Here is a 144,179-nt window from a genome sequence, read left to right as displayed (position 1 = left end):
ACTACGGGCACCTAGATAATGGTGGTGGTTGCACAACACTATAAATATACTAAATGCCACTGGGCTGTATGGTTTAAAATGATTAATTGTATGTTATGTGAGCAGTTTAAAGACTCTGAGAACTCCTGCAATGACACAGATTTAACTGAGAATTTCTCCATTGCCTTGCAGCACAGAAACCTCAGTGTTTTGTATATATATGTGTGTGTGTGTTCAACCAGTCTCAAAGGGAGAGAGGGCAAAGTCCACAGTAGGCAGCCCTTAAATATCAAGGACAGACCAAGGGGAGAAAAAGACAACAGATGCAGGAAGGAGTGGTGGGTAGGTGACTAAAATTCAATTGCAAAGTAACACAGATGATTTAATGAGATGGGAACCAGGAGACTTGTACTCATGTGTCTTAGGTCAGGTTCTCTGGGAAGTAGACTCAGAGATGAGATTTGTAGGCAGAAATCCCCAGGGATTCACATCTGTAAGGGGTGCAGAACAAACGATGGATGGAGGAGGAGCTGAGCTGCGATGCAGGCTCAAGAAAGATGTTAGCCAACCCCGCAGGAAGCCTGGAGCTGCCTGTCCTTCAGAATGGTCCATGGCCCCTGGTCCTCTGCACCAGAGAGCGTGGGGTGCTGGCTGCCCCAAATGTGCAGCCTTGATTGAGGAGGACAGCTCCTGCAGACAGATTTGTCTGTAAGCCAAAGGAAGGAAATGCTCCTGGAAGCTGGGTGATCAATATCTCTGTGCTGAAGTGGGGATCGGGAGGCCACACCAGAGCATCCTCTACCCTAGGCCACGATTTTCTGAAAAGTGCCCAACATCCCACAGAGGTCATTCCAGTAAGACCTCTTCCCACACTCACACATCAAAGGAACATCACTTTCAGGAAATCTGCACTCAGTGATACTGAGAGATTTCCTATCCCCATGCACTCTGATTCAGCAAGCATTTTCACTTTGTGAAGAAAAGGAAAAGTACAAGTCTACTTTCTAGGAGAAATCCTCTCTAGAAAGTTAGCCCACAGAGTTTGCGTCAACATTACTTCAGAAAGAGTTGTTACAGATGAATCATCCTCAAATTGAAATGATTGTTTCTTGCTGCTATCCCCAGAAGTTTCATTAATTTACATCAAATAATGCCACTGCTTGCTTTTGGTCCCTGCTCCTTTCATTGGAGTTAGCCTGTAACAGGGAAGAGCCCATTTTGACTCCATGTTGGATCTGTTTCTTTGACTTTAACCTTTGCTTTTCGTTGCTTTTGTTATTATAATCATACATAATGGCCTGCCTCAGGGAACCCTGCCCCTCTGCCTGAATGTTAAACTAAAGTGCCTTTGTTCAGCTCACAGGGAGATAATCTGACCCTGCCCACTTGTGAATGGCTGCAGAAAAGAAGAAATTAACACATCCCTTCCGGGATGCTGGCCAAGCCAGGCAAAACTAATGGCCTCTTTACTTCCTCACCTCTTCCCCCTCTCTGTTCTATAAAAGAAACTGGCATCCAGACTCCGATAAGATGGTTATTTTAAGACATCAGTCTGCCATCTTCTCTATCCGCCCGCTTTCCAAATAAAGTCATATTTCTTGCCTCAACACCTCGTCTCCCAATTTACTGGCCTGTCGTGCGGTGAGCAGAGCGAGCCTGGGATCCGTAACAAGCCCACCTTCTACAGTGGAGTCATTTCAAAGAGGTGAGGGGCAATAGCTAAAACTGGAGATTTCTGGTGCCCCTCCAGATGACCTGCACCAGAATCTCCAAGGAAGAAGCACAGCAATCCATCTTTTGTATTTTATGATTCTTGTGGATATAAACATTGGAGAACTGCTCTTGGGAGTTCTCAAACCTATCCTAGTTTAAGCTGATAATTAGGGAGTCAGGGGTTTATGGTCCATCATATTGGCTTCAGTAGCCCTCTTTTTACTTAATTGCACTTTGGCCAGATGCCAGTGTTACCAAACTCAGGTTTGGCTGCTCACTGCTGGAAAGTTGAGTGTTGGTTGGAAAGGAAAGCCTGCTTTATTCAGGAGGCCAGCAACTGGGGGAGAAGGTGGACTCATGTCCAAAAACCAACTCAAAAGACTGCTCAACCACTAAAGTTTTTAAAGGGAGAATCATTTGGGGAGGGGGTCAGAGTCTTCGTTACCTTCTACTGTGTGCAGAATTTCTTCTGATAGGTTGGTGGTGAGGTAAAAGGAATCTGTGTTCAGCCTAAAGTTACCATCCTCCACCTGGGTGGGGGCCTTAGTTTCTGCAGAAGAATTCTGAGATATTGTTCTGTATAGCCCTTGAGGAGGAACCAGGACCCTGCCCCAGGGCAGCTGCACTAGTGGTTCTTGCCTGCTCCTCCTTTGCTTCTGCATTCCTTTCCCTCCCCGATTAGAAACTGTTTGAATCTGCCCTTGGATCTCAGGGAAGGCCAAGGAAGCTGAATGAAGCCTATTTCCTACAAATAAGAAACAGGGGACATGGAAAGGATTTGTACCAGGGCCCCCAGGGTCCTGCTCTGTTTCACCAGAAGCCCATAGTATGGCGTGTTGTATGAAACTCCTCTGTACAACTATGTCTGTGCTTACTGATGAGATGATGTTTATGACATTTCATGGTGCCCTCTCTATGAAGACTCATGGGAGAAAATTCTGATCTCAGAATCACACAGAATTGTTCATCTCTTGAGAAACTAGATAGTTTTGACATTATAAATGGTGTGATTCACACACTTAAAATGTTTCCTTCCTTTCGTTGGCTAGCAGAAACTTAAAATCAACTTTTTGACACACTTCTGGAAAATATGCGTGACTTCATAGTGTGATTTTTGTGTCCTGACTCATCTCTGCTTCTACTGGACTTTCCTGATTCATTTTTCTCATTTATTTGCTAATTCATATGTATCTTAGTAAGTTGTTTTAAATCCTTTCTGGAAAAAGGATGGGTATAAATAATCAAATGTTCTCCAATTATTAACCAGTGGACAGACACTGGACAAATCCAATACATCAGTGAAACATCTTAACAGTAAAGTATTCCCTGCCAGTATATTCTAAGTGTTTCTGCACAGAAAACTGTGTGAAGTTATTCTAGTAAAGCTGTAGCCAATTAATTGAATAGAATTTCAACTTTTGACACCAAGAACTGGTCTAACAACATTCTGTGACTTGGCACATCAGGGGACATAGAAATAATACACCTTGTACATTTCCAAAGAATTACTGAGGAAGGAATTTAGAAAATGTCCTACAATTTTAATTCTCTTTCCTTCACCCCTAATCTTGTTTGCTTATGCACGTGTAGGCATAAAAATAATACAAAGGTTACAGAACTCCAAGATTTGAGTAAAATATTTATGGTTCTCTGAGCTTTTACACAGAGCAAATTCCCTCTTTTCACCTAGCTGAAATGCATGTATTACACTCTGCTATGGCGTGAGGAAATTCCCAATACATGTTTGTTGCCATGTCTTCATTCACCTTGGGAAAGTAAAAGTTAAACTGAAAATATTTAGAAGCTTGTAGTTAATACACTACAGATGAATTTGCATTTTGTAGTAGGTATTAACTGTAAGAGTATATTATAATTAGTGCTGGATATTTCCTAGAACTATATAAAGTATCTGAGTCTGTCAGAGATGAGCTCATAATTCTAATGACTTAGGAGCTAACGAGTGGATCATGAAACAACCCCCTCCCCCACTTTTACTGAAGTCATCTTGGGAAAGATGGAAACAGCACAGGCCTCTGCTTCCGATAACAGATATGGGAAGGAAAGATGGAGCACAGGAAAATCTCTGGGGCTGTTAGAATTAGCCTTCCACCTCACTGGTGGGTGACATATCACATAGTAGTTAAGCAGGCTCTGGCATCAGATTGCTCAGAGCTAAACCCTGGCCCTATTACATATTAGTAGCAACATTTGGATATTCAACTTAGTCTCTATGTGCCTCAGTCTCTCTTTCTATAGAGTGGGATAGTAATCCTGTCTCACAGATTTGTTTTGAGGATCAAAGGAGCTAATCTATAGAGACCTGGACAATAACACAAGTTTAATAAACGTTAGGCTTGATTTTTTTTTTTTTTTTTTTTTTTTTGCGGTATGTGGGCCTCTCACTGTTGTGGCCTCTCCCGTTGCAGAGCACAGGCTCTGGATGCGCAGGCTCAGTGGCCATGGCTCACGGGCCCAGCTGCTCCACGGTATGTGGGATCTTCCCGGACCGGGGCACGAACCCATGTCCCCTGCATTGGCAGGCGGACTCTCAACCACTGCGCCACCAGGGAAGCCCGTTAGGCTTGATTTTAACTCCTCTCTGGATGATGCCTTGAGACACAGATTTACCTGCATTCTTTACTAGGAGATTTGACAGGGAATTCACACCGAAAGGAGCCATTACCACCATAATTGTTACTGGCTCCATTCCTAGTGGAAGATACCAGGGGCAACATGGTAGACATGGTCAGAATGAACCAGCCTTGTATGCTTCACTAAGGAGTTGGAACTTTATCCCAGAGACAAACAGAACCACTGGAAGGTTGTAATGAGAAGAATAAAATGACTAGAGTTGGCTTTTAGAAGGATTTTTTGTAGATAGAGATTTGTTAAAGTGAGAGAAGAAACACAAACTAAGAGTGGCCTAAACAAGACAGAAGTTTGTGTGTGTGTTCTGGGATGTGTGGGTGTGTGTACAGTCCTTTCTCTTCCTCCCTTCCTCTCTTTCTCTCTCTCTTTCTCTCTTTTTTTCCATGTGAATGAGATGTGCCCAGTCCCAAGCTGGAGGCTGGTAAGGCAAATTATCAAACTCATCTATGACCAAGACTGCTCTGTCCCGCTTCCTCTCCATCCTCAGAAATGTGGACTGCACTTCGAGATTCAGGATGACTACTCAAGACGCAGGCATTGTGTCTTCATTCCAGGCATCAGGAAAGGACAAAGAAAGGAAGGCTGTGCATTCTTCCTTTAAGAATACTCCCTGGGCTTCCCTGGTGGCGCAGTGGTTGAGAGTCTGCCTGCCGATGCAGGGGACATGGGTTCGTGCTCCGGTCCGGGAAGATCCCACATGCCACGGAGCGGCTGGGCCCGTGAGCCATGGCCACTGAGCCTGCGCGTCTGGAGCCTGTGCTCCGCAACAGGGGAGGCCACAGCAGTGAGAGGCCCGCGTACCGCACAAAAAAAAAAAAAAAAAGTATACTCCCTCGAAGTTAAACATGAGACTTCTGCTTACTTCCTTTAGCTAGGCTCAGTCACGTGGTTTCCCGAGCTGCAAAGGAGTCTGGCAAATGTGGTCTTAATTCCAAGTGAACATGTAATTTAAAATATCTTATTATTGGGTGAAAAGAGAAAGGTAACTTTAGGGGACAATTAGCAGCTACCACCATTTGGCAATAGCTATTGGAGATGTCAGAAAGCTAGATCTTATAGGACCAGCTTCGTGTAATGGGCAGAGTCAGGAGTGCCCCAGGTTTCTGGGTTTTGTGAAAAGATAGATAGGAAAATCTACTGATCTAAGGAAAAAACTAGTTTGTATGGAAAATCATGTATTCACCTTTGAGCATATTAAGCTTGAGATATTTGTGGGACAACCACATGGAAAATATATCTGAGCAGTTGTATTGAAATTTGAGGAGCTCAGAGGATTCATTCCAGCTGGTCATATAGAGTCATTGGTATAGAAGGTGGTTAAGGACAAGATAGTGGGTGAGACAGCACTGGCTCCACCTTCCTTCCCTAATTATGGCCTAGAAGGATGAGGGATGAGGGTCTGTGACAGACCCCACGTGGCCACTCTGAGTGCTGGGATGACTCTAGACCCTCACACAAGCTGGGAAGGACCCGTATGGAAACAGGAAGCATAGTAAAGACAGACAAATAAAAGTACATTGCATAATTTAAGAAAAAGAACAGGTAGAAAAGAGATTCTATGGAGAGTCTATGGGTAAAGAAGGGTTTATTCAGAAGAGGTGGCTGGATAGGCCACATGATGATGGGCGGCTGAGAGCAGAGGCTCAGATGTCATGGCGGGAGGCCTTGTCTCTTCCCTGAGTCCTGGCAGCTGCTAATGCTTCAGGAAAAGGGTTTTCTCCAGTGATTTCTCAAACCATGGCTTTTGCATAGGTAAACCTGTGTCCTAAATCCAAGCAGCAGCAGAGGCCTAAGGACCCCACAGTCTGAGGTCCTGGACCACAGTCTTCTGCCTGTGCTCAGTGCTTCAAGGAAAGCCAGGACAAGGGGTAAGTCTGAGACTTCCTAAGATGTGGAACTGTTTGCAGGGGTGCATCCTACCTGTCCAGGGGGTAGAGCGAGGGATCTCCTGATTTCTCTATCTCATGAGCAGCTACCTTTAGTGGCTTGGAGATATGTCCTCAGTAGATAAACCAGTTACTTATGAGGATCTGTTTAGATCAAACGTTGGCAAACTGGAGCCCAAGGGGCCAGAACAGACCCACTGCCCATTTTTGTAAACAAAGTTTCACTAAAATATGCCCTTCTTTTAGGATTATCTCTGACTACTTGGGTGCTACAGCAGCAGAGCTGAGTAGTTGTGATGCAGACCGTATGGCCTGCACAGTCTAAAATGTTTATTACCTGGCTATTTATAGAGAAAGTTGGCCAAGCCCTAACCTGATAATATATACAAAGCACTTAATACAGTAATCTAGCACATAGTAAGTGCTGATAATTTATAGATGTTTTTATTTTTACCTCTAAAGGCCAAATCTGGATTACTAATGTCTTTGTGATTGGCAGTTTGATTTTAGATGCTCTGGAAAAGCAATCCATCCTTGCTAATTTACATGTTGGTGGTGGTAAAATTTACCTATTTCTCCACTTTCTCTAAAGGCATGGATATATCATTTCAGCCATATGGATCTTTACGAGTGTGGAGACCGTGACTAATTCAACCACATGGAAATTATTTTCAACTTAAAAGCATTTAAAACCAACAGATGATTTCATCTCTTATATATGCAATTATTATGAGAACTAAAATGTCCTACTTTTGGATGCCAGGACAAGTAAATTCAAAGGTCTTTTAATCACTAATATTGACTATAAAAAGGGAAGTAAAAATGCGATTCAATTAATATGTAATATTCATGGTTGTTGCGTATGAAAATTAATAATATGCAAGAATAGCAAAGCAAAACAAAATGACTCATGGATCCTATAACCTATTTTCCATTTACTTTAAGCACATGATTAAAAGATTTCAGCCTTGAAACTAAAATGCTGTGATATGGTAAGACACTAAATGTTAACCCAAATGATATTCAGAGTTTAGTGGAAAGAAATTCCTTCTACAGAATATGGGAAATATATCTAGTTAATATATTTGATTAAATTTAATTGCAATCATCTATAAAATGTAATTTGAGAAGAGGTGGACTAAGTTGACACCTTATAAAGAAATACTAAAAAGTGACTCGTAAAATGAAAGGTAGTAACAGCTGGGCCCCCCTGCAAGGAGACTTTTGAGTTGAGCGCAGGTAGTGATGGGAAAGGAAATGACTCATTTGGGGAAGTCTGGGCGTGTTGTGTTCAATCCTTAGCATCCTGGAGGGGCAGAGAAGTTCATGTCTCATAAAATCTCAGGCCTTGGCCAAGGTCAGATTTGAAGCAGTCATAGGTTGTTTTCAATCCCTGTCCTGCTCCTCTTTTAGCACCTATCTACCTTCTCATGGAGTTCTTTCCTCCCCTGGCCAAGGCCAGTACTGCGATGTTGGAAATGTCCCATATCTGCACTGCCCACATGGTCGCCCCTTGCCACCCATGGCTCCTGAGGGCTTGGAAGGTGGCTAATGCACTGAGGAACTGAATTTTTTATTTTGTTCTATCTAAATTAATTTAAATTTATGTTTACATAACCACACGTGGCTAACAGCTACCACACTGGAATCACAGGTTCTATATCAAATAGGTTTCAGGCTATCTTCAGAGCAAAGAGGAAGGCTGGGGATGTTTTCCATAAGTGACATTGATGGATTGTAGCTAGAAGATGTTTTCTAACATTGTAGGAAACCTGCCAGGTACATTCTGTACCTCTCACTACCTCTCATCCTTCAAAACATACTTACCCCGTGTCCCATTTCTGAAATTCTTTTCTTCCAATCACTTCTCTAATTCATTAACTCAGCAAAAAATTACAAAGCAGAAAGTACTGAGACAGTGTCTTCTCCCCAAAGACTTTTTTAGTCAGTTTTGTCCAGAGATAAATACTACAAATTTTTAAGAAAAAAATTAATCATTAAGGTTAAGATTGAAAAACTCACTTAGAAATTGTGACGTCATCTTGGTAAATATCTGATTATCTAGCATGATTCCAATTTTGTTTGTGTACATGTGAAACAGGAGGGAAGGGGGCAGGGCACAACCTTCAAAAGAATGACACAGCCCGAGGACACGACATAAGCTGATTAGAACCAAATAGGTCCAAGATGGTGGACGAGTCCACTTCCACTAGACCTTGAGCCTCAGTATATGCTCACTGTAACACATCAGCTAAATGATATACCCACAGGTGCCATGATAGTTCCAAGGCCGACCATAAAAGTCAAAAAGTGGGTGGCGGCCCAATTTCTGGAAATCCCCACCCCTTTCCCAGAATAGCTGGAATACTCCTCCCACTCATTAGCCTATGAAATTACCCATCCGTATAAAAACTGACAACCCCATACCCTGGGGCCTCTCTCACCTTCTGAGATGGGCCACACTCTTTGTGTGGAGTGTGTTTCTCTCTAAATAAATCTACTTCTTACCTATCACTTTGTCTCTCACTGAATTTTCTTCGATAAGACATCAAGAACCTGAGCTTCATTAAGTCCTGAGACCAGGTGTGTGATCTCAGTTAAAAGAACATGGGCTCAAGTCCCAATCTGGGTTTTGACTGGGTTTGAGTCCCGCCCGGCACATGGGTTCAAGTCCCAATCTGAGCTGCACGGTTTCATGTGTATAATCCTTAGATGTCCAGGTTATTAGACACAATGAAAGTGTTATTTTATAAAAGTAGACAAAAAAGTAGCAAGACAAGACTGACTAATAAAAGGACTTTCTAGAAAATCTGTAAAATGGAAAGATTTATATAACCCTGGACTTTTTTAAACTTTTCTTAAGTAAAGGCCTGTGTCTGTCTATTGGGATAATGTGAGAAAAAATCAAGTCAACTCCATCAATGACTAAAGTGAGTAAATCTCACAAATCGGCCACCAAAACAAAATCTTGTCAATGAGTTTCCTGACTCATACATGAGGAAATTATTTTCTTTTGTTTTCTGAGTTTTAGTTTCCTCCTCTCCAATGGAGATAAAACATGTGAGGGGCGTCCCCACGACTCAGAACTCAGGGGATACACTGCCTGCTGTCACTGGGCAGTTGTGAGAATGAAACCGAGCAGGATACTGTAGGGCTCCTGGGCACAAAAGCCTTTCAAACAGCTGCTAATCAGGGAAGGGAGGGGATGCAGAGACAAGGGAGGAGCAGCCAAGAAACAATAGAGCAGCCTTGGGGCAGGGTCCTGGTTCCCCCTCAAGGGATAAACATTAACAATATCTTTGAGCGCTTTACAGAACTAAAACCATTCCAGAGAGAGGGTCACAGTTTGATAACTTCAAAGCTCATCAGGAGACCACTTGAGGCCAGATTAAAGGAGCGAAGGCCTTGCACACACCCTGATCCTTATCAGCAACCCTGCACTTGAACCACTGCTATAAAACTCCTCACCAAGGCCCCCTGGGTTGGGACACACAGTTTGGAGGGCATTAGCTTGCTGTGTCCCCCTTTGCCTGGCAAAGCAATAAAGCTATTATTTTCTACTTCACTCAAAGCTCTGTCTCTGAGATTCAATTCGGCACCAGCACCGGTGTACAGAGGCCGAGGTTTTGGCATCAAGAGGAAAAGATGACTGTGTCTTCTAAAGAGTTTTAAAGAGTAGAATGTGCTGTCCACCACGTAGTATTGATTTTCATCCAGTGGTCACATTTACGTTTTAGAGAGATTGTTATATTTCAACAAGGAATTGGAAAGAACTGGCCCACACCCTTCAATGCCCTTCTTAGCTACGTCACTGCTTTTCCTACAGGTAGACCCTACACAGAGTCATCACAGCCCGACACGGGAAAGTGACTTCTCCAGCCAGAGTCCAGCCTGGGGAGAGAGGGAGCTGCATGCCTTTATCAAAGTATAAGGAGTATTCTCTGTGGCTCCTACCAGACCTGGCTTAACTCCCAGGGTAGCTGTAACTCAGACACCTTGCTGCCACTCACTGGCTGCCATGTTATACTATCAGTTGTCTGTATTCTAAATTCTTTTCAAACTTATATACTTAAAATTTTAAAATAAAATTCTTAGGATAAATAGAAAATTAATGCTTGATATGTACACCTGAGAGGGATATTTTAAATCTCTTTTAATATTCATGGGACACTAACAGTGAGAGTTAAAATGAAGGCCACATTTTGATAAACTTAATATTAACAGAGAAATAAATTTTGATATAAGTCACTGCCTTAATTAGATTGAGGTGATATAATAAAAGATAGCAAGAAGTGCAGTCAAATCCTTTTTTTTTAATTGATGTCAAAAGAAAGATGAAAAGGGACAAGTTATGTAGGGAGGGGGAAGTAGAAAATGATGATGTCAAAAACGTAAAGTATATATATGATTGTAAGCTATGTGCCAACTTTTTTTTTTTTTTTTGCGGTACGCGGGCCTCTCACTGTTGTGGCCTCTCCCGCTGCGGAGCACAGGCTCCGGACGCGCAGGCTCAGCGGCCATGGCTCACGGGCCCAGCCGCTCCGTGGCATGTGGGATCTTCCCGGACCGGGGCACGAACCCGTGTCCCCTGCATCGGCAGGTGGACTCTCAACCACTGCGCCACCAGAGAAGCCCAGAGACTGGACCATTTTTTATGTTAAAAATTGAAAAAGCTGGGCTTCCCTGGTGGTGCAGTGGTTGAGAGTCCACCTGCCGATGCAGGGGACACGGGTTCGTGCCCCGGTCCGGGAAGATCCCACATGCCACGGAGCGGCTGGGCCCGTGAGCCATGGCCGCTGAGCCTGCGCGTCCGGAGCCTGTGCTCCGCAGCGGGAGAGGCCACAACAGTGAGAGGCCCGCGTACCGCAAAAAAAAAAAAAAAAAAAAAAATTTTCCAGTCTCACTAGCACTTTACACAGAGACCAGGCCTTCAGGCCCCAACCTCATTCTGAAGGAACTTGGAAAAATTCCATTTTAGAGACTTGATCTCAGGAGGAAGGAAACCTCTGACCTCCAAGTTAACCATGTTTCTCTTGCATGAGGTGAGCCCTCAGCAACATAGGTGAGATTTACAAACCAGATACATGTTCGTCTAATCAGAGCCAAAAAGGGACTCTCTGCCAGTAAGAAGTGGAAAAGGCATTGTTCTGGGCCAGAAAATTCCAAACAGTTTGATTAAGATTACATTTCTAGGGAAGGTCGAAACTGCAGTTAAGTAAGGTATTAAATCTAGGTTTGCTTTTAGCCCAAGGGACACCATTTTGGGCCTGTGGATTTGGGTCACTAGGGTGAGCCCTTTTTTAACATGACTGGTATCCTTACAGGAAAAGGAGATTAGGACACAAACACACATGGAGGGAAGGCCGTTTGGAGACACTGAATGAAGACACCGAATGAAGACCGTTTGAGGACACAAACCAAGGAGAGAGGCCTTAGAAGAAACCAAATCTGCCAACACCTTGATCTTGGACTTCTAGCCTCCAGACTGTGAGAAAATAAATTTCTGCTGTTTAAGCCACCCAATCTGTTATGGCAGCCCTGGCAAACTAATATAGGCACCTTTTCAAAATTTCCAAATCCAGTTGGTACCTAGATCGGATTACACATAGAAGAGTAGTTAAAATGTTTCCTTATTACTGTCGACTGAAAAAAAAAGAAAAAGCACAACCTTGAAGTTGAGAATTACACATTTTATTCCTTGGACTTTCTGAGGACTCAAGCCCAGGAGGCAGGCTCTCAGCTCTGAGGAACGGCTCTGAAGAGGTAAGGGAGGAGCTGGGATATACAGGAGTTTTTGCAACAAAAACCAGTAGTCTGAACATCAAAACTATTAACTAAAGAAAACCAGACATCTCAAGTTAATGAATTTTAGCACTTCTCTATGTATGAGAAGATGCAAAAATCTGAGCTCATTGAAATCTTTCCTTAGATATGCACCTTAGCTACCTACATCCAGTGTCCTGTTCATTCCCATCCCTCAGGGCTCATCAGGGTGGCTATAGTGGCTGATGGCCTGATGGCCGCTGTATCCTTTGTTTGCTGATATGGCAGACAATGTTTTTCATTCATGATTTGAAAAGAAGAAATACCATCAACCCATGATCTGACTTCTACTGGTCTACTGGTGCTGAAGCCAAGACTTTCCCACTCCACTTTTAAACACGGATCCTCCCCAGACCTGAGGCTGCTTGCTCATTTTTCTACTTCTAAAATGCTTAGCAAATGGACTAAGTAATTGATAACAGATGGTGAATAGGAGAAGTAGAGTAAAAGAAAAAGCTATCTCCCCATGGCACTGTTACCAAGACCTTTCTCCTAGATGGGTTTGCAGCAGAGGAACTACTCCAAACAAGCAACTGAGGAGAACTTTAAAATGTGAGCTCCATGGAATAATCAACCTCCTTCCTGGCACTTGGGTCTTTGTCAAGCGACAGGAACACCAGAATTACCCTAATGGAACAGAACAATGACTTATTTATTCTGATATCCTGTCTCCTACTGAGACTTATGCCAGGTTGTTTTGAGGAAAGGCTAAACACCGCATAAGCACCTATTGTGTACCACTTGCTTGAGTGCGGAGGGACGTTTTGGGGAGTATGTGAAGGGTGGTTTTCTTCCTGAAGCATATGGGATGTATAAACAGTATCCAATCATCTGTCCTCCTAGTTTGTATTTCTAGGGACCTTAGTGAGCAGGATTTCTGAGCTGCAAAAAATATACTATGAATGGTGATAACACACACACCACTATATATTTTATTATTTTCAATCACTCCTTGGTTTCTCCGTGCCTCACCTTCTTTGATCTCTAAGAGGATCACAGTGCCACCTTTTCTAAGCTTTTTACTTTGACCTTGGGTAAATGTTACATATTCAATTTTCCACTCTTGCCTATGGAATAATAATAACTTCTAGAAATCCATATTGATTAGATCCATTAAAAATTTATGAACTCTAACTTTACCTGGAGCATCAAGACAATTATTCTATTTATCTCTACTCAGTTTGTCTATTTACACAGCTGTTAAAAAATATTGTTTTCACTCTGGAATGCTTTGAAAATCCCAAATGCATCCTTTTTTTTTTTTTAGATGTTTGGGGTAGGAGTTTATTAATTTATTAATTAATTTATTTATTTTTGCTGTGTTGGGTCTTTGTTTCTGTGCGAGGGCTTTCTCTAGTTGTGGCAAGCGGGGGCCACTCTTCATCGTGGTGCGCAGTCCTCTCACTATTGCGGCCTCTCTTGTTGCAGAGCACAGGCTCCAGAGGCACAGGCTCAGTAGTTGTGGCTCACGGGCCTAGTTGCTCCGTGGCATGTGGGATCCTCCCAGACCAGGGCTCGAACCCGTGTCCCCTGCATTAGCAGGCAGATTCTCAACCACTGCGCCACCAGGGAAGCCCCCCAAATGCATCCTTGCATTTCCTACTACTTGTCTTATTTTTTTAGAATCTAATGTTTACTCAATGAATTTTTCATTATATAATATTTTATATCTATTCATGAAGTTTCACAATATGCCAACAATTTTCATTTCTTAACTGAGTAGCTGTGTATTCTTATAAGAAGAAACATCAAAGTCTCAGAATACATCCTCATTGTATCAGGGTCCCTGGTTCTGTCTACTGTAGCACTAGTGATGTGATGCCCTCAAACTACACAACTTGAAATCTTTTTTATATGGTAAGAGCTACAAGAAGATGGATAAAAACTCACAGGAAATGTTATTCCAAAGCAATTTTCTCTGAAAGGAATGCCCTCACCAAAGCGACAATAGAACTCATATGGGAAAATGCTCCATTAGAAGCACTAGGAACTGGGGTGTATTCCGAGCAGCCCAAAGGGGTAGATGAAAAATCAGTAGAGGATGAAAGGGCAAGAGCCATTCACATTCCGTTGAGCTTTCACTTATTCTGACCCATCTCCTATTGTCTGGTTCTATAAATTTGTTTTTTAAAAAATTTATTATTTTCATTTTATGAGAAGTAATTTTATTAAACTCAATGCATGCACTGATTCAAAATGCATAAAATACAAAGTAATCTTCCCATATAACCTGAAATTTGTAATAATGCAAACACCTTGGGGAGATATCTAGAAAAGAAAATTATAACAGACGAGATAAACAAGAAAAGGAAAAGACCAACAAATGAATCCTGTTTAACTGAATCATCCGTGCTCCAATCAACAGTCCTGGCCCCAGGATACTTTGCAGAAATGGTGGAATAGTTTCCATGTAGTAACGTAGTGGAAGAAAAATCTTTTTCCTTCTGCATTTCTAGGTTCAGTGACTGCGGCATGCAAGTTAAACTGGTAACAGACAGACTAACAAGAGAAAACACAGTTCTAATTATAAATGCGTGCACTAGACTTCACAATGAAAAATGAGGCTCTAGGAGGCAGCCAGGTGATTGAGGCTTGCCATATGGCTAAACAAAGGAAAAGGGCCTTTGGGCTTCTGGGCAAGAGAGGCAAGTTTTGGGAAGTCCAGGGGAAGAAAAGCATGATCAGTAAGGGTAGTCTTGCTATGCAGACTAGAGTCTTTCAGGTGATAAGAGTCTTCTCTCTGATACAGAAACATCTCTACAATGGAAATTTCCATTTGTAATAAGTAAATTTATTTAATTTATAAAAAAGGACATTTATATTTACTTTATTTGTAGACAATTAGGGGGAGGTGAAGAGCTTTCCCAGTGTCTGCTGGCTCTCAATTGCCTTTCGCTCAAAATATTCCTAACAGCAAAGTGTCATATTTCGGGGTGCCCTATTCTGGTTCCCTTCAGGGACATATTACCACAAATTAATGAAGGTGAAATCCATCACTTCCCACTCTTCTTGTCTATTGGATAATGAACAGACTTCATTTCATCCCAGAAAAACTGCTAAATAATTTAAGAATATAGTGTGCGGCAAATCCTTTTATTTTATAACAAGGATTCGAAAAACTTTGCTCTAGAGTGTAAATACGCAGCCAGGACTAGGGTAAGGCAAGTGAGGCTTCTAAGGCACAAATTTAAGGAAGCTCTCTCTCATTCAGGGTCATGCAGGTGCCCCTGGGAATGAGTACCTACTTAAATTTTACACCCCAGGCCCCTTCCTCACTTCCCCCTCCTCCTGATCCCAAGTCAATCTGTTATGCTTTGCAGGCCAGATGGGCTCCTGCATCTACCCAACTCTGCCATTGTCCCACCATCACACCATAGACAATGCCACATGAGTGGGCATGGCTGTGTTCCAATTAAACTTTATTGACAAAAACAGGCACTGGGCCAGATCTGACCTGAGGGCTCTAGTTTGCTGACCACAGTTTTATGGGAATATTTAAAATTAATATAAATGTTATATTATGTGATTTGCCCATTAAATTTCATCAGTATGCAGAAAATGTTTTATGTCAGCAAATGACATCTATTAAAAAACAAGTTTCTAGAATACTGACTGGACTTATGTAATGCTGGAAGGAAATATCCAGAATTGGGATCCCAAATGTCACACATCTCTGGGTTAAGGCGTGTGTATATTTTCACCCCTTTTAAATTTTCTTTTAAAAATTTCTTTCCTTTCTTACTTTTTTTTTGGGGGGGTGGCTTTCACCTACCCACCTCCTAGTCCACTTGTCAAAATGCTAATTTTTTTTATTTAAAAGCTAAATTTAAAATTTGCTTCTTCTATGAAACTGTCCCTCTTGGTCTCATCTCCTCAAATGCAACATTACTCGCACTCCCTCTTTGATGATATAGCCCTTGGTTTGGAATTCTATAAGTCTTCAAGTGGCCTTGGGTTATAATCTACTATACATGTGTCTAATCCTCACTAAATTGGAATGGCAGGGCTCTTCTTGAATCACCTATTTTCCTAAATACGAAAGCATATTGCATTCTTGGTGGTCTTTAAATATATATCACAATAAAGTGAATTGATATTTTGCTTGATTTGTTCTTAAGGTTTATAAAGCACCACTTTTACAAATCTCTCTCAGACCACTGCCCTACAAAAAGAAGTGCCCTGAAACCATGTGGGAAGCATGTTTGGCAGACTCTTGGCTCCAGACCACGATCACAGCCCACACTTTGTATTTTAACAAGCTGATAAACCACCCACCAGTTAATTATTATACTCTAATTTTCTGATGCTACGTTAACTCAGAATGAGAATACTCTAACAGCCCAAACAGGCTACGCTTTATTAGAAAAAGATTAATTGCAAACGATTTCTCAAAGTTATTCCACCAAATGCTTATGACATCTGGGATTCTCTTTGTAATAATCTAGTGGGGCAGGGGAAGGGAGGGCATAGATGAACCAAGAATGGTCACGAGTTGATGATTTTTATACTTAGGTGCTGGATCCATGGGGGCTTTTGTATATTTCTCCCCAGTTTTACGTATGCTTAAAATTTTTCAGTAATAAAATAATAGCATTCAGCTAAAAAGCAAAAGTCTGCCTTTGCCTTTGGTAAATACATTTTTAATTAGAGGCCAATCCACAGGGAAACAGAAAGGAAGAGAAGGCAGATAGATGGATGGATAGAAAGATAACGCATTTCCCATTAAACTCATTTTTCTGACTTCATTTGTCTTGCCCCAGTTCCTTCTAGACCTTCATTTATTGGTCTGTGCTAATGTTCACAGCTCTGGTAGTTTTCTTACTGTCTTCACCAAAAGCAGAGTAATGTGGCCTAATGGGTGGGTGGCTGGGTTCTTACATTAATACCAGCTAAATATTGAATGTGTAATAGAGACAAAACACTGAAATGCTGTGTATTCATACATTTCATACATTTAATCAAGCAGCCTTGTACACCAACCACTGAGTTCAATCCTGTTTATTATCCTATTTTGGAGAAGATACTGTGTAACTTGACCTGTGCAATTCTGCTTATATGTCACTGGTCAAAATTGGGTCACAGAGTTATTCATATTTGCAAAGAAGTCTGGGTCAGTATCTTTATTTTTTTAAGTTTTTATCTGGAAGTATAGTCTCAAGAAGTTGCAAAAATCATACCGAGAGATCCCGTGTAGCCATTACACTGCTTCCCCCAATGTTAACACCTTCCATGACTACAGTACGTTATCAAAATTAAGAAATTTACATTGACAGATTGCAATTAATGAGACTAGACTACTGACCCCATTAAGGTTTCACCAGTTTTTTTCATGAACTCTGTTTTTGTTTTTTCTGTCTGTGTATGTAGTTTTGTGACATGTTATCACCTGTGTAGACTCATATTAACTATGGTCACAATCAAGATATGGAAAAGTTCCCAAACACAAAGGAACTCCAGGAGATGGGTCTTTTTAACTACATACATTGCAGCCCTGAACAAAATCAGGGATCCTGCTAGGAAGGAAGAAGGGAAATGGATTTGGGGTAGGCAGCAAGCAATACCTGCCACAAAGGGCAGCTATTTTAAGCAGAGGAAGTTTTCCATGATCTTGGAGGTATGAATAGATTCTGTCCACCCTCATCCTTCCTCCTGACACACACACTCCTTTTGTTCTTTAGAAATCTCTCAAACAAATGCCATTCAATTTGATTTATCTCATGCTGTAGGGCTGTAATGACCCCATTGAGATGTGGAATTCATGGTTTCAAGAAACAGAAAATATATGTCTGAGTTCAACACCACTAAAACCACCCAAGAGACCAATGAAAGTACAAAGGGTTTTTGTTGTTATTGTTCTAATGAGAATAATTCCTTGACACAAGACCAAAAGGCAACAAGTATAGGGAAATGAAAAACCAATAGGTTCTCAAAATGCATCATGTTTGGACAGGGAGCTGGGAGTAAGGGTGACCTCTTAACTAGAGAACCAACCATTATTTGCTGTTCAATTCCAGAATTTCCTAAGTGAAATCCAGCAATTTGATTATCCCAGGACCTGAGGAACATTCAATCTTGTTGACTAACATGCAAGTTCTTAAAGTGCCAATAATGAGGAGAAATGAATATGAAGAAACATGTAGAGAATTTGCACATTCATAGTAGGAAAAAATTATCTTCCAGAAAGTACACATGTATCTAATAAAATAGGATCGTTTATTGAGTGCACTTTGATTGCACTTGCTTCGTCAAAACAAGTGCAAGCTTGATGTGATGTGGTTGATTGGTGACGAACAAAGGCAACTTGGGGACATTCTAATGACTTAGACAAGACTTGTCCTCCCTGTAACTATTAGCTATGAGGGGTCTGCTGCAACCACGGCTAATATAATTAGCAAGAGGCTTCTCAGTCTCTGGGGAGAATGACCCCACCCAAGTAAAGAAAGAGCAACAGGGAAAGCAGTTTACTACCCTGAGCACATCCTCTTAAAATGCTGCCTTTTCCACCATTTTTGAGGTTGTGATGGAGGTTTAGATGGATGATGTAAGACACCAGAGTAAGCAGTGAGAAAATAAGGGTCAATCGACTCAATACTGGGTTGAAACCTTAGTGTTCAAACTACCAGAGAGCCAGCGAGAGTAACCAGAGGGTGATACCATTGTTACGTGCCAGCTCCCTCAAGATAGAGTGATGCCTGTGGCATTCAACCCTACCCCAGCTCACCTGGGCCTCAGTTCTAGGACTTACTGTTAGCAGCTAAGGGTGAGTGATACATATTTTATGTACTCATTTCCCTTCATGATAGAGGTGACCTTCTGAACCAAAAGACCTGAAAGACCAGAGAAGGCCACAGAGCTAATAATGCCTTCTCAGGTTTCAGCCCCTACACCAGTAACATCCCCAAGGGAAGCAGATCAGTGCATTCCCATAAGGAGTAGTGAGGACCATGCCTAAAGGTAGCATGAATACCCGACCAGAGCACGTTCAAAAACACAATAAAAACACAACAAACAAAGAAAACAAACACAAGCACAATGATATGCTCCCTGGATAGTAAGGGACAAATTCAATCTGGGATGCTCCACTATGAGACTTCTGAGTAAAAGACAAATATGAGACCAGTTGTGTTCTTCCAACACTCTCCACTTTTCCTTTATTGCAAAGCTGAAAGCCACTTTTCTGCCTCCCTCATGGTTTCTTCCATTCATAAGCATTTTTCAATAAGTTAAACCTCGATATTTGATTATTCATCTCTAAGGCAGTTGATTCACCTTTCAATTGACCTACTCAGCCTGAAAATTGGCTGATGGATGAGTCTTTTTTTTTTTTTTTTTGTAGTTTACCTTGGATTACTCTGGTAACCTATTGAAGTTTTTTTTTTTTTTCTCTCCAATTCGCGCTGTCTTGGCGCACATACATGTCATCGGCTCTTTTTTTTTAATTTTTTTTTTTTTTATGGCTGTGTTGGGTCTTCGTTTCTGTGTGAGGGCTTTCTCTAGTTGTGGCAAGTGGGGGCCACTCCTCATCGCGGTGCGCGGGCCTCTCACTATCGTGGCCTCTCCCATTGCGGAGCACAGGCTCCAGACACGCAGGCTCAGTAATTGTGGCTCACGGGGCCAGCTGCTCCGTGGCATGTGGGATCCTCCCAGACCAGGGCTCGAACCAGTGTATCCTGCATTGGCAGGCGGACTCTCAACCACTGTGCCACCAGGGAAGCCCCTGATGGATGAGTCTTGCAGTCTGGATGCTGAGCGAGGATCTCTGGCAGCATCCAATAGCTTTATGGACGTGATAGATGTCTAAGCACATAATTGCCAAGTTCTAAGGGCTTGAATTCTCTTGTGGTTCAATTCACAGAAGAGAAAGTTGAGATAGCCCATCTTAAAATCAAGAAATCCTGCACATGCTTTATAGTACAAAATATAATAGCTTTATTGATACTACAAAAATATTAAAGGATTAACAGCTCAGTGGTTTGTGTGGCCAAAAGTCCCCAAACACAAATGTTTCCTAACGCTGTTTAAATTGTGCTGCATCAGCAGCACTGGTGAGGCTGAAGTAGAACTGTGTTTCCAGGCAGTGATGAAGCAGACATGTCCTGGGCTGGATCAGGAGGGTATGTACTTGATGAGATAAAGATGACAGCAAATTCTTTACTTTTTTCCCATTGGGACATGGAGTCTGATCCTTTTCCCCTTGAATCTCCACTGGTCTCTCCGTTTGCCTGAACAACAGAATGCAGTGGAAGTTATATTCTGGCACTTCTAAGGCACGTTCTTAAGATGTCTTGCAGCTTCTACCTGGGTCTCTTGGACTACCCGCTCTGAGAAACTTGGGCCACCATGTGAGGACTCTGATTGTACAGGGGCTGCTAATTTGGATAAGTCATGTGTAAGCTCTCTGCAGGACAGTCCCAGAGTTCCAGTCACTACCCCCAGGTGCAAAACATGTGAATAAAGCCATCCTGGGCCCTTGGTCAACTTAGCTCAGGCACCAGTTGAGTCCCAGTGGGTGATCTCAGTCAATGCCTAGATAGAGCAGCAGCGAAACTACCCATGTGAGCCCTACCAAACTCCTGTCCTATATAATTGTGAGATGTAATAAAATGCTTTTTAAAAAATTTTTATTGGAGTATAGTTGCTTTACAGTGTTGTTAGTTTCTACTGTACTGAAAAGTGAATCAGCTATATCTTTTTTGGATTTCCTTCGCATTTAGGTCACCACAGAGCACTGAATAGAGTTCCCTGTGCTATATAGTAGGTTCTCACTAGTTATCTATTTTATACATAGTATCAATAGTGTATATATGTCGATCCCAATCTCCCAACTTAAAATGTTTGCTTTTTAAAGTCACTAAGTTTTGGGTGAATTTTTTTATGAGGAATAGATAAACTGGACCCTAAAAAAATATGTACCATGGTGTGATATTGTAATTGATAAGAAATATATATGATCATTTAGATGACCAATTATATTTCTCATATATTTGGTCTTCATCCATGTTTCCTGGATCAGAATTCCCCACACCCGTGCAATTTCCTTACCAATGAGAGCTATGGGAACACCTTTCGTTATAATATTTGGTGTCTTGTCCTTAGTTAGTGAAATCTTTTCACAGCCATAAAGGCAAAGTGGGTATCTTATTATTCATAACAAGCCCTTTCCATGAAGGCTGGGTTTATGCTAGTGAGGTGACCTTAGGAAAGCACCTGAGGATGGGGGCTGGTTTCCAGGGGAACGAACAATGAGGAGAGGGTTGAAATCCCCTGATCTCTGAGGAGGGGAATGGGAGTTGGAGGTTGAATAAATTATCAATGGCCAGTGATTAATCAGCCATGCCTATGTAATGAGGCCTCCACAAAACCCCAAAAGGACAGGGTTTGGAGAACTTCCAGGTTGGTGAACACATGGAGATTCTGGGAGAGTGACTTGCAGAGGGCAGGGAAGCTCCTAGCTCTTTCCCATACTGTGCCCTATGCATCTCTTCCATCTGGCTGTTCCTGAGTCCTATCTTTTTCATAATAACCTGGTGATCCAGTAAGTAAAATGTTCCTTTGAGTTCTCTGAGCCACAGGCAAATTAATTGAACCTGAGGAGGGGGTCATGGGAACCTCTGATCTATCGCCAATAGTCAGAAGCACAGGTGACAACCTGGATTTGCAGTTGGCATGTGACACTGAGGGCAGTCTTGGAGGACTGAGCCCTTCACCTGTGGGATCTGACATTATCTCCGGGTAGATAGTGTCGGAATTGAGGTGAATTTTAGGACACCTGGCTGCTGTAGGACAACTGCTTAGGGTGGGAAACACCTTGCCCCTACCCATCTACATTGGAATTGGGTGTAGAACATTTTAGATGGTTTAGTTCAAAGCCCTACATAGGATAATAACATTTACATAATACTTACTGTGTGCCTGGCACTGTAACACATGCCGTTCTCAAAAAACCTTATGAACTAAGTGTTATCATCCCTACGAGGAAACTGAGGCACAGAAGGATTACAGAACTTGTCCGTGGTTACTCCGCTAATAGCAGCAAGGCTAGGGTTCAGAGCCAGGCAGCCTGGCTTCAGAGTTTGCGCTCTTAACATTTATACTAAAATCACAATGCTTCTTTTTTAAAAATTAGATTCCATTTATTTGAGCTCAGCAAGGATTATGGGAATGTACGCCCTAAATCCTTTTTAGGTGGTCTGTGTAGGCAGACCATCTGTTCCCCTCTACTTTGCTTTGGGCCAAGCTGACCAGCTCCAGGAAGGACTGGGCAGGCTGGTGCGATGGCCACTGTCAAGGGGAGCCTCTGCGAACAGCCTGACTCCGTTACAATGCTCCATTTACAAAGATCTTGAGAACAATATTCTTCCTGACATTAGGATCAGGAATAGTTACAATTGTTCTGAACAATTGGTTGGCTTTGAATAACGACTACTTGGTTTAAAAACAAATATACGTCCCGACAATAGAGGATCTCAGGTTATGCATTTTCTCTCTTCCTCTCTCCAGGCTCTGTTGATCGCCCTAACCTTTGTTTCTGTTTAGATTTCATCCTAATTCTTTTTATTTCATGTGTCTGCAATTTGTGAATGCTTGTAAGTTTTTCTAAACACATTTTAGAGTAAGACAAGGTAGATATCAATCCATTAATAAAATGATGGGTGAGAAAATAGTTTTAAGTACTTGTGTAAGTTACAGAATTTAAATTAGGATGCTCTGATATTTTCATCTTGAATCTGAAGCGTGTGTGTGTGTGTGTAAATTATACCATACGTCGCCCAGTTAGAAACTCTGGAATATTACTAAAAAAAAAAAGTCCTGGGCCAGAGAAGAAGGAAGAGGTTTGCTGCAGACATCAGTTAGAATGCTCTCAGGTAAACGAAATGAAAATCCTAAACTACAAGGAGACACAAAGTTGAAGCCCATTGATCTTTATTTACCAAGAAGTCTGGAGCAGCCCTTCCAGAGTCATTTCATCAGCTCCTCCATGAATGCGTGGGGGACTGGTGTCGGCTGTTCTCTCGGACCCTGCCCTGAGGTGGTAAGGTGGCTTCTGTCACTTCCTACATCACTTCCTCGTGTGACTGCTTCCCAGGGCAAGCCAGGATGGCCAGAAACCTCTCCTTGGATACCCTCCTGTTTTCATCACGGAGGTGCAACGCTTCTTAGAAGGACTCCAGAAGACGGCCTCTTCCACCTCCTTGTTCAAAACTATCTGACGTGGGCATTCTCGGCTGCAAAGGAAGCTGGGAAAGGCAATGTGGACTTTTCCATCCTTCAGAGTGGAAAGCAAGAAAGCAGAAAAGGGGCTGGGAACAGTCGTTAAGAAGCCAAATATTGCTTCTGCCACAAGAATTCAATAAAAAACACTGATTATATAGAATATTTACTAAAGGGGATGGCCTTGGGCAATGAGTGATCAGAACAGAGGTGGCCTTGAACAGCAGGTTAGACTGAAATGGGGTTGCCCTTTACATATTAGTCTCCATTAGATAAAGTCCCCCAAAACATTAGCGAAATTCTCACAAGAATGTTCATGTTAACTGTGTAGTTCTTCCCAGGAAAGAGATAGAAGGGCTTTTGTGGAATCAAGCTTGAGGAGAGAGGTAAGCTGGTTGTCAGCAGCCCCGGGAATGCTTCCTGGGTCACCTCTGGAGGTTGAAGGGCAGGTCAAGGCTGCCGGTTCTTAGAATGATCACCTGCCTTTGTCAGAGCAGCTCTGTATTTGTTATCTTTCTACAAAGAGTTTAAAAAGCATTTAGAGGCTCACAAAATGTCTGATAAACACGGGTAATCTGTTGCAGCTGTAGAGTAGGGTTTCCCAAAATGTGGTCTGCATCAGAATCCCTTAGGCCTGCTTGTCTAAAATTCAGTTTCCCAGATCCTATTCCAGGCCCATAAATCAGATATTCTGATTCACTGATTGGGGGCAGGGACAAAGTTTCTGTATTTCAAGCAAAATCTAAAGTTGGAAACCCACCGAGATTCCCTATAACCAATAATGCCCTAAAAAGACACCTATTTCAATAATTAGGGATGTGAGCAAAGATTAAGTTACAAAGATGATTATCCCCTTGTCTTTGAAGTTGATTTTTTTTTCTTCTTTCCTAAATTCTTGTGTTTGACATTCAGCCTTGAAATTCTCATACAGATTCTGAAATTACATTCCTGGTTTCTCTTGGCTTGTGTCTATGTATGCAAATTAAAAAGTGAAATATTCATTGACAGTGTTATATATAAGTCACTTTTTGGCTCCTGCCAGGAATGTTTTGTTCATTTCGTCAATGAGGCAATATTTTAGAGTAATTGTTTTAAATGCAGACTTTTTCTTTTCCAGGAGTTAAATAAAAACAGGCAAGTACAGACAAATGCAAGCAGTGCTTTGTGAATGGCTGAAATTCAGGTACCCTTTCATTACATCGCAGCAGCAAGAGACAGATTAATTTTCAAGCATGGAGACTTTCAATATTGTTCTTGTGATTGCAAAGCGTCCACAGGCATTCCTTTGTACTAATAATTACCCTTCTCAGTTAATGCAATTGTTCCTAAAAATAGAACAGAAAGGTCCTAAGAAAATTAGTTTCTTTTTGCTTATCCCAGTATGAGAGGATCAACTGTAGATTAATAAAATGCTCTTGCTTCAGTTTCTGTACGGTACTGGTTTTCAATTGAGTTAAGCTTATGCTTTCACACTTAAAAGCCTGTTTATAGGATCATTTTTAATCCTCTTCTGAAAAGGTTTAATTTACAATTGAGCTTGCTCTCTCCCCCACTTTAATTGTTCACAACAATGCAAATGAAAATGTCCTTTACAGCATGGAAAATGGGGGATAAGAGAATTCTCACACGTTGACTTTCAATATGTTTTTCTAATTTCTCCAGAAATGGCATTATATTTGAATAAGTGCCATCTTCCATCACAATGGAAACATGGACCCAAAGAACGAGAGAGAGCACAGGTTTGTGTCGCAAAGGCAAGCACACCAAGACCCAGCACAGTAATAGAGTGACAGCTTTGATTAATGGCTAAAACGAGTAATAATTCTGTCCAGGCTCTATTTCCTTGCCTTTGCCTTCTGATCCCCTGCTTCCCTTTTCCCCTTCTTAATTTCAGTGACTACTCATCTCTTGTTCAGCTTTAAAAGTTCTTTGTAGTGTTTCTTCAAAATTATATTTTGTATATTTTAGAAAAATACCAAGGCAATAAGAGAAGAAGAACTGAAACGCTCAGGCAGAGTGAGCTGCAGTAAATCGCAAGTTCAAAACAGGGTCCCTAATAATTGACCGCTCAAGTTGGAAATGTTAGCGCACACAATGCGCACACACACAAGCGCGCTCACACACAATGCGCAAACACAAAAGCGCGCGCACACACACGAGTATATTAAAAGCAAAGAGTAAAGATAGTTCTTACTTAATGTGCCCTTTTAAAAAGGGTATGACCCTACCTTTCATCATGAAAATAAAGAGGCTTATGAGCATGAAACGATTCTGTCCCTTCATTCTGTCTGTCTACTTTGGGAGTTTCCATTTGCTTCATTTCCATTTGTATTTGTATTTATGTCTTAAGAGCAAAAGTCAACCTGATCCCAAATGGAGCTCACAGCCATGATGTAGAATGGAGATCACTGATAAAAGGTAATCCCCCTTTGCTCCCAGCCTGGTGGATGAGATCTGGATAGATTAAACAGATTCGGACCAAACCAACAATGCACTCCTTGATTTATGAAAGTCCAAGCTGTGACCTTGGTGTCACACCAGAAACCATTCTTTGGATGCCCTCTTCTTCTTCTCCCGCAAGGTGGAATCATTAAGGAAACCCAAGGATCAGAAAGCTCACCAAGTTTGGAGACCATCAACTGGCATGCAGATACATGTTGTTTGGCTCATATAGGTTTTTAATATTTTAAATTCATTGCCAGCATTTAAAAACATGAGATTTAACATAGAAATGCAAGATCATTGGTGTTTTTTGAAAAACTAAGATATCTGGCAGCACCAAGCCTGTGCGTGGCAGTGATTAGCAAGAACAAAGTAGATGCTCCTCCCTTTGGACAGAAGGGGGGCCCTGCTTCCAGTTTTCAGTCTCCACCCCCACCTCTTGCCCAAGGCCTGCCCACTTCACCCACAGCTACTGCCTGCCTAGCCTCTACTGACACCTGAATATGAGTCTCCTGATTCAGCTCAGCATCTGCACTTTTCCAGGTGAGGAGACACGATCGTAAGAATTGAAAGCCTTGACTGAGGTTGCAAGTTCACAGTTGAAGCCAGCTTATCCCTCAGTGGGGTGAAGAGGAGCAGAACACAGTGAGTCAAACTCCCCTGTGCTGAGCAGGTGATGGAGTGCCATTCCAGACACCAGGGAGTGGGAATCCCAGAGGGCAGGTGTGTGGGCAGCATTCCTTGCACCTGGATATGCTTCTGCTTTCTCCCAGTAAACTTAGAGTCTCATACCAGGGATTAGAGGTTTATTGTTACTGCTACTAACAATATTAACCTTGCTGGAAAGGCGAGGCCCAACTCCTGGGACCTGATTAGACATGACTTAGTTCTACCATCTAGCAAAGATTGCCCAAGACCCAGGGCATACCAAGGGAAGCCCAGGAGTGGCTGGCCCCCACTGCAGTTGGTAAGACAGGGAAGTAGTGCATGTAGACAATGCTAAAACAGTAATAAAACTGACTAAAAGTCAGCCTACTTTTTATTAATAGCACATGCTAGCAAATCTGAATGATGCCAGTGATACTGAGATATTCCTCTCTAAAAAAGTATGCTGTTAAGTTCTAAGCAATTGCTGTGGTTGTAATTGAATTTTTTAAAATGCAGAGGCAGAAAATTAGCATATTATTTCTACATGAAACTCATAAAATCCTCAGTTAGACATCCTGCCCCAGAACACCTAGACCCAGCTATATGAATTCACTTTGACAGTAAGTTTTGTGACAGTTTGAAATCCTCTGAGCTGACTTCAGGCTAAATTCCTGTTTCTAACCCCTGCTGTGCTACATCTTCCTGTGTTTAAACAGTAGCTTGGAAATAAACAATGATGGCACAGTGATTGTAGAGACAAGAAACAGAACTTGAGTAATGAATTCTATCATTGTATGGTGTTTTAATTTGTGTTTACAATCCTTTAACTGCAAAAACCTTTATTTAAAGCCCCTACAATCAATCACACTATCTTGAAGAAACAAATACATGGGTAGTTGGGTTTGGGGAGATTCATCATAAAATGGAATTTTTATAATCTCTGCCACATTTATCCTCATGTTTAAGATTTTACGTAACTATTTTTGTATATGTTGCTTAATGTGAAACATTTTGAAATTAAAATGAATAAAACATGTCCTCTGATCAACTGCGAGTGAAACTGATTTAAAAGATCTAGCTATCTCCTTTTTTTAAGGAATGTGTTAAGATTAATTTTGATGAGGTTATCAACAAATTGGCAGAAGTGAAGCCTCAAAAGCCAACTGTAATGTTATTATTCATTACTATGAGTGAACAATATGATGGCTTACAACTTCCCCTTTGTTCAAAGAATACATTAATGTAATTAAAAGTTTTAAACCATTACTCTGTATTTCTTTTCTGACCATTATTATTATGAGTCTTATTACTGATCATAATTTTATCTAATAAAGAAGGGTAGTGTTCAAATAGCATGAACTCTGGGTCATGACTATGGCAGAGTTTTCACATTTTGAAGTGCCATGTTCCACCTTTACCCCAAACTAGATTCCCATGACTTCTTAGATGTAGGTAGCAGGTTTTCACCTGTCCTGCATGTGGACTGGATTTAGTGCCAGCTTATTATCTACAAGAGAATTTGCTGCAATGTGAAATTTTCTCAGAGATCTGGAGACCTGGAGAGCAGTTTACTCCTCAGTTGATTCCACAGCACTTTGCTCACAAATATATATGTCATGAATAAATGTTTGCATGACCATCTCCCCCAGAAGACATGAGCTCTGATAACATAGGGAACATGCATTAATTACACTATTTCTATGACATTTCAGGTACCTAATAAACTCCACTGAATGAGTAGATGGATGAATGGATCGATGGACAGAAGAATGGATGGATGGATGGATGGATGGATGGATGGATGGATGGAAGGATGGATGGATGGAAGGATGGATGGATGGATGGAAGGATGCATGCATGCATGGATGGAAGAATGGATGGATAGATGGATAGATGAGTAGTATCTCATTGAAGAACGACACTTTGCAAATATATGAGATTTACATTCCTACTAAATTAAACAGATACTTTTGAAAGGAGTGATACTTTTTCTTTAAGAGCATACGCTAACCCTAATATTATTGATATCACTTTAAAACTACACCTCACTTGTGTTAAGTATCAGTAAATCTGAGCAAATTCTTTGAAATTCTTAAAAGCCAATAGCCAATCAATGATATGGCGGCCTAACATAGCACAGAGTTTCTCAAACTTCAACTTTATTGCATACTACTTCATCTTTTTTGCCCAAACTATTTTATGTGATTATTTAGTAAATATTTTTGTTTAGTTCTATCTGCTTTTTGCTTTTGTAAAACTTATCTTAATACCTTAATTCTGTTATAAGAAATAATACCCATGTATATTTCAGCTTTATGTGCCTCTTATGTTATTTTTCTAATGCACTCTTAAATAAGCACATAAATATTGAAACATATCCAGTCCATCTTAGAACTAAGATCTAGATACCAACACAGTGGAATGAACATAGGCTTTGGGATAAGATGAATGGGTGTTCAAGACATAGCTTTATCATTTCGAAGGTAACTTAATGTCATTAAAAGGCAATTCCTCACATACATATGGAGTAAGGAAACTAACCTCACAGAATTGTGACGATTAAATGAAAAACATATGCAGATCTCCCAGTAGGAGCCTTCCATAGATTACTTAGGTGCTCAGTCAGCTGCTACAATGGTGTTGATGTTTCACGTTTTAAACAAACCCTATTCTTTCTTTCTGCACTTCTCACTCTCTCTAAAAATCTGTTGACCATTCTTATGCTAAATACAGCCTCATTGAACCAACATGTCCAATTTTATGCAAAACAAGCGTCAGTCATAGCAACTGCATCGAATAAAAATAAATATGAACAGGGCTTCCCTGGTGGCACAGTGGTTGAGAGTCCACCTGCCGATGCAGGGGACACGGGTTCGTGCCCCAGTCCGGGAAGGTCCCACGTGCCGCGGAGCAGCTGGGCCCGTGAGCCATAGCTGCTGAGCCTGTGCATCCGGAGCCTGTGCTCCACAACGGGAGAGGCCACAACAGTAAGAAGCCCATGTACCGCAAAAAAATTAAAAAAAATATATAATAAAAATAAATATGAACAATATAAAAATAAATATGGACAGCTCTCAGGGAGCAAGAGTGGAGAATGGAGAATACTCCATCAGACACCACTTCCATGTTTCTCTGCCACCTCAGAAACTGCTTGTGGGCCCTCCAGACCTTGGGCTCTTTATCTAATAAAACTGAGGGAGTGAATTATTTTTCCATGTAAAACATTAGTTGGTGAAATGTTCACTGTTTGATACACCATCCCTTTGCTTTCTTGGTTTGCCTTTTTCTTATTCTCATTGTGAGATCATATGTAGAGCAAATGTGACTATAAAAGTGAAAAGATCTTGTACTGGGGTTTCAGGAAAGGATTTTTCAAGTTCAAACAAGTTTTAACTGAAGCTCTCTTAACGCTTCTGCTATTGAACCACCAGCCCAAGCCCTTATCAGGTGTCTGATCCACGCCCCCCACACCCACACCTTTCACCCAAATGACACCAACTTGCTTTTATTTATTCTTATCGTGTTGGGGGACTTGCACTCTCGAGAGAAAACAGATTAAAAACAAGAGCAGAAATCAATAGCTGGAATCTGAACAGTGAACAGAAATTTTAGTTTACATTTTTTTTTTTCCCTGAGAGAGAAAAGTGCTTCGAGTTTTGATTGTATAGTACTAGTCTCCAAAGCGTTTAATTAAGATGTCTGAGGCAGATAATAACAAATATGAAGGACTTGGCTCCACAAATGATCACCCTGCAGACATCCCAGAAACAAACAAGCACCAGAGCAAGAATACATGTTTCTCCTTCTGCCCATCATCCTTTGGACTTAGCAAGCTGGTCATACATGTGCCCTCGGAGGTCAGGCTGATTGTGGTAGAAGAACAAAGAATCTGCCTTCAGGCAGGCCTGGGGTCCAATCCTAGATCTGCCATTATCTAAGGTAGATCCGCAAGTAGCTTAAATTCTCTGACTCTCAGTTTCCATCTTAGTAAAATGAGGATTATGCAAGGTTTTGTGGAAACTGATTAACAAACTTCTGATTATTTATTACTGTATAATGTGCCACTCCAGAATTTAGTGATATATCAATGACCATGTTATTTTGCTTATGAACTTTGTGGCTCAGGAATTTGGACAGGGAATAGCCAATGTGGCTTGTTTGCACTGTTCTGCCTGGAAACTTGGCTGGGGAGACTCAAATGGCTGAGGTTGACTTGAGCAGATGAGGCCTGGTATTACCTAAGACTTGTTCCCTTGCATGTCTGGTGCCTGAGCTGAGATGATATGGATGGCTGGGGCTCACCGGATCTCTCTCAGTGTAGCACTAGGGCCTCTCCAAGTGATTTTTCCAAAAGGCCTTATCACCATGGCGACCTAAGGATGGTCAGATTTCCCACAGCTTAGAATTCCAACAGCAAGTGTTCCAGCAAACAAGGTGGAAGCTGGATGGTCTTTTAGGACCTAGCCTTGGAAATCATGCAGTGTTATTTTCACTGAGCTCTGTGGGTTGGAATATGCCCTGCTCTCTCAGACTCAAGGGGAGGACACACAGGTACTGTACTTAAAACACGTTATATTTAAAAGCATCGGCCTCACACCTGGAATATTAATCTCCAGAAATATTGTAGATCAGAATCCCCCAAATCAATTCCCTGCTGTAATCATACTATAATAAATAAATCATAAAATATGTGAGCATATACTTCATAAGGCACTTTTATATCCATTGATTCATTATGTTATATTATCCCTATCTAAGCAGGAGAAATATTTTTTCATACATTGGAAATAACATTCAGAGAAGTTGAATCAGTTCCCCAGGATCACTGGTACATCATTGGTTGTTAATTACACCGTTGGCAGCAGCATCCTCAAGCGCTAGAGAGACAGGTGTGTGCAAACTCAGGCGTGAGGTTATCTATCTCTAATTATCATTAGAATCTGACCTGCATGCTCATTAACTATTTCTCATTTCATATACACTCAAGAACCTGAAAGTTAAATGCCTGAAAATGCACTGAGTGCAATACACTGACGAAAACCCACATTCATGTGCCTGTAAAGAAACACTTAATATTGATGCTAACTTGATAATAAATTATATACATATACACACACACCTATACATATGTATATATATATATGTCATAAAGAGCTTTCATAGACACGATCATGTTTGATTCTCAAGGAAATATAGTTATACATGATTTTTAATTAAACTCTGATTTTAAGGTAATTATAGATCCACATACAGATACAAGAAATAAAGCAGAGAGATTCCATGTACTCCAAACCCACTTTTCCATTAGTGGTAATATTGCAAAACTATAGTACAATATTTCAACCATGACACTGACATTCATGTTGCCTTCTCCTGTAGCCACACCCACTCCCTACTGCCTTCCATCCTCCTTAACACCTGGCAACCACTAACCTGTTCTCCATTTTAATACTTTTGCCATTTTAGGAATGTTATTGACAGGTTTCCCGTTCTCCGAAAGTAGAGCATTCCTATGATACCCTCATAAGCCGAAATGGTGTGAAGCAAAGAAGTGATTACCTGAGGACACATCTTGATGACGATGCACTAAATAAATTGAGATAAAGCACAGAGGTTCCCAGACACAGGGAACGTAGCCTTTTCAACAAATGGTGCAAAAGCATTTGGACTTCCACATGCAAAAAACAAAAACAAAACAAAACTTTGACCTAATTCTCTTATTTTATAAGAAAATTAACTCAAAATGGATCACAAACTTAAATGTAGAAAGTAAAACTACAAGGATTTTAGAAAAGTCAACCTAGGAGGAGAAATCTTTGGGATCTAGCTGTAGATTAGAGTTCTTAGTCTTAAGAAAGTCAACAGAAGAAAAAATGGATAAATTAGACTTCACCAAAATTAAAATCTTTGCTCTGTGAAAGACACTTTAAGAAGATGAAAAGACAAGCTACAGGTGAGTAAAAATATTTGCAATCCACATATCTGATAAAGAACTAGTGTCTTGGGCTTCCCTGGTGGTGCAGTGGTTGAGAGTCCGCCTGTCGATGCAGGGGACACGGGTTCGTGCCCCCGTCTGGGAGGATCCCACATGCCGCGGAGCGGCTGGGCCCGTGAGCCATGGCCGCTGAGCCTGCGCGTCCGGAGCCTGTGCTCCGCAACGGGAGAGGCCACAGCAGTGAGAGGCTCGCGTACAGCAAAAAAAAAAAGAAAAAGAAAAAAAAGAACTAGTGTCTAGATCACAGAGAGAATTCACAGAATTCAATGTACAAAGCAGTTAGGACATGGGCCAACAACATGAGAAGATGTTTCATGAAGGAAGATATACGGGCGGCAAATAAGCACATAAAAGATGTCCAACATCAATGTTCACTGGAGAATTAAAGTAAAGCCACAAAGAGATATCACTGCATACCTATGAGTGGGGTTAAAATAAAAAATAATGACAACACCAAATCCTGGTGTTGACCCAATAGAGGAATTGGGTCGCTCATATGTTACCGGTAAAAATATAAAATGATGTGGCCACTTTAGAAAAGTTTGGCAGTTTGTTAAATAACTAAACATACAACTATCATATAACTGAGCAATTCAACTCCTAGACATTTTATCCCAGGAAAATGAAGATACTTGTTCACATCGAAAAATGAACAAGAATGTATAGATTTACTCATAATAAGCCCCAAACTGGAAATAACACAGATGACTTTCAATAGCTGAAAAGCTCCTTTTGTTGGCCCTTAGGCTGAGTGAAGTTTTGAAATGTAGAGATGATCTCTGACATTTCTAATGGATACCTGTGTGTTCTTACTACGTAAATAAAGTTGCTGGTATGAAGTGACATTAAAGTTTGTCAGTAAATGAATTCTTCCTAACTTTACTCCCAGAAGGAAGTTTAGATAAGCTATAGCTTTTTAACATACAAATCTACTTTGGAACATAGCAATAGAGCTTATACTGTATGAAAATCTTATGACTTTTTTCCTTTTAGATTTTTGTAATTGACTGAAGTATTATTACATCTCCATTTTTTTTTTTTTTTTTTCTTTTTGCGGTATGCGGGCCTCTCACTGTTGTGGCCTCTCCCGCTGCGGAGCACAGGCTCCGGACGCGCAGGCCCAGGGGCCATGGCTCACGGGCCCAGCCGCTCCGCGGCACGTGGGATCCTCCCAGACCGGGGCACGAACCCGCATCCCCTGCATCGGCAGGCGGACTCTCAACCACTGCGCCACCAGGGAGGCCCTACATCTCCATTTTTGCATATGAAGATAAATGACTTGCTCCAAGTAACGCAGGTAGTAAATGGCTAGAATTTGAACTGTTAAAGCCATGCTTTACTGCCTGTAAGGTTTTTCTAGAACAAATCTGATTGTAGACTATTTTGTGTGTATGTTTGTGTTTTACTTGATCCTCAGGGGAAATACGGGTGTTAATACTTTGATTTTTCAGATGTTGGAAATAGTTCTGGAGAATCAACTTGCCTGATGAATGCAGAGCTTAACTGAACTGTCTTGATTCCAAATCCTTTAAATTTGACCTGAAAACTTCTCTTACTGGAATATCTTTTGGTATTCTCATATGGTTGGATATTTAGTATAATATTTGCCTCTATTTCATATTGTTGGTTACTTAACTTTTTGGTTCATCTCAAGTTGCAATCTGATTGGGGACAGAAGTTGAAACGTGTACATTTATCAACTTTTAAATCAGTTTTAAGACACTGCTACCTTTTTACTGAATAAAAAAACAAGGCTATGAGTAAATTTAATTATATGGAAATACAGGCAAGGGACTGGAAAATTGATTAGAAACTTTCTGAAAAGTCAAGTACTGATTTTTATTTTCCTTGAAAATAAACTATTTTGGGGACTTCCCTGGTGGCGCAGTGGTTAAGGATCCGCCTGCCAATGCAGGGGACACGGGTTCGAGCCCTGGTCCGGGAAGATCCCACATGCCGTGCGCCACAGCTACTGAGCCTGCGCTCTACAGCCCGCGAGCCACAATTACTGAGCCCACGTGCCACGACTACTGAAGCTGGTGCGCCTAGAGCCCGTGCTCCGCAACAAGAGAAGCCACCACAATGAGAAGCTGGTGCACCGCAACTGAAGTGTAGGCCCCGCTCGCCGCAAACAGAGGAAGCCCGCCCGCAGCAAGGAAGACCCAACACAGCCAATCAATCAATCAATCAATAAGAAACTATTTCTACTGCAATTTCTAATGCCAACTATGGCTTCCTCTAACTCTTCTCCTTTTTTTCCGGAGAACTGTATTTGCTTCCCAAACAACAAAAAATTCCAGTGAGATACACACCTGATATAAAAGTATCCACAAGTCCTTATAGTACCTCTTTTTCAGTGTTCCTACTCATCTCCAAAAGAGCAAGGACAGGATAGGAAAGACAGCATTTAGTTTTTCATGAAGTATACTTATTAAAAGAGATTAATCCTGGAAATCATGCTTTTCTATGGTAGTCCTTAATGTTTATGGATCAGGAAATAAAATAGCCCACTACTCCACAAACATAACCAACCTATATAAATAATGAAATTACTCACCCTGTGAGGCCAGGAGTATACTCCATTCTCTGTTTTGGATTTGCAAAAGCGAAGGTATAAGTTCGTATGTCTTGGGAATGAATGATGAATAAGTTTGAACCATCAGAAGGGTTTTTCATCATAGCTGAAGCCATTTTATCACGTAGAAATTCCTTTTTCCTATTTTACATAACGAAAGGCCATTCTTAAGAATATGTGGTCCGACAACTAACATACTCTCAGGATTTGTTACTTGTCTGTGATTTATACTGACTCTGCCTTCTGTGATCATCTGATACCCTCAGGGACCATCTGGAATGGCATTTACTTTGCAGCAAATCTAGGACGCTTGTTCCAGTGTCAAGAACTAATTCAGAAATGAAGCTTCTTTCAACAACTCTTATAACCCTTGATCGCACATGACCTCCAGTGCATCTATGCTGCTAAAGGGCTTGTGTGAACCTTTTAGCAGAGTCCGGCCCTTCTGTTCCTCAACATGCTTTGTGACTTATGCAGCAAGTCGTTTCTGAGGACCCCGCTTTTCTGGCTCTTTGACACGTAGCTACATTATGTGGTCAATCTCTGAAAGTGGCAGAAAAGTGAAGAGCTTCAGGGACCTTTCTACCCAATTATCTTGCTGCCCAACAAAAAATCGATACCATAAGCCAAACAGCATTGCCAGCAGACTATCCCAGTTTTGCTCCAGCTGTAATTACAGGAACAGAGATTCCAAATATAATACATCTTCTCCAGTCAACTTGTGGATGAACTCAGATTCGGACATGATATTGCCTAGTTGATCAGATCCACCCAGCTGGACCCTGCATCCATAACGATGGAACATGTAGTAGAAATCAGAGGCCTGGAGCACCTGGTATTACAACTCGGCCAAACTCCTGCCTTGGAGGCTCTTGAGGTTCAGCTGCGTGCCTATGCGGAAGTGGCCGACCACTGCCGCTAGGAAGTCCACCAGGTGCTGCTTCCAGTACCAGGCGGGGTTGCGCAGCACCATGAAGCTGCCCCAGGTCTGCCCATTAGTGAACAGCCGCTGCTGATGAGCTTCGAGCCCTTGGAGCAGGCGCGCGCGCCTCTTCACACAGGCTCCGCGTCCAGCGCCTAGTGCTCTGCGGTGACGCAGCTTTAGTCTCGCAGGGGCGCCATGGCTCCTCCCACCAGCGTGGTCACGTGGTGGCGCGCTCGCTGGAAGTGAGGCCCCAAAGCGCCCGCAGGTGGCCCACAGGAAGCCAGTCCGCCGTGCGGTCGAAGCGGCGGTGGAGGGCGTGGGGAAAACTGTTTGCCAGGCCGCGGTGAAAGAGCTGGGGGAGCTCTGTCTTCGTTCCTCTCTCTGGGGAGAATTCCTTGAACAGACCCCGAGCCTTCTGCACCTCCAGCAACCCCTGGGCGCCCAAGTGGGCTTTACACAGCCCCGGAGCAAGACTCCTGACCGGCCTGGGCTCCCAAACCACCGGCCCCAGGAAATACACCGCAACAGGGGCATCGCCACCCTGGCAGCAGCAGGAAGGAAATGCTGCCTCATGTGGGTTTATATTTTTGTTGTTTGTTTGTTAATTTTTATCTTATATTGGAGTATAGTTGATTTACAACGTTGTGTTAGTTTCAGGAGTACAGCAGAGTGATTCAGTTATGCATATATATTTCTGTTCTTTTTCAAATTTTTTTCCCATTTAGGTTATTACAAGATATTGAGTATAGTTTCCAGTGCCATACAGTAGGTCCTTGTTGATTATTTTATGTACCGTAGTGTGTATATGTTAATCCCAAACTGCTGATTTATCCCTCCCCCCAGCATCATGTGGTTTTGATGAGAAATAAGATCATATGTGTAGAGACTCTTTGCAAATTGGCAAATGCTACCCCAATTTTATTTTGAGGTCCGACTAAAGATTGTACACTTCGCCCAGAAGTAGAATTTTATGTACAGAATTGTTATTTTTCTGTGAAATATTCATGTAGAAGATGTGATTTGAAAACTTTAAAAAGTTCTGTGGTAAAACGATAATCTCATTTTCTCTAGTTAGAGAAAAATGTCTTATGGGTGTTCCCTGTAAGAGAAGCAATATGTTTCATTGGAGCAATTGGCTGAGATGGAAAAAAGGCAAGCATAATAAAAGGTGTCTATAAAATCAGTCAAGTAAAACATTAAGTGTTGGAAAAATAGCTCAGTGTTTTAATTGTCTTTCAGGAGTTTGTTCTGTGTGTGCAGGCAAAATGATAACAAATTTCAAAGGCAGCCTCTCTGAAGGACTTCCTCTGAAATCCTACAGGACTGGTAGCATTCTGATAGCCTCTAGGTGAGGAATGAGGACCCAGAGCAGATGGTTGAATGTTATTATGACTTGGAGATAAGCATATGCCTTGGCAACTCTAGACAAGAACCAATGAGTCTACTGTCAACTTCAGGAAGGAGGCAGCCCTTTGAAATGCCTGCAGCGCAAGTGACCCATGCTTTCCCAATGATTCAGCAGGTTAATAATTAATAACATCTGAGACTTGTGCAAATGATTACACAAGAGCACTGCATCCCACTATGAATTCTTCACCCCTGATACACTCGGGCCGGGTGTTTTGTTACCAAATACTCTCTGCAATCATTCTTAGCCATTAATCTAAAGTTTCTGTGTTTGTAGAACTGCTGTGAACGGACCAATTTGTCATTGACAAATATTTGGTTACCTTTGGTTGATGAGAGAAGTTGGAAATGGATCAGAACCCCACGTCTTGCCACATCCTCACTACCAGGTAACACTTCACGATAAAAGTGGGTCTCAGACTGAATTCTGGTACGTGTACAAATATTTGTCAGCAAACCAGCATTTGGCTTCCTCTGTGGGGAGGCAAAGACTCTGCTCTCGGTCCTTTCATATATTCTGAAAGTATTTTGCAGGAAATGGTCACTTCAGGAAAATGTGACCATTTTCTAGCAGTGGAATTCAGTTAATCTGAGATCAGGGGTCGGTCTCTCCCAAAAGTGTCTGAACACAGGATACTGGGTGAGGTCTAGGGCACCACTCCTTTAAGCCAATCTCCATATCCTGAGCACCAATTATTTCACCAATGAAAATTCACTTCTGATCTTCTGTCAATTGACAAACCCTCTGGAGTTAATCAGAGATAAAGATGGCTTGGGAATTCCCTGGCCATCTGTTAGGACCCTGTGCTTCCATTGCCAGGGGCCTGGGAACTAAGATCCCACAAGCCACGTGGGGCAGCAAAAAAAAAAAGGTAAAGATGGCTTAAATAATGGCAGAAGCTGCTTAGGGGGTACAGTCTTTTGATAAGGGCTTCCTAAAAGCTACCATTACCCTCCAAATACTTATCTTTAACTAGGGTACAAAATTTTTACCAGAAAATCTCAAATAGTCATTGAATCTAATTAGCACACATGCATGTTTTATGCTCTGAGCTGTGAAATAGCATGAATTTGAAGTACAAATTAAATGTAGCTCTTAAAATGGTTACTAATCATTTCTCTGACACCAGCTAAATAAATCCACCTTAAGATACTTATATTTTTTAAGTCATTGAACCTGTACTGTTAAGTGATTTTGTACTTTTGTGAAATGAACAGTTAGAACAGTTAAAGTAATAACTTTTGTTTGATTAAGTTTCCAACTTTCAAGTCTTGTAATATATTTTAGTTAATAACTATTCAGTTGAATGATTTTGAAGATTGGAAAATAATGTCAAAATGATAGGGAGGGAGCTTCCCTGGTGGCGCAATGGTTGAGAGTCTGCCTGCCAATGCAGGGGACGCGGGTTCGTGCCCCGGTCCGGGAAGATCCCACATGCCGCGGAGCGGCTGGGCCCGTGAGCCATGGCTGCTGAGCCGGTGCGTCTGGAGCCTGTGCTCTGCAATGGGAGAGGCCACAACAGTGAGAGGCCCGCGTACTGCAAAAAAAAAAAAAAAAAAAAATGATAGGGAAGTTGTCCAGCATTTCTTAGGAAGCAAGTATAGTCAGCCCTCTGTATCCACAGGTTCCAAATCTACAGATTTCAACCAACCACAGATTAAAAGACTCGAAAAAAATTCCTGAAAGTTCTAAAAAGCAAAACTTGAATTTTCCTGAGCTTCAGGCAACTATTTACATAGCGTTTACACTGTATTTACAGCCGTTTACATATCATTTACATCATATTAGGTATTATAAGTAATCTAAATATGATTTAAAGTATAAGGGATGATGTGCACAGGTTATAAGCAAATATTAAGCCATATTATATAAGGGACTTGAGCATCTGAGGATTTTGTATCTGAGGGGGTCCTGAAACCAATCCCCTATGGATACCAAAGACAACTGTATTGTTAGAGAAAAAGATTTAAAGCTGTTTTGTTTTAATTTTACCTTCTTAAAAACTTAAGAATTAGAGATGGACGTTTTACTAGGATAAAACTGATTAACATAATTGTCAAACACATAAATCCTTTCTCCTGGGTGAAATCTATCCTCATTTGTACCATTTTTACTTCGGGAAGCAGTTTTCAGCATTTTAAGAGGAAGTTTATGCTGGTGTTTAGATCCCTTGACAAGCATTTCTAGCCTCATTTGGTTATCAGGCATTGAGGGCACCACAGATTTTATTTCCCAAATTCACAATCTGCAGACTCTCGGTTCTTGAATATTACATATTATGGAGTTTATTCCATGAATCATCCTCTCATTCACAGGTATTTATTAAGCAACAAATATGGATCAGGCACAGGAAGCTAAAGCTATGAGAAACACAGTCCCTGCCTCAAGAATGTCACAGTCTAGTGGGGAGACCGGGAGGTAGCTGGTGTGATGGCAGTAGATGACAAAGTTGCTGAGAGCCTGGGCTCTGCAGCCCTCTTGCTGGGCTGGAATTCTGGCTCTGTCATGACTTAACCTCCCTGGGGTTCAGTATCCCCACCTGTAAAATGGGTACGATAATACTATCAACTGCATAGGGCTGTTGTCAGGACTAAAGGCAGTTATTCATATTAAAAACTCAGAACAGGATCTGTCACATAGTAATGAATGTGTGGACAACACGTGTTGGCTACAATTATTGTTAAGTATAGGGTACTTGGGGATCTGCTTCCGCAAGAGTCCCTCTGGTTCATCCAAGTCAATTCAGACACCAATTACTTCCAAACTGAACTCTCGTTACCTTTCTTATCTAGGATTTCCCTTCATTCCTGGTCATGACTCTGGGAAGAGTTGTTGTTTCACACTTCTTTTCCTGACAGAGTCTTATGCCCTCAGATGTATCTTGCAGACTTCCCAGTCACTAATGTGAAAATCTTATATGATTATCTCTGATCATCTCCCTCCCCTGATCAAAATCTCCTTCAATGTCTGTCATCATCTTGAGTATAAAATACAGACTCTTCAGTCTGACATGAAAAACAGGGCCTCCCAGAGCTCAAGTTATCCTGGGTCCCTCTTGGGTTTTGAGATGCCTTATTAATGTGTAAAAAATGGAGAACTGCTAAAATAAAATCTCAAAATTTTGGTACATTGACATGTTTGCAACATATAATAAGCAAATACAAATGAATATGTATTTATTTATGACAACAAATACATAAACATACAATTGTGTAATTCACAAGATAATTGGAGAAACCTTACAGATCTTAATTCATAGTTGATGTGGTTCATATTTGGTACACAGGTTGACAGCCATATGGTGACTGGAGCACCTCCCTCTTTCCATATGATCAGTGAACTTCTTTGTATTAGTTAGAAATGATTTTTGACTGGAACTAATGAGTTGTGCAGTATCAGTTCATTACATCTCGTGATTCTGCCATCTGAATTGGACTCACCTTGCTGAGTCTATTCCCTCTGCATTTGCTGGGCTGGAACATCCAAGATAGCTTCGTTACTCACATGTTTGGTGCTTCGGCTGGGGTATCTGGTGGCTGACCAGCTGTCTCTTTCTCCATGTGGTTTCATGTGGCTAGCTTGGGCTCCCTCACAGCATGAAGACCTCAGGGTATGCAGACTTCTTACCTGGTAACTGGTTTCTGAGAGAGGAAGTCACTCTTTGAGACTAGTCCTAGAACTGGCACTGTGTCATTTCCATCATATTCTATTGGTGAAAGTAAGTTACGAAGCCAGTCCATTCAAGGAGAGGGAAAATAGAAAATAGATCCCATCCCACCTCTGGATGCGGGAAGCAACGTGTGAGTACGGTGAGGGGAGGAAGGGATCACAGCCATCTCTGAGGACTTTCCACCCCAGATAACGTCCGCATGGAGGTAGTTACTGTATTGATTCAGTGGGTCGACTCTGATACTTTTGGCTTCCCTCTCATTGTTGAAAGTTTATTGTATCTCCTCTGTTTCAGCCTCCCCTAATCATGTTCAAGGGTAGGAAACAGAAGTAGTGAGGGACACAGTGACTTTCCTTGGTCTCTTCTTTCTAACCACGTAGAGAAAAAAATCTTTCTCACAAGCCCCGATCAGATTTCTTCTTATGTTTCTTTGTGCAGAATTGGATCGTATATCTACCCTTAAAAGGATGGGTCCTTTCCCTAAGATGTAGTTAAATTTGCATCCCAAACAAAATTGGACTTCCGAGAGCAATATGGAAAGGGGAGAATAGACTTTGTGCAAGCAAGTAACGATGCTGGCCATGTTCTGTAACTGCATATATAACCAAAATTGTAGAACAATTATATAATTGTATATAATTTCAGATAACACTGAAATATCCACATTAGATATTTACCATCGACTGTCCGCATAACAAACCCCATGCTAGTGTTTGACTATGAGAACCCTTTGCCTCTAGTGGGAGAAACTACATAGACATGAGGCAAAGAGCGTGAATTCAGGGAGGGGTGCAGAATTGGGGCCAAAACATTCCCTCTAAAATCCCCTCAAATTTATACTCCAGGCATTCTGAAACCTTTGCATTTCCTTACCCACTCCAAGCTTGCACGTCTTGTCTTTAAACTGCTGATCTGTGTACCTGTAGCATCCTTCCTCATGCCTTCACCTGACCATCCTTCAAGATTCAGCTCAAAAGGCATTTCTTCCCCTGGGCCTTCTCTTATTCTCAGGCTGGGTTAATGGCCTTTGTTCCCTGCCTTCTCCCATGGTACTCTGAGCTCGTCACTATTGTGATAATCATATTATCAGATTTGTTAATATTATTCGTTTACTTATATATTTCACATTAGATCATAAGGACAGCCTAATGCCCTGCAATTAAGGCTAGGAGTACATTTTCTGAGTCCTCATATCTTCAGCACTTAAAGGGTATTTGGGTCACAGTAGAGAATCAAATGCTGGTTGACTAAATAAATGGATGGACAGTAGCTTGACATTCTATCCTGAAGGCAATGGGAAGCCACTGGATAATTTTAACTGTGATTGTTATTTTTGTTTTTTTTTTTTTTTGCTGTATGCGGGCCTCTCACTGTTGTGGCCTCTCCCGTTGCGAAGCACAGGCTCCGGACGCGCAGGCCCAATGGCCATGGCTCACGGGCCCAACCGCTCCGCGGCATGTGGGATCTTCCCAGACCGGGGCACGAACCCGTGTCCCCTGCATCGGCAGGCGGACTCTCAACCACTGCGCCACCAGGGAAGCCCTATTTTTGTATTTTTGAAGGGGAACATTTTGGTAGCAGTGAAAGATGTAGTAGAAGGGGTGAGATTAGAGAGGCAAGAAGATCAGGAAACTGACATAAGACTATCTGAAATAACAAGAGATAGAACTAAAATAATGTCAGTGTTGAGGAGGAGAACAGAGCAGACTCAAGCGATATTTAAAAAGTAAAGAGATAGATCCTAATTCCCAGTTAGTTCTGGAGGGTAAAATAGAGGCAAACTCTTAGCTGATTTTTATGTTTCTGCCTTGGGTTACCCATTGGAGATAGAGCCTTTTCTTGATGTCAGGAATGTACCAAGGGGCGGGTATTCTGGAATCCAATTTTAGAATAATGAGCATGTGGTACCAGTGGAACACCCATGAAGAGGGTTGAGTAGGCAATTGGAATAATGGTAGCTTAGGTGAGAAATCAGAGCTTGATAATTAGATTTGGAAATGATCATAGATCAGTGAAGCCATAGAAATAGCTGTGTTCCCCAGGAGGATGAGAGAAGGGGCAGAGAACAAACTTGATAAGAACTAGCACTGACCAGTGAGTGGAAGAAAACAAACCTGTAAAGATACTGAGAAGGAACATCTGGATAAGCATGTAGGAAATGGGGTGGACTAGTTTGCTAGGGCTGCCATTGCAAAATACCACAGACTCGGTGGCTTAAGCAACAGAAATCTACTTATCACAGTTCTAGAGGCTGCAAGTCTAAAGTCAGGGTATTGGCAGGTTTGGTTTCTCCGGAGGCCTCTCTTCTTGGTTTGTAGGTGGGCTCCTTCTTGCTGTGAGTTCACATGGCTTTTTCTCTGTGTATTCACAGCAGCATCCCTGGTGTCTCTTCCTCTCCTTATAAGGACAATAGTCACATTGGGTCAGGGTCCTACCTTCAGATATAGTCACGTTGGGTAGGGCTTCAACCTGTGTTTGTTGGGGGATACAGTTCAGTCCATACCGTGGGGATACAATAGCAACATGGCAGTCAAGGGAAGGAGGTGACACGCTAGTACCCAAGGCACTAGACAAGGAAGCTTCCGCTTGAAATGTGCCCATGAGTTTTGCTGGTTGCAGACAAGGTGTGAGCTAAACAAAAGGACTTTCCACTGGACAAGGGGCTGCAGTGGCTGATTAATGAGCAAGAGATGAGGAAGCAACAGCAAAGGGTGGCCTGATCATTCCAGAGTCATCTCAAAATATTAGGGTGACCAGGCCCATCAACCACCTGATCAGTTAATCCTAGAGTGGAGACCCCGGAGCTGGACAGGCCTCATTTACACCCTGGCTCTGGTCCTTACTAGCCCTGTGACCTTGGCCAAATACTTAATCTCTCTAGACCTCAGTTTCTTAGCCGCGAGGTGAAGAGTAGAGTAGTATTGTGAGGACGTGCTCCAAAATGTTAAGGGATTATCTTTGGGTGATAGGGTTAAGGATCCTTTTTATTTTCTGCCTTTGGCTTATCTGTATTTCAGATTTTTTCTACCTAAAGTTAACATACATTACTTTTGTAATTTAAAAAAGTTATGTTTTCTCCAAAAGAAACCATGCTTTCTGTAAACGTGTGGCAGAATTGCAGTTTCTATGAATATCTGTGATGAATTGCAAACAAGGAAATGGATTAGAGAAAGACTCTCGTTTTTCCCTCTATTGAAGACAAGAAACATACGTTGAGTACTGCAGGGCACAGAATGGGGTTCACAGTTGAGAAAACAATCTGTGCTTTCAAGGACTTTACAATTAGTGAGGTAGAATTCCCCCAAATAAATGAGTAACGATAATGCACTCCATGCCAGAACAGGACAAACATTAAAAAATAGGTTAAATAAACTAAATGCTTCTGGGGTTCTCCCTGGGGGAGGAGGGATGACATTAGGCTGGAGGAATCACAAAATGTTCCCTGGAAGAGGTAGTGTCCCGGATGACCTGAAAGGTGGGGTGGGGGGGAGGTTTCCCTCGCAAATTCGCTGTTGTCTCAGTGCTATTGGTCTGCTTCACGATGGAAGGAAAATTGGCCCAGAGATAAGAGATAAGGATGCAGAGCGACCAGTTCACATGGAGGGGAATCTCCCTGTCCACTGCTTTAGTTGCCAGTAACCTCAACAGCCATATGTCAGAAAGTACAGGGGAGTCAAAAGTTGTTGCCTCATCACAACCGGCAGATGCAGGGCTTACAGTAACCACCTTTTGATCTAGTCCAGTTGTTGTCTGTGTGTGTGTTCAGAGTTTGTAAAACTGGAAAAACGAAGATATTCAAGCTGTTTAACTTTCATTCCAGTTGGTTTTTATTGTTTTTCGATTTGATGAGAACTTAAAAATTACCTTCCTTGTTTTTCAAACCCTGAGTCACACTTTTATCTTTTTGTTTCCATCTGCAAAAGGCCCAGTTTTTGTGATTGTATCTTAACTGCCTATGTGAATACACAGAAAATTATATTACGTTAAATATACAATTATATGTGAAGACCATGGCTTAAGGGTATCAGACTGCTCTTTCAGTGAGAATTCCTAAAGGAAGTTCATATTGACAAATTTGTAAGATTGTCAAATTGCAGTATACACAAGTTTACGTGTCTCTGATTGCACTTCAATGCTTTTTGAAAGATGAGTTTGCACTTGGCAATGCCAAAGTCAGACTCTCAGTTTCACAGGAGATTGAGGATGAAATCGGAAATATTAAAGGCAAGCAAAATTAAAATCAACATTAGGCATATATGATGACAGAGACCACCAGTTAAATATTCCACCCTGGAATCAAATACCTCAAACCTGGCCTCTAACAATGTAAAATATCTGTTCTTTGCAATAAATATAGTAAAGAAGGCCTTCGGAATCAGTTGGGCATTTATTTGCCTCAGTGTTTCTGGGAGTAAGGAAGTGTATGTATACTGTCCAGAGGAACTAGGGTGAATTTAGAAAAAAAGAAAAACAAAACAAAACCACAGACTTCTCCATTTTTAAGAAAAGGAAGTAGTATGACATCATCCTCGGGCTAAAATCTAGCCTGTTTATATCTCAGTTTGTTAGGTAATAGAATGCCTTTTCCCAAGTTATAAAATAATTAGGATGATTAAGTACAATTTTCTTCTGAATCTTGATTACCTCATTCATTCATTCATCCAACATATGTCTATTAAACACCTATTCTGTGCTAGGTCCTGGGAATACAATAGTGAATGGAAGAAAAGATAGAATTCCTGTCCTCAAGAAATTTGGACTTGATTTGGGAGAAGGGAAAGGAGGTGTAGTAAGTGCTAAAAAGGAGAGGCATATGGTGCCAAGTGAACCCATAATAAAATGTCTATTCAGGGGCTTCCCTGGTGGCGCAGCGGTTAAGAGTCCGCCTGCCAATGCAGGAGACATGGGTTCGAGCCCTGGTCCAGGAAGATCCCACATGCTGTGGAGCAACTAAGCCCGTGTGCCACAACTACTGAAGCCTGAGTGCCTAGAGCCCATGCTCTGCAACAGGAGAAGCCACCACAACGAGAAACACGTGCACTGCAAGTATCACCCACTCGCCGCAACTAGAGAAAGCCCGTGGGCAGCAATGAAGACCCAACACAGCCAAAAGTAAATAAGTAAATAAATAAATTATTTTTTTAAAAAAAGTCTATTCAGGGAGGTGAGGGAAAGCTTGCCCATCAAGGAAGTCATGATTCACCCAAGGAAGACCAGGAGAGCACTGGGTAGAAGGCAGGACAGAGGAAGGGAAGTACGCCCTGGGGGAAGGGGGGAGGCTCTGTGTGGGAGGAACACGGGTGCATTCTAGGAATGTGGAGATCCTCTCATTGGGAGAGGAGAAACCCAAGGTTACAAGAGAGGAGGGGCTCAAGGCACCTTCAAGGATCTCACTTCTATCCTCTGTCTCAAGAGCAGTGGGAAGCCATCAAATGATTTTAATAGAAGGGTTGGTATAATCAGGTTTGCCTTTTGAAAATTTGACTTTCGCTAGGTTTTGAGAAATTGAGTGAAAAGGCCCAGAATGGCCCTGATGGGGGGTGAGTGGCTGGGAGACTCCTGCTCAAGGGGTGGCGGTGGCATGGGCAGGGCCTGTGGAGGAAATGGAGAGAAACAGATTTTGAACTCAACTTTCCTCCTTTGCTCAAGTGGCTTTGGCAAGGAGGTTGGTGGGAAGGAAGATGCCCAACTCTGATGATTTCACCCCACTTCCTGCATCCTAAATTCAAGAGCTAGGAAGTGGTCTTTTCCTAAAAGTCAGCTTCTGTGCTGGGTGGAACAATGGTGACAAGACTTAACTTCGAGGATCAAGCAAAAGAACTCTCAGATTGACAGGGAAGATTTCAGGGGTTGGGTTTCCAGGGAGAGCTAGTTGCCTTTATTCCCAGTAAGCCTGGCCACCTGCCTCTGCAAACAAGCTTTGTCTCCGATAAAGGAGTCTATTGTGTAACCTGCTGGAAGATCTCCTGACCAGAGAGAGGGCTATACTGAATCTAACTCTTTGAGGGGGCTGGAAGTAGGATGAGCATATGAGTCAATATCCAACTAAGGCACATGGGAAAGAGACAGGGGGTTCTGTTAATAATTCAACTTTGAAACAGATGTACACCAGGATAGTTTGGGGGCAAACCTGGTCACCTTAGCAAGAAGGGAAAGTTGAAAGTTCGTCCTTTTCTGCTCCCACCGATGTCCCCTTTTGCAGGGGAGGGGCTCAGAGTTGTGTCCCTTCACAGGCAGTGTTGGAAGGCAAACTCTGGCACTTAGCTGACTCCCAGGCCACTTTTACTTTCACACTTTCTGCCATACCTGATACATTCTGAAGATAACATTTCCCATTACCATTATCACTCTGTGATGGCTTATTGTTTATAATTGCTCACTGAGTCACCCCCCAGGAAGAAACAGGCAGCTCAAAATGGGAGGCACCACCCAAGAGCTTATCAGAAATGCTGCCTCTTAGATGTACTGAAGCAGAATCTGCATTTTAACAATATTTTCAGGGGGTCCATGAGCACATTAAAGTTTGAGAACAGACTTCTGGACTTCCACCTACAGTAAAATAAACATTTTACAATGTGATGGTTTAGGCATACACAACTGAAACAAAGTTTAATGAGGAAATACTTTTACTGCTTTACTTGAAAAAAAAAAAGTGCTCACAATTCAGATTTCAGCATCCACTCTTGGGTCGCCACTTGGAGTTTGAAAACCAGCTCTGAAGCACTTAGGAACAGCCCGAAGAGGGTTGTGGGGAAGGGGAGGATGCTGGTGGGTGTGCTTTGGAGAGCGCAGGCATTCTCTGCGTTCAGTGACTTTCTGGAACGTGTGCACTTAGTGCTCCGTAGTCAATCTTCGGAGCGGGAACGCGTGAGGCCGCTGAAAGTTTGCCAAAGCCCCGGAGGGGCCGGTCCCAGGGACGTGATTGGCAGCTGCGAGGGAGGGCGAGGACCGGGAGCCGAGACGGGGAGCAGGCTCGGGGCGGCGAGAGGTCCTGCCCAGCTGTTGGCGAGGAGTTTCCTGTTTCCCCCGCGGCGCCCGGGCGAAGTCGTGAGTCACTCGCGCGCCCGGCCCGACGACACTCCGCGCGCGCACCCGCCGGCCGGGCCGGCCTCCCGCGCAGCTCCCCTCGGCCGCCGGGCCCCCCGCGCCTCGCCCACTGCCACCCTCTGCGGCGCCACATCTGGCCGCACCGCTGCCCCGCGCGGGTCCGCAGGGCGCGGCGCGGAGGCGCGGCGTGCGCGCTCGGGCCGGTCTATGCGGAGCGGCGGGGGCTGCCATGGGCCGGGGGCTGCTCGGGGGCCTGTGGCCGCTGCACATCGTCCTGTGGACACGCATCGCCAGCACGATCCCGCCGCACGTTCCCAAGTCGGGTGAGTGGCCCCCGCCTGGGCTTGGCGCCGGGGTCCCCGGGGCCCCGCCGGGCTGCGCTTGACAGTCGGCCCGGGAGGCGGGCGGAAGCCGGGACGTGGCCCCGGTGCCCGCGCCCCAGCACCCTGCGCTGGGACGGGTGCGTTTTCCTTTCCAAAGACCAGGAAAGTGGTCTCGGCGGGGGCGCGGGGCGCGCCCGGCCCCCTTTGTGCGGGCAGGAAGGGCGCTGCGTCCCGGGCCGCCCCCACCCCCGGAAAGGGAAGTTTGAGAAGTTGGTAATCGGCGGAGGCAGGACGCGGCCCGGGCGGCCTCCGAGCGAGCGGCGGGCACACCTGGTCCCCGGCCCGGGATCGCCCAGTGCCCCGAAAGGGCAGGGCCCCCATCCTCAGCTCTTGCCCAGGGCCACATGCCCCCGGACCTGCTTTTTGGGCCGGAGTTGCTGTAGCAAAGTTTCAAGGAGAAGGGCGATTGCCAAAGGAAACTTGTCTCGCTCCACTGCGGGCTGGCGTGGATGCGGAGGGAGTGGGGCTTGTCAGGTGGAAGGCGGAGTATTTACTGAGTGCCTGCTAGGTGCTAGGTGCTGGAGATGTTGCCTGGAGCAGGACAGCCCCGTCTTGCGGGCTTGAAGGTTCTATGCAATTGTCTGGTGGAAATGAAACGGAAGGGTTAAAATCGTAAATCCCCCTGCCCACCTGATCTTGGTGTGTTGGAGGTTTTGAGGGTAGAAAAATGCAGGAATTGAACTCTTAAGTATTTGTTATGTAAAGTACTGAACCCATGAGACCTTAAAAGTTAGAAATTTTGTTAGCTCTTTGCTACAGAACTGAGCACCTGCATCTGGGGTCTGGTAATGGAGTCTTTGGAGTTTTTGGACCTTTCTGGGCCTCAGTCTCCTCATCTGTGAAAGGACATGGTTAGATTTGGATCATTTTACGTTCCCTTCATCTTTAACATCTTTTGTCTCTCTACTCCTTTTTGGTAACTTGGAGATGCCCTGTGTGGATTTGGGATGAAATGTGGAGAATCTGACAGTCCCCGTCACTCTGAGGCACACATTCTGTTTACCAAGGGCCAGAGGCAGACTTACCTTTGGTCTTGTCTAAAAGAAACGTGGACTAATTTCTACATGGGACATTTCACAGTACTTGAAGTGGATTGAAAATTTTTTAAAGTTATATTTTTTTTACTGAAGGTGGCATGGAGATGGGAGTTTTTAAGATAATGAGGAAGGACTATTGTAAACAAAAAAATTCTAACACAGGTTTGAGTTCTACAGTTTAATAAAGTTCCACTGTTTCATCCTTGGATGCTTTCTTACTTTGCAGTACCAGAATGTTCGACTCTCTGATTATACACCAAACTCTTAAAAACTGAGTTATATTTTGCTAATATTTTAAACGGCACCCTTAATTTTCAGTGTACCTTACAAATCGTTAAAACTTTTGTTTCAGATTACTTACGAAAGAAGGAAATTAGCGGGCCCTGATTCTGTTAGTCTTTGCTTAGGAAGATAAGATTTATGATTTGCAAATTCCAGACTCAGTAGTTCATGAGTCAGTCTCAGTTCATCTATATACACACTTTTAAACAATTAGCTTAAAAGCCAACTGGCTTTTTATTTGGGCTTTTAAACAATGTTACAAAACCCACAGATTTCATATTTTTATGGAATTAAAGCCACAAAATGGTTGAACTAAGGAATCATTTTGGATTGGTATTCATGTGAAATTACATTTTGAAGATAGTTGAAGGTCAAAGGTAGCTATAATGGAGGTGGGAAACCTAATTCCACTTGCATTTAGTTTTCTATGGAAGTAAATGGTTTCAGGATTTTCCTAACGTAATTGGTAATCTGTCACTACATTTTTCAAAATATCTTAATGCACGGTAAGATAAGAAGAAATGAGATTGTTCACAGCCTTCTCTTAGGTTACTTAAAAAATCCATCTTATATTTAGTATATTGACAAGTGAGCCAAGGAGTTTAGTATGAGAGCAAACTTCACTAAGATACATACTTAAAGGTATTTTAGTTTTTGTTTTTGACTTAGTAGATTCACTCTTCCTAAATGCCCGAAATTAAGTAATTGCTCTTTGGGGGAAAACTTTAAATGTTTGAAAACTCTTCAGATCTGAAAAATATAACTTTTACTTTTCGAATACCTAACAGGAGATCCTTGTTGAGGACTCAATGTTGGTAAAAGTGTTGTACGGATAAGTTTCTTTCCCCAAATCACTGCTGATTTTGTCAGGGCTCTGGAAACTAGGTCCAGAATTTGATCTTTGGTCTATTTGCTTTTGTTCCCAGAAAGCACATTTTTCACCTCTAGGCCATTTATTTTTAACTAGTTATGGTTTCTATAAGATACTCATCTCATTTTGGAGTCCTTGCCTTTATTTATTTATTTATTTATGTATTTTTGGCCACGTTGGGTCTTAGTTGCTGCGCACGGGCTTTCTCTAGTTGCGGCGAGTGTGGGGGCTACTCTCTGTTGTGGTACGCGGGCTTCTCATTGCGGTGGCTTCTCTTGTGGAGCACGGGCTCTAGGTGCACGGGCTTCAGTAGCTGTGGCACGCAGGCTCAGTAGTTGTGGTGCACAGGCTTAGTTGCTCCGCGGCATGTGGGATCTTCCTGGACCAGGGCTTGAACCCATGTCCCCTGCATTGGCAGGCAGATTCTTAACCACTGTGCCACCAGGGAAGTCCCTCGCCTTTTTTTCAAGGTAGCACCCCACCTTGAAATGATGAGTCCTCATTGCTGTCTGTGGAGCCAGCATACCTGCTACATGGTCTGCATTTCAGTTTTCAACACAACTTTAAAAAATTTTCTTTTTTTTAACCATAGTTTTCCAATTAAGAATGACACTTCATTGATGCCATTGCAGAAAGTGGCCATTACCCATTCTTTCTTCTCAACAGTATCTACAGAATGTCACTTTTTGCCAGGCAGGAGGCTCAGACCTGGAAACAGTATTCTGAGTGAATAAGACAGGTCTGGTCTTTGCCTCCATTGAGTCTAACATATGGGGGCTGTGTTGAGGCCCAGAGAAGGATGTATATTTTAACCCTGTGTACTTGGAAGCATTATTGACTCTAGACCCCTTTGTCAAAAGCCCACTCTGTTGGGTGTTGAGTGTTTCCTTCCATTCCCTCCACTGTCCCTCTGAACGTGTTTTTCATTGATCTATTCTTTTCTGTGCCTGCCTTATTCCGGGCCCCCAGTTGGGCCACCTCACTTTTGTTCAAGCTGCTGTCTGTCTGGAACTCCTGCTACCCTGGATAATTTAGATTCATCTTTTAAGACTTGACTTAAGTGTTATTCTTAAGCAAACCTGCTTTCAATTCCCTGGGTGGAGCTAAAGGTTCCCTCCTCCCGGGGACAGGCCTCTCTTTTCGCTGCTAACAATAGTAAGGCAGAATTAGCTCTTGATGAAACTCCCTTACCCATTCTGTCAAAGGCACTGGGTTTGTCCCACTCATTTCTCTGTCTCCAGGGTCTCTGGCAGTGCCTGGCATATCACTTAGCACCCAGGAAATGCTGAGCTGAACCTCCATTCATCCTCCTAGAGGCACTGCAAGTCAGTCGGGCATTTCCACAACCAGGCAGTCACTATTTATTGGGTGTTTGGTCTGAATGGTAAAATCTTTATTGAGAATAGTTTGGCTTTGATCTCAATAGGCAATTTGGCTGTTTTATACCGTGTTATTGGTTCTTTTATTCTGATGACCTATGGAAAAAGATGACAAACATGTCAGCTTCTGACAGACATGATGGAAAGCTGCTAGAAGTTTTCATCCAACCTCTTTAGCTGTACATTTGAATTCATGTAGGGCATTCAAAGCCATTGCAAAACTTTTTCAAAGTCTTACCAAAGACATTTGCCAGTGAATACTGAATCTTCTCTCTCTCTTTTTTTTTTTTTTCTAGAAGGTTGTTGAAAGGAGACTTTCATTAAAAATGAAGTGCCGAAATCTAAACTTAGCTTTGAAGTTTCTTTTTTCATCAGGGTCTTCTGTTTTGGTTTATAAGCAGTGAAGTGAGTTGGTCTAAGGGAAGTGCAGCCCTGGGGCAGCCGCTATCTGCAGAAGAGCAGTGTGGCTATTATTTAGGTCTGATGCAAACCACTGAAACAGTTTAAAGTAGGGTGTGGAGGAAAAGTCCTTCCTGGCTACAGCATGGCATTATTTAGCCAATTTCCACAGAAAAGCATAACTCTGTCACCTTGTTGGCTTCTGCCCTCGGGGGCCTTCTGTACAGCTTCAGCAGATTAACTCATGATTTTCAGTAGAAATGATTTAGCAGATAGGTATCAGCAGCACGAATGCTCACCATTTGTTTTGCACTCCTTCTTTCCCTTGTAATATGTTGCTTCCTACCTACTTGTGGCTTCTGACCAAGGTGGGATAACGATGATTCTCCTTCTTGCCTGGCGTGTCATGAGGGTTGGGAAGCCAAGCAGGTGAATTGGCTCATCTCAAGGCCAAGTGGGGAGAAGGGAGAAGTAACATTTGAGAACCTGTTCTGAGCCAGCCGCCTGACATTATTATCTAATTTAATCCTCAGAAGAAACCGACAAGATAATTTTCATTACCTTTATTTTATAAATGGAGAAGATAGAGTCTGCACAAAGCAACTTGACGTTTGCCTCTGTGTGTGTGTGTTTTTTCTAACCTTGTCTTCCGTGTGTTCTGCTCGGCCCTTTTCCCTGGTGTATCTGTGTGTCTGTGTGTTGGGATGGAAGTCAGGGAGTGAGTAAAGGGTTATCATATTCCAGAAAGGGGAACTTACCATCTAATATGCATTCAGTGCCCCTGAGATCATGATTTGCTTTGCTTGCATGATCTGCCTCCTTCCTGATTGTCACCTGATTGTCATCATCCTACAGAAAATCAGGATAGGGTAGAGTCTCTTTGCCCAAGAAAATTCTGCTGTTCCTAGTCTGATAATGGCGTCTTGGTGGTGGGACCCACTGCAGGTGACCTGTGCCTTGACCATTGACAGCAGCTGGACATGCGCTGTTTTCAGAGATATATACTGGCAACCCCAGATTCCAGGCATGTAGGACCAGCGTCTGTGTACAGACCTCGAACAGCTGCTGGGGAGGGTGGGAAGAGTAGAATTTATCCAGTATCACAAAGGGGGATGATTTGACTTTTAGAAAACTTGTAGGTGGTTAATATTCTTCTTCTCCCAAAAGGATCTGTCTTTTATTTGCCATAATCAGCTTTTTAAGTCTTGGCACTCAACATGGAGTAACTGCCTCCTTGCCTCTGGTCAATTTAGGATCTCCTGCTTGGCCTCTTTAGGGTTTCCTAGCGTCTGTGTTTTGTTCGCAGGGCTGAAGCTGTAGATCATTAGAATGGACTTAGCTCAGGGCAATTGCATGTGATGGGTGAGATTGTATCTGGGGAAGGCTGCCTGCTCTCAAGATAAGCGGCTCTTTTTTATTTTTGTTCCTTTCTGATGAGATATTTCCCCCCCTCCCCCCAATTTTTCTGCTCAGTTAAAATGTAGGCCTAGTATACGGGCAAAAGGAGCCTCTGCCCTGGGATTTAGAGGGCACTACTTTTATTGTTCTCTGGTCAGCCCCTGTCTATGGGGTGAGGAGACTCCTGGGCCTCTGAGTCCAAAGTCTCCCCTTTATAGATCAGTTTCAGGTACCTGGAAACCCAAAATATGCTGCTCGGATGGCTGTGGACCAACTTTTACAGCCTACATGGACATTTGGACCCATCTTCCGGAGGGCCTTTGTAGCCACTGGTCTATGGGCCTGAGGGGTGGCGAAGGGACAGCCGTGTATGTGTGGGGTGTGGGGGGGTGTGAGTGTTAAAACTTGGGTGTTTGACATGTCACAAGGTCTCTCTTGGTGCCAGATGGAGCAGCCAGTGGAAAGAGGAAGGTAGATTGTTGGCCGGGTCTGGGACAGTGTTTCCCCAGTTCCAGGGCTGGTCTCTGAGCAGGGCAAGAGTTTGAAGTTGAACTTGGTCTTTTCTAAGACGTTATGGAGGTGCATTTGTCAATCAAGGTAGAAGGATAAAACCTACTTTATCGAACAGTTTGTCAGTGTGACTTATAACTTTCAATATTCTGACCTGTGGTCTGTGGGCCACCATTTGTCCCCCCGCCCTGGGTCTTCCAACGCTGGGGATTGATCTGCACCAACAACACGCCTTTGCAGAGGTTTTAGGTACAAAATTAGTTATTGTTGATTATATCCTATTTTCCCTGGAGTAGAGAGATTGCTCATTAATGAAAAAGCTAAGAGTTTGGCTGTAATCATAGTGGTGTATTTCCTTGGGGAAATTCAGTTTTTCATGGCTTGTCTTTTCCTGCAGGAAACTTCAGCTGTATTCATTTGACTTGTTCTATCCAGGATTTCACTTATAGTTTCTTTAAGATTTCCCAGTGCCTTGGTTGCATTTCCTCTGGGTGAAGAAGGTGCAGCTTATCTGGATGTTTTCTTCTCCTACTGTAAATGTTTTATTTGAGTGATCCATGGCCTTCTCAAGCCTTTTTAAGGAAACAAGAATATCAGAACAGATAAAGAAGTAAAAAGCTGTTAAGATACTATACAAGGTATAGGATTGTGAAAACTGTGCATTGCAGGGAGCTGGGGGCTTGGCAGAACAACCATGAGTGTCTTTGAAGGAAAATACAAAGTCAGGTTCGTATTTTCAATATTTGCCACTTTATCTGTTAAAGTTGTAAATCGTCACGGAGGATTCATTGGCTGTGGCAGGAAATTCACTCTGCTGCTTTGTGGATGACGGCTGGTGATCCTAAAGCTCTGCAGACGTTTCTGACAGTGGCTCATGCCGCTCTGAATGGTGTTAATATCTCGAGGAAGCTTCACTCGAGAGATCTTGTGGGCAGGTTTCCTGATAATGCGTAGTAATGATTGTAGCTGCACTAACTGCTGCTGCCTGGACCATGTTGAGCGCTTCACGTGTATTATTTAACCTCCAAACAACTCTACAAGGTCGACTTTATAATGCTCATTGTAAGTCCTCTAGAGATCAGGGAAATTAAGGCCACTCAATTAGCAAATGATTAGGCTGGGGTTGAACCCGAGATGGTCTGCTTTGGGGACCTAGACCGCCTCGATTGATACAAACCACTTCTCCATTATAGCATGGGTGCTGGGAGACTCTAGGGGCTAAGAGAAATAATGGTGAGATCCAACATTTTTCTAAGACTTTGGTGTTTTTCGTATATTATCCCATGTAATTTCTTCAGGTAAATAAAATAGCGTTTGATCCATACACCAGGTAGTCAAACGTTAGGCCTGTCTTGTGACCTTGATTGGAAAATGAAATATACACATCAGGTGATACAGTCCTGGCTGAATCATGGCATAGTTATGCCATCAAGGAATTTAGTAGGTATGCTGAATAGAACAGGCACTTTATTTGGAAGAATTAGGGGAATTCAAGGATGCATAAGTAGGTGGGGGTTATATATGGTGTGCCAAGGTGGATTTACCATGATGTGGATGGAACCTCAAGGCTTCTCCCTGGTGCAGGCCCCCCTCCTGGCTCTGGGAGGGGCCCTGGCAACGTGGTTAATGAGTGTTATCAAGGTAGAGAATATTTAAGACATCTTGCGATGCCCTGAATATTTCAGCTCACCTGTAAAAGCAACTTCATAGAGGTTTTCCCAACTTTAGAGGCAACCCAAAACATTTATATGACATTACTTATAATGAGTTATGAAGCTGGAAAAAACTTCCAAGTTATCTCAAGAATAAATTTACAAATCCTGATCAACAGTTCTAGAGGAAAGGTTGAATTATTTTAAATTTTCTCTAAAGAGAATATCGTGAAATATCATTGGAAGAGGTGATCAAAGAGAATGTAACCAAAAAATGTAGCAATAATATTTCAGAGGTGTATCAGGCAGTTAATTAATAAAAATATTTGTTTTCTTTTAACTTTTATATTTGTGGTATCTGCAGCTTCTTAAAATTTGTAATATGTAAGATGCCACTCTAAATTCTTAATATTCTCTTTCATACCTAAATTTCTTTTTTTTTTTTTTTTTGCGGTACGCGGGCCTCTCACTGTTGTGGCCTCTCCCGTTATGGAGCACAGGCTCCGGACGCACAGGCTCAGCGGCCATGGCTCACGGGCCCAGCCGCTCCGCGGCATGTGGGATCCTCCCGGACCGGGGCACGAACTCGTGTCCCCTGCATCGGCAGGCAGACTCTCAACCACTGCGCCACCAGGGAAGCCCCTAAATTTCTATTCTTAATTTTTATATTCTTTTTCTCAACGAGCGCCCCTGAAATTTATAAGCTTCGATTTCCACAAGACCTGACTGCATGCCTAATGGCGGGATTTGCTGGTTGGCTTAGAAAATAAATTCAAAGTACTCCTCACCCTCAACCCCATCCAAATACTCTGGAGTCTGCATTGTAACATCACCAAACCAAAACGTTTTTTTTCCCTAAACTCTTCATCATTTTCCTAGTTTAGAGGCCCCATACCAAACAGAAAAGAAGTTGCAAATATGTAATAATCACAAAACCTTGATCTTGAATGATCTAATCCAGCTCTGACCCTTAGTTTGAGATTAAGAATCTGCCTCGGAGACAGCTGGTGAAGATTAAACCCTGTCATACTGGCAATCAAGGTGTCTGGGGGACCTGGTTACCTCCTTTGGTCTCTCTAGGTCTCATTTTTCTTCTGTGTATAGTGACAAGCACTAAACTAGATGAGATTTTTAGCTTTTTATGTTCCAAAATGTTTCATTCTGGATGTTAGTAAAGGAAATCATTGTTGTTGGCTTAGAAAACATAATCCTTAGCTAATCAAAATAGAAAACTATCGAACGTCATCACAGGTTGGAACTAACAAATACCGCAAACATCCAATTGGAGTTTGTTGGAGACAACTGCTGTTTAAAAAAGGAACAGAAGCCACGTTTATTTTGAAATGTCCCTAGTGCAGGTGCCTGAGCAGACATCCTTGCTAAAGAGCATGTTTACTGCAGCTCCCACTTTCTCCTTGCTGAAGAAAGGCTGTCTTGGTTTGGGTGGGAATACCATTTCCCTCTGGTTAATTACAGTGTTTGCATCCTCTCCTTTCTTTGAGCTGGTGAGAATGTCTGTGAAGGGTTTTCCTAAGTTAGAGAATTATGAAATGCTTTGCTATGTCTAGGAAAAGAAAGAAAGCCCTAAAGGAGCTTCTATGTTTTTTGGGGAAAAGAAAGGAAACTTGTCTGAATATAGTCTTGTCTTGCCTTTCAAAAATTTCTCCACCTCTTTTCTTAAAATATTCTCAGAAAAGACAGAATTTGCTCCAGATTGGCAGATTTCAGACTGCTGTTTTAAGCAGGGGAGTAGCCGTGAGTCCTGTAATCGCATTTCTGTATAGTCAGCAGTGGAGAAATCTTCTAACTATTGCTTTGAATGACGGTCTTGTTGTTACAGCTCACGTTTATGTTTTATTCTCTAAAACCCATAGTATTAGGCAAAAAAAAAAAAAAAAAAAAAAAAAAAAGAGAAAGACCATATGTGAATAGGGACAAAAACACCCAATAGTAACATTTTGTATTCACTATTTTGGAATCCCTTGAAGTTCATTGTTTGTAAAATACCTTCTAACACTCTCAACACACCCTGGGTACTCTTACTTTTATTCTTATAATTTCTTTCTTGTCACCTCTTATTTATTCTAATGAGCAGCGGGCCAGCCAGCCTTTTCCTCTGTTGCCCTCTTCTGTTTTCCATCCCCTCCCCTTGCAGCCCTGCTGGCTCTACTTTCTCACTCTCCAGGAGCCTCATTCTCCTTTTCACATCTACTTTTTATGACTTATAGTATGCCTTGAGGCCCGAACCTTGAGCTCAAAAATGATGCCTTTCTACCATCCCCTGATAACAGCAACTAAAGATGCTCCAGTACTTTACTACTCAAAGGGTGGTCCAGCCGCCAGCAGGATCAGCATCACTGAGGGTTATGGGAAATGCAGAATGTTGGGCCCCTCCCCAGACCTACTGCATTGAATCTGCATTTTAACAAGACCCCCAAGTGATTCGTGTGTGCATTGAAGTTTGAGAAGCACTGTTGTAACAGCATGAAAACCTTTCCACAGGGGTGTCAAGTGCAGAGATTTCAGTGTGTCAGATCAGACTTGTTTCTGTCACTGAGGAAGAGAAGGATTCAAGGAAGGGTAGCTGCCCGTTTTATGAAGGTGCTTCGACTCCTCCTCAGCTACGGGGCCCATTTTAACTGGGGATAAGTAATGCTCTAAGGCTAGCAGGAGAGAGATTTGCTGAGGGCAAGTCAGTTAATGAGTGGGTTTTAACCCATCTCTTTTCCCAAAGCATCCTTCTTGGCTGCTTCCTCCACTGACTGTCCCTTGACCACCAAGTGTAGCTCCCAGGAATCCTTTTCTCTGCTGCTGAACTCACACCATTCATCATGTTTACTCCTTAGGTGTTTAATCACAGACCACTTTGACATATGTAGGCCTTAAATCAGTTTGGAGCTATTACACCTCGGCATTGCTTAAAATATGTTGCACGCCCTTGTATACAAATTTTGTCTCCATTAGGTTACTGAATTAATGTCAGGTTTTTCAGGAAGTGGTTCTACTTTTCAACATTTAAAAAAAAATCTTCTTTTGTCTTGAGAAAGTTATTTGGTCAGTGCTCAGTGAGGACTCAGTTTTTCTTGAATCTTTCAACATTAATTTTAGGCTGTTCTGAGAGCCCCACGGCTGGCTTTCTCACTGATGAGCTTCTGTATTTTACTCAACATAAGGCCATGTTTGCCCCTCAGTTACTTTTGTCTTCAAGAAGTATGGGTCCCTGTCAGTTGCAACAACCGGTTCTCACAACTGCTTTCTGATTTTTCCAAATAATTTTATTTTCTGACTTTTTTTTTTCTTTTGACACCTTACTTGGCAAAAACAAAGACAGAAAACACTTCCCATTGCAACCTGGTCTCATGTTGCTTCCTGTTCCATCAGATCTCAACTTATTTATCAGAATAACTTTCAAATTTTAATACCTAGAATCTCTTAATCAGACATTATTTACAACAGGAACATAGTTACAGGAAATGTATTTTTGCTCTTAAATTATGCTACCACAGTGCAAGTCTGAACTCCTGTTTTCTGTCATCTGTAGGGATCTCGTTGGTTTCTGCCTATGGACACCCTTCATCTCTTCAATACACAATACGTCGCCATCAGTTAACTGCCCCTCAGACGTCATGTTGAATAGGTGACCTGCTAGAAGCCTTCTGTGGATCCTCTCCATGGATCCTAGGTGATTGGGTGGCCCTTGCTTCCTTTTTGAGGTCAGGGCTGCATCCCTGGCTCCTAGGACACAGAGAAAGGCCCCAGCATAAGTTAGATCACCAGAGGCCTGGATGGTGCCAGCCGCCTTTCTGCCTTCGTGCATCCTCAGGCCCTGGTTTTACTCAGCTTTTCTAACCTGTGACTCTTGTGCTCCCCACAAGTTTCCCATTCTCTCTTCATGCCCTGCAGCACCTTTGTTCCTTTGAACCAATGCTTGGCCAAACCCCACTTCTTCTGTCAGGTCTGCAGTTGGATTTGTCCTGTTTCTCCCCTTCACAGCCCCGCCATCAGGCCTGGCTTCCTCTCGGGCGGCTCCCTGTGGCTGGACGTGTGTGTGTTTTAACTCCCTTCCTAGAAGGAAAGCTCTTTGAGGGAGAACAGTCTGTCTGATTCTTCCTGGCGTTGTCAGTAAAAGATTGTTGCTGTTTGGAATTCGTTGATTTTAAAGGCCAGGGACAGTGCTTATAAATCCAACATGGGGGTGACAAGATTTTTTTTTTTTTTTTTGCTAGACTGCCTGCCTTTCCCCCAAGTGTGTCGTCAAGGGCTTTGTTATTTATAGCCATGTGTGGTGGTGTGTGAGAGAACCATGGGCTTGTGGGAAATCTCGAACGTTCTGATTTGTGTAAGTTGCTCTTTACAGTGGAGGTTTTCTGTGTGTTCAGCCTTTATTTTCTCTGAATTCAGGGGAGCTGCAGTCTGTGGGTGTGGAGGGCTGTTGTTTTTCCATCCATCACAGCCTGCCTTTGATTCATTTATCTTCTTGTGTGCATCTTTTAGAGGGCTCAACGTGTTATGACCGCAGAGGCCAGGAAAAGTCAGAAAGCAAATCATACCACCTGACTTAGGATGGTTTTTTTGTTGTTGTTGTTTTGTTTTGTTTTTTTTTTTTTGCCAGTCCTGTCTTTCATTTTCTGACTCGTAGGTTATTTCCTGTGTTGGGATGGCTGGAGAAGGGGCCGTTGAATAGAGGGGTATTGGGGCAGTGGAGAGTGGCTGAAGACATCCTTCCACCTGCCTGATGCAAAACATCCCACATACAGGGGCACTCCTGGTTGCACTTTCAGGAAAGCCCTGGTAAAACAGCACATGCTCAGGAGACTTAGGTAAGAAGGCTGCCTTAGATGGGCGCTTAATATGGATGGGTCTCCAAAGAAGGCCTGGAAGGTCTCAGCACCTCCATCACTGTGGTCTCCACAGCCCCCTGCTGTCTAGGCTCCATCGCTAGTGTGCTTCCTGGGTCAGCACGGCTTCCAGACATGTCTCCCCTCCTTTCCAGCCGAGTCACCACCCCTGAACCCTCCTCTGGAAATTCTGGGGCAGACTTCATAGAACTATGTAGATATGCATTAGCAAGGCCCTCTCTGCTTTATCCATGGGGGAAAAGGAGGCGAAATAAGAAATTTGTGTCTTAATATTTCTGTGGCACTGACTAGGCAGAGAATACTTTTTTTCTTGAATTTTATTTTATTCATTTTTTTATACAGCAGGTTCTTATTAGTTACTATTTTACACACATCAGTGTATACATGTCAATCCCAATCTCCCAATTCATCCCACCACCACCTCCCACCCCACCACTTTGCCCCCTTCTTGTCCATACGTTTGTTCTCTACATCTGTATCGGCAGAGAATACTTTTAATTTGATGTACGGTTGGTGAGCTCTCAAAACTGTTGAAAACATGAATCTTCCAAGACTTTGATGGTGGTGTTGGTGGGGATGTTTGTGGCAATTATAGAATCACTTACATTTATTCAGCACTTTGCACAGCAGTTTGTCAAACTCAGAGTGTTTTCTGTTACCAGTTTGTGAATGAGATGCTTCTCGTGTCTTCAGGGCCCAGGAGGGAATCTGGTTTCTTAACAGTTCAGTGGTTACTTCTTGAATAACTGTTGGAGCTCCAACGAACTTGAACCCCCTCTGCTCTAAGCCTGTTGGCTTTGCTTTTCTTTTGTGTAAAAGGAATGGACTGAATGTTAGGTGTCTATGTTACTTGTGTTCTGCCAGTCAAAGCAGTTTTGTTCTTCTCTGTATGTCTTTATTTATACATTTAGCTTTAAGTTCTGGAAAATGAAGCCCCAGACAATACTTGACCTCTGATACAATGGTCTGTTTTGATGATGACCCATACTCTAAAATAATTTATGTTCAGGAGAGGTTTTGGAGCAAGCCCCCGAAAAGTCTTGGCACTTTTCTTAAATCATCTTCCCAGGTTACACAAGAAGCCCATGGAAGCAGACATGGCCATCATGCTTTCTCAGTTGAAGAGTCTTGAAGTTATAAGAAAACCAAGAGATGAGGGTGGATAGTTGAGGATTGTGCTGGTTGAAAGCAGCCGCATAAACCTCAGGACACTATGGGCTTGCATGCCTTTTATCAGCAGCGACCAGGGCTGCAATGGAAGGACCCTATTTCAGCAAACATTTCTGCCAACTGCCCTCTGGTGCATATCTCTTGGGAACATATACTGTGTCTTTCATTGTTAAAATAGCTGTTAAATGAAAACTAAAAGCACAACAAACGTTGTAAAACTAGTCATTTACTTACTTGTCCAGGCAGATGGAAAACTAGTGCCAGGGAAACAGAAAAGAGAAGTGATTTGAATAACTTTACTGTCATTGAGACTGATGGGGGGAAAGAACACCAGTGGAAAAAATCTAGTCAGATAACTTTGAAGAAAACATATTGACCATGTCTGATTATAATAGTTTTTTAAATAATCCCATACGTTCATAGAGTGCTTTGTTATCTCTAAAACACTTTCCCTTGCCTGTCACCTGTAACCTTGTCACCTGTAACCTTGGAAACAACCCTCTGAGATGAGTCTAGTCATCCCATTTGACATGCATGGAAACGGAGGCCCAGAAAGGTGAAACCACCTGAGGCATCATAAAGTATCATCTGTCTTTTCATCATTTTACTGTTTTTAGTCATTGTATTCCCTCGCCGCTTAATTTCTAAGTAAATATAAGATCAAAACTCTGGTCCCATTGTGTTTTTATGTTTCCGTAACTGAATTGCAAAAGAGGGGATGGAAGGGTTGGCATCGGAAGCCTCGTTGTTTTGCCTTGAGCCTGAGAAGCCGCATTTAGGACTGGAGCATTACCTTCTGCCAGACATTTCTTTGAGGGTTTTGTCCACCAGTCTTACTGGAGTTCAGACTATGTTGTGAGTCATTTTCTTTTTCCCCTTTTCTTGTGGGGACAGTTTCTCTTTTAAACACCATGCGGTCTGCTTTCTGAGGGTTATGTCACCATTGTCAGGAGGCAGATGTTGCCATTTATAAAAACCTGTGGCCATTGCCCCAGTCCTGTAAGTTTTCTCTTCCCCAGAGCTTCGAGGTGCATGACATGGTCAGGGATATGGGGGTCTTTATGTAGGAAGGCCCAGAGGTCAAGGACTGTCTGGGGATCCTTCACAGATCTTCATAAAGATGGATGTCTGAAAAAGATGGAGAGAACAACAGGATTGTTTAGACTGGCAGAACACGAGTGACATTAGACATGTAATGTTTAGTCAAGTTATACCTTGAGGAGTAGCGAAGACTGTGCCTGTGACTGTGACATTTTGAAAGGATTTGGTAAAAAAATGACCTCTTGGCAGAAGCATTATTCAGGCTGCCAGCACGCAAAGCTAATTTAGATTCCTGCTTCCTGCACCGTGCTCTATATAAATGTTATTTCCCCCACAACATAAAAAAAGAAGTTGGGTTGTGTTGTTGTTTTAATTAATTTCGGTTAAGGAAACGCATTAAAGCAGCCCCGTCTGTCACATGGACCTCTTTTTCTCCCCCACTGGATCCATCAGGATGACTTCCTGGACTCAGGACCACAGATCATTCTGATCCTTCCTCCTCAGTGAATGTCTCCTAGAACAGATGAGCTTCTTTACATAATGACTGGGTTCATGAATTTGTATTAAAATTGGAGAGATTTTCTTCAAACTATAATACATTTCAGAGTTACCTTTTATGCACTTTTTTTTTTTTTGCGGTACGCAGGCCTCTCACTGCTGTGGCCTCTCCCGTTGCAGAGCACAGGCTCCGGACGCACAGGCCCAGCGGCCATGGCTCACGGGCCCAGCCGCTCCACGGCATGTGGGACCCTCCCGGACCGGGGCACGAACCCGTGTCCCCTGCATAGTCAGGCGGATTCTCAACCACTGCGCCACCAGGGAAGCCCTGCACTTTCTTTTTTAAAGAGATTTTGTAGTAAATCCTCTGGAATAATACCTTTTATATAATCCTTTTAAAAATTATTGTTTTTACATACTGATTCCTGTGAATGCAAATGTAATTGTACTAAGGAAAATACTCACATTTTGAACATTTCAGAAATGATCCTTTTTTAGACCTATCATATAGATGGTGCTCAATATATGTTTGTTTAAATAGAATGAAAAAGAAAAACATCACAAAGATTAGGAAGAGAAATTACATTGCAGGAACATATTGACTTAAAACTTATCTTTTTTGTGTGTTTTATCTACTTAGCTTTGTGATTTTCTGAAGGAAAAGCTTATCTACAACTGTTAACTCTCATCTAAGGAACTGTGTATTTTATTAACTTCTTTGCTAGTTTCTCTAAAGGGAGATAAACTTTCTCACGTTTGTCTCCTTGAACTCGCTATTCATTTTGCCTCCCGGGGTCAGAACACTTGAGAAATTCAGCTTTCTCAGGAAGCCTGCTCCTCAGATCTTTCAAACAGACCTTCCTTTAAGCTTATTGTCCCCTTGGTGATTGGCAGAGGATTTCCACCCTTTAAATGATAGTAAATTGTAAAATCTGTGCTTCAAAATTAATCTAAAAATGATCTTCCTGGAAGGAATTTGCACAATAGCAAACGAATGCCTTGGGGCCATTGTGTTTATGATCCCTGCCTCATCCCCAAAAGATTTTTTATGAGTCACATAAGATTGCTTGGGTTGGACTTGACCCTACCTGTATATATTTATAATAAGGTACAGTATTAGTGCAGTCTGTGATTTTCCTAACAGCAGGCCAAGTGGGGAAACATGGCTGGTAGGCCTGGCACCTCTGTCTGGTACTGCCATGCCTCCGTCTCTGCGCCCTACGTTTGTCCCCAGTGAGTTCTTCACTCCATATAGAAGAAATCCTCCCTGACCGGTATTTATTTTTTTAATTCCGGCTGCACATTAGAATCATCTAAGGAGCTTTTAGATGCCTGAGCCAAACCCCTAACAGTTCCGATTCATTTGCCCTGGGGTCGGGCCCTGGCATCAGTATTGTTTCAAAAGATCCCCCAGATGATTCTCATGTGGAAACCACTCAGCTAGGTTACAAATGGAGAATTTGACCAAGGGACTTACTTGATGTCTCCTAGCAAAGAAGTACCATTTTTTAGGTTCAAAAGCTCACATCTTCTGACTTTAAATCCTGTATAACAAGAGCAAGGTTTTGTTATAGAGCTGTAGGAGAATCAAAATCCCTTTACTTCTGGAAGCTCACCTGCAGAGTTGGGTAAATACAGGCCTACCTCACCATAAAGGTGGTTAAAAGTCAAGGCCAAAGGAGGCAGAACTCTCTGGGTTGGGTTGGAGATCGATGACCTTCCAAAGGGGGAAATGGTTGACCTGCGTCTGAAGGGCTGAGTACCACTCAGTGGCACCACTGTCCATTTGTTAGCCAGGGTCACACGTCTGCGTTTGCTGCAAGGAAACAGGGGAAGCTGGGAAGATGCCTGCCTGTGATGTGTGCCCACCGAACACACAGAGGCCGTCCTCCAGCTCCCCGACCACAGCCAAAGTGGGCATCAGCCTGCTGTGGACACCAGGCCTCCTTGGAGAAGCCATTCTCCTGGTCACAGTCAAGCTCACAGCTGCTGGCAGAGGCACTGAACTCTTTCCGGGGCCTGGGCAGGCACCTTGGGGGTGATCCCTTGGCCTTGCACAAGTAGATCTTGGGAGAAGGTAGAAATGCCAGCGGTGAGGAAGGCAGAAGGCGTTAACATATCAAAGGGTTTCTAATAATGGATTTTTTAGCAGAAAGATAATCAGATTATGGAGGCCTTCAATGCCAGGCCGTGTTGTTTAGGCTTAATTCTCCAGTCACTAGCAAATCATAAGTAGGGGCATGTCATCCTAAAACCATTGCAAGGCCAGGAGTGTGTGATGTACAGGCAGTGGACCCCTTTCTTCTTTTCCCATCATGCTTCTGCAATGAGCAGAAGGCAGGGGAGCCCGTCACAACCTCCCTACGCATCGAGTCAGCTCCTGGACCCTTATTTCTGACCCCATGGTGGGGCTAGGGTTCCACCAGCAGTAGCATTTCATGATTATTTTTAAAAATATATTTTAAAAAATTTTATTGAAGTATAGTTGATATACAGTGTTGTGTAATTTCTGCTACACAGAAGAGTGATTCAGTTATCATGTACATATTATTTTTTCTTTTTCATTATGGTTTTTCACAGGGTATTGAATATAGTTCCCTGTGCTATACAGGAGGACCTTGTTGTCTATCCATTCTATATGTAATGGTTTGCCTCTGCTAACTCCAAACTCCCAATCCTTCCCTTCCCCAAACACTTCATGATTTTTTAAAACAATAGTTCCTTCATTGCACCTCAAAAGATACATAGGGAAGCTCTTAAGAGTCCCAGAACCTTTGGTATCCCCACCTATCCTTAGGTTCCATCTAGACCTCACTCCACGCACACCCTGCTGACTCCTCTGAAATATGGTGTGAAAAAACAAACAAGGGCACAGATTCATTAATTCCAAGAGAGCACTTTCTTTTACCAAGTCTCACTCATAGATATTTTCCTGGCATGTCCGCACCACGGGTAACTCAAACATGCACTTCATACTTTTAGAAATCTAAAGAATTTAGAGTTTCAATTGAGGAGAGCCTCAATGGAATCCTTTTATTATATCTGATGCCATTTGAATGGGCCTGAGCCCAGGGAGGTTGGTTTGATTGTACAATATACATAAACCTCTGCAAGGAATTCACTAGAGAAGGATGCCAATAGCCCAGAAACTTGGTATTCAGGGAGCTTTTTACTTCATAATCTTCATGATGTTACTGGGACAAATTATTTAGCTGTCTTGGTGAGCAGCACTGTTTAGTAGAACTTTCTGCAGTGGTGACCATATCTTATACCTGCACTGCCCACCGTGGTAACCATTAGCCACATATGGCTTGAAATGTGGCAGGTGCAACTAAGGAACTGAATTATGTTATTTTATTTCAATTAACTTAAATGTAAATAGCCACATGGGGCTGTTGGCTACCATAATGGACAGGACAGTCATATCCTTGAAATTCCCATTCTCCTCAAGTCTTCCAGTGAGGATAATCAGGTCATTTCTTAGGGGAACAGATTGAATTATTTGTACCTTTGCATTCCTGTCCTTTGGAATTAGAGACTGTCTCTGTCCTGGATCCATGATATCCTAATGTTTATGGAAATACTCAATAGCAATACAATCTAATTATAATACCATCTTTTCAATATACTCTAATTATAATATGCTCTTTTATTATCTGTGTTTTTAGTTTTAATCTTTAAAGGGCTGGACAAATAGTGTTGTCTTGCAGGAGAAAAATATGCTTAAGGTCTCTGCCCATGGAGAGGTAGGGATCATAAACCATTCCTGCTGGAAAACCAGGTAGAGAAGTTAAAGAGGCAGGTAGAAATCTCAGGGAGAAAACTTGCTCTGAAGGAATGCTTTTCATTGGGTTCAGCTTCCTTCAAAAGCGTCCAGTGGAAGTGGCTTCCCGGAGGGCACTGGGATTTTTCCCCTGTGAATAAATTCTCCCCGCTTGGTCACCTCTCTGCTGTGTTCTTCTGGGAACTCACCCTTCTTTGGCGTGCTGTGACTTACACCCTCCCACAAACCTTGGGGGAAAAAAAAAAAGGCCAGTATTTTTCCTGAAATGTTCATTTCCTTGCTGTAGGCTTATGTGGGCTTTGAATGGAAACATGATCTGTGTGCCTCGCTCTGCATTTGGTTCCAGCCATTGAAATGGGATTTAATAAGAACTGTCTGGTACCTTAGGAGTCAGATGGGCCTTATTTTGTGAGCAGTGTATTGTCTTTGGGTAGAGGGATTTGCATCTTGAGAGGTGGCGCCAGCTGACTCGAGCCCTCCCAGGTGCCAGCTTGTTACAAACCTAGTTTGGTCCATTTTTTTCTCACTTCTGGAACCTTCTGCGCTGCCACTCACAGCTTATGGGTTTACTCTGGAACTCTAGTCCCTATCCCTGACTGTCTTCTGTCCCTCCCTCAGTTGTAATACTGCAGATGGCCAGTCGTTTAATATAAAACACATTCCTTATGAAGTCAGGATAGTCAGGATGGAGCTTTAATTTCCAAGGACATCGTAGCCGGTATGCACATCTCTCCTGGGGGACTTCTGTGCTGGCTCTGCCCTGCTTCTCCTTCCATATCCCTTGGAGCCTTTGATTTCAGAGCTCCTTGGAAGCTGAGGAACCCAGGTGTTTTTGGATTTCTTTAGATCAGTGTTGTCCAGTTGACCTTGCTGCTGTGATGAAAAATGTTCTAAATCTAGCCTGGCCACATGTGACTACTAAGCCTTTGAAAATGGCTAGTGCTGCTTGAAACTGGAGGTATGATTTTATTTAACTTTAGTTAATTTAAATCAAAATGTCAGCAGCCGTGTGTGCTCCTGGCACCAGGTTACACAGTGCAGCCCCGTATAATGTCCTTGAACTTCAGAACAGTGCGTCCGAAAGAAGCACCTTCTCATGGCTGCCCCAGGTCCTCCATCTTTGTGAGCCAGCTCTTCCTGGGAAAGAAACTCTCTTTGACTTCTTTTTAAAAAATATTATTGAAGGGACTTCCCTGTGGCACAATGGTCAAGAGTCTGCCTGCCAATGTAGGGGACACAGGTTCGAGCCCTGGTCTGGGAAGATCCCACGAGCTGCGGAGCAGTTAAACCCACGTGCCACAACTACTGATCCTGTGCTCTAGAGCCCATGCGCCACAACTACTGAGCCCACGTGCCACAGCTACTGAAGCCTGCGTACCTAGAGCCCATGCTCCGCAACAAGAGAAGCCACTGCAATGAGAAGCCCACGCACCGCAATGAAGAGTAGCCCCCGCTCTCCACAACTAGAGAAAGCCCATGCACAGCAACGGAGACCCAATGCAGCCAAAAATAATTTAAAAAAAAAAGTTATTCAAGTATAGTTGACTTACAATGTTGTGTTATTTCTGTACAGCAAAGTGATTCAGTTATACGTATATATACAATTTTTTTTCATATTCTTTTCCATTATGGTTTATCACAGGATGTTGAATATAGTTCCCCATTCTGTACAGTAGGACCTTGTTGTTTATCGCTCTTTGACTTCTGAACTGACTTCTTTATACAGCTAATGTTGATTAACCAATCCTCGAGGTTTTCATTTTCTTTAAACTCTGCCATGACTATTTATACCCTCCATGCCTGGGTCCAATACATCTTTTTCCCCTATTTCCTCTGTGAGCATATTTTTATTCCTGTTCCAGCAAATACGTATTAATTTTTTGCAAATGAGAGGAATTTATCAGGAGGGTAGAAGGTTTCTCTTGGAACCTAAGGAAGGGATATGAAACTTGACTTCAGAAGACTAAGGGAAACAGAAAACTGGAAACAGTAAGTGTCTATGGAGGACCAACTACCACGTGCCAGGCAGTGTTCACGCTTCTGGAGCATGAAGTCCGTGTGTACAAGTGAGCAGAGAGTGATGGTTGTCATACCCCTGTCGGAAAAAGGCAGATGTCTGGGGCAAGAACGTTCTGGTTGGAGGGAACAGCAAGTTCAAATGCCCTAAAACTAGAGGCTGCTTTTCACCTCCCCACGCCCACCGTCTCTCATCTTTACTTCTCTCTTTTTACATTTATAGACACACGTTTTTATATTGGACTCCACAAGAAAAGGAGCCAGACTGCAGCTCCATTGGTGTTGGTAAAAAGATAGGACTAAGGTGGGTAAGAGACTGTGAAATGGAGTCAGAAGGTACTTTCTCGGTCACCTCTGGGGCTATGTAGCTTTTTACACATCTTGGCCTTCACTCCAGCACTGGGTAGGTTTAATGAATGAGATTATTTGACTGCAAATCAAAGATGCCAAAGTTAGCTGCACACAAGAGCTTGCTTAAAAAAGTCTTCTGAAGAACTAGAAAGTATTGTAGTTTGACTTCCTAATCAAAGGTAATTCACAGCATTTCATAGTTGAAGTTGTGTACTCCACCCTTAGCCCTCGTACTGAATGGTATTTCAGTATGTAAAGGTGGCCATCGCCCATAGCTGGGAGCAGCCCATTGGATTCCAGTACTAAGTGAGAAGACGCACTTCCAGGGCTTTGTGGTTCTCACTTTTCCGTATTAAAATGACTGCTGGATGAATAAAGAAGATGTACATATATATATACAGTGGAATACTACTCAGCCATAAACAGAATGAAATAATGCCATTTGCAGCATCAAGGATGCAACTAGAGACTATTATACTAAGTGAAGTAAGTCAGAAAGAGAAAGACAAATACCATATGATATCATTTATGTGTAGAATCTAAAATATGACACAGATGAACTTATCTACAAAACAGAAACAGACTCACAGACATAGAGAATAGACTTTGGTTGCCAAGAGGGAGGCAGGGGTGGGAGTTGAGGATGAGCAGATGCAAACTATTATATATAATATGGATAAACAACAAGGTCCCACCATATAGCACAGGGAACTATATTAAGTATCCTGTGGTAAACCATCACAAAAAACAATATTTAAAAAAATTTATATACATATAACTGAATCACTTTGCCGTACAGCAGAAATGAATGCAACATTGTAAATCAACTAGACTTGGTTAAAATGAATTCAAAAAGTAAAATAGGGCTTCCCTGGTGGCGCAGCGCTTGAGGGTCCGCCTGCCGATGCAGGGGACGCGGGTTTGTGCCCCGGTCCGGGAGGATCCCGCATGCCGTGGAGCGGCTGGGCCCGTGGGCCGTGGCCGCTGGGCCTGCGTGTCTGGAGCCTGTGCTCCACGGTGGGAGAGGCCACAACAGTGAGAGGCCCGCGTACAGCAAAAAAAATAAAATAAAATAAAATAAAATAAAATGAGTGCTGGGATCTATCTTGACCCTACTGCAGCCTGTTGACAATCAAACATCATCATGTAAATGCTGCTTTCTCTTCTCAACAGCGTGAGTGGGACTGTCAGGGCTGGGAGGGCTATTGACTTCTCACTCATTGGAAGATAGCATCGTACAGATCGCAGCCACTTACCTCCCCAGAGCCCTTCACACTGTTTACTGCAAATAACAGTCAGGTCATGACAGCCACACGTGATGCCCAGGAAGGGCAGAGACCCCCTCACTTTCTCATCCAGCTGCACTGTGAGAAAACAAGCCAAGTTGCCCAGTTTAAGGGCAGATTCTCAGATTTTGTTTCAGATTTCCTACACTTTGTTGTCCTTTCTTGAAGGCTTAACAATGCTTGAAACTTGTTTCTTTTTCGTTTCACTTCCTCTGCTTGAACAACATGTAGGGGGAGGTTTAAAAGTGGGCGGTGTTATCTTAGAAACCAAACTGAATCTCTGCATGCTTTTTGCTCCTCTTATGCCAGCGAGTCAAGGGTCGTTTGGCTGCTCCTAATCCATTAAAAGTACCCCCTACACACAAGTTCTAGAATTGGGCCCCTGTTAACATAATGCTGAGACTAGGAGTGCTTTTTACTTTCATTTCCTTAAAGTTGACTGTATTTCTTTTCCTTCATTTGCATTTTGGGGAGAATCAGCCTTAAATAGATGGCATCGTGGTAGGAGCTTGATTTTGAATTTTGGCCTTTAACTCAGCCAACATTTATGGACCCCCGAGTATGTGGCCGACCTGGGCTGAGGATGTCAGTCCTGGAACAAGAGAGGTGACCGTCCTGCCCTCATGAAGCTGCCAGCCTCTGCCTGCAGCCTCAGCTAGTTATTTAAACACTTCCCTGTTCTGTAAATGGGAACAGCCATACCGATCTTTCATTAACTGTTTGTCACACGTAATCAAGGCATTGAGCAAGCAAACGTCTGTTTTTGTACAACCATACCTGTTATTAATGGTTATCATTCACGCTGATCCCAGAGAAGGGATCCAGGGTAACCATAGATGTTTCTAATGCTGAAGGTTGTTGTTTGAAACTTTAAAGTGTCTGTTCTAAATCAGAATTCCCTCCACATCCCCTGTAAAGTTAGAGGAAATGACTATGGGGGCTGAATGGAAAGTGATCCCCTGTCACCTGACAGCATTTTCCTTCCTTCCAACCTTATGATGCACGAATGACACAGTAGTTTTGTTCTTGGAAGACTGGTCAGCTGCCCTGATCAGGTTTAAGTCTGTGCACATGAAGGGGGGATGTGGTCCCTCATCAGCGTGCTGAGAAGTGGCACAGAGTGGATTTCTTCATTAGCAGAGAAAACAAAACAAAATGATAGTCTTGAAGCCATTTTTCTTATATAAACGGAATCACGGCATCTCATGCTATTTAAGTAGGGGTGCCAGGTCAGTGCTGGGACATGTTTGAATTACTCAGCTTTCATGACTTTGGGGGTGGAATTGTGAATATTTTCCAAAATGAAAAGGACCTTAAAAATCATCGTGTTCGACCCAGTATTTGACTGGCAGAGGAGGGGCTAACTGCCCTGGAGCCTGGAGCCAGCTGACTGTCATCTAGAGCTTTCTTCACTCCCAGCCTGGACAGCTCTCCAGTATGACTCGGAGAGCAGTAGCCCCTCATTCATTTTTAGGAGACTAAATGGCCTCAAGGAGAAGAGATTAAGGACTGTTGCTTTCCATACATCTGAATGGCATTCCTTCTTAACTAGACGCTTAAAAATCTAGTAAAGTTGCTGCCGGTGTCCTCCAGTTTTCTGGTCAGCTGTGAATCTAAGTGTCTTGGTTTTGTTTCCTTTCTTTCTTTCTCAAAGAAAGCCAAACATAAGCTTATTTCAACATGTTAGAATTCCAGAGTCTTAAGGCACCTCCTTGCCTCCCCGTCTCTGAGTGTCAAAACTCACTAATTTTATCAGCACGTTGTCAGGTAACATACTAGGTGTAGCAAAGCCAAAGCAGATCCGCTCTGGCCTGTTGCATGTTGTGCAAAGGTCAGCAGAGGATTGGAAAACTGAACTTGAGCTTCAGCTTACTGCCCATTTGCGAGACCTAAGCTGGTTATGAACAATATTTTAAAACCAGGTTATTTGGTTCTAGAAGGGTTGTTTAAAGACCCTAAGCACTCCTGGGAACTTTACAGTAACAATGACTGATTTCATTCTATCTCTTTGAAAGCTCTGGATCATCGCAGTAACAAAAGTTATTATATTTCAGTTTGTCTGTTTACTCAGATGTCCTGAAAGATTTCCTAGAAGTCATCAAATGGCTGCATTCTATTGATAAGTGGGAATAGATTTACCAGCCTCTTAATTGTCTTGTCATTGTCATGCCTTTCCTGTAATTTTCTTTTGGGAGAGAGAGCATTGCCTGCCCTCTTCCTTTTCCCTCCAGGGAGTGCTTGTGTGGCCCTTTTTACCATCTAGACAGTTTTCACATGTACGTCAAGCATGTTTTCTCTTTGTCTTGACCCTAAAGAGTACCATTTCATAGATCAAGAAATGGAGGTTCCGAGAAGTTAAGTGTCCGGCTGGCCCCCAAACCTGAACTCACACTCAAGGCTTTGACTTGAGAACTCTTGGACTTCACTAACCTGCCTTTATTACAGACGTATCCTAAAATAAAATAAGTGAAGTAATTGCAGAGGACCAAAGCTGTCTTCTAAGAAACATACTGCCCCCCCACCCCACCTGCTCCCCTCAACTCCAGCTGGCCACGCTCAGCCTTTGCCTTCACCTGGAATGAGTGTACAGCTCTGCTCTTAAGCCTCGAGGGGAATCTCTATTTTCTTGTTCGTATCAGGAGGGATGAGGGCTTACATATGACCTGTGGCTTTGTCTCTCCTTGGCCGTCTCTCATTGACGTTCCATAAGTTATTTCACCCCTTTGACCCTTAATCATCTATAAAATGATGATGACAAAATTACATGGCATTTGTGATGAGTAAATGAACTAATCATTACAGCACTTAGCCCTGGACTAAGCATTTGGTTTGCATCCAATAAATGGTGATAATAGAAATGATCATTGTTGTTGTTATTATCATTTATCCCACACAGATCTGATCTCTAAAGTAGAAAATTTTCCTTTTCCTTGAACTGAAATGTGAGTATCCACATTAGAGAATAAAATGCATATTGGAAAATATCCATAGTAGAGAGTTAATCATGCATTTTTACATTCCTGTGAAACCTCTAATACGGGAAGAGAGAATTGAATGGACATGTTAAATACTCACTAATGGTAGGCTCAGGAGGCCAAAGGGGCAGGGGGTAGGACACACAGAGGAGCGGCGGGGATGAGGCCGACTTAAGGAGGGGGCACCGCCCCTCCCCGCCAGATATGGTTGTCATGGGATGATGTTGCCCACTGTTGCCCAGTCTTTTTATTTTCTTAAGTGGAGTTGGAAATCCAGCTTTTCATGTGACATCGCCTCATTTTCAGACTTGGTTCACATTTGAAAAAGAAGAGAAGCCAAACGATACATCTGGGGGCTCTCCGCGCCCACCACCCCCGCGTAGCGATCTTGGCTGGGCTGCACCATCTCCCAGCCTGGTCCAGCCCCAGGCTCCTTCGTTGCCAGAAACCAAGCCTCTGAGACTCAGCATCTGAAGGAGTATCTCTCCCGAGTGCAGTAGTGTTTCAGTCCTTTTCCAGATCACAGATATGGGAATCATCTGCTCTGACTGATATTTTCACATACTTCATAAAACTGTAATTGAAAAACCTTTCTGGCACCAGGCCTGCATCAGGACACTGCAGCCCATTTTGGAAGAGAGGTAGGGAAAAGCCACCACAGAAATTTAGAAATGTAAAGCTGGATCTCACAGGAGATTGACATTCCGACCAAATTCCTTGCTCAGTTGAAGCAAACAGCTCAACCCAGTTGCCTATTTTTCTGATTCTCAAATAGTTGCTACCTTTTAAAAAATCCCTTCTTATCGGATTTTGTATTAGTTCTGGCATTTTGCATTCAGTTGCCTCAGCATTTTGAGTTAAAGTATTGTTTAATTCCTAAATAAATAACTTAATGGAAAAGCATATCTTTGGGTAAACCGTTTCCAAAGTTCTTTTGCTAAAAATCGTTTTTGTGCAAGTTTTTTATTTCCTGTAGGATCATAAGCATCTTGAAAAAAGAACCATGCCCTATCTGTCCAACCTTTCCATAAAGGGTTAATTTGAAGGCTCTTCCAGAGCAGATAAATAATGCATGTTTGTTTATGTTGGCTAATATTTTTGGTAAGTAACAAATGATTTTAGCTGAATTGGAATGCGATAATGCTCCATAAATCTTGTGCTCATTATCTTGCCTCTATCAGACTATTTACCAATGTTGTTTTGACTGTCACTAAGAGAGTTAGTTAATCATCTTTTATTTTCAATAATCTCTGGGTTATTTTCCTTGTTGCTACAGTCCACCATCCAAGTCATATCAACTGAGGCAGAATTGTTTTCTCAGTTACTATTACTTTATGTAAAGGGCCAATTTTAAAGCCCTTCCTAGCAGGAAAGTTATGATTTTGACAGACTATGAATTAGCGCCACAGTCTAATCTTCACTTGATGAACTATCCTATGTGCATTGATATGGCTTCATTTTTTTCAACTTGTTTCCTCTTTTCCTCAGCCCCAGCCCTGCATGCTCTTGGGTTTTGGCTCATTTCAAAAACCCTACAGTTAGGATTTGCCAGATAAATGCACTGTTAAAATCAACTTTCTCAATGATGAACTAAAATTGGCAGTGTGTGGATGGTGGTATTTATTGCAGACTGCTCACCTCTGTCCAGCTCTCAGAAGGGTGTTTTATCCATGAGATCCCTGTTAAAGATGAAGGATCTCTATTAAAGTTGAGAGTGCTAAAAGTGTTTCAACTCTTTGAACAGGGCAGAAGTGCCTGTATTCTGAAATGCTGCCTCTGGCAACAATATAGATATTTCCATCTGCAAGAATCATTTTAAATGGTTGGGTTCTGTTACCTGATATGTGACCTGATTCTGGGACATATATCAAAAAAAAAAAGCAAATTCAACTTGTTTGAGAACTCAAACTGCATTTCATTCCTTAGTGATCCAAGAAATTCAGGGATAAGTAAGAAAACAGAGCATGCCTATTTGGGAGCTATTTGGAATTAGAGGGGCCGGGGAGTGTTAAATAGGGAAGATGCAGGTGAAACTCCTGCTCAGTTATTTTATGTTTGTCACTGGAAAAAGCAATTATTTTTCCATTCAGTTGCAGCTTGTTTTATACTATATATAACTCCTTTAATATTTCCTTGTAAATCAAAATTTAAAAACCCTAGTTCAAAGGCACAATCAAGGGACTTCCCTGGTGGTGCAGTGCTTAAGAATCCACCTGCCAATGCAGGGAACACGGGTTCGAGCCCTGGTCCGGGAAGATCCCACATGCCGCAGAGCAACTAAGCCCGTGTGCCACAACTACTGAGCCTGTACTCAAGAGCCTGCAAGCCACAACTACTGAGCCCGCATGCCACAACTGCTGAAGCCCGTGTGCCTAGAGCCCGTGCTCCGCAACAAGAGAAGCCGCTGCAATGAGAAGCCTGCACACTGCAAGGAAGAGTAGCCCCCGCTCTCCGCAACTAGAGAAAGCCCATGTGCAGCAACGAAGACCCAATACAATCAAAAGTAAATATAAATAAATAAATTTTAAAAAAGGAACAATCAAGTTTTCCATTTAAAGTACTGTATTGAATTAATCCCTTTGAAACATCCCTTAATTCCTTAATTTGCTACAAATTTATGTTTATACAGTTCTTCTTAAAACCATCCATAGTGAAGTGTTAAACTTATGGGCCAAAAAGGCTAAAAAAAAAGAAACCCTCAAAGCTAAGCTCCGTCAGTTGAACAAGTCACAGAGGGTGGGGAATGATACACGTAAGTGCACACACACACTCTCACGCTCACACACACACCTCTCCCTCCTTTCCAGGTCATTCACAGTTACCTACATAACAGTGAATTTAGGCTGGAGTTTTATTAAGAGGGTCTACAACTGTCCAGATTCAGTGGTTTATTCACCAGTCCTTGACTTTTAAGTTTTTAAACTAGGCATTGAGTTTCTTCAGTTCATTTTTAGAAGGGAATAGTCCTATTATGAGATTAGACAGACAAAATTGGATTCTGTTCTTGCCTGTTGTGCTCCTGCTGGGACAATTTTTATGCCTCGTCTATCTTCTTGCCTGTTCTAAATCCAGCTTTGGCCAAGCCATGCCGTGACCTGCGTACACACCTCAGACATCGTGTGCCTCACCTTCTGTCCATCTGTAAAACAGAGGATGCGTGTTTGTTGAATAATTCGCTGTCTTCAGAGATCCTGCCCCTAGATTGTTTAGATCCCCCATTCTGCTCAGCCTCTCCTGGTCTATGCTCTGTTCCCAATCAAATGCCTTTCTATCCTCTTGTGCCTCTCAAAACCAGGCTCTGGCCTCCCAGTTACCTTCGTGGTGGTTTCTCCAGTACTGATCCTGGTTCCCAGAGACTTTGGGGGACTGTCATTGGAGAAAAGCCCCTCCTTTCCTGCTTTCAATTTACTTATAATTATTTAAGGGATGAGGGTTAAAATACAACTTAAAAACTAATAAGGTATCGCCTTGTATTAGAAGTTCCAAGTATGCAATAGAAGTTCAGAGAAGGGAAATCTTCCTAAACTATCTTTGACTTAATTACGAGGTTTTTTTTTTTGTTTTATTTGTTTGTATTTAGCAGTTGGCCAATTTATTTGACTCGCTGGGGAATGGCTTTCTTTCATGACGAGTCATGAAGGGTCCTGTGAGTTGTTTGACTGGCTGCTTTGTTCTGGGTGGGATGGCACGTGTGACAGGCCAGTATACTGGTCCCACCGGGTCTCGGGCCATGGGTGTCTGTTGCCAGCATCGCAGACCATGGCGGCTGGCTGCCAGATGGTTGTCTCTGTGTCTGGCTCTGAAATGCCAACTGCAATTAAAAACCTTCTTGCCAACATATGTATATGTATAACTGATTCACTTTGTTATAAAGCAGAAACTAACACACCATTGTAAAGCAATTACACTCCAATAAAGATGTTAAAAAAAAAAAAAAGAAACCTTGCCGAGAACAAGTCTTTCCATTGTGGCCCATATGGTGATCAGAGCCTCTGGGTCCACGACCGTTGACAAGGCCAGGAGCAAGAGAAGAGCAGGTGGAAAGAACTGTAAGAGGAGACCATGCCTGGAAAAATGGTGAGGGGGAATCAGTATTCGATTTTGCTAGATCCAGAATGAGTGGAGAAAGGGAAATCATGGCCAGCCACAAACTGGGTTCTCTGCAAACTTCCTGCCCAAAGTATGGACAGGCAGCATCAGTACAGCTCAGGACAGAGTCGCTGTCCTACCATGGATGGTACCTGCGAGTGCCTGGCAAGGCTCTAGTGTCCTGTTCTTTCATCAAACACGAATCTGGGGGTTGCTGTGAAGGTAGATGATTGACAGCTACAATCAGTTGACTTTCTAGAAAGTAGATTACCCTCAATAATGTGAATGGGCCTCCTCCAATCAGTTGGCAGGTCTTACAGGCAAGAACTGAGGTTTCCTGGAGAAGGAATTCTGCCTTAAAACTGCAGCACTGATTCCTGCCTGAGTTGCCAGCTTGCCGGCCTGCACTAGAAATTCCAGACTTGCCAGCCCCACCATTGCATGAGCCAGTACACTCCATACACATATCCCAGTGGGTTTAACATGTTCCCAAGGGATCTGTGTGCTTGTTAATATCTGAGGAGCACTGCTCTGAGTCATAGTGAGTTTTGTTTACCAGTTGCCATGGATTATTCTTTGAGATGCTGCACTTGGTTATATCAATTTTACTGATCCTGCTATGAAATTTATAGCACAAAGCAAGACATCCACAGGTGTTTGTGGAATAAATGAATTCCTAAATGCCCCCAAAACATGCCATAAAACAACAGTAGATAGATGCAGGAATTCAAAGATACATGAATGCATTTCTGCCAAAGTTTGGGATTATATGTGGAATTTTGAGACTTTACCTAATAGTTCAGCTAATAGTAGACACCATTCCAAAGTTATGGAGTAACAATTTGTATGCAAAATTCCTGATGTTTATCTGGGATAATCTAACCTTTATTAGGCTGCTCATCTATGACCTTCAAAGACAGTAGTACTATTCCAGAAATAGACATAGCTAAGCATTTACTTAGTTCTTATTCTCAAGACTCGGAACCTCTGTCTCTAGGTAGTGAGTTTGGGGAAAATGTGCCCTAAAATGAGGAAGGCAGTGTGATCTAGACTGAAGGTCTTGCTGTTACTCATGGGTCTGTTTGAGGAGAAGTGACATGTGATGGGCCATGTGATACTGTCATATGCTGGAGGAGGCCGTCCTCATTCACTTCCTTTACTGGATGGCTTTCCAGGTGAGAGATCTTCTCATTCTGGAGAACGTTACAAAGAGCTCATTTGTCTGTTATAGGTAGAAAATTCACTGAGGATGGTCAGTTGCTCACAGAGCATCCCTAGGCAGGAAAATACACCTTAATATGAGATCATCTTAACTGAAGACACTTAGGAGAGTAATTTTCCAACCTGCGCTGGAAGGAATTTTGAAGTTGTTTGGGGTTGGCTATAGGGTTCGTTAGGTGGTGTTTGTTAGGCTATTGTTTAGAGAGATATCTTTGTCCCTGGCTACTTAGGTGCATGCATTAACTCTTCATTCCTTTGGCTTCACAAAAATTATGTATTAAGCATACGATGTTGTTTGCTATGACGGTAGCTTCTTCTGTGGACTGGAATGCACAAGAGGCAGTTGTAAGTGGAGTGAATCACCATCCCCCCCACGTTCTGCCCCACGGGCTCTGCCCCCGACTCTGATTAGCCTTGAACTATCCAGCATGTTCTCAGTGACCTGCGGGGACTCCGGGGTGGGCCTCAGATTCTTCACCTGGGGCTATGGGCTTTCAGGGAATCTGTGAACCAGCCTCTGAAACCATGAGCAAAAGCTTGTATGCATTTCTCGCTGTCCCCTCGCCCCAAAGTGAGCACCTGAAGCCTTTATCAAGATTAGGTGACCCCCAGTAAAGGTGAAGGGAGCCATGCTCCTGCACTTGTCTCTCTATCCCACCACTGCACCTGTTCACAAAGGACAACACTGGCCTTAAGTGGAGCCTGGATGCTATTTGCTGGTGGAATCATCCAGATCAGGAGCCTCCTGGGTCCGCTAGTATGGAGTGCCTGGTGGGGGTGGGGGCATGGCAGTGACTATGCCCTGTGTCAAGGCTTTCAAACTTTTCCAATGAGAAAAAAAGCTGGTCAAGCTAAAAAGTCTGCTCACCTTAGCAGTGGTAGCTTTTACTGTAACAAAGGGAAAAATGGGGCCCCCTTGCTGGGTACTCAGGAGGCTCTATGTGATAACTTAGCACCTTGACTAGCACATAGTAGGTGCTTAATATGGACAAGTTCTGTTGTATGCGTCTCCCTCCCTCCACATGCCTTTGCCTCCAAGTGTGAGTCAAGTTGTCCTTTTGCCTTTCCCCCAGAATTCAGCCGTGAGATTTCTCTTTTTGGGCCTCTCCATCTGGCAGCAGGGCTGTGCATCTGCCTGTCTCCCAGCCCCCTGAGCCCTGCAGCCTACTGGCCCCTCTTTCTTCTTCTTTCTCTCTTCTTTTTTTTGATGACCCTTTTTTTGTCTCTTCCCTGTGGATTGTGTTTCGCAAGCATCAGATCTAAAGCACTTATACTTGTCAACACATCTGTGGTTGCCGCTGCAGCTCCCAGCACCAGTCACATCTGTTTTTTTTTTCTCTCCCATCACTCCTGACTCTGCCACTTTTGTCACACTTCTTAGCTTTTGTTAGAAAAGGATCTGCCAGCCCAGGGAAGGACTCCTTTCCATCAGCAGTGTGTCAAAGTGCTAATCACGTGGCTTTAGGTGTGTGTTTTTCACAAGGAAACATCTTCCAGCTTTATTGAGAGGCTACCCCACCACTGTCACCTACATTATATATGTGTTTGTGTGTTGGAGGCAGGGAGGGTATTTTTGTGCTGATTTGTTTTGTGCCAGTTATGTCGTTTCCAACTAATTCCAGGTCAGGGTCTCAGCCTCGGTTGCACGTGAGAATCGAGAATTGTCTGAGCAGCTTCTAAAAGACCTGGTGCCCAGGCCACTCTCCAGATTAATTAAATCAGCATGTCCGGGGGGTGGGGCTGCTTCATGAGTTTTTAAAGCGCTCTAAGTGATGGATTCCAACATGGCCCCAAAGTTGATAACCACTAATAGAGGCTAAAATCCTAAAATGCTGGAAGGCTGAATTCCAAGTCTTGGAGGCTTGATTTTATATTTAAAAACAGCAACTTTCTAACCAGCAAATAGATGTTTGTCTGAAACTACTCTATTAAAAAAATCAAATAAACAGAACATGGCCTAGCTTTTTTTTTTTTATTTTGCCTTGCCCATGTCTTGTAGGGAAGCCTGAAGGGTTAAATTAGCTGTTTCACAAATGGATCCAAATCTAACCATTGTAGAAAAAATATATATATTCATTGTTGTCTTAGTCCCAAATGGAACACAAGATTCAGAGAGCATTGTGGCCTGTATTTTTAGCTAAGCTTAGTTAGAGCTCTTGGTTTGGGAGACATTGAGAATTTCAAAATAGTTCGTTACCTAAAAATACACTTCCTGAAATGAACTTGAGGCCTGAGAGGGATGAATGGGTTTATTTTTTTGCTTCTATATTTAATGTACCACAAGAAAGCAAATCTTAAATTTATATAGGTTTATATTTTTAGAGACCCAGGAAACAGGTGCTATGCCCAAGCAACAAAGACGTCTGCGTGGCAAAGTGTCAGTGACAGAAGCTAGAATTCACGGGCAGGGAGCGGCCATGGGAGGTCTTGGAAGCTGTGCATTGGGACTTAGGCTGGAGCGTCCTTAACACAGGAGAGGACGAGGAGGATTTGCTCAGGCCTTTCCAATGGTGACCCTGGGAGAAGCACCCTCCCACTTCCTGATGGAGTCTGGTCTAGTGCCCCCTGATGTCTGGGTGCTTAATCTTTCCTAGTCTAGCAAAGAAGTGTCTTTGAGTTCACGTTTGTTGACAATAGCCTGGTCTCACTCTCCAAACTCATGCCTTTAGTTACCACCATTGCCAATGGAAAAGGATCTCATTGAGGGAAAAAAAGAGGGAAGGGGTGTTATACCTTTTTAGCACCTCTCAGCATGCAGGTATGTGTTGCTGAGGACAGTTTGTCTTCAGTGTGTTACTGGTGAATGTGAGTGAATATTGTATGTATCATCACACTCCCCCAAGGGGAGGGAGGAAGCTCTCTGTCCCTTCCCACCTGGCGCCAAGGCCAGATGTGAGCTTCTTGTGTTCATTCCTTCGTGTATTAGCTAGTCACCATTGATTCAGTACACTTGTTTGGATGCCTTCTATGTGACAGCCCCTCTTCTTGGCCCTGGAGAAGCAGTGTGGAAACAAGGCAGAGAAGGCCTCGTGGAGCTTGCATTTTGGTGGATGGAGCAGAAGCCAGTGAGTGATGGAGATCGTGCAGAAGATCAAACAAAACCCTATGTTGCTTTAGGATGAAGAGGTGACATTTAACCGGAGATCAGGAAGGTGACAAGAAGGCAGGCAAAGGGCACAGCGAGGGAAAGGCCTGAGGAAGGCAGGAGTTGGCTTCTTCCAGGAAAGGCCCGTGTGTCTTAAAAGGTAGTGAGTGAAGAATAAGAGGGCGGCTGGTGGCGGTGGGAGGGATGAGGTCAGAGAGGTTGCCGACAGCAGACCCTTGAGATGGAGCTTGCTGGCACTCACCTGTGGGACTCAAGGCCTCACCTGTGTGTGTGTGTCTAGGAGACACACTTTATCAACTGAGTTGCCTCAAGGCAACAGGAAGCAGTCAGAGCCAGGCTCTTGCAAAGAAGGCCCGGATAGCTCTGTCGGGTGTAGGTCAGGAAAGCGATGGCAAAGCCCCACCTCACCCCCAGGGTCTCCTCCGAGCTGGCCGACCCCCTTCCCCACGTCACAGCTCTGCACCTCGGGACCCCTCTCTGCCCATGTGGTGGTGACTCTCGTCTGGCTCCCACGTCTTCCGTGCCTCTCTTTATTTTGGGTTGCCCTGCCCTGGTCTGTTTTCGTTTGCATCCACCAGCTAAACTGTAGTTTCCTTAAGGGCACGTTCACCAGCACCCAGCACCATGCAGTGGGGCGACGCAAGCTCTGTCTCTGGATTGAAGGAGGAGGGTTTTGTAGAAAGAGTGCCTGATGACACTCACTGACAAAGGCAAGAAGTTACCAAACCTCCTCCATCCCAACCATCTCCACCCTGCCCTGGCTTTCATTACCAAATTCTCATCTGATGTGGAGGCATTATGTGGCCTTTCTCTGCATCCATTCTTCTGACACCAGGTTCATTTGAAATTGCATCGTATCAGGAATCCACTGGCAGCTGATTATGTTGGTTAATCATGTAATGCATCTCTTTTCCCTCCCAGTTAACAGTGACATGATGGTCACTGACGACAATGGTGCCGTCAAGTTGCCGCAGTTGTGTAAATTCTGTGATGTGAGATTGTCCACCTGTGACAGCCAGAAGTCCTGCTGGAGCAACTGCAGCATCACGGCCATCTGTGAGAAGCCGCAAGAGGTCTGCGTGGCTGTCTGGTAAGGTTGCCCTGTAACACACCTTTCTTTCCCCTTTTATAAGCAGTGTGCGTTTGTGGTACGTAGTCGTGTGTCTCCATGCCCGAAACTTCGACATCTGTCCAATTCCCTTCCCTTTAGACCATCTCTTTTTCAGTCTTTCAGTGTAATTTCTAGAGATACTCTATACATTTTCAAATACACACATGCACCTTGACTATTTGTAAGTCCAGAAACCATTCCTTGTGTCAAGGAGAGGGATTTGCCACTTACTGGTCATTTAATTGAGACCCCTTGGGATCCCCGTAGTGACGCCAGGAGCTTTGTTCTTTTGACACATACTGAGTCCTGTTTCGTGGAGATGAAAGGTGGCTGTTGCAAGAGTGACGCACTTGTCAAAAATGGGGGAAGCGACTCGGCATCAGGAGACAACCTATTCCTTAGTCAGAAGCCTTGGCCAGTGCCTCACACCACTGCTGGGCCAAACACTGCGTCTGCCTCTGGGAGTAGGACCACATCTTCCTCTTGGAGCAGATTCCCTTCTCTCCTTCGCTCTCACCACCCCTCCCTCCCCCTCCCTCCCCCCTCCCTTTTCCCCTCCCTCCCTCCCTCATCCTCCCGTCTTGCCAGGCATGCATGCACACAGACACACAGACACACAGACACACACACAGTGGGTGCTCATGAATCATTTGATTAACTCATAGTTATGAATTAGGAGTATAAGCCAGAGATTAAAAAAAAATAGAGATCATTAAGACAGTCCTTATTTTATTAAAAAACTACACATTCATTAATGAAATATAACATTTTGAAGCCTTATTCTGATGGTTTCAATTTATCAGCTATTTTTTTTAAAGTAACCTCTGTGTCTCCTGGCCATTTGCAAATGAGAATGTAAACCCAGATATCTTGCCCGCTCCTTTTGGAAGGAGTCTTTTGAGACTTTCTCCAGACCGTGTATACTCAGCCTTGATGATAAATCTGAAACCCTGGCACATTTCCCTACGTACCAGGACATGAATTAGGTTCTTAAGAACTAAGGGAATGTTAACAGCAAAGATCTGTCACGGCAGCTTGCCATACCTGCCAGCTGCACTTGTGTCCAGCTCTGAGTGGTGCTTTTGAAAAAGGGATTTTGACAGAGATGGTGTCCAGAGCAGAGGCACGAGTGTGATCGGAGGTTCAGAAGCGTGCCATCTGAGGGCTGCTGGGGGCAGTTAGCCACGGCTGGTCCAGTAAAGAGGACGTGGGCTCTGCTGAGAGATCTGAAGGGCTCTCAAGTGGAAAATATAGTAAACTTGTCATGCAGAAGTCTGAAGGACAGAAGGAGACCCACAGCATTTACAAGGGGACAGACAGACTTGCACTCAGGGTCAGTTGAAACATTTTCTCAGTCGTGGTTTCCTGCCAGTGGGACAGGCTTCCTTCTCTGGAAGGGTCAGACCAAGTTCGAGAGGATGGAGGACCACTTGTCAGGTTTGGGGCAGGAAGCCTCAGACCCTAGACCAGGTGACCCCAGGCTCCTCTTCTTTTCTGTTTTCTGCTGACTGTCTTTACTTAAATATCCACTGGAGGTGAGAACATACTTCTGCACCCAAACAGGCTCTTTTCATTAAAGATAGTTTCCTTACCCCAGTACAAGTCCAAGGGGTGGAGTGTGAATCACACATCCCTGGCATTGAAGCTTTGCTGTCTCAGAAGATGCGGGCATGTGGGGAAGCCTCTCTGTGCCCTCTGTGTCTCAGCCCTAAAGATTAAATACAGTGAACGTTAGTTTTACCTTTCTGGGCAAAGACACATTTGGATGTGGAGAGAGGGAGGTGCCAGGGATGCTGTCCTGCACCCCTGCCCATGCAGCCCTGAGGTGCTCACCCTGGGCTGAGGGATCACCCCAAGCCCTCCAGGGGTGCTCCTCCCCTCTGCTTCCCAAGCTGCTTCATTGGAGTCCGGCAGGTTCAGCCTCTCTGTACCAGCAGCCAGCATCCCAGGACTGGTTGGTGCAGGGGCCCAAACGCCTGACCGCTTTGCCTCAGCTTGGGACAGCTCTGATGGGCCATCCCAGCCCCCAGCTGCCCAGAGGTCAGCAGAAGCCTCATCACGACCCCCCTCCCCTCTCTGTGCAGCATTGCTCCCTTTGGCCCCTGCAGGGGAATCTCCCTAGAGCTCCTGCACAGAGATCCAGAGATCTCACAGCCTCAGAGTCTGTGTCCAGGGCACGCACACTCGGACACTAGGCTATCTTAGGAAGAGCCCAGTGGGGGAATAAAAGACTCTGCTCTCTGTGGTGGTACTCTCCCACGATCAGTTTTACTGTTCTTTTCATTCACTCGCTGATTCATTCATTTATTGAACTAATGCCAGTTGTGCACTCTTACCACGTGAAATGCTTAAGTCCTTTCCAAGGATAGAAATATTTTAGAACCAAAATTAATTTCATAACTGTGGTTCTTTTGTCGCAGATATTGACAGCCTCTTCAGTAGCAGGACAAAGAAGTCTGTATTTATTTCACTGTATCCTCCCTTTCTGTGCTCCAGTGTACCCATAGATGTTTTGCACAGTGGGCCCTGCCTGTGCAGGAGACACCGTTACAGCACTGAGTGGAGGAAGCAGTTGAGGACCTTATGGAGCCTCAAGTACTGTGGTTGAGTTTCCTCCCTCTGATTCTAGTTCTATAGGCAGTGGGGGGTGGAAGGCAGGGGGCTCTGAAAGGGCTGCCCCAGGGCTGCAGAGCAGCTTTCCTTCGTGGCTCACAGTTTCTTCCTTGTCCCATCCCGGGGCCTCTGGAGGCTTCACAAGGCAGGGACACCATGCTTTTCCCTGGGATCCCGGAGGACTCAGCACGGCTTTATTTTGTTACCAAAACCAAACACAAACCCCCACCTACACAGGTGGGCACACAACTATGGGGGCAGGGAGGGAGGTCCTTTTGTTTCATGGCCACTGTTTTTGCCAAGACTTTCCAATAGCTTGGGGGTTAAGGATAGGTAGGGGTTTTGTGTTTTTTTTTTCAAAATGTATTACTTTTTAATTTTTTATACAATCTTTAAAGATTATGCTCTATTTATAGTTATTGCAAAATATTGGCTATATTCCCATCCTTGAGCCTGTCTTATACCCAATAGTTGGTACCTCCCACTCTCCCCACCTCCCCACTGGTAACCACTAGTTTGTTCTCTGTATCTGTGAGTCTGCTTCTGTTTCGTTACATTCACTAGTTGTACTTTTTAGATCCCACATCTAAGTGATATCGTATAGTATTTGTCTTTCTCTATCTGACTTATTTAACTTAGCGTAACGCCCCCCAAGTCCATCCATGTTGCTGCAAATGGCAAAATTTTGTTCTCTTTATGACTGAGTAATATTTAGCTAGATTCTGTCCAACAAACTAGAGATGCAAGGCTAGCCTCACAGTGCAGTCAGGATGGAAGGTTTGGAGTCACCCCGAGGACCTAGCGATCTCCTGTTTCCCCACGCCCTCCCTTTAATGATTTAATTAAGGCATAACGTGTAAAGTTCTCTGACAGGTTTGTCTCCAAGGAAAGCCCTCATGTTATGATCCTAAGTGGGTTCTGAGATAAGCAAAGGAAAAACTGAAGTGCGTGGAAAAGCACAGGATGTGACGGGACAACCTGTAAGTGATGGAGAACAGGAGGCAGCGCTGCTGTTAGAAACAATGTCCTGATGGAGATACAGCCCAGACTGCTTCCCTGTGGGTCCACGCTCACCCCCTCCTTCTCTGTACCCCAGGAGAAAGAATGATGAGAACATCACACTGGAGACGGTCTGCCACGACCCCAAGATCGCCTACCATGGATTTGTCCTTGACGACGCTGCTTCTCCAGAGTGTATTATGAAGGAAAAGAAGGGGTCTGGAGAGACTTTCTTCATGTGTTCCTGCAGCTCCGAAGAGTGCAACGACCACATCATCTTCTCCGAAGGTGAGTGTTCCTCTCGGGATGGTCTGCAGGCTCAGGGCACATCCCTTCTTGGCTGGTGCTGGATGGTGGGCTTGCACTGGGGATCAGACCCCCTTCACCTGTTGGAAAGAGGGACTTAAGGGGTATCAGGGTTGGCTCTGGTCTGTATCAAATCTGGCTCCCGGGGCCCACGTTATGATTTGTCACTGAGAAATAGTTTGTGTCACCCAGAGCAGTGGTTCTCAAAGTGCAGTGCCTGGAACAGCCACAGTGGCATCACCTGACAACTTGTTAGAAATGCAGATTCTGGGGTGCCACCCCTGACTGTGGAACCAGAAACTCTGGGTGCGGGCCCAGGGTGATTCTGAGGCAGCTCAAGTTCGAGAATGACTGGAGGCTGTATGATTCAGGAGGGAGACTTGCTTTAACTCAAGTTATTGTGTGTACATACTCCAAGGATTTGTCTAAAGGGGAAAGTACATTAACCTCAGTAATGATAGCCTGTTGGATGCACACTTGTCTCTATCCATCATGCATATTTTATTGGCCAAAAAGTTCGTTCGAGTTCTGTAACATCTTCCAGAAAAAGCCAAACGAACTTTTTGGCCAACCCAATATTATCCCTCCTTCCCTCCCCTCTTTCCCTACTCCCTCCCTCTCTCCCTCCTACCTTCCCTCCCATCTTCCATCTGCCCATCCATCATCCATCTGCCCATCCATCCATCCACCCACTTTTCCATCTCTCCATCTGCCCATCCATCTCTCCATCTGTCTATGCATCATTCATCTATCTGTCCATCTGTCCATCCATCTCTCTGTTCATCTATCCATGTATCTGTCCATCTGTCCATCCAAACACCTGTCCATCTGTCCATCCACTCAAACACCAGTCCATCTGTCCATCCACCATCCATCTGTACATCTGTCTGTCCATCTATCTGTCCATCTGTCCAACCATTCATTGCACCCACTCATCCATCTTTCCATGCAAACAGTTGATCATACTATAAATATTACCTGGCAATATTTTTTTCACCCACCCACTTCTACTTCTCTTCTAAACAAGACAATATATGTAGATATATTGTACACCTTTTAATTGTTGTCCAGAATTGCATAATATGGCATATCTTCTATGAGTGACTTAACCATTCTTAACTTATTCCCAAATAAGTTGGTAGCTTATTTTAGGTGTCTCCAGTTTTCCACTTAATGCTACATTGACTATCTTTGTAAAAACATCTTATACATTTGTGCTAGTATTTCTGCAAGATAGATTTCTAGAAATGAAATTTCTGGATCAGAGGTATGCACATTTTAAATTTGGATAGCCACTATTAAATTGTTCTCCTCCCCCAGAAGATATATAAGCATATGAATTTCCATCTACTTTCTCCAGCACTGGAGATTATAAGCCTTTTAATTTTTCCAGGCTGATGATGCAAATAATATTCTCTTGGTTTTAGGAATATAAATTCAGCATGGGGAAAGGTTATTTTAGCCCCAAACAGGTCCAATTCAATAAAAAATCCTTTTGGAACACAAGTGCTGGGTCGACACACTATCCCTGCTACTGTGTGTGTCCCAAATATGGAAAGTGATGAGTCTCATGCTTTGTGTATGGTGCTCATGGGCATTGCAGACCCACCTCTTGCTCTCCATGTGTCCTTCAGCCAGTTTCCCTCCCTTCCTGTTCCACTCCCCACCTGTGCCAAGTTCTCAGTGTACAAAGGCAGGCATGTACATCTTGTCAGCGCAACACTTTCCAAAATCACTCCCCTCTCCTGTTTTTTCATCCTACAAGCACTCCATGTCTCTCATTTTCCTTATGTAATTTGAGTTAGGAGGGACACTGTAACTAGATTAAATCACACTAAAACATGGTAACCTTGATATCCTGGTTTACCATGTTAACCTTCCCCAAGTACTTCACCTTTAAAAACAAGGCCCAGGCTAAGCCAAAGGAATTAATCCCTAATAGTGGAATGTCCAGACATGTTTGTTACCACCTATGAAACTTTTCTCTCCTTTTTCATACTGGCTTATCCAGAATGGAAGAATTTATTTCATTCAAAGGGGACAAAAGTTGATAAATGGTTTGCAAGTTGGATATATTTTATATATATGTATATTACTGTAAGCTCATAAGGGATTTATGACTTCAGTTTTCAGTGTATTTTCAACTCATGTGATAATCATGGGCCCACATTCATGTTCTCCCTCTTATTCATTATCAGACTGTTTGTTTCCTTATGAGGTAAGATAATCAGCATAAAGGTGGTTTCTCATTGTACAACTCAAGAAATCCAGCACAGCCGATGACTCAGATATTTGCGTGATTTCAGAGTCTTCTAAAATGCTCCAGGGAGTATGCTTAAAAATAACCATCTCTCTTCTCTCTATTTGTTGTAGGGGCATGTTTTCCTCCCCTACAACATCAGGTATTAGGAAGAACACTTTGGGGTCCATTTCTCTTACTGCCACCATCTCTTCTTTATATTAAGGAATGAAAACTTTTTTTTAAATTGAAGTATAATTGACTTACGATGTTGTGTTAATTACTGATGTACAGCAAAGTGACTCAGTTAGGTACATATGTGTGTGTGTGTGTGTATATATATATATATATACACACATTTTTTCTTTCTTTTTTTTTTTTTTTTGCGATATGCGGGCCTCTCACTGTTGTGGCCTCTCCCGTTGTGGAGCACAGGCTCCGGATGCGCAGGCCCAGCGGCCACGGCTCACGGGCCCAGCCGCTCCGCGGCATATGGGATCCTCCCAGACCGGGGCACGAACCCGTATCCCCTGCATCGGCAGGCGGACTCTCAACCACTGCGCCACCAGGGAGGCCCATACACACATTTTTTAATATATTCTTTTCCATTATGGTTTATCATGGGATTTTTTGAAAATTGGGGTATAGTTCTTTTACAATGTTGTGTTAGTTTCTACTGTACAGCAAAGTGGAGTTCTCTGTGCTATACAGCAGGTTATCATCAGTTATCTATTTTATACATATTAGTTAGTATATATATGTCAATATATGTCAATCCCAATCTCCCAATTCATCCCACCCCCACTTTCCCCCCTTGGTGTCCATATGTTTGTTCTCTACTTCTGTGTCTCTATTTCTGCCTTGCAAACAGGTTCATCTGTACCATTTTTCTAGATTCCACATATATGTGTTAATATACGACATTTGTTTTTCTCTTTCTGACTTACTTCACTCTGTATGATAGTCCTTAGGTCCATCCACATCTCTACAAGTGACCCAATTTCATTCCTTTTTATGGCTAATGTTCCATTGTATATATTTACCACATCTTCTTTATCCATTCATCTGTTGATGGGCATTTAGGTTGCTTCTATGACCTCGCTATTGTAAATAGTGCTGCAATGAACATTGGAGTGCAAATGTCTTTTTTTTTTTTTCGCGGTACGCGGGCCTCTCACCACTGCGGCCTCTCCCGTTATGGAGCACAGGCTCCGGACGCGCAGGCCCAGTGGCCATGGCTCATGGGCCCAGCCGCTCCGCGGCATGTGGGATCCTCCTGGACCGGGGCACGAACCCGTGTCCCCTGCATCGGCAGGTGGACTCCCAACCACTGCGCCACCAGGGAAGTCCCGCAAATGTTTTTTTGAGTTATAGTTTTCTCTGGGTATATGCCCAGTAGTGGGATTGCTGGGTCTCATAGGATATTAGATATAGTTCTCTGTGCTATATAGTAGGACCTTGTTGTTTATGCATTCTATATATAAAAGCTTACATCTGCTAATTCCAACCTCCTAGTCGATCCCTCCCCCAACTCCCTCCCTCTTGGCAACCACCAGTCTGTTCTCTATGTCTGTGATTCTGTTTCTGTTTCATAGATAGGTTCATTTGTGTCATATTTTAGATTCTACATATAAGTGATATCATATGGTATTTGTCTTTCTTTTTCTGACTTACTTCACTTAGTATGATAATCTCTGGTTGAATCCATGTTGCTGCAAATGGCGTTATTTCGTTCTTTTTTCTGGCTGAGTAGTATTCCATTGTGTATACGTACCACATCTTCTTTATCCATTCGTCTGTTGATGGACATTTAGGTTGTTTCCATGTCTTGGCTATTGTGAATAGTGTTGCTGTGAGCATAAGGGTGCATGTATCTTTTTTGAATTATAGTTTTATCTGGATATATGCCCAGGAGTGGGATTGCTATATCACATGGTAATTCTATTTTTAGTTTTCTGAGGAAGCTCCATACTGTTTTCTACACTGCACCAATTTACATTCCCACCAATGGTGTGGGAGGGTTCCCTTTTCTCCACACTCTCTCCAGCACTTGTTATTTGTAGACTTTTTAATGATGGGCATTCTGACTGGTGTGAGGTAGTACCTCATTGTAGTTTTGATCTGCATTTCTCTAGTAATTAGCGATGTCGAGCACCTTTTCGTGTGCCTGTTGGCCATCTGTATGTCTTCTTTGGAGAAATGTCTATTTAGGTCTTCTGCCCATTTTTCGATTGGGTTGTTTTTTTTGTTGTTGAGTTGTATGAGCTGTTTGTATATTTTGGAAATTAAGCCCTTGTCAGTCGCATCATTTGCAAATATTTTCTCCCGTTCTGTAGGTTTTCTTTTCGTTTTGTTTATGGTTTCCTTTGCTGTGCAAAAGCTTGTAAGTTTGATTAGGTCCCATTTGTTTATTTTTGTTTTTATTTCTATTGCCTTGGGAGACTGACCTAAGAAAACACTGGTACAATTTATGTCAAAGAATTCTTTGCCTATGATCTCTTCTAGTTTTATGGTGTCATGTCTTATGTTTCAGTCTTTAAACCATTTTGATTTTATTTTTGTGTATGGTGAGAGTGTGTGTTCTAACTTCATTGATTTACATGCAGCTGTCTAACTTTCTCAGCAGCACTTGCTGAAGAGACTTTTTCCCGTTTTATTTTCTGGCCTTCTTTGTCAAAGATTAATTGACTGTAGGTGTGTGGTTTTTTTTTTCTAGGCTCTCTATTCTGTTTCATTGATCTGTATGTCTCTTTTTGTGCCAATACCATGCTGTTTTGATTATTGTAGCTTTGTAGCATTGTCTGAAGTCTGGGAGGGTTATGCCTCCTGCTTTGTTCTTTTTCTTCAGGATTGCTTTGGCAATTCTGGGTCTTTTATGGTTCCATATGGATTTTAGGATTATTTGTTTTAGTTCTGTGAAAAATGTCATGGGTAATTTGATAGGCATTACATTAAATCTGTAGATTGCTTTGAGTAGTATTGCCATTTTAACAATATTAATTTTCCCAATCCAAGAGCATGGGTTATCTTTCCATTTCAGTATTGTTCCAATTTTAGTATATGTGCTGCCAAAGCGAGCACATATCTTTCCATTTCTTTGAATCATCTTCAGTTTCCTTTATTAATGTTTTATAGTTCTCAGCATATAAGTCTTTTACCTCCTTGATCAGGTTTATAAGGTGGGAAAACTCTTGAAGCAATTTTAATTTTTCTACTCCAAGTCAAATAAGATGGTGAACACAAAAGCTCTCTGGAGTGTTCTGTGTAGTATTTTTATTAGGATAGCACTCTGTTCTTGTTGATTTCTGATCTACAAACAATGGAAAATGATTACTTACATCTTACATTTTTTCTTAAATATGTGAGAGAAAAAAAGTTGAGCCACAAGATTTACTCTTTAAATGTAGATCTTTATTTTCAGTGCTACTATGAATGATAGCTGACATTCAGAGGGAATGTAGTTGCTGTGTGTTGCTAAGCCCCTTTGATGGCCTGGCCTCATTTAATCTCACAGCCACCCCATGAGGTAGGCACTGCTAGTATCCCCATCTTATGGATGAGAAAACCAAGCTCAGAGAACTGTAACACCTTGTCCAGGATCCCATGACTAGTGGGTGGCATAGCTAGGATTCATAATGTATAAATGTGTATAAAATAAAACTTCTGTGAGGGTTTTTCCCCCGTCCTTCTCTTTTTATTTCCTTCTTTCTTGCACTCTCTCTATCTCTGTCTTTCTAAACAGATAACATATGTACATATTAAAAAATTCAAATTTGACAGACTGGATACAGTGAAAAGAAAGCCTCCTCTTGGTCTGTGATCATCCATTCATCCAGAGAGATTTTTCTGCATGGAACTCTGCATGGAAATCCTAAATTTGGCAAATCATATCATTGAGATTTTTTTTTAAAAGTCAGATTCATTGATGTATAATTTACATAAAATAAAATCCACCATTTGAAGATACTATTTTCACTGAATTGTGACTAATGTATATAGCTGTGTAACTACTACCACAATCAAGATGCAGAACATTTTTATGACTCCCAGTAAATTCCCTTATTCCCTTTTTCCATCATCATTGGGATTTTTATCCTCATTTTAGAAATTTGGTTGCTTTCTTCCTGTATTTGGTGATTTCTGTTTACTTAACCGAGGCCATGACCTCAGCCCTCCAAAGAATGGACAGGTGGGACAGCCCAGCCTCAGACAACAAGATACCACTGTGTTCCTTTGCCTCTATAGGCACCCAGGCCTAGTCTACCAAAAAAAAAAAAGGGGGGGGGGACAAATGCCAACTCTTTGCATTATTTAGCACTGATTTTCTCTCCTGCTCCATGTTGCTTGTCTGTATGCCTGGCATAAAGCCTGAAGCCTGGCAGATGGTTTGGGCGAGGATGGGCCTCTACACAAGCCACCAGTCCTCCCATCTTCACTCCTTTCAGGTTCCCAGAGGTTGGTGTGTAGTGATGGCTTGTATTCCTCTGGTCTTGTTCACCTTGTCGAAGCACCTTTACGTTCTATACCTGAGAAATGTGCAGAGAATGTAGTGAAGATACTGAAGATTCGTTGAGATAATCGTCTTAAGGCCCAGAAAGATGATTAGATTACTGTCCCCTGGTGATGATGGCAGAGAGCCAGGAACACAGAAGTTAGGGGACTTGCCTGTAGTTACTCAGCTAGTTAGTGGCAGAGCTGGGCTACAGGTTTGGTCTCCAGACTCTCACCAAGGTCTGTGTCCCTAGTACAGGGTTTGAAGTCTGTATTCCGAGGGGCATCAGGGGCTGCTCTGAGGAACTGAGGGAGAAGGGAGTAAATCAGCTCTCCTTTACCTGCCATGTGTACCAAGCTTCAGCAGATGTGAATCACAGAAGGGCGTTGCCAGCTTTCATGAGTTTGAAACCAATGTTTCAAAACAAAGGAATTAAAGAGACCTTGCTGTCTTTCTTTTTGAACCAGTACCTATCTTTTCCCCCAAAACCCCCCAGTGCCTTGTGCTATGCCCGGTGGCTCCCTGCTTCCCTAAAGTAGATTAGAATGAGGCCGGGGTCCGCTCTTCCAGCTGCTCTCCAAAAATCAGGTCTCCCTGTCCTGTCTGATGATTCCTGCTTGGTGAAGGGTGTGTAGAATTCTGAGGAAGTCATTATCTCCCCCTGAGCTCACCAAGCCCTACGAGTCTGGTTAGAAGAGAGGGCATTTGTCTGGGTCCTTATTGATGTCCTGGTGACAGCTGTCAGTCAAACAAGCCCTGTCAGGCTCCTGGACCAAAGTGAGCCCAGGATGGGGGTGGGGACCCCAAGCTAATGGCTCCCTGTTCACTTGCAGATGACATGTCCACTTTGCAAAATCATAATGTGGCTAGAATCGCTCATTAAGCCTTGAAGAATCCAAAACACCACTCAGTTTTATTCATTTCATAAATGGTTTCCAAGTGCAGTAAAGATGCTTCATTTGCAGAGTGCCGGGCAAGGAGATGATTTCTGCTTGTTTTAGGTACGAAATAAACAGTCCAGTGTAATGGTTAAGATGGGTCTGTGGTGGGTTTCCAGAATTTTAAGGCCCATTCTACCACTTGTTCGCTTTGCCACATTGGGCCAGTTACCTGACGTCTCCTAGTCTGTAAAATGGAACTAAAATGAGGGGTGGGTGGGGTGCGGCTAGATTGTTACATGCAGTGCTTACGACAGCGCCCTAACTATTAGCTGCTGGTATTATTTGGGGGTTTATATCCAATGGGGACTTTTGCTCACCCTGAGTTGTGAAGCCAGGCCCGCCCGGCCCTCTGGTGTGTTGCAGCACTGAGGTCTGCAGTGGAGACTTGACCACGGTGTGCAGCAGGCCACTCAGACCTCCTGTGTGTGGTGCTGCAAGGGTCAGTACCGCGCTGCAAGAGTTTGGGAGGGGTTTGTGTTGCTTTTTTTTTTTTTTTTTTGCGGTACACGGGCCTCTCACTGTTGTGGCCTCTCCCGTTGCGGAGCACAGGCCCCGGACACGCAGGCTCAGTGGCCATGGCTCACGGGCCCAGCCACTCCGCGGCATGTGGGATCTTCCCGGACCGGGGCACGAACCCGTGTCCCCTGCATCGGCAGGCGGACTCTCAACCACTGCGCCACCAGGGAAGCCCTTGTGTTGCTTTAACTCGTGCCTCGAGCAGCTTCTGTCTTCTCCACGTGCCTTCACAGAGGCAGGGGGAGCGTACCGAGTCCACAGTTTGTAATCAAAGCGAACCGCATCCCTCCATCATCGGATAATATCACACATTAGGCACGTTGTTCCTATTTTGACGCAGAATCACGGTAGGAGGTGGCTAAATACGAATGGGAGGACTCACAGTGCCGTTCAGGTCAGTGCTGGGGCGATCGCACTTCTGTTCTTGCCAAAGGGCTTCACTCCGTCTTCCTTTTCTCAGCAGAAAGCTGCTCTGGGCCACGTGGCCGCCTCATTGAATGGCTGTGCCGCTGTTGACCACTTAGTGCTGATAGCGATACCTATGGCCTCGGGATACTGTGGGGATTGAAGGAGGTGAAGCTTGGGAGGGCCGGCGTGGCAGCTGGTACACAGTAGGCGCCTCCATTCTCCTGCATTCCTCCAGATAAGGAGCGCACTCCTTGCTGAGGAGAACCCCTCCTCTGAATGGGGAACCCTCGCTACTCTAAGTGTCCACAGACCAGCTGCAGCATTGCCGGGCAGCTTGGTAGAAGAGCAGAACCTCAGGGCCCTCCTGGACCCACTGCATCCGTTATCAGTGTTGTAACAGTGTCCTTGGTGATCTGTTCTCACACTGAAGTGTGAAAGCGCTGGTGTGAATCACCCAGCTAGGAATGGAACCAGAGAACCAAAGATGGGTCTTGTCAGCTTCGTGCTGGTAACTTGCCCAGCTGCTCAGTCAGCCCAAGAGGAATACATTTGGTCTTAAACCTGGTCATTTGGAAATGAGCTAAATATGCTTTACTCCGTCCTTTCGTGTCACAGAACTCCCCACTGAAATGGGGGTGTTTTTCCATAGCGATAGTGAAGTCATTTTTTCTATGCGTTACAAACTTTGTGCCGGCACGGAGCTCCACGTAGAGAAGATGAGGTGCCTTTTCAGGAACGTTTCTTTGGTTTCCGTGGTAATGTTCACATACTTTATCTATGGGATCATACTCTACTATTTCCCAAAGCAAGAAGACATGTAGGAATACCTTCAAGAAGCATTTCACAAGATGTTGTTCTGAACTGGATCTGTTGATACAAGAGAGTTGTTTGGTAGCCTGGGGGAGCCCTGGACAAGGAATAGGGAGGCATTAAAAGGGGTCGGCCTGAATCTGTCTGCTCTTCAGTTGTTTGTTATCATCATCTGCTGGGTTAGGATGGTAATTCGGCAGATTGAAGGAGGTGTGCTTCTGGACTCCTCTCAGCTCCCAGATGGCTGGATCCCTGGCCATCCCACCTTTCCTCCTGACTTAGAGCTGAACTGCTTCTTCTGGAAATGGCAAGTTCCATGGCCATGAGGGAAAGGGAATTAGCATTAAACTCAAGCCTGGACTCTGAAAAGTTTGGTTTCGAGGCCAGAGTCCCACCCCCTTCCTTAGCTGAAGTGCAGGGGAGCTGGCGCCATGCCCAAGGCCCAGACCATGGACAGCCCTAGAACAATAGTAGCGATGGTCTCTGCCCTGGGGTGAGAGCCTGCTGTGGTTGGTCCACCTGTGCTAACTGCTTTCAGGTGTGTTGCCTTGTTTCCTAGAGTCATAACTTTTTTTTGATGTCACGTTCTAGCATTTTTTCAAATTTATTGAGGTATAATTAACAAATAAAGTTGTAGATATTTAAAGTGTGCATCATGGTGACTTAATATACACATACTTTGTGAAAGGATTCCCTCCATCTAGGCAGTTCACACATCCATCACCTCACATATTTTTCTTTTTGTGTGAGAACATTTAAGTTCTACTCTCTTAGCAAATTTCAATTGTACAAGACACTATTATCAACTATAGTCACCATGTTTTACACTAGATTCTCATCACTCATTCATCTTAGAGCTGAAAGTTTATACCTTTTTACCAACCTCTCCCTATTCCCCGCCCCCCACCCCAGCCCATGGCAACCACCGTTTTACTGTTTCTGTGAGTTTGCTTTTTGTTTTTAGACTCCACATGTGAATTATACCATGAGGTATTTGTCTGTCTCTTGTCTTATTTCATTTAGCATAATGTCCTCAAAGTCTATCCGTGATGTTACAAATGGAAGGATTTCCCTCTTCCTCATGGCTGAATACTATTCCATATACACCACACCTTCTTTATCCATTCATCCCTTGGTGGACATTTAGGTTGCTTCCATGTCTTGCCAGTTATGAATGATGCTGCAGTGAACATGGGAGTACAGATAGCTCTTTGAGATCCCGTTTTCATTTCTTTGGATAAATACCCAGGAGTGGGATTGCTGGATCATATGGTAGTTCTATTTTTAGTTTTTTAAGGAAGCTCCATACTGTTCTCCATAGAAGCTGTATCAATTTACATTCCCACCAACAGTGCAAAGGGGTTCCCTTTTCTCCACATCCTTGCCAAGACTTGTCATCTTAGTCTTTTTGGAGTCGTAACTTTTTTTTATGCTGAAATGAAGCCCATGCAGTTAGCTTGTCCAAACTTTTCATTTTACTGACAAAGAAATGGATTTCTGGAGAGTGGTGTGAATTTCCCAAGATTTCGCAGTTGGTTCTCCACCATTTGTCCACAGGAGAGTTGGAGAATCTTGTCTCTTTTCTCAGGGAGTACCATCAACCCTCCACGTTCAGGTGTGTGGGGGGTGCTTGTTAACAACAGTCTTACCCCCATGTGAGGCTGTGGACACAAGCCTGGTTGCTAATCTGTGCCCAGACTCCCCATTCAGCCAGTCCTAGGCAAGCAGCACAACCAGAGGCTATACCATTCATGGGCTTGTTAGGAACGAGCTTTATAGATGATGCTCAGCAGGATGCTCGTCTTTTGAGAAGATCGTGCTCTCCCCAGTGAGATTTTCTGGGTTCAAATCTCAGCTAAGCCATTTATGAGTTGTTTGTCCTTGGGTGAACCAATTTACCTCAGTTTTCCCCTCTGAAAAATGGGGATAGAAATAGCGCTCACTTTGAATAGGATTTTTGTGAGGATAAATGTGTTTATTCATATAGGGAACTTAGAATAGAACCTGCAACAGAACAACTATGCGATAAATTTTGGCTGTAAAGAGTTACCATTGTTCCCCTAGATTCAAATGTATTGTCTTTGGATTTAGCCAGATGAGTGAGGCACTTTGTACCAATGTCGTGTTGCATTCTCCTTCCTGAAAATTCCTTCTGCTGACTCGTCTGTAAGTACCATCCATCATCAGCAACAGTCCTGTGAATCAGAGGGACAGGTTGACTGTAAAGAATGCAGTTGAGGAAGCTGTTCTCTGCACTGTATTGTCACCTTGCTGAGGAAGCCAGGAGAAATTTCTCTCAGCTCTCTGCTTTGGAAAGATTATTCCCCTCATGAGGACATACTTGCGTCTGACCTTAAGGACACTTTGAAGCATATAGAGCTTCAAGTAGAGCAGGGATCAGCAAGCTTCTTTGGTAAAGGACCAGTTCATGAATATTTTGGGCTTTGCAGGCCAGAGAGCCCCTGTTGCAGCCACAGACAGTATGTAAACAAATGGACGCGACCATGTTCCAGTAAAACTTTATCTACAGAACAAGGCTTCAGGCCAACCCCTGATGTACATGACCATGTTTTGTTGTATTTCTCCCTACAGTACTACCAGAAAAGCTTGAGTCATGCTTCTAGCAAATATGTGGGCGTGTACTTTGCATACAGACATCACCCCTGCTTGCCTGTTTTCCTACATTTACCTTCCATTTGTCTTGATCCCAGCTCCCATTTTTACTTTTTTTTGGTCTTCCCCCCACTACTGTGTCTATCTCTAGGTTGCATGAGATTTTTTTTTTTTTTTTTTTACAGGATGGAACTATCAGTGAATACGTCAGTTAGATCTAGTTAACTTAGGAACCAGGACTCTAGAAACCACTCTGACTCAGAGTTCACCTGCTGTGGTTAAATGCTCCTGGCTGACCCACAAGCTGCCTGCTGGCCCCACAGGACCCTGAGAGGCAGAGAGCAAGGAGACGAGGAGACAGGGACTCCTGGTAGCCACAAAGGCTCCTTCTTTCCTTTCTCATTGTTACCGAGTTTCTTTTACATGAAAACAGCCTCTCTGGTTTGCAGGCCTAAAGCTGGCAGGAAGACAAATGATTTTTTTCTTTTACAACATCAGACACGCGGTTTCCTGTCTCTGTTTAACTTGCTAGCAGATCATCTCAGCCAGCTGGGCCCCCCTGGACCTGTTGTGACCTTAATAACGTTGCTTCCCGCCATCCAGCAGACCCACTCCGGGTGTGGATCCCGCGCCTTGCGTACTGTATGGACTCATCTTGGTTTCTGAGTCGGGGAGGGCTTGGACGTGCTGCCAGTCTAATTTTGTGTTCGTTCTGCTCCAGCGTGCGGCAGCTGGCTTCTTGGGGGAAGCTCTGAGTTCCTGCGTGCAAGAAACCAGCAGAATGATGCTGCTCTGGCAGCTCTGGGCTCTGGGTGTGCTGCTGCCTTTGAACTGTGCCCTCATGACTCAAAATAGCTGGCTCGCCAGCTGTGCTTTTTTGTTTCAAGAGAAACAAACCAGATTTACTTTCTGGTCTCAATGCAAAAGGAAAAGGAACCTAAGTGTGGAAATTTGGTGGAGAAAAGTTGTTAGAAGAGGAAGAAAATTATGGATTAAAGTCACTCGTCTCATTCCGGGGAAGAGGAATCAGTTATTTGAGGGGATGACTCAGTGCTGAAGGAGACTTGGGTTGTGAATGAGTTAGAAGCATCCTCTGAATCCCTGAATACAGCCCCATGTCTGGCCAAGGAAATCATAAAGATTGTACATGCCGGAGGGCACTGTGACTCAGTCCAGTGAGGCTTAGCATGTATTTGAAGTGTCTTCAGGCAAAGCAACTGGCTTCTGTAGGGTTTTTTTTTTTTTCCCCCTAAGCAGCAAAGTAAAAAAGATGCTCTGAGGCCAGATGTGGTTGCCAGCTGTGAATATTTCTACCCTGGAACCTCATCCTGACGTGAATCACAGCCAAGTGGAATCCATTAAGGACACAGTCTGTCTCGAACCCCATCCCCTAGATGTGAGTGACCAATATGAACAGTTGAGCCAGGAAGGCTGGCGTTGCTGCGAAGCTGTGGTGAAACGTCTGCAGTCTCTCCTCTCACAGTGGCCTTCTCGTGTTCTGTAAACAACACACAGATGGGTGATGGCAAAAAGGGTCCAGGAGATTGTTTGCTACTTTGCAAGTACCTCAGTGTCCCACCAGCGGAAAAACACTGGAGCTAGCTAACCACTGGGAAGCTAACCCTCATTTCCGCCCGTCCTGAACTCCAGAGGCTGTATTTACCTCCAGTTGGACATCTGGCTGACTGGCTCTTGGAAAACCTTTTCTGATCCTCAAATAACTCTTAAACGTTGCTAATTATGTAAAGTCTCAGTGTTCCCAGCAATAATTATGCCTTATGAAAACTAATATTAACTTTTAAAGAAACAATTCATATTTGCTTCTTTACTTAAAAAAAAATACATACACCTCATGCCACTGTCTCCAGTGTCAGGAACAATGGATCCTAAATTTAGTGACTAAAATTCCTTCCATGCCTTCTCTTTTTTCCCAGGTCCCATCCCAGTCTCCCGTCAGGCCGAAGTCGTCGTTCTCGGCCTTGGCTGCACATTGGAACCACCTGAGAAGCTTTAAAAATGACTCATTAACTGGGTCTTAGCTCTGCAGTTTCAGATTTAATTGGTCTGGGGCCTGGTGTCAGGATTAAAAAAACAACAACCCACCAAGATATTCTAATATGCAGCCAATGTTGGGAACCACTGAATTCAAGGCAGTTTTTCCTGCCCCATCTTTTTGTATTTTTCATCATGTTCCCCATATAACTTGAAAGAGGATGGTAACAATTAGAGAGCAGTAACCACCACAGGAAGTAGCTAAATTCAGCCCTCCAGGTTAGAGGAGAAGAAAAACAAGCAAACTCACACCTGGGTCACGCCCTCCCTGGAGAATAATAGGATTCCTTAATACAGGATGTCACTGCTTTGCCACACTTTACAAGCGAGGACCTCAGAACGAGGCCGCGGGCCTCGCTGGGTAGGCATCTGAGGTTTTAGAACTGGTGAAATGACACATTCAGGGCAGGCACATTTGCAACCTGAAGGTGTGGATGGCAGGGTCTGGGTGCCAAAACCCAACCACAGTGTGGTTCAGGTGGAGCCAGAGAGAAGGCAGGAGGTGTTTCGGTGACGTGACAGGTATTGATAATGTGCATAATTGATGTGCTTTTCTAAAGCTGGCGGGTCTCCCTGTTGGAGAGGATAGTGGTGTAACTCAAGCCCTCTCTCTCTGTTTTCAGGTTTCCTGAAAACATGAAGGGCCCCTAGACAGGGTGGAAGATATGATCCAGACAGGCAGCCAGGAAAAGAATGAGAGAATCGGGGCAGCTGGGGCGTCTTAACAAAGCCCAAGCTAAGTTAGTGGTCAGAGGACTCTAACGCAGAGAAGGAAATGAAAAAATCCTGCTGCTGAGAGCACAGGTCAGCCCGTGGAGGATAGATATTCATAGGACGTGTCATTGTGTTGTGGGCAAAGCCTGGCACGTTTCAGGCTCTCTCTTCATGTGGGAAGGACGGTCAACACAGGGGAAGGAATGCCTAACGGCAGGGACAGGATCAGGGTTCTAACTGCCTGAAATGACCGAGGTACGAAACTGAACAGATACACGTCAAGCCAGGCCTGTCTGTTCACACAGTTGGTGGCAAAGGAGCAGCTTATCAGAAAGCTGGCTTGGCATCTGCTCAGGCGATAAAGACCCAGGGGGTTAGAGGGGATTTAAGGTTGTTCTGAAATTGGGGTGACCTGGTGGAGAGAATCAAACAGGAACGAGAGCACACAAACCAGCAGTAAGTAGTCTGTGCTCATTGGTAAGAACGGTGAGAGTCCTGTCTACATGGATTACGTCCCATGTATTGGAGCTGGGTCTGGTGAAACGTCACAGAGAATCTTGAGAAGCAAGAATGATTTCAGAGACCAGATCACTTTATACTTAGACCCGGCACCTATGGGGTGCCTGCTCCATGCTGGCAGGCGGGAGTCTGATAAAACGTGCCGACTTTAGGGTCCGATAAATAGGTCTTTTTAGGAGTGATTGAAGAAGACAGAGATGTTCAGCTTGAAAATGAGATGATTTAGGGAAATGGGTTAAATGCCTAACAGCAGTCTGAGAGCTGCCCTCCCACAGAAGAAGGAGTCATTGCATTGTCTTTTGCTTTAGAGAATAGCACAAAAGCCAGTAAGTGGACTTACGGGAAGGCCATATTTGATTATAAAGAATATATTTTAAAATATCCCAATGTTGAGACTTTCTCCTAATAGGTCTATTGGGATTAGATTATGGGATGATTTATAGAGGAGTGGAGTCCCTCTGTCGTAACACTTATGACAGAGGTTTCCTCTGTACCTTTCAGCAATATTCTGGAAGAGGTTGTCATACTGGATTAGACTACATTAAGACCCTTTTGTTGGGGAGAGAGGTAGGGAGGAAATAACCTAAAGGAGACTCTGCAGTGGGATGTGAGGTGAGGCAATAGCTTAGTTTTGAAGTATGTACAATTGGAATAAAACAATCAAATGTACTGGAAAGAAGAATTCTTCCATCATTTGGGGAAAATGTATTCTCAAAGTCTGTCTAGAAGGTCAAACAGTGCTGTCCATATGCTGGAAGTTAAATTAAGCCCTGCATGCCCAGTAAGCTACTGTCCTTGTTGTTTAATTAAAATGATTTTTTATTGTTTGCCTGAATTTAATAGTTTACTTTTTCTTGAGATGATGGATGGGGAATTATATCTCATTCTACACTCCTCTTGAAGTTCATTTGACTAGAACATTCTCATGGACCATTTTCTCATTGGCTAGCACTGAATACAATTGCCCTAGGGCTTTGCAAGCGAGTCCACTGTGAATTTTCTCTGTAAGAGGGAAACAACTCTGTGGCAGAATCCCAAGGGATGTTTGTTAAAGCAGTGCTTCTCAAACTTTACTGTGTAAATGAATCTCCTAGAAAGTTTATAAAATGCAGATTCTGCAGTCAGCAGTGTAAGACAGGGCTGAGATTCTGTGTTTCCAGTAAGTTCCCAGGTGCTGCCTGCTGATACTGCTGGCCTGGAGGCACCAAGAGATTCTTTTTGTACCGTGCCACCAGAAAATATGCAAAATATTGGAACTCCTGAGTTAGAAAGTATGCATACAGTGTGATGGATTGGGGTGTGTGTGTGAGAGATGGGGCAGTAACAGGAAAGCCGGTAGGATGTGGAGTGTCACAGAATAAGGAGGCAATTTGCTTTGCTCCTTAAGAAATCCTGTATCTCTGCCTATAGGGATCCCCATGTGTCTGTGCCCGGCCAGGGCTGTGACTCAGTAATGCTCCCTTTGTCTGTCAAATGAACATACTTGGAACATAGCCAGTAAACGTCTAGCGGATATCTGTACCTTTTGTTCACTTTCATCATTTTCTTTATTATAACTGGGTCCCACTTCACTAGACGTGATAAAACTGAATTTTGTCTCTGGGAAAACAGAATCCAAACCAGACAGCCAAAAAGCATCTGCCTTCCCTTCTCTTAGCGCAGCCAGACTGACTCCCTCCAAGGCCTTCTACCTGCTTTTTAAAAAAAATTGAAGTATGGTTGATTTACAGTGTTGTGTTACTTTAAGGTGTATAGCAAAGTGATTCAGTTATACATATATACATATATATTCTTTTTCAGATTCTTTTCCATTATAGGTTACCAGAAGATATTGAATATAGTTCCCTGTGCTCTACAGTAGGTCCTTATTGTTTATCTATTTATATACAGTAGTTTGCATCTGTTAATCCCATACTCCTAATTTATCCCCTCTCCGGCACTTTCCCCTTTGGTAACCATAAGTTTCTTTTCAAAGTCTGCGAGTCTGTTTTCTGTTTTGTAAATAAGTTCATTTGTATCATTTTTTTAGATTCCACATGTAAGTAATGTCATACGATATTTGTCTTTCTCTACCTGACTTCACATAGTATGATAATCTCCAGGTCCATCCATGTTGCTGCAAATGGCATTATTCCATTCTTTTTTATGGCTGAGTAATATTCCGTTATAAATGTACCACATCTTCTTTACCCATTCCTCTGTCGATGGACATTTAGTTTGCTTCCATGTCCTGGGTATTGTAAATAGTTGCTGCAGTGAACATTGGGGTGCATACATCTTTTCAAAGTACGGTTTTCTCTGGATATATGCCCAGGAGTGGGATTGCTGGATCATACGGTAGCTCTATTTTTAGTTTTGTAAGGAACCTTCATACTGTTCTCCATAATGGTTGTACCAATTTACATTCCCACCAACAGTGTAGGAGAGTTCCCTTTTCTCCACACTCTCTCCAGCATTTATTGTTTGTAGACTTTTTGATGATGGCCATTCTGACCAGTGTGAGGTGATACCTCATTGTAGCTTTGATTTGCATTTCTCTAATAACTAGCAATGTCGAGCATCTTTTCATGTGCTTTTTGACCATCTGTATGTCTTCTTTGGAGAAATGTCTATTTAGATCTTCCACCCCTTTTTTAATTGGGTTGTTTGTTTTTTTGATATTGAGCTGCATGAGCTGTTTGCACGTTTTGGTGATTAATCCCTTGTCAGTTGCTTTGTTTGCAGATGTTTTCTCCCATTCTGTGGGTTGTCTTTTCGTTTTGTTTATGGTTTCCTTTGCTGTGCAAAAGCTTCAGAGTCCCCAGTTCTTAAAAACCAACTTATACTACCTCTAAGTATACAGAATAGTGTCTGTAATTTTTTTTTTTTTCCGGCCACACTGCATGACTTGTGGGATCTTAGTTCCCTAACCAGGGATGGAACCCAGGCCCTCGGTAGTAAAAACACAGAGTCCTAACCATTGGACCACCAGGGAATTCCTGGTATCGGTCAATTTTTGAATTGAAGAATCTGCTTTGATTATTCTTAGGGCTTTCCAAATTGCCTGATAAAATATTACTTGTTTGAGTCTAGAACTATTTTTTTTCTTCAAATTGTAAAAAAAGGCAACTTCTCTGTGTGCATTGAGAAAATCATGAAATCGAATCTTAGCTCAATGTGGTGTCTGGACATATCATGGTTTAGAGGCAAAGAAGTAACATGAAAGTATATCACTTAGATTGTAGACTTGGAAAGCTCAAGAGAAGTCCTCATCCAAGAGCTGCAGGGACTTCAGGATTTGAAATGCAGTCTCTGTTGTGTAATATCCTGCACAAAATGTGACCTTAAACCCCCGGCAGCAAACACAGCGTGGCAAAGAGAGATGATTTGGGGATATGCAGGAGACTTGGGATGAAAATCCTCAAATAAGCTCTTTTAACAAAATGTACTCTGTGGGTTTTCCTGGTGGCGCAGTGGTTAAGAATCCACCTGCCAGTGCAGGGGACACGGGTTCGATCACTGGTCTGGGAAGATTCCACATGCTGCGGAGCAACTAAGCCCGTGCACCATAACTACCGAACCTGCACTCTAGAGCCCGTGAGACACAACTACTGAGCCCCGCGTGCCACAGCTACTGAAGCCCACATGCCTAGAGCCCGTGCTTCGCAACAAGAGAAGCCACTGCAATGAGAAGCCCATGCACCACAGTGAAGAGTAGCCCCCACTCGCCGCAACTAGAGAAAGCCTGCATGCAGCAACAAAGACCCAATGCAGCCAAAAATAAATAAATAAATAAATAAAATTTATTTTAAAAAATGTACTTTGTGTTAGTCTCTTTGGAAATAATAGGGTTTTGGGACTGAATGTAAGAGTGCTTTTATTTCTTTTTGCGGTACGCGGGCCTCTCACTGTCGTGGCCTCTCCCGTTGCGGAGCACAGACTCCAGACGTGCAGGCTTAGCAGCCATGGCTCACGGGCCTAGCCGCTCCGCAGCATGTGGGATCTTCCCAGACCGGGGCACGAACCCGTGTCCCCTGCATCGGCAGGCGGACTCTCAGCCACTGTGCCACCATGGAAGCCCTAAGGGTGCTTTTAATATTGTCAACTTCCTGTCTTCCCAATATCAAATCATCCTTTAAATATAAATTATATCATCAGAAAAGCAGCCACCTGTCAGTGGATCTGTTTGTACAGTAGATGAGCGAGCACAATGACATCTGGAGACTAAGAAACACTGAACAGGTGTAAAGGACCAGGCAAGATGAGGCTGTTGATGTATAGACCTGTTTTATCTGGTATGGCAGGTTCCCCCCTTTTGCCTTACTGTGCTGGTTGGTTGGGATCTGTAATTCATGTTGACTAGAGATAGCTATAATTGGCCTCAGTGCCTGAACTGTTTTTCAAAGGAATGCATTTAAAACGTCCCCATTACAATAAGGTTTGCTGAGGATTGTTGGTATATATATTCCTTATGGAGGCCTTTAGCTTTGTCACATACTTTCTCTGTATCTACTGAATTGATCATACAGTTTTTTCTCATTTAAATTATTAATGTGATCAACGATAGGAGTTGTTTTCTTTGCATATTTGTTTTTAATTTAAAATAATACTTTTTATTTTATATCCTCGACTGGATTTGGGTTGCTGCCATTTTTATTTATTATTCGTTTTTTTAAGTCATGGTACACCAATGAGATTGTTCTGTAATTTTCTTATATTCTTTTTGTCTGCTTTTGGTTGTCCTATTTTCAGAGAATGCTTTTCCTATTCACTGAGTTTGTGTGACATGGAAATAACCTACTTCTTGAAAGTTCGGTGGCTCTCAGCTTCATCTAGGACAGGTGTGTTTGGGGCTTCAAGGGGAACACTGTTGCTCAAATGTTTTCGGATACTTTTTCCCCCAATTTTTACTGGAAAAAAATTAAACTTTCTGAAAAGTTGAAAGAATGGAACAGTGAGCCCCTGTATACACTTTCCCTTTCTCTCTATTTACCATGTGTTAACATTTTATCATCTTCTCATTTCTATGTGTGTGGGGAGGCACTGGGGGTGGGTGTGTGGGTGTATTACAGTCCACATTCAAATTTCCCCAAAGCAGTGGGGTTTCTGCTGTTCCAGTCAAGGACCATGCATGGCATTTGGTTATTTTGCCTCTTCAGTGTGTTTCTTTTTTTTTGTGACTCTGACTTGAAACAGGTGGGCCATTGATTTTATAGAGGCACATTCTGGATTTATCTGATGGTTCCCAGTTGTTTAGACTATGATTAAACATTTTTGTAAGATTTCCACTGGCATTTTTATTGTAGGAAGTTTTTTTTAGGGGGTTGACAATTCCACAAAAATCAAATTCTGAAGTGTGTATTCAGTCACTGATACTAAGAAATTTGACAGTAAAAGGCTTAAAGATAAAAAAAATAGGGTTATACTGTGGAAGATTTTTAACTACTCAGTTTCTTTAATGTTTGTAAGATTATTCAGGTTTTTCTTGGGTCAGTTTTAGTAAGTTACACATATAAACTTTTAGGACTTTGACCAATATTGTTTTAAGTTTTCAAACTTATTGGAAAAGTTTTTCAGATCCCTTGAGTCTTGGCTGTGCCCGTGATTCTTTCTCCTCCGGGCCTTTGCCCTTGGCTATGTATCAGTCTCACCGAGGTTTACGTGTTGTGTTGATCATGATACAACCCATTCAGGGTATTGTTGATTCTCCCTCTTGTAACTTTGTTTTCTATTCCACTGATTTCAACTTTCATCTTTACTCTCTCTTTCCTTCTCTTTTCTTTGGTTGTGTAATCTTGTCCTTTGTCTAAATGCTCATATTGAAGCCTCTGTTGGATGACACACTGCCCCTCCAACTTGCCACTAACTGCCACACCAGCCTCCTCTGCAAGGACCGCAGCTCACTGTACACACAGGCTTCCATCTGCACGTCTAGGAAATGGGAACTGATTCAGATCTAGCAGTGTGGCTGCAGGGGTTCAAAATAATCCACGTGAAACCCAGTGTTTGGCATTTAGTAGGTTCTCAGTAAATGAATGCTGTGCTTTTAAATATTACAATTAACTTGACTTAATTAATGACTTGAGACAGGAAATTCTCCTTTCCCACCAGCGTATCTCTCTTGAGCACAGTTTCCTTCTTTGGATCTCAGCCTGTTGCTTTAGATGAACATGTTGGCGTGTGAAAATCTCTGTGGTTAGCGTGTCACTGCCAACTTCAAGCATCTCTGTGGTTGTCTTGCAGTGTTCACCAACGCACTGAGGTGTACAGAAAACGAGCATCTGTATCCCTTTCTGTGTCTTGGATAAATTACTGTCTTGGTAAATTTTTGCCCAAACTCTTCATTGAGTGGAGGAATTGCAGAACTAATTCAAATATTAAAGTAGGATCCCATCTGTCAAATTCAGCTCTGTTAATTTGGTTTTTATCAAGATGCATTAACCAACCCACATAGGCATTTTTACTCTTGGCCTTAATTTAATGTCCTTTTTACTATGTGATTTTTTGAAAAAAAAAAAAGAATTATAGAGATTCAGTTTTAAGTTCCTTTTGGTAATCAGTGTTGGATTTGGGCCTCACAGAGGACTTGAAAGAGCCTGGGAGCTACATGTTTCCATTGTGTTGCATGTGTGTGCCCGCCTGTGTGTGTGTGATTAGGCAACTTATTTACTTTTTTTTCCTTTAACTTATTTAAGTCATTCTGGAGGAACCTATACCAAGGAATTTCCCCTTGAGGTTTTCTGCCAGTGTGTGTGTTTGTTTTTTTTTTTAATGGTGGACTAACATTTATCTTTGACATTTGTCCTTAAAAGCTATTTATTTATCAAGATTCTGACATTTGCAAATGGCTCCTTATTTGCAAGTCAGTTTGGCTCCTCTATGTGGGACACATTTGGTTGGAAAATTTTGGAATTATTAAACGGGCCTTTGGTTCATTGCTAGGGAGACATCTTGGTGGCTTGGAAAGAACAAGGGCTCTGGAGCCGCTCAGACCCGTGGGAAACAGGCTCCTCTCGGTTTCTTTCTTTCTTTTTTCCCTTCTTTCTTCCCTTCCCTTCCCTGTCTCTCTCTCTCTCTCTCACACTCCCCCTTCTGCCTCTCATTCCCCCCCCACTTCGCCTTTCTCTCTCCCTCCCTCCCTCCCTCTCTCCCTCCCTCCCTCTCGCCCTCCCTCCCTCCCTCTCTCCCTCCCTCCCTCTCTCTCCACCCCTCTCCTCCCCTCCCTGCCTCCCTTCATCCCTCCCTTCCTTCCTCAGTAGCCTCCTCTATAAACCAGGGCAATGAACAGAACCTGACTTGGCTGTTGAAGAAATAAAGTGAGATGCTGCTGATAAAGTGAATGATCTTTCCCCAGTTCAATAAAGCCCATGATAGGGGAGTTATCTCTGGTGTCCTTAAGAGAGTTCAGAGGAGAATTTCCCATCCTTTTCCACTGTAGAGCTCCCCTCACACGTGATAGAATCCCCTTGTCCACCAATGACGGAGGGTCCGTCACTGGCACCCGTATCCTTCCTTACTGACTTCCCAGAGAAACAGATGAGCCTGGAAATCTCTGCTCTAGGAAATCCTGGCAGAGAGGCTAGGGCTTGATGCCTTCACTCTGCCCAGGGCCCTCTGGTTTTATGTGTGTGCCCTGTACTTCTGGGACGTCTGGCGAAGCCTGTGGATCTCTTCACAGTGATGTCTTCAAATGCATAAAATAGAATACACAGGAGTTCAAAGAAGATCAAACATAGTGTAATACAATTATCAAATATTAAAAAAATGAATTTGTGATGCAGTAATATTTACTTCTATAGTAATGGTTTAAATAACAAGATCTAGCATCAGATCGAACAAATTGAAATGGCTAAGCGATGAATATAAAGGATTCACCGAGGCCTCTGCAACACATGTAAAGCGGCATGAAAATATCTGTGGTTTCTCTTGGTGACAAAGTCATAGGTGTCGCTAATGCTGGGAAATGTGAAATTTTAGTTAAAGGTTAGAGAAAATAAAAAGATGTCATTTTGCCCATTTAAATTTACACACTCCCAGAAGTCTATCTCTGGAGCCCAGGCTAAGAAAGTCTGCTGTTAACAGTGGAGAGCTGTGTGTGTATGAACCCTGGAAAAGTTCCCCTTGTTTGTAATGCCCCCCAGAACTCTGTGTGGCTCAGTGTTACATAACAAGGGAGTGTCATGTGAACATCACCTTTTGAGCACTGGTTACCTGTGTGCCCAAGAAACAATTCATGGAGGGTTCCATATCTTGAGTGCCCTACATTCTAGGTCCTGTGAAAGATTTTAGGGTTCTTCCTTGTGTGAGACTTTTCCTTCCCAGGCAGGGAAAAGATGCATATTTGCAAGAACACTAGTCCACTCTGGTTCTTAGTTAAGAGCCAAGGGGAACAGTCTGCACACCCGACACATTGTCTGAGAACTGCCCATAGTTCAGAGTTAAACCTTAGTGGACGGCCGTGAAATCACTTAGTCCAGCCCCCAGTGAAGAAAACCACTTTATCAAATTGAGAGCTTGTATGAAGTCATTCTTAATCAGCTCCCACTGATGTGAAGTTTAGAGACAGTATGGCATGGGGTTAAGAGCGGGGGTCTCTAATCAAACAGAGCTTGAGAAATTATTTAAACTGTCTGACCCTTAGCTTCCCTATCTGAAAAATTGGGTTTATAATAATAGCAGTATCTACCTCATAGGGTTTTTCTTTCAATTAAATGTAAATATTATATAAAACTCTTGGCACACAGAGAAGTACATAATTTGTATTCGATAATTATGAGTTTCTGTGTAACTGGGGGCTGGCAAAAAGAAATACTTCCTGCTGGTCTCTGAGTAAAGGAGAAGCTAGCTTGTACCTACTATAGCTATAGCTGTTGGTTTTTCTAGGAGCAGCTCAAGGGTTAACTCTGAGAGTGTGTGGGTGGCTTTGGTTTAGATAAAGCCACATCCCAAAGTTCCTTTCAGCCTGATTTGCTATTGTTAGGGTTTTTCACCACCGCTTTGAAGTTTCAAGATTGACAGATGTTAATAGATAATTCCTTCCTCACCACATTTTTACCTGTAGGTTTTCAAAAAGAAATCAAAGGAAATTTGAGGGGAAAGTAATACTTTGGTTTCTGACATTGAAAGGGGGATTTCTAGAGTCTTCTTCAATTAATAAATTAAAGGAGATTTCTGTTTTTCTGTTTCCCTTAGCCTGAAGAAGACTAGAAATCAGCAAGGAAGACCCTTTTACATATATGGACAGGAATTAGAAAATAAAATTATCAGTGATACATGAACAGTTCATTTGGACATTTTACACCCTTTAATGAATTGGAGACATAGCTGAGTAATTATGCAGTTAATATTTAAAATTTTTTCATTGTGTTGTTTTCTCATATGTAAAAGAATATTCACATTGGACCAGAATGAATTCTCTCCAAATTCTGCCAATGCATTGCAGGTTGTTAAAATAACACCAATAGAAGAGGGGCTAGTAAACTTTTTCTGTAAAGGGCCAGGCAGTAAATAGTTTAGGCTTTCTGGGCCAGATATGATCTCTGTTGTATGAACTACTTAGTTTCTTTTTGTATTTAAACGACCCTTTAAAAATGAAAAATTCACAGCTCTTGAGGCTGTATAAGAGCAGCCTGTGGGCCCTGGGGCCATAGTTTGCCAACCCCTGCTGTAGAGCATAAAGCATGGGAGGGATGTTTTTTTTTAATTGAAGTATAGTTGACTTACAATGTTGTGTTAATTTCTGCTATACAGAAAAGTGATTCAGTTATACATACATATATATATATATATATATATATATATATATATACACATTCTTTTTTTTATATTCTTTTCCATTATGGTTTATCACAGGATATTGAATATAGTTCTCTGTGCTATAGAGACCCTGTTGTTTATCCATTCTATATATAAAAGCTTACATCTGCTAATCCCAGCCTCCCACTCCATCCCTCCCCCCCCTCCTCCCCCTTGGCAGTGTTCTCTATGTCCACGATTCTGTTTCTGTTTCATAGATAGGTTCATTTGTGTCATATTTTAGATACCACATGTAAGTGATACCACATGGTATTTGTCTTTCTCTTAATGACTTACTTCACTTAGTATGATAATCTCTAGGTCCATCCATGTTTCTGCAAATGGCATTATTTCATTCTTTTTATGGCTGAGTAGTATTCCATCATTGTATATATGTACCACATCTTCTTTATACAAGAATGGGAGGGATATTGTCCCACATAAGTAGTCATTCATTCAGCTTCTACAGGAAACATTTGCTGAGTACCTAAGTGCCCTGCCCTGAGCCAGCTGCTGGGTAGAGCCTGGTGATAATATGTGTGGATTTACCCTTGTAGAGCTTACTTTTTCATGGGAAGAACAAGCAATCAGAGAATCAAACCCATTTATTTATAAGACATTTTATGTTGTTAAAGACAAGTGGCCACCTGAAGAAAACATGCCCATTGGATAGTCCAGATAGTAGAGGTGGAGTTATAGGAGGGGAACCTTATTTTCTGCTGCATCTCAATATCATTTCAGCTGTCCCCTCAATCTTGATCTGCAGGTTCATTCTTTGCTGGACAAGAGAGACCATCCATACTTCTGCACAAGATCTTCTATTTCACTTGTAGTTCCAATCTTTCTTGTAATCACTTTTTCCCACCACACTGAAGCCTCTAGTCCCACCTGCCTTGGGTCCCACTCAAGCCTGACAGTGTAAGAACTTAGGTTTTCAAGATTCAATCACCAAATTGTTTCCTTCTTCCTATTCTTTAAAATTTTATTGAAGTATAGTTGATTTACAGTGTTGTGCTAATTTCTTCTGTACAGCAAAGTGACTCAGTTATACAGACATATATATTCTTTTTTCATACTCTTTTCCATTATGGTTTGACACAGGATATTGAATATAGTTCCTTGTGCTATATAGTAGGACCTTGTTGTTTATCCATAGTTTGCCTCTGCTAATCCCAAACTCCCATTCCTTCCTGCCCCTCCCCCCTCCCCCTTGGCAAGTCTGTTGTCTATATCTGTGAGTCTGTTTTTGTTTCGTAGATATGTTGATTTGTATCGTATTTTAGATTCCACATATAAGTGATATCATATGGTATTTGTCTTTCTCTGTCTGACTTACTTCACTTAGTGTGATAATCTCTAGGTCCATCCATGTTGCTGAAAAATGGCATTATTTTATTCTTTTTGATGGCTAATATTCCATTGTGTGTGAGACACACACTACATCTTCTTTATCCATTCATCTGTTGATGGACATTTAGGTTGTTTCCATATCTTGACTATTGTAAATAGTGCTGCTATGTACATAGGGGTGCATGCATCTTTTTGAATTATAGTTTTGTTAGAGTATATGCCCAGGAGTGGGATTGCTGTATCATATGGTGACTCTAGTTTTCGTTTTTTGAGGAACCTCCATACTGTTTTCCATAGTGGCTGCACCAATTTACATTCCCACCAACAGTGTAACAGGGTTCCCTTTTATCTGCACCCTCTCCAGCATTTGTTAATTGTAGACTTTTTAATGATGGGCATTCTGACTGGTATGAGGTGGTACCTCACTGTAGTTTTAATTTGCATTTCTCTAAAAATTAGCAGTGTTGAGCATCTTTTCATGTGCCAGTTGGCCACCTGTATGTCTTCTCTGGAGAAATGTCTATTTAGGTCTTGTGCCCATTTTTTTTTTTTTTTTTTTTTTTTTTTTGCGGTACGCGGGCCTCTCACTGTTGTGGCCTCTCCCGTTGTGGAGCACAGGCTCCAGACGCGCAGGCTCAGCGGCCATGGCTCACGGGCCCAGCCGCTCCGTGGCATGTGGGATCTTCCCGGACCAGGGCATGAACCCGTGTCTCCTGCATCGGCAGGTGGACTCTCAACCACTGCGCCACCAGGGAAGCCTTGTGCCCATTTTTTGATTGGGTTTTTTTTGTTGTTGTTGTTGAGTTGTATGAGCTGTTTGGATATTTTGGAAATTAAGCCCTTGTCAGTCACATCTTTGCAGATATTTTCTCCCATTCTGTAGGTTTTCTTTTTGTTTTGTTTATGGTTTCCTTTGCTGTACAAAAGCTTGTAAGTTTGATTAGGTCCCATTTGTTTATTTTTGTTTTTATTTCTATTGCCTTGGGAGACTGACCTAAGAAAACATTAGTACAATTTATGTCAAAGAATTTTTTGCCTATGATCTCTTCTAGGAGTTTTATGGTGTCATGTCTTATGTTTCAGTCTTTAAGCCATTTTGAGTTTATTTTTGTGTATGGTGTGAGGGTGTGTTCTAACTTCATTGATTTACATGCAGCTGTCTAACATTCTCAGCACCACTTGCTGAAGAGACTATCTTTTTCCCATTTTATATTCTTGCCTCCTTTGTTGAAGATTAATTGACTGTAGGCGTGTGAGTTTTTTTCTGGGCACTGTATTCTGTTCCATTGATCTGTGTGTCTCTTTCTGTGCCAATACCATGCTGTTTTGATTGCTGTAGCTTTGTAGAAGTCTGGGAAGGTTATGCCTCCTGCTTTGTTTTCCTCAGGTTTGCTTTGGCTGCGTCTTTTATGGTTCCATATAAATTTTAGGATTTTTTGTTCTAGTTCTTTGAAAATGTCAGGGGTAATTTGATGGGGGTCACATTAAATCTGTAGATTGCTTTGGGTAGTATTGCCATTTTAATAGTATTAATTCTTCCAATCCAAGAGCATGGGATATCTTCCATTTCTTTGAATCATCTTTAATTTCTTTTATTAATGTTTTGTAGTTCTCAGCATATTAAGTCTTTCACCTCCGTGGTGAAGTTTATTGCTAAGTTGTTATTTATTTATTTTTTTGATGTGCTTTTAAAAGGGATTGTTTATTTACATTCACCTTCTGATATTTCATTGTTAGTGTAAAGAAATGCAACCAATTTCTGTATGTTAATCTTGTATCCTGCTACCTTGTCGAATTTGTCTATTCTTTTTAATACATTCATGTATCTTCCTCCAAAATAGTGATTTTTTTTCCTTTTGGTTGCTGAAATTCTGATGTTTGTGGGTACTTTTCATGTTTTTAGGGGCATAAATAGATGTAAGACCTAAGGCTTTCATGTAGAATAGTCAGTGGAAGTTGGCATTTCCACTTAGAACTTCCCTTAGGAATAGGTAGTTAATCATAGTGCCACTTGACATCGTCTTAGTTTCATTTCTCTCTGTGCTTCATTAAGTGAAGGTATCAAATACCATTTAGGTAATGGGTTCCCTTTGAGAGATTATCTCTGTTCCACCTGGACTGTAGTCTCATCACTTTTTAAAATACACCGCCAGTAGGTGAATACTGCCAATTATATAATTATGAATCCATCCTTGGACATGATGTCTGGTCCCAAACCATCTACCCATACTTTCCTCTCTATTCCTTTGTGCACAGTTGTCAGTTTGGGACTCCTGCTCTTCCTCAGGTAGATCCTGTATTCTTACTTCTTCACATAACATTCCTTCTTCCATCATTGACTGCTTCCCATCCTTCACTGGCCAGCTGACAGTCCTTACCACTGTGCCATCCCTGTCTCTCTGTCTTTCCCCACACTCCAGCACAGATGGGGGCACGCATTAGCTTCCATCCCAGACTGCTGGATGTTGCCAGGCAGGTGTAGACACATCCTAATTTCTCTGCTGGGTCATCCCCACTTTGAGGGCTGTCCCATCCCCTAGTAGGACCTCAGTAGTGCTGTGTTTAATGAATGAATCTAGCTTCTGAGCATGAGGACTGCTCCTTAGTGGGCACCTTTGAGAGAAAATGAATGACTGATAAAGTAATAGAATTCTGGCATCTGTTTCCAGTGGAGACAGGCTAGCACAAAGCTCTCCCTGAACTAGAACTGTGTTTCCCTGACTCTTGCCCGCTGAGCATCTACATCCACGTTCTTCTTCCCAAGAAGAAAACTACTTAACCAGAGCCAACCAAGGCCAGCTCATGAATCAAAGTTTGAGGAACAAGACATTGTAGTTACTTAGCTGGTGATAAGGGCTCTTCTCCATCCCCCACAGAGCCTGCCTCAGTGGTCCCAGTCAGGAAACTGGCCTGCACTTCCCTTCTATAACTTCCCTCACTAATGTTTCCATTATTGCTACTAAATATCCCTGTTCTATGAAGCTATAAATCACATGACACTGAAAAGAGAAACATTAGGGGGATATAAGGTAACTGACTTCCAAAGAGACCCTTGCCACAGACCAGTAGGCCCAGAGCTGATGTTTCATGGTAGCCTGGGTGTTGAGCAGAACAGGACAAGTTAGAGTTTACAAAAGAGCACAGACTGCGGCAGGATTGTGGCTGTCTCTCTGTTTTCACGAGATACCATATACATGAGCACTCTGGAGGCAGGAGTTGTCATTTTCTGTATCCCCAAAACCTGCAGTGCTTGGAGCTTAGTGAACACTCAGTAAATGCTGCATCCATTTATTCAACACTTATTAAGGCCCTCATCTGTGCTAAGTGCTGGTTACAGTCATGGAGAAGAAAGGCATGGTCCCTGGCAGCATAGAGCTGTCAGTCTGCTGGGGTGGGGAAAGTAGGGAAAGGCAAATATGAAACCAATAAATGTAGTCATAGTTATTTAACTCAAATTGTGCTCACTTGTTGCACAGGAAAAATGTGGCATGCTATGAGAATATATAAAATAGAATGTTTTCCTAAATTTCCTTTAGGGAGTGACGTTTAAGCTGAGTTTTGTGGGGGTTTTTTGTGTGGTTTTTTTTTTTTTTTTAGCAGAGAAAGATTTATTGCAGGGCCATGCAAGGAGAACAGGTAGCTCATGCCCACCCCACCCCCAAACCCCCAAATCTCCCGAAGGGTTTCAGCAAAGCATCTTTTTAATTGAAGTATAGTTGATTTACAATGTTGTGCTAATTTCTGCTGTCCAGCAAAGTGATTCAGTTATACATATAGCTACATCCTTTTTTTAATATTCTTTTCCATTATGGTTTATCCCAGGAGATTGAATGTCGTTCCCTGTGCTATACAGTAGGAACTTGTTGTTTATCTATTTTATATGTAATGGTTTGCATCTGCCAACCCCAAACTCCCAATCCATCCCTCTCCCACCTTCCCTACCCCTTGGCAACCACAAGCCTGTTCTCTGTGTCTGTGAGTCTGTTTCTGTTTTATAGATAAGTTCATTTGTGCCATATTTTAGATTCCACATGTAAATGATATCATATGGTTTTTGTTTTTATCTTTCTGATTTACTTCATTTAGTATGATCATGTCTAGGTCCATCCATATTGCCGCAAATGGCATTACTTCATTCTTTTTTATGGCTGAGTAATATTCTATTGTATATATGTACCACATCTTCTTTATCCATTCCTCTGTTGATGGACATTTAGGTTGTTTTTATGTCCTGGCTATTGTGAATAGTGCCAGCAAACCATTTTTAAAGACCAGGCGTGGGAGGGGCATCCCAGGGTATGTGATTAGCCCGTACACAATTCTCTGATTGGTTGATGTTGAGTTTTGATTTCTAAGATGAATTTTGAGGGAAGAGTAGGAGATACTGACTAGATGGCCAGAGGCAGGCAAGACTGGACAAGTGCACACTAGCATCCATGCCTGTAATAAAAACTCACCATATGCTGTCCACAAAAACTATGCTGAAGGTAAAACGTATGATGCTTGGGGTGTGGACCACTTCCTTCCAGTGCACACCTGCTGACCCAGCTCCTTCTCTCCTTTGTTTCCACCTCAGAATACGCCACCAACAACCCCGACTTGCTGTTGGTCATCTTCCAAGTGACAGGTGTCAGCCTCCTGCCACCACTGGGCATCGCCATTGCCGTCATCGTCACCTTCTACTGCTACCGTGTCCACCGGCAGCAGAAGCTGAGCCCGGCCTGGGACTCGGGCAAGCCGCGCAAGCTGATGGAGTTCAGTGAGCACCTGGCCATCATCCTGGAGGATGACCGCTCCGACATCAGCTCCACCTGCGCCAACAACATCAATCACAACACGGAGTTGCTGCCCATCGAGCTGGACACCCTGGTGGGCAAAGGGCGCTTCGCCGAGGTCTACAAGGCCAAGTTGAGGCAGAACACGTCTGAGCAGTTTGAGACCGTGGCCGTCAAGATCTTCCCCTATGAAGAATATGCCTCCTGGAAGACGGAGAAGGACATCTTCTCGGACATCAACCTCAAGCACGAGAACATCCTGCAGTTCCTGACAGCTGAGGAGCGCAAGACGGAGCTGGGCAAGCAGTACTGGCTGATCACCGCCTTCCACGCCAAGGGCAACCTGCAGGAGTACCTGACGCGCCACGTCATCAGCTGGGAGGACCTGCGCAGGCTGGGCGGCTCTCTGGCCCGTGGCATCGCGCACCTGCACAGCGACCACACACTGTGCGGCCGACCCAAGATGCCCATCGTGCACAGGGACCTCAAGAGCTCCAACATCCTGGTCAAGGGAGACCTCACCTGCTGCCTCTGTGACTTCGGCCTCTCCCTGCGGCTGGACCCCACTCTATCTGTGGATGACCTGGCCAACAGTGGGCAGGTAGGGCAGCCCCGGCCCCCTTGGGCCCCTCCCCTTGCTACTGGCACCCCTCCCTCTCATCTCCATCAGGCCTGCACTCTGACACTGGTCCAGGGAATCCAGTTAATCCTGAGTGCACCCCGCTCTCGTGCCAGGGTACCTCTGCCAACCAGCAGCATTTCTCTCCCTGGTTCTCTAGATCCTTACCAGCTTAGGACAGGCATTTCTCCTTGAGTCAGTCCTCATTTCTCTTCCATTTGGACATTATTTTCCTTTGCTTCGAACACTGCTAGTACTGTATCTCTATCTTTTTCCTGTATCTCTTATCTTTATCTTAGGGTTGTACTCAGCCCTTGCTACTCTGTACTCTTGGTCCTTATATTGGTTTTTTGTTTGTTTTTTGTTTTTTTGTTTTTTTTTTTACCATTCTAGAAGGCTGTCTCCTTGAAGTCCAAATCCACATCTATTTGGTCATATCCATCACAAGGCCTTGAACAGGGAAAGTGACCAATAAGTATTTGTAGAGTGAGTGACGGACTGGGTGAAGGAAGAGTTCCTCTTCTGAAGCATCTCACAGATTAAAATTGAAACCTTTTTGGTTAAGGAGCTATTAGATACTAACATTACCGTCATTCTCTATGTTTCACATGCCAGAAGCTTGGCTGTGGATTAGAGTGAAGTGTTGAGAGCACCGTTGTTTCCTCTAACCAGGCTGAGGGGAGTGCTTTTGAAGCATCTAGTCACTGCACAGGCAGCTCTCCGGGTCCATGGCCACACATCCAAGTGTAGAGATAAACATGTTGAAACATGGACAGATTACTGTGCCAGGGTAACAAGTCATGCAATGACCTATTAAAAAGAAAAATTTCTTCTAATGCATGCCAGTAAGAAGCGTTATTTGGGGTGATATTATCAACTCACTTGACATTCCCTGGATCCTTGGGAAGGCAGGATTTCATTGTTATTTAGTCAGTCTATACATTATCAAACATTCAAGTGATTTTTTTTCCCCAGAAGCATTTCTTCTATGTTCCTATGTATCGCAGTGTTTTCATACTACCAGTCATCATTCAAATAAAACTACATAGCATGCCCATCAAAATTATAAAATGACCAGGTTTGGGCTCTTAATGGAAATACTTTCATACAATTCAATTTAGCAGAGATTTTATGTAATTATACGACATTCTTGGCACACTAGAATGTGCCATGGGGTAAACAAAGAAGATTAAGACAATTCTCAAGTGACAAAAAATTAATGGCAATTATTATTTCACCACAAATCTTGGAGTTACAAGGGTGAAAAAATATTTAATTTGCAAAAACAAAAATCAACATCAAAAATATCACTGATGTGGTCACTCAGGTTCAAGGATGTTATTGTATACGTGATATGATGACATATGTCACGGGGCTAAACAAAGCAGCTCTGGGTTTTGGCATTTCTTTATTATGGCATTTTTATTTTGTTATATTCATTAAAGGATTTTCAGGGAGAGAACACCTATTTTTAGAAAAATCATTACATAAGCTGTACCTTTCTGTGCAGGTCTTGTTACTTTAAAAAGCATTGTGCTTTTTAAAGGTCCACTACCTGTGTAGGGGACAAACATCAGCTATATTTTGAAAATAGGCATGCAGCTGGAATTCAGTGATGGGCCTCAATGTCTGTTTTTGCTTTAGGTGGGAACGGCGAGATACATGGCTCCAGAGGTCCTAGAGTCCAGGATGAATCTGGAGAATGTCGAGTCCTTCAAGCAGACAGATGTCTACTCCATGGCCCTGGTGCTCTGGGAGATGACGTCTCGCTGCAGCGCAGTGGGAGGTAGGCATGGACACCGTCGCGGTGCAGTGGTGCCTCACGTGCCTTCGAGTGCTATGTCGTGCTCTTTGCTTCCACATGATTCCAGGGATACAGAGTGCTCATTGAGAGCTGGTAGGACACAGCTATTCCAGAACGATCCGGAATGGTGCTAAAAAGCCTAGGCTTTATAGCTGAAAGCCAGGTTTGGAGCATAAAGCATTTTATCTCCTTTCCTGAAGTTTATAATTACTTTTCTCTTGACCCATCGCGCCACAGATATTTACATATCTGGCAAGAGATGAACACTAGTAATATTTATAAGAATTATTTCTGCTTATCAAATGGGTACCATGATTCAGAAAAGTATCTGACTTTTCTTTTTGTATTTTAAGGTTTTTCAGAATTATATGGTACAGGAACTGGATTTGACTCAAAATTTACTTTTATGGACATAACTTTCCTTTGTTGAACAAAACAAGCAAAATGGTTTGACATATTTGTTTAGATTTTGAAAAATCTAATGGAGAGAGGTTATTGAGGAATGCAGTATTCTTCAGGGGTACGGGGGGATGTCATCGTTTTAGAGAGCACTGTCCCTTGATCTTCTTGGAGATGGGACTGGCTAATGTCCACATCACTTTATCCTTTTCTGACCCTTCTCTCAGTGGTTTCCGTCAGGGTCTTAGGTCTCACCTTAGAAAACTGATGTATCCCAACCTGGTCCTGGCTAGATGCTAAGTCAAGTCAAGCTAACAATTTTAACCCTTTGTTTTGTAATAATGTTAGACACACAGAATCACTGCGTGAGTAGCACAGGGAGTTCCCATACGCTCTTCACCCAGCTTCCCCTTGTGCTAACACCTTACCTAAACCAAGCACAGCTGCGGAAGATTGGACATTGACATTGGTACCATGTCTTTAATTAATCTATAGGACTAACTTGTATTTCCAAGCCCCTAGTAATGGGGAACAGGATCCACTCCAGGATTCCATGTTACCTTAGTGTCCAGGCCACCTCAGTCTCCTTTGATGTGTGATGGTTGCTCAATCTGTGTTTCTTTCGTGACCTTGACACTTGGGAAGAATTCAGACCAGGTATTTTATAGACTGTCTGTCACTTTGGGTTTCTCTGATGTTTTCTCATGATTAGATTGAGGCTGTGCATTTTTAGGCAAGAATACCACAGAAATGATGTTGAGCCCTACTCAGGGTGTCACATGTGGGTGGAGATGCCAGTGTGCTGTCCAATCTCATCACGTGGTGAAGGTGTCTCCACATTTCTCCCTGTAAAGACTACCTTTTCCATTTGTAATTAATACAAATCTTGTGGGAAGGCACTTTGACCTGTTTCTACTAAACACCTGTTTAGTAAGGAGACTAGACCTGTTTTTTTTTAACCGTTATTTTACCTGCTAATTCTAGGGTCCATCAGTAGTTCTTGCCAGCTACAATTATTACTGTAATATTTGCCTAATGGTGATTTTCTATTTTTCTTATCCCTTCTACATTTATTCATAGATATTCTGCTTATGAAATATCCTTTCTCTCACCAGCCCCTTTTATTTATTCATTTTACTATGTATTTATGTGAGTGTGAAGTTGTGGATATATATCTTATTCTATGGGTATTTAACATTACCAATATTTATTTTGTCGCTTAGATTTAACAGCTTTGGTCACTGGGCCAAACTACCTAGCATTTTGCTCCAGGTGGATCTGGTTGGCACCATTTCCTGCTCTGATAATTCCTCCTTTTGAGAACTTTCTTAGCTGACTCTCTAGGATGGGTCCTGCTGGGAGCCTTGCTGTCCCATCACCTGTTTCCCTGGGTCCTTGCATGGGGATGGCACTTCCTGTCTGGCTGACCCTGTTATTTTCTGGTTTCCTGCCTGAGATGTCTTCCCCCATAGCACTTCCAAAAGTAACAGTTTTTTCTTGCACAGTGAAATTTGTTTAATCAAGCTTCAGCCACTGAGAATCATTTTGTGCTTGAAAGCTTTGACAGCTCGAAAATGAATCCTTACACCAGACCAGCGTGAGTTGTGTCAGAAGAGACGATGATGCTGTTGTCATCGTCTCAGAATAAATTTACCTCGTTTTCGGTATCTCTCTTATCCTTTCAAGCCCCGTCATTCTATAAACGTGAGCTGGAGACTGTGTCCCTGTCTTCCCCTCTGGCAGTGCCGCCAGCTTCTTAAGGCCTGATGTGAGCTCCCTGCTTCCATGGTTATCAATGCCTGACGCCCTTTCCTGTGGATATTTGCTGAGTGTGGAAGAATTCAGGCTAACGGGGAAGAACCGAGTTCACCAGCTTTTACAAGGTCTAAAAACGGATACAGTATAAATAAGTTTTCCCAAGGAAGGAACAGGGTCCCATTTGTTCAGCAAGCCTCAAAAAACCTTTCATAACCTTTAGGATAAGAACAGACAGCTTTAGGGAACCGGAAAGAGGCCATCCCGGTTTTCATTTTGTTTGATCTTAAGCCCACAGTACTGTTCCTCCCATCTCCGCTCAGGCTGCAAAAATCAAAGTTCTTTGTCTATCCTCACTTTTGTCCAGCAGACAGCCCTTCACTTGATTAAGTGCATGAACTCATGTATTAAACCCTTTCTTTTGCCTTCTTTTAAAAGTACTGTTTTTTTTCTGTTTTGTTTTCTGTTTTTTTGTGTCTGTGCTTCAAAAACCATGAAGGCACATTTTCAGCCTAGTCTTAATTACAGAGACTTTTATATTTAAAGAGCCACTTAGAGGGTACATTGAAGTTAGTACCTCCTAAGGGAAGTTAGGGTGTGTTCCCTCTAACCTGTTGTACAAACACAGATGGAAGGACAAGTATTTCCATGAAGAAGCTTGCTGTCTACTTATGAAAGAGACTTTTTTTTTTCTCCTTTACTTTTAAAAACTTTGCACATTCAGACACATTTCTTACCTTACACATAAAATAGATAATATTCCTCTAGTTGATATTACACTTTAATTTATACAGAGAGAGGGCAGGATATAAAAGGGCTTTTCTGAAGCTTAAACTTCTTTCTGTGACTTGAAAATACAGCATATGTAATTACTATTTTTCACGGACAGTCTCATTTCAGAAAAGGAAATGTGGAAAATGCTTACCTCAGTGTGATGAGTTATAGATTGATATTTTATTTCACAATATAGATCCACTGATATTCTCTCCCATTTATTCTGAGTAGCAGGACATCTAACTGAATGAATCAGGAGACTAGGCATCAAAGGACGGTCTTGCAGGAGGAGAAGGAAATCTCAGCTTTCCTGACTCGAGTGACTCTGTTCTGTTCTCAGGGCTGAGCCCAAACTCTTGGCATGGATGCCCAGCAGGGCTCGCCTGCTTCTCTCTGTGTTTATCACAGGTCTTAGTGCTAGGCTTTGTCTCGTACCATTTACTGGGCCTGGAACACTGAAGGAGACTTTTTTTTTTTTTTTTTTTTTTTTTTTGCGTTACATGGGCCTCTCACTGTTGTGGCCTCTCCCGTTGCGGAGCACAGGCTCCGGACGCACAGGCTCAACAGCCATGGCTCACGGGCCCAGCCGCTCCGCGGCACGTGGGATCTTCCCAGACCGGGGCACGAACCCGTGTCCCCTGCATCGGCAGGCGGACTCTCAACCACTGCGCCACCAGGGAAGCCCTGAAGGAGACTTTTTTACAGGCGAGGCAGGGGACAAGAGACTGAGTGCCCAGATTGGCTAAAGGGAGTTCAACAGTAGGGTCAGGCAAGGAGGGTTAGGTCAGTTCTCAAAGGAACAATGAGGCTTCGAAGTATCCTCTCTGTGCAAGAAGTACAGAGGAAACACAAACAAGAGACAACACAACGCTGGAGAAGCCGCACTCTCCTCAGATGAGAAAATGCAGAGGTGGTAATAGCACTCTTTGGAAGCCAGTTGGTCCAGCTCCCTTACCACAAGATTCCACCTAGGAGCTCAAGAGACGGGTTGTCATAAATGAAGAGAGTTGTCAAAAGGGAAAGACTTTCTGGTAGAAGTAGGTTTGGTCCAGATGAAGAAGGCCACCGAGAAACGATAACTACCATTACATAAGCAATTGCTTCATGGAACAACTCATTCCATCTACCAAGGACTTTTTGAAGGGTGTGCTGTTACTAGCTCCATTTTACAGATGGGAAAACTGAGGTCTTAGGAGGTGGGAAGGTTGTGGAGACAAGCATCAGAGCCCTGTTGTCTGGCTCTGGCCCACAGGCCCTAACCTTCCTAGTACAGTGTTGGCCTGACCAATGGAGAGCATGTATAGCCCATGGCAGCTAGGACTACCATTATTATTTTTACAGAAGGGGGTAGTCAGTGCTACTCTGTGTATTGTGGCCTTTGACTCGAAGCCTTTCTGGAAGCTTCTGGCAAGACAGTCACACGCTTGGGGAACATTCAGTGATGGCCTCACTTCTGAACATTTCCAGTGGTTGACTTTCCTCTCACCTCTGGGTGAGTCTCTGTTAAAAGAATCCCAAGGCTATTAAATGCTGTAGTGTGTTACAGCCTCAGTGCCTTGAAGTCTGAGATAACTTCCTTATCCTTATTTCTCTGAAGATATATCTATTCATTCTTTCATTCACTAAACCAATATTTATTGAGTACCTACTGCATGGAAGGCATTACTCAAAGTGCTGAGGGTACAGAGACTCTCAGGAGATGGCAGAGTAGAAGGATGTGAGCTCACCCCCCTCACAAAAACACCAAAATCACAACTAACTGCTGAACAAACATCGATAAAAAAAATGCTGGAGGCTACTAAAAAAGATATACTACATCCAAAGACAAAGAAGCCACAACAAGACGGTAGGAGGGATGCAATCGTGATAAAATCAAATCCCATACCCATCGGGTGGGCAACACACAAACTAGAAAATAATTATATGGCAGAAGTTCTCCCACACGAGTGAAAGTTCTGAGCACCACATCAGGGTCCCCAGCCTGGGGGTCTGGCATCAGGAGCCCCCAGAGCATCTGCTCTGAAGGCCAGTGGGGTTTGATTGCAGGAATTCCACAGGAATGGGGAAAACAGAAACTCCACTCTTGGAGGGTGCACACAAGGTTTCGTGCACATCAGGACCCAGGGGAAAAAGCAGTGACCTCATGAGAGCCTGGGCCAGACCTACCTGCTATTATTAGAGGGTCTCCTGTGCAGGTAGGGTGTGGCTCTGGCTCACTTCGGGGACAAAGACACTGGTGGCAGTAGTTCTGGTGAGTACTCATTGGCGTGAGCCCTCCTGGAGGCCACCATTTTCTCACCAAGACCTGGTCCCACCCAACAGCCTGTAGGCTCCAATGCTGGGACACCTCAGGACAAACAAACAACAGGGTGGGGACACAGCCCCACCCGTCAGCAGAAAAGCTGTCTAAAATCTTCCTGAGCCCATAGCTTCCTGCTAAACACACCCCTTGACAAAAGCCTGCCCACCAGAGGGACAAGACCCAGCTCCAGCCACCAGTGGGCAGGTACCAGTCCCTCCCACCAGGAAGCTGGCACAAGCCCATTGAACCAGCCTTATCCACCAGGGGCAGACAGCAGAAGCAAGAAGAAATAAAACCCTGCAGCCTGTGGAACAGAAACCACAATCACAGAAAGTTACACAAAGAGGTGGCAGATGAATATGTCCCAGATGAAGGAACAAGATACCCCGGGAGAACAACTAAGTAAAGTGAAGATAGGCAATCTACCTAAAAAAGAATTTTCATACACCACAGTCAAGTGGGATTTATCTCAGGGATACAAGGATTTTTCAATATCTGCAAATCAATCAGTATGGTACACCACAATAATAATTTAAAGAATAAAAACCATATGATCATCTCAATAGATGTAGAAAAGCTTTGGACAAAATTCAACACCAATTTATGATGAAAACTTTCCAGAAGGTGGGCATAGAGGAAACATACGTCAACATAGTTAAGGCCGTATATGACAAACCTACAGCTAATATCATGCTCTGAGGAAATGCTTTCAGCTTTTCACTGTTAAGACCAGGAACAAGACAAGGATGTCCACTCACCACTTTTATTCACCATAGTTTTGGAAGTTCTAGCCATGGCAATCAGAGCTGAAAAAGAAATAAAAAGAATCCACATTAGAAAAGAAGGAAAACTATCACTGTTTGCAAATAACATGATACTATACATAGAAAATCCTAAAGATGTTACCAGAAGACTACTAGAGTTCATCAATGTATTTGGTAAAGTTGCAGGATACAAAATTAATACACAGAAATCTGTTGCATTCCTATACACTAACAACAAAAGGTCAGAAAGAGAAATTAAGGAAACAATCCCATTTACCATCGCATCAAAAATAATAAAATACCTAGGAATAAACTTACCTAAGGAGGCAAAAGACGTGTATTCAAGAAACTAAGATGGTGATGAAATAACTCAAAGATGACACATACAGATGGAAAGATATACCATGTTCTTGGATTGGAAGAATCAATATTGTCAAAATGACTGTACTGCCCAAGGCAATCTACAGATTCAATGCAGTCCCTATCAAATTACCAATGGCATTTTTCACAGAACTGGAACAAAAAATCTTAAAATTTGTATGGAGATACAAAAGGCCCCGAATAGCCAAAGCAATCTTGAAAAAGAAAAACAGAGCCAGAGGAATCAGGCTCCCTGACTTCAGACTATACTATAAAGCTCCAGTCATCAAAGCAGTATGGTACTAGCACAAAACCAGAAATATAGGTCAATGGAACAGGATAGAAAGCCCAGAAATGAAACCACACACCTGTGGTCAATTAATGTACAACAAAGGAGGCAAGACTATACAATGGAGAAAAGACAGTCTCTTCAATAAGTGGTGCTGGGTAAACTGGAATGCTACATGTAAAAGAATGAAATTAGAACATTCTTTAACACCAAAAATAAACTCAAAATGGATTAAAAACCTAAATGTAAGACTGTACACTATAAAACTCTTAGAGGAAAACATAGGAAGAACAGTCTCTGACATAAATTGCAGCAATATCTTTTTTGATCCGTCTCCTAGAGTAATGGAAATAAAAACAAAAATAAACAAATGGGACCTAATTAAACTCAAAAGCTTTTGCACAGCAGAAGAGAACATAAACAAAATGAAAAGACAGCCCACAGAATGGGAGAAAATATTTGCAAACGATGCGATCGACAGGGATTAATCTCCAAAATATACAAGCAGCTCATGCAGCTCAATATCCAAAAAAAAAAAAAAAAAAAAAACCCAATCAAAAAATGGGCAAAAGATCCTAAATAGACATTTCTCCAAAGAAGACATACAGATGGCGAAGAGGCACATGAAAAGATATTCAGCATTACTAATTATTAGAGAAGTGCAAATTGAAACTACAATGAGATATCACTTCACACCAGTCAGAATGGCCATCACCAAAAAGTCTACAAACAATAAATGTTGGAGAGGGTGTGGAGAAAAGGGAACCCTCTTGCAGTGCTGGTGGGAATGAAAATTGGTGCAGCCACTATGGAGACCAGTATGGAGGTTCCTTACAAAACTAAAAATAGAGCTATCATATGATCCAGCAATCCCACTCCTGGGCAGAGAAAACCATGGGTCAAAAGGATACGTGTACCCCAGTGTTCATTGTAGCGCTGTTTATAATAATCAAGACACAGAAGTAACCTAAATGTCCATCAACAGATGAATGGATAAAGAAGATGTGGTACATATATACAATTGAATATTACTCAGCCATTAAAAAGAATGAAATAATGCCATTTGCAGCAACATGGGTGGACCTGGAGCTTATCATAGTAAATGAAGTAAGACAGAGAAAGACAAATATCCTATGATATTGCTTATATGTGGATTCTAAAAAAAATGATACAAATGAACTTATTTACAAAACAGAAACAGACTTAGAAAACAAACTTATAGTTACCAAAGGAACAAGGCTGGCCAGCAGGGAGTGATAAATTGGGAGTTTGGGATTGACATATACACACTACTATATTTTAAATAGATCATCAACAAGGACCTGCTGGTGGCTCAATGGTTAAGAATCTGCCAAAGCAGGAGACACGGGTTCGAGCCCTGGTCCGGAAGATCCCACATGCTGTGGAGCAACATAGCCCGTGTGCCACAACTACTGAGCCTGCGCTCTAGAGCCTGCGAGCCACAACTACTGAAGCCCGCATACCTAGAGCCCATGCTCCACAACAAGAGAAGCCACAGCAGTGAGAAGGCTGCGCACCACAACAAAGTGTAGCCCCTGCTCGCTGCAACTAGAGAAAGCCCGTGTGCAGCAACAAAGACCCAATGCAGCCAAAAATAAATAAATTAATTAATTAAAAAAATAATAATACCTGAGAAATGTACAGTATGACCTCAAAGGAAAAAATAATACTAAGCACAGGGAACTCTGCTTAGTATTCTGAAATAACCTCTAAAGGAAAAGAATCTGAAAAAGAATAGATATATGTATATGTATAACTGAATCACTTTGCTGTACGCCTGAAACTAACACAAATTGTAAATCAACTGTAGTCCAATTTAAAATAAAAATTAAAAGAAAATGCTAAGGATGCAGCAGTAGAAAAAAAAAAGAGTCCCTGTCCTCAAGGGACTGGGTGTCTAATGAAGAACTACTATGCTAGAAAGACAAGTACTGCATGAATAGATATAAAATCATAACTTAAGGGCTGGGCTGGGTGTGTGTGTGATGATTGCAGAAAGAAAAACAAAACAGAGTTAGGGGATAGCTAATAACAGGGGTTGTTATTTCAGGCACTTGGGTCATCTGAAAGTACAGAAAAGAGAAACCAAGAAAATAGGTTTTTCAGAGTTGCTTGAGGAGGGAACAAATGGAAGGAGGTGGCCAGTGTGTTACTGTTTTATAAAGAAGGAGGAAAGCCATGAACTCACCATCCCTCCAGGACAAATCAGGAGAGTTGTTCTCTTCTACAAAGAAGTCTCTGTCCTGGCTTTCGGCTTGTCTGGTGTCCATGCAAGTGTTTGCACCGTGTGTGGTGTGTGGGAAGCGGAGGAAGGTGGGTCCTTCAGGGCCCCCTCTGGGAGCACAGCAGGCACAATATTCACGTCACCCCAGCCAACCGGGCCCCCAGGCTGGCTGACTTCCAAATCCCTGGCCATGTCGGCCTTTGAATAGCAGCTGACACACAGCAGCCAGCTGAGCAAGTATTTTCACAAGAGGAGAAACACAACCCCAGCTTGCTGCAGCCTGTGAGGCAGACAAAACATGCAAAAGAATCAAAAGGAAAGGAGGGAAGAAAAAAAGAGGGGTGGGAGAGGAGTGAAGAGAGCCTGGGATCGCAGCCTTCATCTGCCTGCATTTCCAGGCAGGATAATTTGGAAGGAAGGCAGATATAAAAGTCAGGGTTGTGCTCAGGGGAAAACTGCCAACAACTTCACGGCTCTATGAAGTTGGAACCACGATCAAAACAGCAGCTGCAGACCAGATGCTGACTTTCAGGGAGTGAGCATCTCCGCTGCCTGGGTCCCCTCTGAGCTCCAGAGCTGGAGACGGCAGACTTTTTCTCCTGAGAGCCTCCAGCCAGACAAAGAGATGCTGTGGGGCCGGGATGGGGCGGTGGCCCTCAGTGAAAGGACTGAGGGGAGGACGGGATGGGGGTGGGAAGAAGAGCAGAGAGATCTAAAAGTTTCTTAGAACAGAAGCTGTGTGAGGTCCTCAAGGAAATCCCAAGGTCCCTGTTGCGCCTATAGGGAGGCAGCCAGCTGAGGCGCGAGAGGGAGCCTGGTCCCAGCAGGTGGTCCTGCCATTGGTGAGCGGGGCGTCTGCCTTGGGTTGGGTGCCTCGGGTCCTGGAACAGGAGCCCAAGCTGAGCGTTCTGCAGGAAAAAGAGGGCAGGAAAAGCCACGGAGAGAAGGAACAGGCAGTGAGTCAGGAAGGGGAGGGAGCTGATGAGCCCTGTGCTAGCAGGCAGGTCACCACGGGGACAACCAGAGCATGATCCCACTGGGGACCCTGGCAGTGCACAGAGCCCACGTGCACCTCAGCATCACACCCCCGGCTCAAGGAAGCCTGGTTTATCTTCCAACCCCCATCTGCTGCTGATTGAGGGCTGCCCTTGGGGCACGTTGGGAGGGTGGACCCCAGTTGCCTGCCTGACCCTCTTGGACTTGAGCCAGCGTGGGTGCACAGCGTGAATGCTGAGCACTGTGACCAGGGTAGTAAGCGTGCCCTCGGCCGGCATCCGCGGTTCGGCATATGCGGATCCAGCCACTCACGGATCTTGTACCGTGTTTACAGTCCACGGTTGCTTGAATCGTGGATGCAAAGCTCGCATATACAGAGGGGCAAATATGGGGCTTGTGCATCTGCAGATGTTGGTATCTGCCTCTGGTCCTGGAACCAATGCCCCACGAGTACTGAGGGAGGACTTTGTTAATGATGGCCAGCACTTGCGCTTTCTCTTGTTTTGTGGATACAGAAACTGAGGCACAAAGAGTTGATGTCTCTTTTCCAAGTCCTCATGTCTGGTTTATGATGGGTCTGGGGTAAACACAACAAATAATACCCCTACTTATGAGGCATACCATTAGCACTTTTTTTTAAAAGTGCTAAACTCGATCTTACTCTCTAAGCTGTTTGCTTTTTTTTTCTTAGAGGCATTTCCAAAATTTTTAAAAGATGTTATTTATTTTAAAAGATGGCACTCTCTGAACTAACCCCACTCACCTTTTGACTTGCTTTCTCTGCAGTTCTTCACATTATTTGACCAAAGGCACAGAAAGAAAAATGCAACAGTCTCATTTTTCTCCATCTCCACCACCATCAGCCTTATCCCAGGGGGAGCTCTGGAGCACGAATTGCACAGTAGTCATCTCCTCTAGAGGCAAGACAGACTGTTAGAACTCCCATGTTGACCCAGCAATCCCACTACCGGGCATATACCCAGAGAAAACCATAATTCAAAAGGACACATGCACCCCAATATTCATTGCAGCACTATTTACAATAGTCAGGATATGGAAACAACCTAAATGTCCATCAAAAGAGGAATAGATAAAGAAGATGTGGTACCTATATACAATGGAATACTACTCAGCCATAAAAATGAGTAAAATTGGGTCATTTGTAGAGACGTGGATGGACCTAGAGACTGTCATACAGAGTGAAGTAAGTCAGAAAGAGAAAAACAAATACCGTATATTAACGCATATATGTGGAGTCTGAACAAATTGGTCTATACGATCTTATTTACAAAGCAGAAATAGAGACACAGATGTAGAGAACAAATGTATGGATACCAAGGGGGAAGTGGGGGGGATGAATTGGGAGATTGGGATTGACATATATACACTACTATGTATAAAACAGATAACTAATGAGAACCTGCTGTATAGCACAGGGAACTCTACTCAGTGCTCTGTGGTACCTAAATGGGAAGGAAATCCAAAAAAGAGGGGATATATGTATATGTATAGCTGATTCATTTTGCTGTACAGTAGAAACTAACACAACATTGTAAAGCAATTATACCAATTAAAAAAAAAAACCAACTCCCATATTAATTCGTCATTGGCTACAGACTGCCCTCCAGGCCAGGAAGCTCCCATCAACCAAGGGTAATTCTCCATAGAAGGGAGAAATTGTGAGCCCTTACAACTCAGCGTTTGCAGCACCTCGGGGCTGGTGTTCTTGGCTTGGTAAAGGGGGTCTAGGCAGGCTGCCAACCACATCTGCTATGGCAGCCTAAAGAGTTGGAAATGGAGAGTCAGTGGACTGATACATTGTCTAAGGAGCAGTTTATGTCATATGCAAATCATATTACATTACATTACATTACATTATATTATATTATATTATACATACCTCAGGGCATGGCACTAAGAGAGCATCATTATTTGATTAGACTGAATTACAGGATAGCTCTGGAGGGGGACATGGAGGTCATCTAGTTCAGCCCATTCATTTTATAGAAAAGAAGATTTAGGTCAGAGTAAACCCTTACTGGGAACTTAGCTCTTGCTTGAATTCAAGCCAGCTCATATTTATTGAAAGCCTACTGTGTATAAGGCACAATTTCAGCAGACACAAAACTCAGCCTCTGCCTTAGGCCTTAGGAGTTTACAGTCCGGTAAAAGATAAGGGACTAGAAGAAAGAAATAAGGTGTATAAATACTATGCAAATCCAAGTTCAGATCTCACCCCAAGAGCAGTACAGACTAAGTGTTATGGGCACTTGAAGGCAAATGCAGACACACACAAGGATGGTCTGTGCTTGTCTCAAAGTGGTGGAGGAGGGGAGGCCTTCATCCCAACTAAGGAAAAAGAAAATACCCTGCCAGCTCTTCTAGTTGGGTGAGGCGGAAAAAGATAAATATGCAAGTAAGGTTCTGGGAAAGGGGGAAAATCAAATAAACAAGAACAAGCCATCTCTTTTCAAAATGTCATTTCGCCTTAAATGCTTCTTCAATTCTCAGCCTGGAAGGGCAAATTATTGAAAGTTTCACTCATTAAACAGGGTTATTTTGAAGTAAAGGCCAAAGGTCCTATTTATTTTGGAGGAAAATGGCAAATCCAGCCTACTTTTCCCTTTTGTCTCAGGCATGTTTCAGTACTGGAGTGATTTTATTTTCTAAATTGTCCTGTGATGCACTGACATGGGTATTGTCCCAGAGTTTATGCGTTGGCCACTTTGGACAGGATCTAAGATTAATTCATTCATTCGCTCAACAAAGCATTTATTGAGAGCCTGTTGTATGGGAGGCCCTGCCGTGTGTGCCAGGAATACAAGCATGAGAAAGGGACTCTGAACCTGCCTGCAGATGCTCACTGTCTGGTCGAGTGAGACAGATAAGCAGTGGCTGTACACCCTAAAATAGAACTCTGTCCCAGATGTCTAATAAAGAATGGCTCTGGGGAGATTCAAGGAAGCTTCTATAAAGATATCGACCCTAGAACATGAAGGGGGATCAAGATGGCAGAGTAGAAAGACCCTGAGCTAACCTCTCCCCCCATGAACATGTCAAAACTACCACTACATATAGAGCAGATCTCTCTGAGAATGACCTGAAGATTAGCAGATCAGCTCTTCTACAACAAAGACTATAAAGAAAGAACCACACAAAGTCAGGTAGGAGGCAAGGACAAGTGATCTTGTCCAGACCCACACCCCTACTGCATGACCCAGAAGAGGAGGGAGTATCACAAGCTCAAGGATCCTCCCTGGGAAGCAAGAGGTTTGAGCCCCATGTTAAGCACCCCAGCCCTGGTGTCTGGCACTGGAAGATGAGCCCCCTTGGCTGGTTGGAAAACCAGTGGGGCTTACCAGAGGACTAAGAAACCAAGACCCCACTCTTGAAGAGCACACAGACAGATTTGCTTGCTCTCTGCCCCAGAGCAGAGGCAGCACTCCAGGAAAAGTCACGGTCCATGCTCACTTCAGATCCAGCTCTCCCACCAAAGCCACAAAGGGCGCATGCAGACTGCATAGGGATGCACACAAGGGTATGCCTTCAAGATCAGGATAGATAACTTTTTCACTTAATTTAAGAGCGACAAACAGAAATAGTCAAAGTGAGAAGACAGAGGACTCTATTTCAAATGAAGAAACGAGATAAACACCTAATGAAACACAGATAAATAATTTACCTGATATAAAGAATTCAAAGCAATAGTAATAAAAATACCTTGATACAAATGAAAATAAAGACACAACTTTTCAAAAATCTGTGGGACATAGCAAAAGCAGTTCTAAGAGGAAAGTTTATAGTGATACAGGCCTACTTCAAGAAACAAAAATCTCAACCTAACTTTCTACCTAAAAGAGTTAGAAAAAGAACAAACGAAGCCCAAAGTCAGCAGAGGGAAGGAAATAATAAAGATCAGAGAGGAAACAAAATAGAGATCAGGAAAACAATAGAAAAGATTAATGAAACTAAGAACTGGCTTTTTGAAAAGAGAAAATGGATAAACCTTTAGCCAGGCTCACCAAGAAGAAAAGAGAGAGGACCCAAATAAAAAAAATAAGATATTAAGGTGGAGAAGTAACAACTGATTGATATCACAGAGATACAAAAAAATCGTGAGATAATACTACTAACAGTTATGCCAACAAATTGGACTACATGGAATAAATGGACAAATTTCTAGAAACATACAACCTGCCAAGATTAAATCAAGAAGAAACAGAAAATTTGAAGAGACCAATCGCTACAAGTGAAATTGAATTTGTAATTTAAAAACTCCCAGCAAACAAAAGTCCAGGGCTGGATGGCTTCACAGGTGAATTCTACCAAACATATAAAGAAGAGTTAATGCCTTTATTTCAAAAACTGTTGCAAAAAAATTGAAGTGGAGGCAACACTTCTAAACTACGAGGTCAGATTTACAATTTACAAATTCTGGGAGGTCAGCATTACCCTGACACAAAAACCAGACAAAGGCATTATAAAACAAAAAGAAAATTACAGGCCGCTATCCCTGATGAACATAGATCTTCAACAAAATATCAGCAAACTGAATTCAGTAGTACGTAAAAAGTCTCATACATTGTGACCACGTGGGATTTATTCCAGGGGTTATGGATGTTCAGTATCTGCCAATCAATCAATGTTTTATAGTACATTAACAAAATGAAAGAATAGTCATATGATCATCTCAGTAGATGTAGAAAAAGCATTTGACAAAATTCAGCATCCATTCATGATAAAAACTCAACAAGATGGTATAGAGAAAACACACTTCAACTTAAAGACCATTATGATAAAGCCACAGCTAAATAACATTATACTCAATGGTGAAAAGCTGAAAGGTTTTTGTCTAAGATTAGGAACAAGACAAGTATGCCCACGGTTGTCACTTCTATTTAACATATTATTGCAAGTCTTAGAGCAGTCAAACAAGAAAAAGATATAAAAAGGCATCCAAATTAGAAGGGAAGAAGTAAAACTGTCACTGTTTGCAGATGACATGAAACTATACGTAGAAAACCCTAAAGACACCATCAAAAAACTATTGGGAGTAATAAATGAATTCAGTTAAGTTGCAGGATACAAGATTAATATACAGAAATCTGTTGCATTTCTGTACACTGATGATGAACTATCAGAAAGAGAAGTTAAGAAAACAATCCCACTTATAATCAAATCAAAAAGATTAGGGCTTCCCTGGTGGCACAGCGGTTGAGGGCCCGCCTGCTGATGCAGGGGATGCGGGTTTGTGCCCCGGTCTGGGAGGATCCCACATGCCGCGGAGCGGCTGGGCCCGTGAGCCATGGCCGCTGGGCCTGCGTGTCCGGAGCCTGTGCTCCGCAATGGGAGAGGCCACAACAGTGAGAGGCCCGCGTACCACAAAAAAAAAAAAAAAAAAAGATTAAAATACCTAGGGATAAATTTAACCAAGGAGGTAAAAGACCTGTACGCTAAATACTATAAGACATTGAAGAAGGAGATTGAAGATGATACAGATAAATAGAAAGATATCCCATATTCATGGAATAAAAGAATTAATATTGTTAAAATGTCCATACTCTTCAAAGCAATCTACAGGTTTAATGCAATCCCTATCAAAATACCCATGACATTTTTCATAGAACTAGAACAAATAATCCTAACATGTGTATGGAACCACAGAAGACCCTGAATAGCCAAAGCAATCTTGAGAAAAAAAGAACAAAATTGTAGGGATCACACTCCCTGACTTCATATTATACTACAAAGCAGCAGTAATCAAAACAGTATGGTACTGGCACAAAGACAGACATATAACACAGCTCAGTAGAACAGAATAGTGAGCCCAGAAATAAACCCACACACTTTTGGTCAATTAATTTACAACAAAGAAGGCAAGAGTATACAATGGTGAAAAGACAGTCCCTTCAATAAGTGGTACTGAGAAAACTGGACAGTTAAATGTGAAAGAATGAAATTAGAACACTTTCTCATACTACATACAAAAGTAAAATGTATATGTGTGTACACACAACACACACACAAAATGGAATATTAGCCATAAAAAAGAATGAAATTTTGCCACTTGCAACAACATGGATGGTCCTGGAGGGTATTATGCTTAGTAAAATAAGTCAGAAAGACAAGTACTGCTTGATTTCACTTACATGTGGGATCTACAAAATAAAACAAGCAAAACAGAAACAGACTCACAGATACAGAGAACAAACTATGGTTTCTTGCCAAAAGGGTTAGGGGTGAGGGGGATTAAGAGGTACAAACTACTAGGTATAAAATAGATAAATTACAAGGATGTAATGTACAGCACAGGAAATATAGCCAGTTTTTTATGATAAATTTACATGGAATATAATCCATAAAAATATTGAGTTACTATGTTGTATACCTGAAACTGATACAACATGGTAAGTCAACTAACTATACTTCAATAAGAATTAGAAGAAAATCAGCAACCTGAATTTCCCTTAAAAAAAAGAAGAAAAGAGTTTGTCCTTAGTTGAAACCTGAAGTCCTAATGAAGTGTTTACATCATCCTTCATTTTTTTCTTTTTAGCAAGTATCACTGAAGGAAAGTTACCTTTTTAAATTCTGTTTGTTGGTGTTAGCAGTCTCTCTCCTCTGTCATCTAAAACAGCATTTCTGAACCTCTTTTTCATTATTACTATTGCAAGGAGCCTTTGTAGACATTTTTTTCTTAATCACTACTCCCCATGATTTTTCTCCCTGTGGGAAAATTATACATGATATAAAGTTCACCAGTTTAGCCATTTTTAAGTGGTTACAATTCACAACTTAAGTGGTACAGTTTGATAGCATTGAGTACATTCACAGAGTTGTGTAATTATCACCATTATCCATTTCCAGAACTTTTTCATCCTCACCAACTGAAACCCTGTACCTATTAAACAATATCTCTCTACCTCTTCTACCCCCGTCCCCTGGCAACCACTATTCTGCTCTGTGTCTCTGTGCATTAGCCTGTCCCAGGTACCTCATATAAGGGGAATCATACAATATTTGTCCTTTCGTGTCTGGCTTATTTCACTAAGCATAATCTGTATTGTAGCATCTATCAGAATTTCATTCCTTTTTTTATGGCTGAATCTCCCCAGGAAATTTAATACCACATATGAAATCTATTTATGTACTGTGGACCTCTGTAGGGCCACAAACCTCCCAAGAACCAGGATCGCCCCATTGAGATGTCTGCATTAACACCTGAATCCCCTGACCTTGTTGGTCTTGTTCTCTGCTCTGTCCCCAGCTGTTAGGACATCGTGGGCACTCAACAGTCATGTGTTGAATACTTCTCAAGCTCCTTCCACAACCCTTCCTTATATTTGAACCCACAAGAATTAAAAACTGCCCCTAGCGTAATCACAGGTGCATCACACTCAGTGTCTCAGCTGTGCACACCCTTCTCAAGGGCCCTGTGTTTGCCTGCTCTCTCCAACAGAAGTGAAGGATTATGAGCCTCCATTCGGTTCCAAGGTGCGGGAGCATCCCTGTGTCGAAAGCATGAAGGACAACGTGTTGAGAGATCGAGGACGACCCGAAATCCCCAGCTCCTGGCTCAACCACCAGGTAAGGAATGACTGTTGCGAAGGGCAAGTAAAGTTCATCCAGAGTAATATCTTAGGTAGGAGAGAATTCCTGGCTATTGGGCATCAATCTGAGGCAGGTCCCTTTGTTTTCCATGACCCTGTTCACTTTTCTTTATAAAGAAATTTCAGTAAAGTGGGATGACCTTGTTATTGCATGTTCTACCCACCATTCAGAAAGGGCTCACACAGAATCGTTTGACGGGCATTTGTCATATTGTCCAAGCCATCTTGCTTCTGAGTTAAAATATTTAGTTTAGAGCCTGTGCCACTCACCTCTTATAGGGAGTTTATGTTTTGTTCCCTTCTGGGTTCCAAATGTTTTCTTCTGGGAATCTTCAGCTCTGGCAGGAAATACTTACTGAGAAAGAAGGGGTGTTTGGCAGCCAGCTGGCCTGCAAGGGGCTGCTGTGCGCTCAGGCTGCGGCAGGTGTGTCGAGAAGGAGGAGGCTGGGATAAAGGAAAGCACAGAAGAGCAAAGGGCAAGGGAACAAAGAGGAAATCTGTCTTTCCAGAACTTCCTAATGGCTTCTTTTTTTTTTCTTTTTAAGCAATGGTAGGTAAGGCCATCCATCCATAGCAGGGCAGTGGTTCTGACATACAGGGAGACCTATCCAAATTCCCCTCATCAAAATGCCCACAATCAGAGGAAAAGAAGGAGGCATAGGTTGTGAGAGCTGGGGACTGTCAGGCACAGCAGGGAAGAGCCGTGAATGAGGGAGAGGGGCCTTGTGCCCATAGCTCACTGACAAGACTGTCCTTTCCACTGACGTAAACCTTTTATGGCCACCTTTGGCTGAATTCCCTTACCCAGGGAAGGCTGGGGCTAAGTCATAGGTTTCCTAAGGGCAAGGCAAATAATTCAGATAAGAAACAGAAACCACAGTCAGGTGCAATCAAGTAGACAGATGGAGCAGGAAGCCTGGTGTGTGCCAGCCCTGGCCAAGAGCCACTTCAGCGGACAGACCCTGATAAAGCCGGGGGAGAGCGTGGACAAGGCCGTGGCGCAGGGCTTCTCCCTGGGTTTCAGGAGGGCCTCTTTGACTTTGAAAATGCAAGACTATTTTGTGTTCACTCTGAAATCAGAAGGCACTAGTATTGCTTCTTTCAAACTCTTGTTGCCTCCTCTGCTGTACAGTTCTTCTAATGAAGCCATTATTCATGATGATAAAATTCTGGAAAGAATTTGCATAATACATTTTTTCTCTTAATGAGATTTGTTGCCCTATTTATTTCAAGTTAATGCTCAATATTTTATTTAATTTACTGCATGTAATTACAGTGCCAGAAAAAAATAAATGTTACTTGTGTACCAACAATAACACTCCACTCTTAACAGGGCCATCAATCAATACCAACAATTAGGTGAATTACACAATTAATTCAACATCATGAACTCACTCACAGGGCGGGAAGGGAGGGTCAGGTTCCTAGGTGTGTGGGGAAAGTTGTTGGTTAGACTGCAGACAGGAAAGTGCCATTCTCAGGGCAGAGTTGGGATTGATCCATCCCATCTGGCCACTCGTGTGAGGGGACACCAGTGATCGGGCTGGGCCTCTGATTGGCAAGAGCACAGTCTCTTTCCGCCTATCGGGCTATCTAGTTAATCCGTGCCTGCTTTAGTTCCAAAAAATGACTTGAAATAACAAAAATATTTGCAATGCAAAATAAAAATTAAAGCCATGAAAGAAGACCCCTGTCACGCATTGTGGGCAGCGTTTTCTGGATGGGCCTTTTGAATGGGGCCTTTATGGGGTTAGGTTGAACTCTCTGAAACAGCCTGCAGGACCTACGAAGACAGACAGGGTCCAGCCTGATGCAGGAGAGGAGGGGCCTAGCAGAGGGTCTCCTCAGCAGCTGCTGGAAGATGGGACTTGAACCCAGAAAATGCAACCAGACCAATGCCTGGACTTCACTCAGATATTCAGTCCTGTTTACCTAGAAATGTGTACATGATTCCAGCTCTTAAGAATCTCTGGAAAAGGCAAAACCATTAAGACAATAAGCAGATCAGTGATGGTCAGGGGCTGAGGGGGAAGGAGGAGGGGTGACGAGGCGGAGCACAGAGGATGTTTAGGGCAGTGGCCTTCTGTGGATACTGTGATGAGTGACACATCTGCCAGAATCCACGTCCTGTACGTTACCGTGAACCGTGTTCTGGTTGACTTTGGTTGATAGTGATGTGTCAGTGTTGGTTCACCGATTTTAACAAGTGCACCACACAGATGCAAGGTGTTGATGGCGGGGGAGGTTGTCCGTGAGGGTGGAGGGCGTATATGGAAACTCTCTGTAATTTCCACTTGATTTTGCTATGAACCTAAAACTGCCCTCAACAGTAAAGCCTAAAGCTGTGCCCCTCCCCACCAAACAGAAAGGTGTGAAATGGCATTAGAAGCCCACTTCACGGGAATTTTCAGGATTGGGGATGCTGCTGTGCCCCAGAAGCCTAGCGGGGGGCCTTGTGCTGTGTCTTCATTTCCCCACTTCCTATGATCAGATGGCCCCGGAACGTTGGCCGCCTGCAGCTGCAGTCAGATAGTGCTGGGGACTGGCCTGCAGGCGGGGACAGAGCGATGGCGGCAGAGACGAGGCAGGGGCTGCCTTGCCCCCAGGAGCCGCCATCCCCTCTCAGAGGCCTGTGGACCCTCTCCCCCTGCAGGGCATCCAGATGGTGTGTGAGACGCTGGCCGAGTGCTGGGACCACGACCCCGAGGCCCGGCTCACGGCGCAGTGTGTGGCCGAGCGCTTCAGTGAGCTGGAGCATCTGGACAGACTCTCGGGCAGGAGCAGTTCGGAGGAGAAGATTCCCGAAGACGGCTCCCTGAACACTACCAAATAGCTCTTCCGGCAGCCGGCCGAGTATGGCTGCCCCTGTGGCCAAAGAACAGAGGCAGCAGGAAGCTGCCCCTGAACGATGCTTCCTGGAACCCCGGGGCCGCTCCCTCCCCCCCGAGCTGGGGAGGGGGTGACAGGAAGCGTCCTGTGTCTTTGACTTTGTCATAGGATAAGCTGTGTTAGCACTTCCTCAGGAAATGAGATTGATTTTTACAATAGCCAATAACATTTGCACTTTATTAATGCCTGTATATAAATATGGAATAGCTATGTTTTATATATATATCTATATATGTCTATATCTATCTATACAGCCATACTCTAGAAAGAGGTGAGGAAAAAGATCAAATATGCCCAAGAAATGGGTTGGATGGGCGAGCTTGGCACTGAGCACAGAAGGAAGGGCTCTGGGGAAGCCTCAGCACTTGGCAATCACTTGTGTGCTGGGCCTCTGAGCACACAGGGGTTGGGTGGGGCGGGGGGGCGGTCATTGCCTTCAGACAGAGACTCCAGGTCTCAGAGCCTGCTGTGGCCAAGTTGCACTTGCTTTTGCAAAGTAATAATTCCCTGTACTGGGTCCTGTTCTGGCCATGGAGCTGATTGGAGTCGCACTGTTTGGGGACCAGACCCTGGGGTCCCCGTGTGCCATCATCTCTCCTGGACTTGTCACCGGAGCTTCACAACCCACCTCTGGTTTGTGAACCTCCTTCCTCAGCTAGTTCAGAAATTTTGCCCCATTTTAATTGCTTAAATGTTTTAAGCCCCATGTTTTACCTTCACAGGCTACAGAAAAATCAGGACACATTTCCCCACCCGTGAAATTGCCACACCTTCTACTAATAAGAAATTGTTATTTTTAAAAAAAATTCCCCCCCATACCTATGTTACTGTTCCCTGTTTCCTAAAAGGGAACAGGTCTCCCTTCCAGGTTCTTTATGTTTAGTATTTTTTATCACTCTTGGTTTCAGTCTCCAGCTTTCTATGCAACACTAGTAGGTTCTATGCTCTGGGCTTCAGGGGACTCGAGCACATTTCGGCCAACGGGAAAGTATTTGAGCAGCACAGCACTGCCACATCAGGAGTCTCCTCAGGCACTCTGAACGTGTGTTTTGCTTGGCCAGCACAGTGTTTAACAAAATCGAGGCACTTTTTAAATACTTGGAGATTTTGCAAAAAAAAAAAAAAAAAAAAAAATTTTTTTGGATCCTCAAGTAATTCTAGAGAGTAGACGGTTTCCACTTCTCTCTGGTCCACATCATTCACAGACGCAGGTGTGGACACTCTTAGAAAGCTGCTCACTTCTGCCATGAACGTTTGTGTTTTCCACCCACCCCCACCCTAGTCTGGGAATTAAACCTGCTTCCAACCAAGGGCCCCTGTGAGAAATGTGCATCCACGCACTCCTTCTCTGGCTATAGAGTATGATTTTGATTCCCTTCCTGGGGTTAAGATTTGAAGCTGGCCTTCTTTTGGACTAACGGGGACCTCCTCTGGGTGGTCCCTGTTAACCCACATCTCTTTTGCTTGTATTTTAAGAGCTTCCCCCTCTGCTTTCAGAGGGAGCCCTTTACTCCAAGAAGCTGTCATCATGGTTACTGGTCTCAGTCACACCTGCCTTCCCAACCTTTGCAGAATTTGAATGTGGGACACAGGAGTCCCACATACAGTTAGGAAATCTGTGTCCACATGGACAAAAACAAAGAATGTGCTTTACTAGTCCATAGGAAACTCGTTAATCCACAAACAAGTGTTAATGCTGCAAATAACAATTTTTTAAAAATGTTTTTGAAGCTTATTTTCAGCCAAATAGGAATATTGGAGAGGGACTGGCAGTGACCAGCTCTACTTGGGTTTTGGAAGGTCTCATCTCATTGGGGTTTTAGCAGATATGTTGAAGTTTGGGATTAGTTGGAACTTTTAGGAACCCTGCTCTGTGGGGTGGGCTGAGAGAGTTAAGGTAGTTTGACCCGCAATGCCGTGGAAGTGCCCAGAAATCCCCTGCACTTTAGGGCTGGTGAGGCTGTCCCAATAGCTGTTGCTCATTGACCTCTAGTGGTGAATTTCTAGAATACTGGTCCATTATGGGATCTTCCAAGAGTCAAAAGAGCTTTATCACTTCTGGGTGGTCATCAGCATAAACTGGAATGTAGTGTCAGATGATACTGTGGCTTGTTTTATGTTTGTTTCCCTTATTCAAGAAAAAGACCAAGGAATATCATTCTGTAGTTCCTAAAAATACTGACTTTTTTCACTACTCTACATAAAGGGAAAGTTTTATTCTTTTATGGAACACTTCACCAGTACTCATTTATTAAAATAGGAATGTGAATGCTATATACTCTTTTTATATCAACTGTGTCAAGCACTTATTTTCATTCTATGCATTGTTTGTCTTTTATATAAATAAAATGTTTATTCAATTGAATAAAACAAAAATACTCAGGTCAGCTTCCTGCCTCCTGTTCCTATTCATAGGGGTCCACGAGCCTCATTTAGTTATTTTGCAGTTTGTGCAGAAAAAGCCACAAGACAAATCCTCTCCAACTCTTCCATATTCATTGTCTTCTTCAACTGACAGTGTCAGGTCCCTGTTTTTAAAAAAGCAGTCACTTCAGTACTGGGAGACGTGGCAGATGCTGGTGGTGGCTTGCCCCTTATCCCAGGTCCGGCACCGTGTCCCTCTACGTCCCCGACCACCATCTCCTCTGTCCCTGGGTCCCGGGAGCGGCCCGCATCCACACATGGCTTCTCGCGGGGTGCGCAGCCGGCTCCGCGCATGCCCACTTCTCCGTCACCATTCCTCTCAATTAACAGGCTGCCGCTATCTACCCCCCCCCGCCCCGCCCCCCGCCATGTGTCACGCTTCCTCCCTCTTCCTTTCTACCCAGCCAGCCCATCCCACTTGGAGCTTTTTCATTGAGGT

The 144,179-nt window shown here is 43.1% G+C and overlaps 1 protein-coding gene and 1 pseudogene across 2 annotated transcripts; one reads left to right on the top strand and one right to left on the bottom strand.

Annotated features, from left to right (window-relative positions):
- Positions 1–35,021: 35,021 nt before the first annotated feature.
- Positions 35,022–36,380, bottom strand: LOC308624275 (tyrosine--tRNA ligase, mitochondrial-like; annotated as a pseudogene). Its single transcript has one exon. The product of its transcript is annotated as a tyrosine--tRNA ligase, mitochondrial-like (transcript).
- An 11,422-nt stretch (positions 36,381–47,802) lies between these two features.
- On the top strand, positions 47,803–143,703 carry TGFBR2 (transforming growth factor beta receptor 2). The gene is made up of 7 exons (XM_081246972.1): positions 47,803–48,294; positions 83,200–83,368; positions 87,099–87,289; positions 118,312–119,111; positions 120,774–120,915; positions 138,277–138,404; positions 141,081–143,703. Exons 1-7 carry the CDS (start codon positions 48,201–48,203, stop codon positions 141,258–141,260), a joined length of 1,704 nt encoding a protein of 567 aa, XP_081103098.1. The 5' UTR covers positions 47,803–48,200; the 3' UTR covers positions 141,261–143,703.
- The last annotated feature ends 476 nt before the right edge of the window (positions 143,704–144,179 follow it).

Source organism: Mesoplodon bidens (genome assembly GCF_964165515.1).
Source record: "Mesoplodon bidens genome assembly, chromosome: 10".
NCBI lineage: Eukaryota > Metazoa > Chordata > Mammalia > Artiodactyla > Ziphiidae > Mesoplodon > Mesoplodon bidens.
Note: the sequence above shows the minus strand (reverse complement) of the source record. Positions and strands in the feature narration are given on the sequence as shown.

Coding starts and splice junctions, on each gene's coding strand:
- TGFBR2 (XM_081246972.1), top strand. CDS start 48,201: ATGGGCCGGGGGCTGCTCGGGGGCCTGTGGCCGCTGCACATCGTCCTG. Junction 87,290..118,311: donor CCACATCATCTTCTCCGAAG/GTGAGTGTTCCT, acceptor TTTCCACCTCAG/AATACGCCACCAACAACCCC. Junction 120,916..138,276: donor TCGCTGCAGCGCAGTGGGAG/GTAGGCATGGAC, acceptor TCTCTCCAACAG/AAGTGAAGGATTATGAGCCT.